This window comes from Sinohyriopsis cumingii, chromosome 3 (assembly GCF_028554795.1).
Source record: "Sinohyriopsis cumingii isolate HCF-2022 chromosome 3, ASM2855479v2, whole genome shotgun sequence".
NCBI lineage: Eukaryota > Metazoa > Mollusca > Bivalvia > Unionida > Unionidae > Sinohyriopsis > Sinohyriopsis cumingii.
In genome coordinates, this window is record NC_142963.1 from 148,571,988 (window position 1) to 148,716,166 (window position 144,179).

General features: G+C 35.8%; 3 protein-coding genes and 1 long non-coding RNA gene across 7 annotated transcripts; 1 reads left to right on the top strand and 3 right to left on the bottom strand.

Moving 5' to 3' along the window:
- Window positions 1–3,669: 3,669 nt before the first annotated feature.
- On the bottom strand, window positions 3,670–35,668 carry LOC149804116 (uncharacterized). Its single transcript, XM_089954082.1, has 7 exons — window positions 35,476–35,668; window positions 17,192–18,065; window positions 13,117–13,455; window positions 11,124–11,554; window positions 10,333–10,432; window positions 8,954–9,039; window positions 3,670–8,494 (listed from the first exon to the last, which is right to left on the bottom strand). Exons 2-7 carry the CDS (start codon window positions 18,063–18,065, stop codon window positions 8,441–8,443), a joined length of 1,884 nt encoding a protein of 627 aa, XP_089810208.1. The 5' UTR covers window positions 35,476–35,668; the 3' UTR covers window positions 3,670–8,440.
- A 9,893-nt stretch (window positions 35,669–45,561) lies between these two features.
- On the bottom strand, window positions 45,562–71,678 carry LOC149804117 (testis-expressed protein 264-like). 4 transcript variants are annotated; one of them, XR_016420306.1, is made up of 4 exons: window positions 71,413–71,678; window positions 58,591–58,812; window positions 49,696–52,231; window positions 45,562–49,533 (listed from the first exon to the last, which is right to left on the bottom strand). XR_016420306.1 is itself a non-coding variant. In XM_089954083.1 (3 exons), exons 1-3 carry the CDS (start codon window positions 71,668–71,670, stop codon window positions 51,692–51,694), a joined length of 1,020 nt encoding a protein of 339 aa, XP_089810209.1. In that variant the 5' UTR covers window positions 71,671–71,678; the 3' UTR covers window positions 45,562–51,691. The 4 variants fall into 4 exon arrangements, 1 of the variants encoding a protein (XP_089810209.1); XR_016420305.1 differs by having other exon boundaries at window positions 45,562–49,503; window positions 49,597–52,231; XR_016420304.1 differs by having other exon boundaries at window positions 45,562–49,566; window positions 49,597–52,231.
- Window positions 71,679–91,605: 19,927 nt separating this feature from the next.
- On the bottom strand, window positions 91,606–97,408 carry LOC149804118 (uncharacterized). Its single transcript, XR_016420006.1, has 2 exons — window positions 97,271–97,408; window positions 91,606–91,933 (listed from the first exon to the last, which is right to left on the bottom strand). It is a non-coding gene; the product is annotated as an uncharacterized LOC149804118 (long non-coding RNA).
- A 25,755-nt stretch (window positions 97,409–123,163) lies between these two features.
- Window positions 123,164–130,836, top strand: LOC149804119 (uncharacterized). Its single transcript, XM_089954084.1, has one exon. The coding sequence runs from the start codon at window positions 123,986–123,988 to the stop codon at window positions 125,528–125,530; it is 1,545 nt and encodes a 514-aa protein (XP_089810210.1). The 5' UTR covers window positions 123,164–123,985; the 3' UTR covers window positions 125,531–130,836.
- Window positions 130,837–144,179: the final 13,343 nt, after the last annotated feature.

Here is a 144,179-nt window from a genome sequence, read left to right on the forward strand (position 1 = left end):
AGATGATAAAACTTGTAAAATGTTAAAATGCATTAAAGATTGGCGGCTACGGTATCTTCCAGTTAACGAGTACCGTGTTTATGAAAATGGGATGCATTGTCTGATACAGTAACGATATACAGAAACCCAGTACCTCTTTTAAAACGGAGTTGAACCCCACAATTAGCACCAATGTAGAAAAGTCTGTTAAACAATCTGCGACAGTACGGCAAGACATTGTGCAGGACACAACAGAAGACAAAGTGATTGAAAATGACGTAGAGATGAAGAATGATGGTGATGGCAGTCCTACTGTGGTCATGGTGGGTGAGCCTGTACGGAGTACAGTTGTACATCCGGTATGTTATTCTACATATGTGTTTCCGCACACCTCTAGCACGATAATACATGCCGATTTAGATCCGTCAAGAAATACAAATGGTTATCGTTAAATAACAAGATAGTTTATACTAATGCCAATGGAACTTTTATAGTTTTCATTTTTAAATATTGTGTTAAAAAGTTTTATGGAACTGTGATTCTGTTAGAAGATTTGTGTACACCTCCAATAAAAATGAAAATAACAAACTCACTTTGTTTACATCTTCAATCAAAATGAAAATAACGAGCTCACTAATATCATGTTAAGTAAATTAACATCTTAAGTAAGAAAACAAAACAGCCTGAACAGCTGCTTTCTCCCCAACGAGCTACAAAAAAATGATGGATCCGTGTATCACGATATACATTATGTTTGGGTACACATGAAATGACATCTTTATGCATTAGAATAGGATTGTCTGTACTAGATTATTATTAAAACAGCCATATCCATACACGAATCTATCGCAATTTTCCACATGTATTTAAGCAGAGGTGTATGTATGCATATATATATATATATATATATATATATATATATATATATATATATATATATATATATATATATATATATGCGCTTTGGATTAGGCTTGCAAATAATCACATTCTTTGAAATATGCCGAACGAATTGTGCAATGTGCAGCACTCTTGGATGAGGTGATAGGTGAATCAGTGTGGCTGTATCCATGTAAAGTTTGATTTCACGAGGCATGGACGTCCTGGTGTGTTGTTACACTTATCCTGTTTTGGACTGCACCCAAATCAAATGAATGCACTCTGAATCGTGCGTGTATTGACTGAAATAGCATAGTATGGCAATTTCCTTCATAGATAGATAAGACTGTTGCACTTACACAACCATGGGATTTTTCAGCATCACAGTAACCGATTAACCGATGTGTATTTTCATTTGTTTATGAAATAAAGTACTGTTCCGAATTTGTGTGAATTCACATTATTAACTGTCAAACACATGACACTGGCTTTATTCCTCAAAATGACATTATACAAAGCGATTCGTTAAAGTGGTCATTTCTCAATAACGCGATGAAGTTAGCTCTCTTGCGAGACGCTCATCCGATCCTCTTAAGCTGATGAGGATGTCGTGCCGCCCAGGAAGTTCATAAGGTATCACGTTACCAATTGTTTATCCATATACCTCAATGCTAATGTTTTGTGAAATAAATATACTTTATATCCTCTCTCAGCATGCATGTCACACACTGTCATAGAAAACAATGCTAGATTGTCAATTTGACAAGGACAAAACCAGGTACTCCATTGCATTTAAGAGAGATAACTCTGCTGGAGCTAGACAGGGGTAAGAGTTATCTAGTCACAACTGAAAGTTTCTGCCATGTGTACCACATTTTTTTAAAAAAAATCATAAAAAATACAAAACGTGATCTAGACCAGAATTAACATAATCTCACATGTTGCACAGAGGCTTAACTTTTTTAAAGCCTAACAGAAAGTACAACTCTTAGGTAATGCACCAATCACAGCTAGTGTTGTTCTTTATTTCTGAATTCAATCTTCCTATCTGAATTCAATCTTCCTACACCTTAAGCCCCGTCCATCTGGACTTGCGCAATTGGTACCGTTATACCATAAAGTAAAGTCAACATACCGGATCTACTCCGTTACAAAGAAGACATTAAGTTGCTTGAAAACGTTCAACTGATTTTTAAAAATATTAGAATATATGTCAAACAAGTAGCATATTGGATTTCACTAATTGGAAGCCCTCGTGATTCGGCCAACGTTAATAACAAGGGGAAGAAACATGCATTATCCCTATATTATTATATTGAAGTTTTGCACAAATGGATTGAAAAACTTGACCATATTAACCAGGTGCGGTGCCTGCTGAGTATTTAACTTCCCCAGCAGATCAAAGTACACCTCCCCTCCCCTCATTGAGGAACTCGCATCCACGCATTAATGCCAACAGCCTAAGTTCCACCCCCTGCGATCACTGAAGCAACGAAGACAACAAATATCAGGCCATACGCTCTAACAGATTAGAGATTCTCACGAATCCGAATCCTGCAACCCGGCAGGTGACCAACCTACTCACTAGTTATACATCCGCGATTAATATATAAACCATTTTCAAGGTTGCAGATATTGTTGCTGGTGTAGGCATATTTGAATGTAATGTACTAATGTTATCACTATATGCAAATATTTTCGTTAAGATTTGTAGATACCAGCGCTGTAAAACTTGCTTGTATACTAATCGGCAAAGTTTGTCCCGAAGGAACAACATTTTAAAATATGACACTAGTATGGTTCCTGTGCATATTTGCTTATGTAAATCAGGTTTATTGATTTTCAAAACCACAACTTCAACATTCATTTTAGTAAGAGTTCAAATAAGTTCTCCCAAGGAACCATTTGCTACAAGAACGTTTACTTTTTCTTGACTGTGTGCCATATTTTCAAGTAGCAGAGTGAATGATTAACACTCATATTGAATCTTTGAACTGCCCTAAATAACAGCAAATGTTGACTATAGCAAATTATTAATCTGCAGTAAACGTAAGAAAGCTTGCCCACAAGTGGTATGATACGACATTATAGAGTATATGATACGACAGTATATGATACGACAGTATGGATTATATGGTACGACAGTATATGATACGATAGTATGGGGATATGATACGATAATATATGATAGTATGGAGAATATGATACGATAGTATATGATACGATAGCATGGAGAAACACTTAAATCTAAAAAGAATGTATAACAGATAATTACCTGGAAACATTTCGCTCATCACTGTGAATGACGTGTACTTCTGCCTGAGTGGCTTAGTAATTTTAAATGATTTTCAAAACATACCAAATTATTGCTAGTCAAGTAAATTTTTATACGGTTTGGGAGTTCCAGTATCGCTTTATATGAAATATAAAAGTACCTCTCCTATCCCAAAAGATACCTTTTTATAAAAACAGTATGGTCTAGCACTCTCAATTTCTATAATATGGTCGTGAAAATTTAAGTAGAAACAATTTATGTCAAAATAATGAATCAGATCTAATATATTTGAAAAGATGCGAGGCGAAAGGCAGATTTTGTGTCATATTTGTATTGACAAATGTATTCACAGCACATTTTTATGAAAATAAATTTAATATCTGCATCCATAGGTAATTTAATTAATAACTTCATTAAATTTTAAGTAATGTGTTCAGACAATTTTGTACACTGGAGGCTATCATTGACTGATTAATGTTAACGTACCTGTTGTTGATCTGTATACATGCCTTTCAAAAACGAAAGAACAATAAAACTATTTTTTATATTAATTTTATTGACATGGAACTCTTAAGATGAACAAATGTTTTAGAGTCAGAGGAAGGCATTAACTCAAATTATACACATTAGAAACGTGCATTTCTCACTATTTACTAATATCTTAGCTCTTGTAATGCTGCCCTTTTTCAAACGTAGAGAAATATATTGCTGACGTTTTCTATCGCGATTGCAATGTTTTGTAATATTCATGGAAAATATTGATTAATCACGTGGCTACTGTGTTATCTAAGAAACACTGCAAGGTGATGATAACCCTATGACAATTTTTGGACCGGTCAGTGACCTTCAAAAGGTTAACGCAAATGAAGCAGGACTCGCTTCGGTCAATATACCTTTCTATAGGGTGACTGAATGGTTCATAAATTGCTATATACAGAATACAGAGAGATAGACAGACAGACATATATAGACCGAGAGAGAGAAAATGTTGTCAGACAAGAAAGGATGGAGAGACAAACACACAAGAGGTTATTTTAAAGAACACTAAATAGAACGATTGATAATGAGAAGGTAAATATATAGATAAATATACAGGTAGATAGGTGCAGATGGATACCAAAACTGTTAATATATACACTTGAGAACCTAGGGAAAATTAAATATGAAAAGACAGACAAGCAGATGGACGCCACTATAGAGAAGAATATACATGTGTAGTACCTGTCTGATAATTTATGATATGTTTTTCAAAAAAAAATCTTCACACGGTGATAATATTTCCTTCCACCTAAATTCATCAAATATAACATACCAATAAATGAATAAAAACAAATCTAACTTGATAAACCCTTACAAATAAACAATCTTACTTGAAAGTGCCGAATAACACAGAATTTAGAAAACAATAAATAGGCAAAGTTTTGATTTCGGGAGAGTTGTCTTGCAGGATAACTTTTTAAATTATCCTCCACATGGTTATTGCCCTTAATTTTAATTTGTTACATCGTGCAGTAGGGTTTCAGTCTGTGATGCGGACAACGGTAAAATATCATCCATTCCGTTATTAATGGTCCACTCACCGACTCAATCTTCCTAATCCAGTGCGAAAAATCTTCCAGACGACATTTTATGATTTCTTTCAGACTTTCCCCGCATATTTTGAGATACAAATAAAAGGAAACTAAATCTACATGACACACAAACCTGTCCGTAAAGAGAAGTAATTTATTAATGAATAACTACCTAAAAAAAATTTATAGCGCGTGACTTAAATATAGAAACGGGTTGGTCCTTGTCGCAGTTTTTGGACCAATGCATGAACTATACTATTTATGTAATAGAACCATATAATCTTTATACGTGTAATACGTGTGACGTCCATCACGAGGTCATGCACGAAAAGAGCAAAATAACCGAGACATCCAAACCATTTCACAATAATTTCACTACAATATTGTGCGATATAAGTAAAAACAAAAAAAAATCTGTATATTTCTGTATTTGTTAAATACAAACGTACATTTGTGATTGTTTTAGAATGTTAAAATGAAATTTATGAAACTCTTCGAGCAGTATCAAACTTTTGCTAGTCAATACTTGAAAAAAGACATTCGACTCCATTCGTGAATTTCATTTCTGAAATCAGCAGTCATATACGGTTGTCTATTTATAGCAGACATGCAAGGTCATCTATTTATCAAATGAACAGCCATAAGTCCCTTTATTAATTAACTCACCAAACTGTGTGACAGGTTTGTAAGCAACTCTGTTTCAGAGAAATCGTGCGTAGTACGGTACTGTTACAAAACATATGTATAATACATGATCTTCAGAAGGTTAGTCACTTCTTCTACATAATTTATAGAGAACGATTACGAGTAAAACCTCTTAATGTGAAGACAATTTACTAACACACCTAGAAATCAAGGATTGATCTATAAATAAATGCATTGTACACCGTACTACTATGATACTTGTGCAGTTCCCGTCATAGTTGTTGTTGTTGTTCTAGGGTTTAACGCCATTTTTCAGCACAAGATAGGCTATACATGGCGTCCAGTATAACTGGTGGAGGAAGAACCCTGGAAAACCCAGGAAAGAACCACCGACCCACGAGAAGCTACTGGCAGGCTTTCCCACGTACCCAAGCGAGCCGAGCCTTGGACTCGAACCCACGCAGACAGAGGTGAGATGGCGGTGATCCGTAACAGTGAGCGCTTTAGACCACTCGGCCACTCGGGGCCCCTCCCGTCATAGAACAACGTACATTGTACAGTTATGATATGAGACCAATATACATCTTACTACTATGATATTAGTACAATGTAAATATTACCATGACACTAGTACAATGTGCATCGTACTACTGTCATACTAGTGCAATTCCCATCATAGAACAACGTACATTGTACAGTTATGATATTAGATCAATATATGATACTAGTACAATGTGCATCGTACTACTGTCATACTAGTGCAATTCCCATCATAGAACAACGTACATTGTACAGTTATGATATTAGATCAATATATGATACTAGTACAATGTGCATCGTACTACTGTCATACTAGTGCAATTCCCATCATAGAACAACGTACATTGTACAGTTATGATATTAGATCAATATATGATACTAGTACAATGTGCATCGTACTACTGTCATACTAGTGCAATTCCCATCATAGAACAACGTACATTGTACAGTTATGATATTAGATCAATATATGATACTAGTACAATGTGCATCGTACTACTGTCATACTAGTGCAATTCCAATCATAGAACAACGTACATTGTACAGTTATGATATGAGATCAATATACATCTTACTACTATGATATTAGTACAATGTAAATATTACCATGACACTAGTACAATGTGCATCGTACTACTGTCATACTAGTGCAATTCCAATCATAGAACAACGTACATTGTACAGTTATGATATTAGACCAATATATGATACTAGTACAATGTACATCATACTACTGTGATACTTGTACTGTGTACATCATGCTGTTTTGATACTAGTACAATGTCTACAATACTAATTGAACACTAGTACAGTACTAATTGAATACTAGTACAATACTAATTTAATTACTAATTTAATACTAGTACAATACTAATTTAATACTAGTACAATACTAATCAGATACTACTTTATTGGATATCTTAGTACTATGATATTATGAATTAAGTGGACACAAAAATTGAAACAGACTCGCAAAGTGATAAATAGGAGCAGTTGTCGCTTCGCTTATTTGAGGGAAGGGTTGATGGGGATGACCTTGTGACATTCATCAAGTAGCGGCAATTCATCTGCATACATTTAGATTAAACGTTCTTCATGATGTTCGGTAACTATCAAGATCATTTTTTACAAATACTTTTTAATTGTTCATGGTTATGATGTGGTACGATATACTACTAGATCAATCATCATACGCGAATAACATTTTGTTCCAAGATACATACAGCAGCGGTCAGCGTGTCAAGGAGTGACTCGCAACAAACGTTTATTAGGTAGATATAAAATTGTTAGCCAAGCCAGTGTAAATCAAGGACAAATAATGTTTAGCAAGCTTAGAGTTTAACTGTACATCATTTGCATTGCTGAGAAATACTGAATATCGTATATAGGGCAACAATTTATTCATTTTGTCAAATTGTTTATATTAATATTTCTTTAATAATAAGTTTTCAAGATGATTGGTATATCATACGCTTGTTTTCTAACATTTTCTCTAACCTTGTCCATTGAGACGTAAGTCGTCTTTTGATGTACGATAAAACGATCTAGTCATTAGAGCTTCGACAGATATCACCAACTGTTCAAAATGTTGCAGAGAATATTCGGAAACAGGTCACATTTCCTTTGCCATGATCTGGATCTTCTAGCTAATGAAAAAAACTATGGACATGGCTTCAAGTCAAAGGGACTGACCATTGATTTTCGGGAGGTGGGCGTATGAGGCATGCATACATATTTACTCAGATCGAATTGTGGGGCGGATATACTTTCCCACAAATCGCATCTACTTCTACTATCAGAAATTAAATGGTCAGTTCCTAACCATAAGATCTTGTATATGTATGTAAAGACTGATATAATAAAAGTAGTTCCAACAACTAATAGTATCAGACCAGACCAGAAAAGCGATTTACAATCAACTAGATCTTAAACCTACAAGTTCGCTTACTATGCCAGTTGTCTTTTCAACAAGGGAAACGATCATGGAAAGCGACCTACGAAGTCATGATTCACACGTTTTGTAAATTTTCATCCAAATGATACAAAGTCATTCAGTGCCATGTGAAAGACGATCAAAGTTAAACGTACGAATAAACAACGCTATAACACAAAGACTGGCTTGTGAAAGTAAGATTTTTCAGTTGAAATAGTTTTGTTACTATCGTCCAGTCCATAAGAAGTCGCACCTGAGAAAAACAAATCGCAACCAGAAGAAATTAAAGTTCTCATATTTGTGAATGATATACGAACTTTGTATATTATGGCACAAAAACTTAGTTTACAAAGCTAATTATCAAGGCAGGAATTTTTTAAACTATTTCTTTTTTGAAAGAGTGTATAAACTTAGATTTGCGAATTATCCATTGGTATAGATTCATTTACAGTTCGCCAGATGTGTGATATATGTCATGGCATTGCTGATATTGAAATGTATCTACACATAAACGTACACATACGCAGGTAGGTCGATTGGAAACATCTCAGAAAATGTATTCAGCCGTCTTTGAGACGAATTCCATTCTGCATTTAATGTGACTGTGAAAGCAGGTAGCTACAACAACTTGATATTAGCTTCGTGGAATTTGCAATCCTTGATAATGTTGACCTGAAAATTAAAGAAAATAATTCTATTTCAGTGTAACAAATATAACAATTTTCTTCATATCTTAAAAAATGGAACACACACACATACATTCTCTCTCTCTCTCTCTCTCTCTCTCTCTCTCTCTCTCTCTATATATATATATATATATATATATATATATATATATATATATATATATATATATATATATATATATATATATATATATATATATAATACATGGATTCAGAAAGGGTTTATTTTACAAATACGAATGGTGGCAATGTATTTTCTAGAAAGAAGGAAGTGTGTAACTGTATTACACTTTTGTTACGAATGACTCACTTACTTATACAGAGGAAGAAAGGGCGGTTGCACAAGATATGAAAGCGGTGCATGGAAAATATATACCAGACACTTTCATAAGGGAGATAAGTGAAACTGCGTAAAGGGAGATAAATTAGAAGATTCATATCTTACGTTATCCAGATATCCGTAGAAGTTTTGGTTTCTATCAATGTCTGATCCGCCGATAAGCAATGGGCAAAGGTTTTTTGGTATAGTGCCTGGAACAATATATATTTATTATAATCAATTGGAATAATAATACATAGTCACCACTGTTTCTATGAACCCGCGAGACTGTATATTTTCCTACCTACTTAGCTACGACACGACAACCCAACATACATACTTATTTACAACGATATATATGTTCAAGGCTGTTCTTATTTTCTTAGTGTGTATGAACCTCTGTGTGTGTGTGTGTGTGACAAACCTAATTCGGTACCATACCAAGTACTGAAAATAGACTTTTTATACTTATGTTATCTGCTTTTATGTATAGCTTGACCAATCTCCTTTTTCATGTATATATTGTACAAGCGAATCACTGGAGTTTTAAAAATCAGCCGTTTGTTGTTTTCACAGATGGGAGGGCCCGAAGAAGTTGGTTTCTCTAGCACAATATCTTGAAATTAACAGCAAGTTTTTGTTTTGTTGTCATCTTTACCAATGAGTTAACTGATCCATCTTAATGTTAAACATTACAACTAATAGTTGAAGTCTACACACTCGTACATGTTTTACAAATTAAAGAATGAAGTAATATCAAAATATGGTCTGTAAAAAATAGCAATCTTTTGAATGTAATTAGAGTTGACTATCTGCTTAACATTGCTTTTAAAATCGTGTCATTACCATAGGACTACTGTTGTATTCGCATTTTTTCTTTACGCTTAATTTTCTTTTTTGTTTTTGTTCCACGTGCAATTTTGCAAGTTTAACACCTTAGATTATTCGCTCTTTATTGTACCATGTACATAGCACATAGAGTAGGTTCCCCTTTATTTGGCGGCCATCTTGTTGGATGACGTACATCGAAACTTGACTTCTACTAATGTTTTATTAACACCAGCTAATTTTGTACAGTTTTAGAGCCACATATAAAATTGCATTAGAGAATTTTATCCGCTAGGTGATGGAAAATACACATTTCCACTATGCATGTATATACTAATCAATATGGAGGTACTGGGGGATGCGTTATATGATCATGTATTTTTGATTAATAATAAATAAGTTTGCAGAGGTGGTGGAAATGTCAACTTGTAATATTTTCTATGCTTCTAACTTTTTCCATTTTGTGCCTCAGTAAACGAGTTTAGTGTGTGTGTGTGTGTGTGTGGGTGTGTATGCGTGCATGTTGAGGAAAACATAAAGTACCTGTACTAAGTCTTATCGTAGCGTACATTTCAGTAACACGTGACACTACTTTTGCAAGTGAAACAATTGAAAGTGGCAAACACACGTGAATTTGATCAAAGGGAAGAAAGAGATATATGTAAATGCATACATACCCAGCATGCCGTTCGTAGATAATATCTTTTTGCCGTTTACTTCTAAAGTTATAGTTTGATCTTGGAAGTATAGTACTGTTTTAAACCAACCGTTCTGGTCCTGTAGGAAAAATCGACTTGATTATAGCACATGATATGAAAGTACACATAACTGCAAGCGTGCTTTATATAACATAAGAAAGCTTAAGTGCAAAATGTATACTCTGTAAAAATAATTTAGAATATATCCTTTCCAAGAGAATTTGCTTTCGTTATATTTTGTGATTTTCTTATCCCAGAATACTGTATTTCGTTGCTGCAATTTTCAAACCATTTTGGTTGCTAGTTCATTACAAAAAAGGTTAAAACACTAATTTAACTAAGTTGAACGAATCCCAATAGAAAAATATACGTCAATGTTACGTGAAAAGCTGGGTTTTTTCCTTCTCGATTTATATTAAGCACGTTGCACTCCATTCAAGGACTTTAAACTTGTACGTGATTACACATATTGTGTCCTTTTAAGGATGAGTGTCTTTTATCTACCGGAGAAATATGTAAGTAAACGTTTTAAAACAATTGCTATCTTTCATGGACATATGTCTTTATACAACTATATTCTTCAAGGTAGTTCCAACCCTACCTACAGTGGACCTATTATTGCATTTCAGTATTTATATAATTTTGTGTGTGTATCTATCTATCTATCTATCTATCTATCTATCTATCTATCTATCTGTCTGTCTGTCTGTCTGTCTGTCTGTCTGTCTGTCTGTCTGTATGTATGTATGTATGTATGTATGTATGTATACCGGCTCTGCCACAGCGGTTTCGTCTATGGCTGTTTCCGTGGTGTTGAATTGTACCCTAAATGTGTTTGTTCCGGGTGTGAAACTGAGATTTATAGATGGTGCTCGAATCAACGTCGTCTGGTCGGGTATGCATCCATTCGTAAGCAGCACCATAGGAGTGCGGCTCTGTGCCCGACTTCTCAGGATTTTAAAGTTCAGTGTGAAGGTTATAGCCTTCTGAAAATCATTTCCTTTGAAAGCATCTAACGTCAATGGCTGATTTTGGATTTCTGCTGCATTGTCAGTAGCGCCAATGGTATGTATAAATCGAATCTTTGATATTCCTCCGCGACCCGAGGCACTATTTGCTTTGACTTCATACCGTGCCGCGCTGTTTGTTAAATCATTGTCCATTTTTAACTCCAAGATCCTCTGGCAAACTACCTTTTGGTCTGAAATATAAAAGTGTAAAAAATATAGCAGACCTTCAATTATTGAACCGCCACGCATGCCAAATTGCAACATTGTTTCAGACTGGAATTGCATCACAGAAAAGGGAAACAAATTAGGAACTCCAAGATGTTTTTCAGATTGCAGGATTGTCTGTAACTAGAGGCAAGATGTAAACCTGGACAAAACAATGAATGTAGAATTTCAATAATGTTCATATTTTTCTTCCTGTTCAAAGGACCCAATTAGGTCACAACGTGTCGTGCCAGATGATGCTCCCATTTATTTTTGATGCGAAATTTGAAAGAAACGTTTTCGTTTGTTTAATTAAAAACATCTCTCTCACCTCCCCCATTTCCTCGAAAGCCGTATGTCTATCATTCCAAACCACGTCAAATATAATTGTTTACGCAATGTGATAACTTCAAAAGTTTTTCAACAATCAAAAGTATCAGAACTGGCTACATGGGTCACCATCGCTGCAATGCAGAAACTAACTTATTAATCAGTCTTACGTTATGACGAATAACGTTGAACACCAACTTCGATAGCAAGCAAGCCAAGATAAAAGAAAGAAAAGTAATAAAACTTAATAATATATTGTTTTTCCCATTAAAGAAAAGGGGAACAAATACAAGTCTGATAACAAAATAACTCCTGTAGATACAACATCCAAATATGTACTTCCTCAGGTGATTCCTTCCTCGTCGCACTTGTATATCCATGCCAGTAATCTCCAAAATCTTTAAGCACAAAATTAAAGTCAAGCTCAAAACTCCATTAGGAAGCTATGAATCTGTCTGAGCACGAAAATTCGTGTGATACTCAAAACTCGAAAAGTGAAACCTTAAAAGGCAAAAGTCATGGAACTGTCTAAGCTCAAACATCGGAAAGAGACTCAAAACTAGAAAATTAGAAAGCTCACTCAGAGCCTTCTGTTATTGACAAAACATATGATTACATAATAATAAGCTAATCCTGAAAGTTTGAGTACTTTCCCAGTATTCTTAGTAAAGTTGTTAAAACACAAATATTTTTGAAGTTTGCGCCCGAGTTCAAACTTTGCAATCAAGCAGTTTCGTGACGTCAAAGCCAGGTCCAAAGATTATATAAAACACTAATATGTTCAACCTAAGACTTAACTCATACTTTCTTTTGATCGTGTAAATTTAAAAACAAAATATATCTGCCAATAATAAGTGGGAATTGGAAGCCGAGTATGAGTTTGCGCACGACAAAGTTTAATAGCCTCAAAGTCAGACATACGGAGCATACGTATGTCAAAGAACATTAAGCAGTATATGAGACGGACTCGAGATGTTTTTCATGATAAAAGTGAAGAACTTATAATAAGATTTTACAATGATGATGTATAAAATAAAACACAAAAGTAAAAATGTTAAAACCCACAGTCAACTAATGAAATAAAAGACAAGTTTTTATTTCAATTGAGAGAGAGAGAGAGAGAGAGAGAGAGAGAGAGAGAGAGAGAGATAAGTGGGTATTTAACACTAGTTATTTCAATAGGTAATTAGTGTCATGGAAAATATGTTCCTTTACTTACTTGCCAAAGCTGACCTATCGCTTTTTGGACTCTCATCCCATGTACACATACAATCCTTTTGACTCCATACCAGTGACTCTATACAAGGCATGGGTACGAACACCCCGTGTACCTGCCACAGATATCCGTGCTTATTCTTGGGATCGGGCTTGTAGCTCGGACAGGCGTCTTCGTATATCATATTCTCAGCTGTTTTATCGAAGCCACATTCACATAATTCTTGAATCCAAACTAAATTCCCGTCTGGGGAACATTCTCGTCTTTGCCATATACCATCTGATTCTAATTGCATATATTTGGTTTTGTCTGTCTCGTGCGGCCTGTATGATTCATTACATACTGAAAAGATAGATAGATAGATAGATAGATAGATAGATAGATAGATAGATAGATAGATAGATAGATAGACCATCCATTCATTCGTGAATTAACGGAGACAGTATGAAATCATAGAAAAAGAAATTTTAATAAATCCTTGATAATGGCATGATTAATAGTTTGAGAAAATAAACACTTTTCTATAAAGGCAAAATAGTTTCTGGTAATTTTTCAGGCACAGTCTTTCATCATCGGAGTCACTGTTTCCAAGACTAACGTAGAAAACGATCGACATTGTCTAGCTAACAGAAAAACTAGCTTTCATTCAGAAAAAGACAAACGACAAAAACAATGGCATCACATTTTCCGCGTAAATTACGTGCAGTATAAATTTATGATGACTTTTAAATGTTTACAGACACGAAGCACATTAATCACAGTTGCGCTAAGATGTGTACATTCGTGTGTTCTCTGCCCAAGATAAAATTAGTGGAAAAACATGAAAACACTATTTTAAAATTGTGTATGTACGTTCCCCCACCCACCTCAGTTTAAAATAATTATTTCAGCTGTTTGAATCCTCTCTCTCTCTCTCTCTGAAAAAAAATCACGAATGAACATACTGCTGCGAATAATGAAGAATTTAAGATGAGATGCCAATAAGATATGAAACTTTTATCACTGTAAATTATTTGCCTTTTATCTAAGCCTATTGCGAACGTCATTAAACACAACAGACCAACATTTTACAGGATCACAATATGCTCTTCACAAACAGAAACGTGATAAGGTCAGGTCAGTAGACATTGATGACAAGTCGGAGAAACGTGATAAGGTCAGGTCAGTAGACATTGATGAAAAGTCGGAGAAACGTGATAAGGTCAGGTCAGTAGACATTGATGACAAGTCGGAGAAACGTGATAAGGTCAGGTCAGTAGACATTGATGAAAAGTCGGAAAAACGTGATAAGGTCAGGTCAGTAGACATTGATGAAAAGTCGGAGATAAAAGGTTACTTTATGTAGTGATTTGACGCTATACGTTTTGGTTATATTTAGTGGAATCAGCAAGACACCAGAAACCATTTTATTGCGATGCTTTTGGTTCTTTTAATTGAATCTACAAGACACCAGATATCAGTATATTTCTGTTTTTTTTTTTTTTTCGGTGATTGTTACTGAAATCTACAAGGCATCAAAAATCAATGTAGTGATGTTGTCTTGGTTCTTTTATTGGAATCCACAAGACACCAGAAATCATTACATTGCTGGAATATGTTTTACTGGAATCCACAAGACACCGGAAATCATTACATTGCTGGAATATATTTACTGGAATCCAAAAGACAGCATAAATCATTATATTGCTGTTCATTAATGTCATTTTACTGGAATCTACAGAACACTAAAGGTCAATATATTGATGTTGTTGTGATTCTTTTTTTTTTTTTAATCCAGAGACCACCATATCAGTATATTCTGATATAGAATATGAGGCGCAACATGACACTTACCATTTTACATTTTTTCAGGTACTAAATGAATGTCCGTATACAAATTGTGCAGAAAACCCCCAAACTTTAGTCCGTCATACATATGGAGATTCCTAGAACACCACATATCTTGAATATTAAGGGATACGGCATGCCTAATGCTGGTAGATATTGAATATTAAGGGATACGGCATGCCTAATGCTGGCAGATCTTGAATATTAAGGGATACGGCATGCCTAATGCTGGCAGATCTTGAATATTAAGGGATACGGCATGCCTAATGCTGGCAGATTTTGAATATTAAGGGATACGGCATGCCCAATGCTGGCAGATCTTGAATATTAAGGGATACGGCATGCCTAATGCTGGCAGATCTTGAATATTAAGGGATACGGCATGCCTAATGCTGGCAGATCTTGAATATTAAGGGATACGGCATGCCTAATGCTGGCAGATCTTGAATATTAAGGGATACGGCATGCCTAATGCTGGCAGATCTTGAATATTAAGGGATACGGTATGCCTAATGCTGGCAGATCTTGAATATTAAGGAATACGGTATGCCTAATGCTGGCAGATCTTGAATATTAAGGGATACGGTATGCCTAATGCTGGTTATTCTTGGCTTCCTGGCTGATTCTATGAAAATAAGTGAATTCTAGGCTTAAATAATGAATGCAGATGACAATTATACTATATTTATCTGATTTACACTTCTTGAAAATATTTCCTCACAAAATTATCACAAAATCGTCTTATTGTGTATCTGTTATTATAACAGATGGTACACAAACAAGTCCATGCTCATTAGAATTCATAAACAAGCCAAGATTGATTACTAGATGATCACAATCCGTCACTGTCTATCTCGTCGGGTTACATTTGGTGCATGAACATGACCAGGGTTACCAGACTGTAAATATCTTTCTCGCTTTCTCAAAATATCTACTTCATTACTGAATCGTTTTAAGCAACGATTAAACAGAGGACGAGAAATCAACAAATCAACAAATACATATTGATGTAAACTACTTTCTTTTGCGAAGGGATATATTGTTTAACCTATGTATGTTCTCACCTGTGTCCATTTGTGATGTATGTTCTTACGTAAAAAATGTACTTGTGTGTGTGTGAGTGTCTGTGTGTGTGTGTGTGTGTGTGTGTGTGTGTGTGTGATTCGGATTTTTAACGTAGCTTTAACAATTTTTCAGTCATATCGCTACGTCGTCTGCAATGTGGCAGTTTATAGTGATGTCTAGCACTGGGGCATCATGCCGCAGATGTCCCACCCAGTCACATTATCCTGACACCAGGCCGACCAGTCCTAGCACTAACCTGTTAATGTTGAGCGCCAAGTGAGGCAGCTGTTAGTACCAATTTTGTAAGTCTTGCTATGACTCGGCCACGACCTCCCTTATCCGAGGCGGACGCTCTAACCACTAGGCCACCGGAGCGGTTATTGTGTACTTTTGAAAGAGTGACGTATGTAAGGTGAAATAGTTTACATTTAAAACATGCACAGTGGAGAAAATGTTGGCATATCTATGTTACTTTAATGTAATGTGGCTGACATTTCTTTGGATATTGTACTTTTGGATATTGTACATGATCTAAGCACACTGCTAACTAAAATGTATTCTCCCTTGTGCTAAAAAAATCAGCCTGAATTAGACTAAAGTTCACTATCCTTAGCAGCTACTAAAACAGGGAAAATGAATTTTGCCAGACTAGTCAATACCAGCTTCTGAAAGTGCAATGAATGAATTAACAAATATATGAAATGTAAAAAAAGTTATCGGCTCTTTTTTGTACAATTTACCTTTGAAGTTCAGGAAGTGAAAATAACCAAGTTGAGTTAGCACTTTTTAGGAAGGTGCACATCTGAAATAAGGCCACCAAAAAAAGGGGAAATTAAAGGTTCTTTGAGCTATACCTAAGATATACAAGGTCGTTTATAAATAGCCAGTATAACCAGTGGGGAAAGCCGGGAAAATTCTTTTTCTTTAAAATTCTAACCCTAAAAATACGAAAGTGTAGAACGCCACCTAAATATCTTTCGAAGAACTTCATCTATTGAAACCAAATTCCGCGTGAGGCTTGATCTCCAAAGACCCGGATCAAGTACAATTTTCACATTTAAGCTATTAAATGTTTGTTTAAACAAGTAATACTAATTTAATATTTCTATATTGTAATATCTAGCACAAGATTTAATATGAGATAATTACAAGCTAAGAAAGATTAGAACAAAAATAATTTACTCACGTTTGCCATCTGGAGAGAGTGAAGGACCCATCGGCTGGGACGGTTTCTTTTCCTTTATTTTCTTGTTGGGGTCAGTTTCTTCAAGAGGTGGTGGGGCCGGGATTTCGGTCGTGATGGCCTCGGTTGATACATCAAAGGGCCATACAGTACTATCGTCAAAAGGTTTCTTTGCACTTCCTGAATTTGTCCCTGCGACCCCTCCAGGAACTTTTCCTGGTTTTTTACTTGAAGACTTTACGAGTGGCTTAGCGGTTGATGAATTGCCGACTGAGTCACCAACGGTGGATGTGGTTCTAGCAGAAGAACTTATTTTGTTTTTTGTGGAATCTCTAGAAGCATTACTGGATGACGTAGGTGTTGTATTAGCTCCTGCTGCCCCTGATGAATTCCGTCTTGTGCTCTTTGATGCGTCTATCGTTTTAGAAGTTGTTCCCCTGGATGTGCTGGAAGTGAAACCACCAGAACTGTTTGATACAGCAACATTCGATGAATTTGTGGCTACCCGGCTAAGAGCTCCACTCGCCCTTACGCTTGTTGCATTCACCGCAGACCCTACCAATGAATCTGCGGGCAGGGAGGTTCCATTAGGTTGATCTCCAGTGCCTGATTGGCCTGATACATTGCCTACTGCATTGCCAGATGTATTGGAAGCTGCTTGCCCCACTGTATCGTTGGCTGTTTCTTTTGCTGTGTTTGCTGTTCCAACCGACGTATTGCCAGCGATTCCACCTGATGTTACGTTTGCTGTTCCGCCCAATGTGCTGTCTGTAGTATTTGGTGGATTCATCAACTCAGCAATATTTCCATCAAGAAATAAACAAACCAGAAATGCTGAACCCAATAGGTAATTTGCAGATAAAATGGAATTCTTCATCTGCAAATAATAATAATAATAATAATAATAATAATAATAATAAAATTATGATGGTGATAATGATTATTATGATGACCATTATAATCATTATGATGATAGTAGTGACAGTGGAAATAATAACAATAAGACATACATGATTTACAAGAAGACAAAAAAATGCATAAATATAAAGAGAACCGTGAATAGTGCTCATTTCGAATGAAATTTACTAAATGTGTGTCAAACAATTTCTATCTTTTGCTTGACTCGGTGAGCAATATTTGACGATTTTCGTAAATTGCATTATAAATGTGCACAAATATAAGATCTTATTTATCACATGCTGACAACTAATAATATTATTTAGCATAGCAGCAGAATAATGTGTGAAATGACCTTGACATACATCTGGATGCCTTAGCTAGTATGCCTTTATCATGAATGACGTCTTTTTGGAACATAAGTGAGGACAACTGAGAGTTATTCAAGCTAAATCTTACATGCGCAGAAATGCGTGTATTCCATACCAATTAATTTTAGAACAAACGAATTCATCTAATTTGAAATCCTTTTTTATATAGAAGCTAAACAGTGAAAGAAATAACAGATGTCGGTGTCGATAAAAGCTTCGAGTTGACAAATCTCGTGGGAATCTAACAACATGTGACTAAATTATCAGATTCTATTAATTTTCGATACCAAAAACAAAACGATCAAGGAGCTTTAAATCTGCACTTAATCATACTGATCACCGCTGCAAACCTCAACTTAAAGGAACTCTAAGTTGAATTTTAATGAAATTTCCTGGTTTATTTTTTATGTATTTCCAATTCGAAATACAGTCTGGATTAGTTTTTGCATTCAGAAACGTGTCTGATTAAGTCGGTTAGCAATCTCCAACCAGGAAATTTGAGGTCGGTTGTTGGTTTTGGTGATTCTTGAGCATGGTTCTATGAGACAAAGATTCATTGTAAATGCATCCCACCTTGACATATTAAGATCGTGAGAAAAATATCTTAGGCAGACACTGTACATGTGCATGATCAGTGAAAGGGATCACCCCACCCCCACCGATTTACTTGAATACCTGGGTTAGTTCATCATTTAGGTACTCTAAATTCTTCTCGATGTATTGATAACTGGTCGGTAAAAGTAACTCAATTTCTTAAAGAGTCGGGGAAAGTAGTCAAAAGGTTTTAGTTCAAAACACTTAGATATAATTAATTCATAAAGAGCTAGCAATCTAGTGGTATTTTCAGAATAAAACTTTACAAAATACATTTTTTGTGTAAGGCAAAAAATCGAAAGAAAGGGGAATAACGTGAAAACAAAAAATACCTGCAAGATGTATTTCTTTGTATCCATTGTTTACCTTTCTACCCCTTAAAGATTGTTTTAAAAATGCTATGATGTTAATAGGAGAGACAATTAATACAGTGTTTCGTTTGACTAATTAAGCACATGTCCATTCCCATTAAAGATGAAATAAGGTTAAAGGACCCGGCTCGAGGTACACGAGAACATTGCGTTACCATCTTTGCCACATAGATTTCCCTATATATGCTTTCCAGCACAGTAATTATACTCGCACGAAGCAGGTAATTACAATTCAACAAGTGTCTGGATATGTATCTAAACAATTCCTAATTACGTTTTCGGAGACTACGTGTAAAAGTCGAAACAGGTGCATGTCAACAATATGATTGTTCTAAAAGTTAGGAGACAACTTTTGACGATTGTATCAGCGTTCATATTTTGTTTTTTTCTGTTTGGTTATGGCGATTCTTTCAAAATTTATTTGAGACAATTTATATAGCACGAAAAAGTCAGTTGCGCCAAAAGTATTTTGTAGTAAATTAACTTTTAATGTTTACCACATTTTTAACACGTCTTAATGGGTTTTGTCAGCTTTATGATTAATAATGTGACATGTTTATACAATTCTAGATTAGCAATTAAATGCATGAATGCAATGCTTGAATATATTTTATTGCCGCACAATGAAAACTGGCCACGAGCTCCAATAACTAAAATCGGCCCCTTTATTTGCACATCTTAAACACAAAACGCCAGATATAATGACAAACTTGTTGTCGGTGTGTGTGTGTGTGTGTGTGTGTGTGTGTGTGTGTGTGTGTGTGTGTGTGTACATGTGTGTGAGAGAGAGAGAGAGAGAGAGAAAGAGAATTATGTACGAATATACATTGCTCGCATTTGTTCCTATTTAATAATTTCTGTCATAGATGAGGTTCCGCATATTTCTTACTTGTTAATTTGTAAAATTCCTTTTCAACGCAGTGAACGCGCCTGTGGTTTGATTTCCGACTACATTTGTGGTCTCAACCCATACAACAGGTCATTATGGACAAGCTACAGTAAATATACATTTGACAAAATTTGAGTCATTTGCAATTTTCATCTATTCAGACATGCCTGGGCGTCATAATTTGCCCTCATAATTTAAACGGAAACACAAGTTCACTGTCTTGCGACATGTGTATTTAGATCATTTCGGAGGTTTCTGCATAAGCTTAGATCTAATACGATTGCATCAATTATTCGAAAGGTTCGAAATTATCAGAGTTGCTAATATTGCCTACCGTTACTTTAGTGTTCTTGGTGCAGAATGTGTAGAATGGTCAGTTTATGTATTATAAATATTTGGAGACGTTAAGAAAACATTAAAAATAAAAATTGAAAATCACAAGAGCAGCATTGTTTCGAGTATTTTATAGGCATCCGCAAGACTTTTTCCCAGAGGTGGGGATGGGCCAAGCCAAATTGGTTGGGGGGGGGGGGGGACAAAACCAAAATGAAAGGGATATTGATATATTTATATACTGCACATGGGTATTTTGAAAATCTTTTAAAACTACTAGACTACACGTATTATAAAGATAATTAGCAAACAGGGTAGCATACGCAAAGTACAATACTAATATGAAGCCTGTTTACATAAGATAAATAATGGCAAAAATCAATATTGTATAAAAATCAACAGTTTCCACAACATTGATAGCAAAAGGTTATAAATTTAGCATTAAATGGGGCAATATCGGTTTCAAACTAACATGTTACAGTGCTTTAGGAAATGCTGATTTACGGATTTATTTCAATAATGACAAAATCAAATTAAGCAGCATGAACTTGAGAGCGGGGAAGTTAACAGTGAGGTATATGCAATGAATACGTTATGCGTTTGATTTTGGTTACATTCACTGTACAACGTGAAGATCTCGTTAATTTTACAAGATTAATCTACTAGGATTCAACAGAATAGATGGAATTCGTGGAGAACAGAGTTGGTTTAAAGCAAGATAGGGTGACTCAGTACATTAAGTTCCTGTATTTGAATCAACCATGTGAATATTTGATAACATATAATGACGTTGTTAATTAATTACCGATATATAGTGACAATTAATGACACTTGACCAAACACAAAATATTCTCTGAATGATGGAGAAAGCTTTTCAGAGGTAACAAAAGCAGCACTTCATGCATCTGTGTCCTTCTTGAAAAATCGGTGGACTTACAAAAATATCAGTCAACTGTGGGAACAAATGGAAGGGGACAAAACACGAATTGGTAGAATGGTTAACTGAGCATATTACTTTACACAAGTAAATTTGTTGTTGTTTTGTTGTTGTAGGGTTTAACGCCATTTTTCAGCACAATATAGGCTATACATGGCGGCCAGTATAACTGGTGGAGGAAGAACCCTGGAAAACCCTGGGAAGAACCACCGACACACGAGAAGCTACTGGCAGGCTTTCCCACGTACCCATGCTAGCCGAGCCTTGGACTAGAATCCACGCAGACAGAGGTGAGATGGAGTGATCCGGAACGGTGAGTGCTTTAGACCACTCGGCCACTCGGGGCCCCCACAAGTAAATAAGAAAATGATTATAGATATGTGTGTGTGTGTGTATATATACAGAAAGACATGCAAAGTTGAAAAAGGTTATAAACAAAGCGGATACACATATTACCCCCAAACCGGAAAGAATGCAACGAATCTTTTAACAATTGTGAAAAAGCTAAAAATATTATGACAGATAGATACATAAAGCACAATGTATAACAAGCGGTCTCAAGAGATATTCAAAAAACGGTGTAAGAATGGTCCCAACAAATACGCTGCATTCGTGAACAAACTTTTGCTAGATACAATTTTCATAGGTCTACAAAACATACACTCACATTGAAAGACCTTAATATTAATTAAAATCAACTAATAAGTTAGGACGTTTTGTACCATATGGATGGAGTAAAATCCCGTTTACCTTGAACATTTTGTAGATATAAAGATGTTTGAAATCCAGTTTTCTCAGAAGCTTACTTTGACAGACATGATTAATTGAAATTAAAGTTCACAAATAAATAGTACAATACATATTTTGGAATGAGCATTCATCTGCAAAATTATAACAACGTTAGAGAGATAAACATGTGTAGAAGATGAAACACAAGCAGCAAAATAACACAGATGCAAAGTGCAACATCTCGTTATAGGACTTCCTACTGCCATTTTATAGTCAGATATATATCCAAAAATTATTCAAAATGATTGATAAATTTCATGATGGTTTGTCTTTCTAATGCGCAAAAACACTATTTGAATGTGAACAACCTTTAGCCGATGAAGATGCATTCAAGTAAATACCAACATCATATTTATGAAACCATTTCATTTAATCTGCATATAACTTTAAAACTCTATCACCGTATGTCTGTAGATACATCAACAGACAGATAGTTGGTTGATGACAGGCCACAGAATTGTACATAACGTTTGTTTACAGCCTACATCTACTGATGTTTTTAGCTGCTTACATTTGTAAATATTGATATGCATCAGGTTCTGTAGAATATTGGAAAACATTGTCAGTCCTTATAAAACTAACTTTATTGAAAAGATGATCCTACCGACTGGACCTATTTTTTCTATGAGGTAGCAACGGACTAACAGATGATCAAATAGCTAGGTATTATTTAATCTGCATATTAGGTGCATAGGTACGAAAATGTACATCCTTAAAATAATCCCTGTCGACAATATGCATTGTTGAACGTCAAGTTATTAATTTTAGGAGAGGAAATTTACAATGCAGATTAAAATATTATCGTAAATGTTGAACAACACATACCAGATTCAACAGCGAACATGAACAAATCATCTTCTGGAGATATTATCTTTATTTCTACCTATTTAAATCGTTTTGAAGTCGGCAGTATCCTTGGATATAATAAAACTTCACAACAAAAGCCACTTTTTTAAATTAGGTTCAAAAATTGTCATTAGTACTCACATATAACACACCGCTATTCTAATGTATAATCTACAGTCTGTGACAGTAACATAAGACATTTTAGAGGACAAAGAGAAAGACAAAGTTAGAACAGTAAAAGTATGTACAGGAGAAGAAATATGATTGCCATGTTCCCACTGTATCAACTTCCAGCGTGAGTGTGCCTCGCGTATAAGTTAATAGCACGATTGTTTCTGTTGTTGTTGTTGTTGTTGTAGGATTTAACGCCATTTTTCACATTGGCTATACATGGCGGACAGTATAACTGGTGGAGGAAGAACCCGGGAAAACCCCTGGAAAGAACCACCGACCCACGAGAAGCTACTGGCAAGCTTTCTCAAATACCCACATTGAATGAATCTGAGACTCGAACCCACGCAGACAGAGGTGAGATGGCAGTGATCCGTAACGGAGAGCGCTTTGCACCACTCGGCCACTCGGGGCCCCAATAGCACGGTTGTACCTCCGATGCATGTTGTCTCCGACACTATCAGGAAATTTAGAAATTACAAGAAACAATACTGACTATGAAATAAACACTCATTTTTATTAATAGTAATGTTTGCAGGGGTTCCTGTAGAATATCATATGAAATTGTTTACGAACTTGTAATTCACCTATGCCGACGAATGTATCTAATTATGTTATATGCTTTCTTTACACCTATGATAAAAAGAACACAAAATGACAATATTTCAAAATAAGGAAAATAATATGTTACGCAATAAACGAATCAATCCGACCAGCGCTCATAAACAAAGAACTTATAAAACTCCCAACATCGCAGCAATGCAGCTTTTGGCATTTTGGTTAACTCAAACAAATAATTTCATTATTTATAAAATCGGTAAAAATTGTATTCGTAAATAATTAATCATTGTCTGCTGTTGGGACTCTACTGACACTTGTTCCTTTATCACCTTCTAGACCGTTTTCTAAATTTTCTATAGGCAGTGTAACAATTTATATCAGCATATCTTTCAACAAAATGACTAAATTTTCTACAGACAGAGCAACAATTTATGTAGACACATCTTTTGCAATGGATAAAGTAGCTATAGTCAAAACAACCGTTAACGCATTTCACCTGATGATGATATTTCCCGGTTTTATTTGAAATATTTCTCCAGCTTTTTCTAAAACAACTCTCTGCAACTGAGTTATGTGCCCTATTAGTTATGGTCATGTTCTCTCAATACACGTCCTAATACATAATTTGTTTTGAAAATGATTCTTCGCTGATGCCTTTTGTTCAGTTCTAGAATCTATTTTACATACTTTTCATTACCACCTTTCGTATGTTGTAATTCAAAGAACTTCTGCAGCATTCACACAATTCCTTAATTCTCATTTCTCTTGTGATGTAAGTAGACCTTTCGCGGCATGTGAAACCCCTAAACGTTCCTTCATAGCATTTATTGATTACGGTGTCAGTTTTTCTTGTTCTTATTTGTGTTTATAGCTTGCATTTTTTTTTCTTCTCGAGTACTTTTATTGCTGTATTCGCAGCTTTCTGTTGATATTAAGGTCGAATCTGTACCATTACTGTGTTAATAACTCCATTTTCGTCTGCTACTGTGACAAGACGAACAGTGCTGTATTCTCAATATTGAAATCTTTCAAAGTACTAAATACTCCTGGTTGTTTAGACCAGATAACGAAAGTTCTAAACTATAAGTTATCTTTTGGCAATCTTTTTCAAAAATAGCTTGAACTCATGGACCTTTATTTATAGTACGCATCTAGAATCTACATATTTTTTGCACACTTGCTTACAATGTACAGTCCTACTTTCAAACAATCTTTGTTAACAGCCTCGGCATATTAATTTTGTTTTGAATTAAAGATTAATGATTGGTGCCTACACATATTGGCCTTTTGTACGCGAAATTTTTAATATTTACAGTACATTCAGTTTTTCGTTCAAATTGAACACTACAGCATCATCTTCATAGATAATATTTGCACTGTTAAATTCATTATTTCATCACCTGTTTCAGTTTTTTAAATAACAACGAATGGAGTTTAGCTGGTATATCAATCACGAAATATTGAAGACAGGCTAGGGTATAAACACATTTATAACCAGGAAATATAAATTGATATTGCATCACACATGCAACAAAAAGTTAACAGGTAATAAATTCACTGAAATAAATTAGAAAGAAAAGATGAACGGTACTAAAATCAGGATATATATTAACTCATTGTCAATGTGAGTCTGTAATCCGCGTGCAGAACTCGTGACCAAATGTTTGCCGGTTCGAATCTTACAATCGAAGCAGCTCCGATCGGCTACTATGGTAAGCCCGTGATCGAAGTACTTTACTCCAAATTTTCCCTCAGGACTAAATAACCTACTTGCCTTGCTGTGCTATCGAACGCCAGACCAAATTAACAAATCTTTGTGATAGAGATGCTAACCTTCCATGTCATTGACAGATACTGTAACATCTATTGTATCGTTACTGATTGAAAAGTTGATTCTAATATATAACTTACTTTACAGAATGAACTGCAAGTAGGTTACATGGCATCAAGCGGAAATAGATACTTCACATGATTTTTAAATTTAAATTGGAGTTAACTCTATCTGATTCCGTGCAGTTTTGATAATATTCAAAGTTCAAACTCAAAATAGGCTGAATTAGAAAAATAACTGAAAATTGCTTATTAACTATATGTACACCGGCTGCTTTGTTGTTGACATTATTGTGCCTTGAACCATATGTTACAATAGTAGTCATTACAGAAGTAGTTGGTGTACGATGCAATCGATTCTTACTAGGCAACCATTTAATAGTAAAAATTTCCTTAATGGTGAACACACACACACACACACACACACATATATGAACAATACAAATTCACATACCACACAGTGGATGAGCTATAGTTGTAGAATGGTTGTGTAGCTGTTTTTTTAATCTTATTCAAACAAATGTGCTCCTGATTTAGAAACAAATAAAACGACAAAAACAGTACAAAACATAATTTTAAAGCTGTATGAAATCAACACTATTAAATACCAACCCTAAAACCTATACAAAGGTGGACATTGTCATGTCAACATGACAAGGCTTTGTCTACAAGCAGAAATGCTTTTACTTTCGGGTGACAAAACGCGTTGCTTTTACTTATAGTAGAGTGAAAAGCAATATGGTATTATCAACTTTGTTTAGAAAGAACATTATTTAAATCTTCTCTCCCAGTTAAATTTGAGAACATGTAAAAGTAATTCTTACATTTCTGTTTACAATTGACTAGCCACTTGATTTTCCTAAATTCGTACCACACACAATTAGTTGATCGGAATGGACTTAACTCTGCTTCGTCCGTCTTTGCTGAATGCAAGTTACACGCAATAAATACGTTACATCAATATGTGATACAAAATAAAATTCAGGCTTGTACACACTTTTGTACTGACTTCGATATTGTTGAAGACAACGTGTATTAAAGACAGAATTTGTTGCTCTTTCTGAATACATCGCTGAAGGAAACGTGGATAAAGTGGGCAAACCTAACAACTTGCTTACCTCCTACAGCAGAACAACTCGATAACTGCCTGCGTTCATTGCTCGACAAATATGCCCCAGCTACCAAGTGCAGAGTATCAATTCAAAAGTGTTCTCCATGGTATAGCAGTGTTAGGGACCAGCTTCGCACTGCTAAAAGAGACCGCCGTAAAGCTGAGAGGCTTTGGCTTTCCACCAGACTCACTATTCATAAGCAAATCTATGAAGCCACTATGAAGAATGTCACAGCGAAATCAGCCCACTACATTACTAAGATCATGGAAAGTTCAAGCTGCAAAGAGCTCTTCGAGATTACTAACAGGCTAATGTCAAGGAACAAATCTACACTACTTCCAACTACCTTCTCACCAGTCGACCTACCGGACACGTTTGCAAATTTCTTCCGTGACAAAGTACAAATCATTAGAGATAAACTTGACACCACAATTTCAATTGACTCGTTGTCACCATACAGTTGGGATACAGAATTTGAGCGGCAACCATTAGCAGCATTTGAACCTGTCTCTATGGATTTAGTACGTACAATCCTGATGAAGAGTGTACCAAAGTCATGTGAACTTGACCCAATTCCAACATCACTGCTGCTTGAGTGTTTAGATCCAGTATTGCCTTCACTAACTGATGTTATTAATACCTCTCTCTTTTCTGGGGAATTCCCATCATTTTTTCAAAACTACCATTGTAAAGCCTCTGCTGAAAAAACCAACACTAGACCATAACGATTTAATGCACTACCGCCCAGTTTTTAATCTCCCATTCATATAAAAAATCTTAGAAAAGGTTGTTCTATCCCAGCTTGTATCTCATCTGAATTCAAACGTTCTTTTTAGCAATGTACAATCTGCATATCGCCCTTGCCACAGTACTGAAACTACTCTTCTAAAAGTACTTAATGACATTCTCTCTGCGTTGGATAGCGGAAAGATTACAGTCCTCACCCTCCTTGATTTGTCTGCAGCATTTGACACAATAGATCATGATATATTACTTCACCGTCTCCAGCATGTATTTTGCATTCATGATACAGCCTTACTGTGGTTCAAGTCCTACTTGGTCAACAGGACACACATTGTATCTGCAAATGGAATACACTCCAGCCCAATTGATATATGTTGTGGTGTTCCACAGGGGTCTGTTCTTGGACCTGTTCTCTTCCTTCTATACACCCAGTCGCATTCACGTGTCATAGATCATCATCCAGTGTCTCACCAATTGTACGCTGATAACACCCAAATATACAAATCTAGCCACCCAACTGAAGTTGATGCTACCATCCAAGGTGTAGAGAGGTGCATCACTGATGTGAAATCATGGATGACATGTAACAAGCTGCAGATGAATGATGATAAAACTGAGGCCATTCTGATCACAACACAGACTTTCTCATTCGCATCCTTTACCTCAAACAATAAATATCAGCAACACCAACATTAAATTCACACAGTCAGGACGAAACCTAGGTGTTACTCTGGACAGTACTCTCAATTTGCACCAACATGTCATGAACATATGGAAGGCTGCAAATCTTGTGCTGAGACGCATCAGTTCCATTCGCAAATATCTTTCAGTTGATGCCACTAAAACACTTGTGTGTTCATTAGTACTTTCAAGACTGGACTATTGTAACTCAATTCTGTCCGGTTCATCTCAATAACTACTCCAGAAACTTCAAAAGGTTCAAAACACAGCTGCTCGGATCGTACTTAGAATACCACGATCAGAGCACACCTCCCCGCTGCTCTGTACCCTACACTGGCTATCCATTCCATCCAGAATCAAACACAAAATTTGTTCTCTGTGCTACGTTTCAATGTCGGAATCTAGTCCAACATACCTATCCAACTTCACCCATGTGTACACACCAGCAAGATACTTACGCTCCTCTTCTGACAATCGTATACTCATTAATCCCACTATGAAAACAAAGTCATATGGACAACCTTCTTTTGCATACCAGGGCCCAGCAATGTGGAATGAATTGCCCACTGAACTTAGACACAAAGACACAGTAATCCCATTCAAGAGTGCTCTCAAAACTCACTTATTTCAACTGCGAGAACAAACTTTAAGACCTAATAATGTTTCCTACCTTAAATATTCTCAGCATGTTTTTTTATGTTTTCTAATTCATGGTGTTTGTTTTTGTAATCATATCATTATATGTCTTTTTATCTTATAGGTGTTAATGTTGTAAAGCGCTTAGAGCTTCTAAAGATTAGGCGCTATACAAAGTCCTCATTATTATTATTATTATTATTATTATTATAGCACAAGAAATAGCAAGAAAGTCAGCCTACGATAAATGAATAACTCATCACCAACTGGAAAAGATACGGCAAGGGGTAAAAAAAAAATTCAACAAGATAATGTATTACATACACGCCGTGCAGCATTTAAACCTGAACAGACTTTACAGATATTAATTACAAAGCTACGCCCGAAGAAAATGATTGTGCTGAATGTAGGTTTCGTCTTGATTGCAGTAAACATAATAAGATCTGCTAACGACGGTAGTATGCACGAGAAAGAGCGAGAGATGGCACGATATCTCGTGGAAAGGATGACAGTTTTACAAGTTGAGTGACTACAACATCTTCATGGCATACACAAGGTTACTTGCCTCGGTTAAGTCAAATATAAGTCATTGCGTTATTATGAATGGTAAGGTCAGTGTTAATTAATGAGGGAACTATTGGCACTGAAGATGTACGGTTTATGTGGATAGTGGAAAGACGTTAAGAATACCAGTTGACTTTCAGATAATTGACACTTGCATAACCACTGATATAATAGAAAATTGATAATCAAGGCCACAAACTGGAAAACATTTGTTTAAAGAAGGATATGAATACATCTTGTTCTCAGTTGGCAAATGATCATATAGAAAACTTGAAAAGGAATTGTTTTCTGTAAAGACGAGAGAGAGAGAGAGAGAGAGAGAGGGCGACGAACCTTTCGGCAATACAATAATCTTAGCTGCTATGGTGGGTCTGTCAGATATAATTTACTCTCAGGTCTTCAATTGAGGGAATAGTTTAAATAACCAATAAAGTATTTATTTGATAAACAACAAAAAGCACACAACAATTACTAACGTAAGTGATAACAATTTTAACACTGAAAATCATTGTATCAGGTTTGATTTAAAAGTTACACAGGATAGCAGGTTTCATGGCATGATTCTTACCTTAGCAAACGTGTCACGTTGTGTTCACATTAATTAAAACAGATGTTCCCAAACTCCATGTAAAATATTTTATATGATCTGGTAAACAAGAAAAACCATCAAATCAATTATATTTGAGACACATGTACAGGCTATAAAATGACCTCACAGCATGATATCTATCTATCTATCTATCTATCTATCTATCTATCTATCTATATATATATATATATATATATATATATATATATATATATATATATATATATATATATATATATATATATATATATATATATATATATATATTCTGACTTATTGTGGAAAGACCATGTTTGCACCAAATCGTTAAGAAGCTGAATATATTTTGTTTTTAAAATATCACTTTATTCTCTGTTCAACTTTACTATACAAAAAGAGTTAAACAGAAAGATGGTTATTCAGTAATAGACAGTGATGATAAATTAGATAAGTGATTCAAGTTAACTAATTGGTGTTTATCAAGACATCAATACTTTTATATTTGATGGCCGTAGCAATCTTGGCTATGTAAAGAAGAAAGCAGCGATGGATAACAAACTAGGTTGTGGTGGTAGACATCCTGAATTATCACCACCTGTAATTGTAATTTGGTTCAACTTTATGATCAAAGATTTTAGAGAAAATATGCGTTCAATATTTGCATATTTTCAGCAAGGATCATACAGCAATGGAACCTGTGACCGACTCTTGTTTAGACATACGTACACAGTATGGGTTCTTCTTCAAACATAAGCAAAACAAGGTGTATGAGTGACCGAAAGGTAATGTGGTTACATTTTCCACCAATAAAAGCCTGTCAGTTTTATAAAATGATACGATTTCATTTTGATGTTATGCGTCTCAATCTTCTGGTGACTGCATTATCTGAGTAAACGCATTTCATGGTAATGTCCCTTATGACTACATTAACCTCGCAAATTTTAAATTATTTTTAATCACACTTTTAAATTCCTGTACAGACATTGTTTTTCTTGAACTCGAAAAAGATGGATAAATTTTTTGCCTTAACCCACAAAACTCTTCCAAATGGAATATGTTCTGACTAAAATATGAAATGTCCAGAAACTATTGTATTCCTTTGTGGGACAAAAGATATGTTGTCCATGGGATAATCGTTGGTGTCATAGAACTTGATGTTATCTTTCACGTCATTGTAAAAGTTGTTTGTGTTGACATCAATGCATACAAATCATTATCAGTCAAGAAAAGCTTAATTATGTTACTATATTTATTTCTCAGCTTGTACTCAAATTTGTGTATCAATCATTTGGATAAATTTCACTGTAAATCCACCCCAACTGGTTTTGTTAATTTCATTTATTGTTTTACAAGTGGGCTACCATCAAGTCATCAATAATTGTTCTTCGTGCAAATAATAAATAGTTCTGCCTTTGAGCGTGAATGTTCTTGTGTAAATATTGCACTCTTTATTTTTCTTCCTGAAACTCTACACTTATTTACCAAATACACTGTTATTCGTTGTATTAAGTCTTTCCTGAAATCACGTGTTGCCTTTTGTCTCATGCTTGCAGTCAGTTCAGTGCAGGATAGGCCATAATTGATGTTCCAACAAGACAATTATGTATATCGTCTTCAGTTTCAACTGTAACTTATATACAGTTTTAGACTAATAATGACATTTGATTTTATTAATTAATGTACATGACAATTATAACACTCTTGGTATTGTATTCTTGCACTCATCAATCAACTCCTTCAGCAGTTCTAATAAATCTATTGTATCTGGATTAAGTTTATTTATAACCAACTTGTATTTTTTTAAATAGTCAAGCAAATATTTAGAATTTTCAAATTCACTTCTAAATTGAAATGGTGTTATAGTCATCTGGTATTTCTAACATACTTTCTTATAACCATTAAATTTATTCCTATTCAAAAGCTCGTTCTACCGATATGTATTGGTTCATAGCCCATGCAGATAGTTTATTAATATTCATGATCATAATTAATGGACATGGCCTTGAACTTTCATACTCACAATCGTTTATTGTCTGACTAATTTCCCAGGTAGTATCCGCTATTTGCTTCAGCGTGTCTATTTGTTATCTTTGTGTGCTAAGTCCATATCATATTCCATTCTTAAACACGAAATACACGTGGAAGTATGTTGAGTTGTTGTTGTTGTAGGATTTAATGTCATTTTTGTAACACAAGATCGGCTATACATGACGAAGAGTATACATGATGGGGGAAGAACCCTGGAAAACCCCAGAAAGAATCACGGACCCACGAGAAGAAGTCTGTTTAGACTTCAGGTTCTGTACCTGATAGATTTACACTGACATGATGTACTAATCCGGAGAACTTTACTGCAAAGCATGGTCTAATTTGTACTTTAAACATAAACATTTTTGGATTTCAAACATTCAAATAGCATTCGTTTTGTGATTGAACTCTATAAACGCCTTCTATGTGATTGTGGTCAAGTACATTATCTTCTTTCAAAGACCTTGCATGTATATTTTGAACTAAAATGTTCTCATTTTCCTCCCAAAACATCACATGTGGTGCATTTCTTGTCTTAATTCTCCATAAACTATTTTTGCAATCTTTTGTAACTACTTTAATCCTAATGGGATGTTGTTTTGACTGTTTTAATGGTCAAGGAATGTGCTGGACACTATATTCATTTCCGGTTCTAAATGATGTTAAAATAGCTTTAAAGAAGATATGGGACTTATAATTAGTGTTGATAGCTTTATACTTTACATTGGCATTGATCATCAAGTATGGACGACATCATTTAGATTTTTAAGTAGAAGTATTGCAATGCCTAATATTTTGACTGATGAATGAGAGTTTTAATTTGACTATAAGTTCATTATAGTGCTTGAAAAGGTCCCAGTTATTCTTAAATATGTAAAACAAAAGACATAATGAAATAAATTTAGCTTGCATTTTGACACGTCCAAGCTTAATCTCCGATAGCTTGGCCCTGATGGTTGGTTTACACCCACCCCCTTCTCACCCCAAGGAAAGTACTCGCACTCGATCAATAGCGTCGACAATTGGATCCCCGGTAACTATGTATGATCACGACGGAGGTTCGGACTTACCCTATATATCCTTACAAAATTCTCGCGTACATTAGCCTTGATATCCGACAGGTGGCCAACCAACCAAATAACTGGCCATTCCAAAATGTATTTCTACAATCCTAGGCTCGTACAAAACGTAACAAACAAAGTGAAGACAACAAGCTTTGTAAAACTTAGCAATTAATTTATTTCCCTAGAAAAGCAAGGTAAAATTGAGAATAAGAACTTACGGCTTTACGAATAAAATCCAAACTTAATCCAAGAATTAAAAAATAGAAGTCATATTATTAAAAAATCCTAAATGAAACTGAGTTAGAATCCGGATGAAATCCAAAATGGAAGATGATGACGTATGTTGCAACCTGTAAAGTGCTGTAGTGTCAACAGTCTCTTGTTGAATCACATAAAATATTATTCCAGTTTTTGAATTTTGTATAAATTTCGATAAATGTCCTTGTCCAAGAATTAATTTAGAGCACTAGTATTTCCCTGGAAAACATTTACTTGAAATCCAAATAATTTGAAGATAATAAAATAATTAGCCCAAAACTGGTCACAACATAAAACAACTTGACTTCTTAATGTTAAAGCATGAATGACAATTACTTCTCAAAACATTAATAATAAGTCTAACCAAGACTCAAACAGATGCCTGGATGGAAGTCTAGAGTTCATCATTCTGGGAAAACTAAACATTTGTAACAATAAGCACATGCTATTTGTCACGTATGGCCTTGATGCTGTTTAATGAATCTTGCTCTGAGAAAGATTTTTAAAAAATAAAAGTTGTTTACCCAAAACCATCACTGGTTCTGAATCAAGGTCAGAAACTAGGTCAGCATTATACACAATGTTTCTATAAAGTTGTTTACGTTAACAACAGCAAAAATATCAGTCCGAACTGAACTCTATTCTCAAAATATTAAATCCAGTAAATAAAGTTACATTATAATAGCATGTAATGGAATCAAACCAATTTGAAACTAACAAACAATTAAATTATATATATATATATATATATATATATATATATATATATATATATATATATATATATATATATATATATACCATTACATGTCATGCAGGTAACGTTCATGGTTCAGGCAGATTTGCATATTACCTACTGATGCTACAAATAGATGCAGTCATATTCGTTACACTTCGAAGTTGATTCAAAGATAACTCCATTTAAATACCACAAACGTAAACAATAACAAACGTATTCGATACGCATTATTTGTAGTCAAAAGCCCAAAGATAGCATTTAGTTAAATAAAATGTAAACTGTTGACTCTGTGCAACAAATTTTTAAATCGTAAAGAGTGACATTAACACGTAAATCAAACGTGTAACGTTTGTAACTACATTACAACCTAAGGTAAAGTTACGGTCATCGCAATGGTTTAGACCATATAATATAGTCTAATGTGTATTTCAGAAGAAAAAAATTAATATTTTGTTTTTGGAGCTACATTGCAATCTAAACAAATTTACAGTTTTAGTTACGGTTCAGAACATAATCTGCATTTAAATAGTGTTTTACTACAAGAATTCCTTGCTTTAGTCGGAAGTAAATAATTTGTCATTCATTTCTGGCTAGTATGGTGTGGAACCAATATCAATTCCTCGCAGACGAAAATGTATTTATTTGTACTTCAATTTGATTTATATATTCATTTTAATAATTTTAAACCTTTCCAAAATCTGACTGGGCTTGTGATTGTTTAAAAACATTTATAAGACTGGGACGTAGGACTGTGACATTTAAAACGATTCTTTGAAAGAAGCACTCTCTTTTCGTGAAACTAAATCGGCCATTAACCAAACTTCCTTTCTGCCTTGGAAAGCTTAACAAGAAAAAAATACAATCGTAATTCGTGATTTATTTTTTAACATTAATATGTAATCAGATAGGTTTTGTAGCAAGCATTTAAATTGCACAGCAACTGATGCTTACTGATGTCAAAGCCTTTACCAGCGGTAAGCATGAATTTGTCCTGAAATACAAAGAGGTTGCGCCAGTGATCTAACGATCCAAACTGTCATCGGCACGAAACGATTACATGAAAATTTACCATCACAGTCTGTGCTTCTTGTGACTATTATTATTACTGTTATTATTTTTAGTATTGCTACTGCAGTTGCACCCGAAGACTTATAGTTGTTAATTTGTTTCTTGCACCTGCAAGTCATACGAATTAATAAACAATGATAAGTCCGTTACGACATGGATTATCGTCGTCGTTGTTGTTGTCATTTCATCGTTTCCGATACATGTAAGGGTGATTAATTTGAACATAGCGCACTTACCTTTCCAACGGATTTCTGTAACCACCAAGAAATATAAATCTCAGTTATGAAAACGTCCCAAGCACTTTCAGAAGAACGAAATAACGTACGCACTAAAGTTAGTTTCTAAATATATGAAGATTTTGCGGTTGATCCCTATTGTCACGACTACATACGTAAGATGTCATTTACGCCTGTCTCCGTGAATGGCCAACCCTTGTTGGCTTCACTGTATATATCCAAGTGCAAGCGCCGTTTTATGATGGATAACTTCCTTTTCACTGACATGCGTAATGATCCGTAGGGAATACATTCTCGTTTAGGAGAAACGTAATGCATTTGCCCAAATAATTAGTGCACATATTTAGCATTCCAAAGTGTTATTATTCCCTGGTGAGTTACCTACAACTACTTCAAAAATTAATTTTTGTTTAAGAATTACTTGCATTACTTGAACCATTCTTATTATTTTGCACACATAAATAACAATGAGATATGCTTACCTTTAATGATTTGGAAATAAAAATCTCATTGCAAACAAAGCACTACGATCACTGGATCTGAAATGTATCATCAGATATGACAACATTTTTTAACTGAATGGGTTCGGGTTTCCCAAGTATAAAACATCTCTTTTCGTGGAACGATGGGGATATGGTAAATTTGAAAAAGATGCTGATTAAAATTTCTTTTGAAGTAGACACAGCACAGAACGCAACACTACTGTGAAATAAAATCATATTGCTGAAATATATATTGCATATCTAATTTTAAAACTTGCACTGAATGTACATTGGTGCAGACATACTCTGTTGTACATGTTTGTATTCCTCGGCACAAGCAAGAAGTAAAATACAGACAGGAATAAGCGGAAACAACATTTACTTAAGTAGTAAACAGTTGCAGAATGATTTACTACAGGGTTAGTTACTACATGTATACATTTACTAACCCAAACCCTAACCCTCATACATTTACTCTCTCTCTCTCTCTCTCTCTCTCTCTCTCTCTCTCTCTCTCGATCAAGAGAGATGGATCTGATTAATAAAATATTATCATGATTTTCATCTTCTTTTATTGTTTATTTGGCTTTTTAACTGCGCTTTAAAGGCTTCCCGCATATAGGTATTGAAATTACTTGCAAATTTACTAAAAAGAAATTGTATTCTAAATATGAATGACTTGCTAGCTTTTTAGCAAATATTCGAATAGTTCTTGATAATCTAATATCTCAGTCAGTTTGATATCCAGTCAAATATCTCACTCAGTTTGATACCCAGTTAAACATCTCACTCAGTTTGATATCCTGTCTAATATCTCACTCAGTTTGATATCCAGTCTAATATCTCACTCACTTTGATATCCAGGCTAATATCTCGCTCAGTTTGATATCCAGGGGTTGCATATGCATAACAATGCAGTCTCATTTTTATTCTGTCAAATGTGTGATGACAAACTCAAATTGTGTACGATATAGAGAAGGTCACGTGTGTGTCTATAATTCTAAAAATATATTTGGGACACTATTTTCAGCATGATCCGACGATTGGAACATTGTACTCAGACGTCTTTGAGAATGTTAATTTTATTGAAAATGTGACTTTTATTTGATATCCTATAAGCACTTGCAAAGAAAACGGAAATAAGGGCATTTTGGATATGTTGTCGATTTTTCTCCGAGGGCGGTACGGTAAAAGATAAGGTTTGTCAGCCACAGCATATAAAGTGCCTACAAATAGCCTTTGGGCAAGCGAGTCAAGTCTAATACCTTAGTACGTCATAATCAAACGCGTTAGAAAATTACCTGTAGACGCCTAGTCAGAGAATTGGCTCATTAATTCAGGCAAAGTCCGCATGCATTAACATGCAATTAGTTTAAGTATGCTATTGTTTATGACTTTGCCTATTGAAAAGTTGTAAAGAAATTACATTTACAATTCAAATATGATAGTGCCTTGATGTTTTCGGGCAAATGTCACAAGAGCGTCAAACAAGACCTTATTGACGTGATGTGATTAAATGTATCGCAGACTTGTATTATTGGCTTAGGCTTGAGCGAATGACACACTGGAGGAAACATAGAAACAAAAACAAACTTATTTCAGAATATCTGACAATTTACATAATTGCAATTAAACTGACAATAAAAGTGTTTTTATTTTCATTATTTTTATTAAATTACAGTTACTTACTAAACCAAAACGCGGACTTCTTGAAATGGAAAATAACATAATACTGTTACAAGCCAGGGTTCTTTGCTTGGCGCGATTCCCATGAAAGTCATATGTTTACCCGAAATTTCCAAAGACTTCCATACAACTTCAGTTGTAAATTAGAAAGCCTGACGTGTCCGTTATATACATAAATTTTACTCTAATCAGTGCAAGACCAGATCTCACAACCTGCCAAATATATATCAACCGCACATCTGCATGGTTTCTCTTAGTTAGGTTTCCGTACCGACAGCAGTTCACGCCGTAGAAACTATACGAATGTCGCCTTAACACGGAACTATTTTAGCTACGCCACCTAGGCCAGTCAATCCTAGGTTTCCAGGCACATTTCGCCAGTACAACTGCATCACATTTGCCACCATGGCGACATAAACTGTGTCTGCCAAGTCCCTTCTTGTTGATTCCATTGTGTAATTTACAGGTTTCCTACCGTAAATACTGCCACTGCAGATACACCATCAATGTACAACACACCAACAGTTGTCTGATAAAAAATGACAGCATTGCCAAGAAGACATTAATAAAGTCCTTCAAACTGTCCGACTCATTTTGAAACCATGTACATGGATTGGTAGCTGTTCATTAAAGACTGAGTAACAGTGCTACCAAACGATATGAGGACGTAATACAAGCAAGACCAATAAAAATAATCCATTGACATTTTCTGTTTCAAGCCATTAAATGCTTATTTGTTTTATTGTTTTCACACATGCCAGTGATTTTCCCACCTCCTCTTGCTCCGTGCATACGCTCGAACGTCTGTGTCATCTGGAGCTGGGCATTTCTTTGTATTATTCGTTCTATCCAAGGGCCCCTTCCAGAGATATGAGTGGATGAGTCCTACAGTAACTAATACCAATGACGAAATCAGAAAATGACATAGTAAATTTACAAGGTTAATTAACGCTTACTAAGCTGGTCCTAAAGTAAGAGACATGAAAATTGTATTTTTCTCAGAGCAACATTGGAACATTCCAGTCAGAGCTGATTATTACACTAAAACAAATACTCTTCTAGTGTGTGTGTGTGCGATTTGGATTTTTAACGTAGCTTTAACAATTTTGCAATCAGATCGCTACGAATTCTGCAGTGTGACAGTTTATAGTGATCTCTAGCACTGGGGCATCATGCCGCAGACATGTAGCATGATGTCCCACCCAGTCACATTATCCTGACACCAGGCCAACCAGTCCTAACACTAACCTCTTAATGCTGAGCGCCAAGCGAGGTAGCTGTTAGTACCATTTTTGTAAGTCTTTAGTATGACTCGGCCGGGGATCGAACCCACGACCTTCCGCATCCAAGGCGGACGCTCTAACCATTAGGCCACCGGAGCGGTCACTCTTCTAGTAGTATAATAGGAAAAGCTTAAAAGAAGAAGAAAACTAGATTATCTATACATGGTGGCTATACAAATTTTACAAATTATCAAATAATTTTCACTCAAAATTAACCAACATCTTCTACCAAACAATTTTACCTTACATGGAACATTGTCATATACAAAGTTTATATTAGCATTATGATCTAAATGTAATTTTAATCAAAACAACAAGATGAGAAATTTCGAAGCTATTAACCCCTTTGAATATGACCTCTGTTCGGGAGAAAAACTAGAAAGATGATTTTCAAGATAGTCGGCCATGGTGGACGTCAGATCGGGACCGTAATTAAAACTTAATAGATTTCATTGTCAGTCTTCAAATGAAAACCATATATCGGAAAGAGAAGTAAAATACTAATTTTCGTCTGGGGTCGTATACATAAGAATTATGTATGGCGTAAAAGGTCATGTTAATATTATTATTCATTCAGTAATAACAAAAACACGATGTTATGATAGGACGAGCATGTAAGAGGTCATATGATCGGACGACCATGTTGGAGGTCAGATCAGCGCCATTTTTATTGGGACCAACTAGATAACGGATGATGCCTTTTAATTATTTAAAGGTCCATGTTGGTGTATAAATATTTTTGAGATCTAGGAGGATAACACGATTTTTAAGATAGCTGCTATGGTGATTTAGTTGATTTGTGAACAAAGTGTTTCTTTAATCATTAAACCCCTCCACAACAGTACAAACCTTGCTGATTCCGAATGTATATAATCATGAGAAATTACCAGAAACTGCTACATGCTGAATATCGCTAATAATGGTAAGTGATAGCAAACATAACCACATAATTATTTGTATTTTCTCTCACAGTAAGTATCTGCAGTGTACTTGAAACAATCAATGGGGCTAGGAAAGGCACTTTTAATACAGGAAGTCCTGAACTGAAGGAGGGCTAGTGTCCTGGGGATAAAATCATAATAATAAATATAAATACCATTATTGAAATATTTTAATTGTGGTAGAAGAGTAATCCATTTTTATTTTTTTCCCCTCTAATTATTCACATTGAAATCATCTGCATATTGATTTATTAGTTACATTCAATCCCCCAAAATGGGGGTGGGGCATCAAATTAATTTGTCATAATCACGATCACTTTCGTGAGGTCCTAACTTGTCAAAATCAAGATCCTAATTTGTAACAATCAATACCATTGCCTTGAGATCCTAATTTGTCGAAATCAAGATCAATATCGTGAGATCCTAATTTGTAACAACCTTGATCACTGTAGTGAGATCCCAATTTGTCGCAATCAATCACTGTTGTGTGATCCTAATTTGTCACAATCAATATTACTGTAGAAAGATCGTAAGTTGTCACAATCAAGATCACTGTAGTGAGATCCTAATTTGTCACAATCGTGACCACTGTAGTGAGATCCTAATTTGTGACAACCATGATCACTGTAGTGAGATCTTTATTTGTTACAATCAAGATCATTGTAGTGAGATCCTTATTTGTCACAATCAGTCGTAAACACCAAACATTGTATCTAAAAGCTGACCTCGTTCCTGACCTTGACTGAGAATCAAGTAAACAACTTCTTTTTTTATTTATTTTTATTGTGGGATACACAGGGTGAGATCGAGGCTGTACTGGAATACGTGACCTTAGACATGTAAATAGCTTCTATCCTGTTCTGAAATGTGATCACGTGACCCTCATACGGATATCTATTTTGCGTCATTTTTGACTGTATAACTTTTGTCTATAGAGAAATTAGGCAGTTGGGCCTTTACACCGGAAAGTGTTTGTTTGTGACCAGTTTGGAGTTGCATTTTAATTTTTATTCAAACTATTTGGATTCTAAAAGATTAATTCTTTTTCCTGGAAATATTTGAGTGCCCATACAAAATTCTTGGACAAAGATATTTCTTGAAATTGTATTCGGAAATTCAAACACCGGAATATTGTTTGTGAATCAACAAAGAACTGTAGACACAACAGCACAATACTATCTACAGTATACGTCATCGCCTTCCATTTTGGAATTTTCGTCGGGACTCGAATTTGAATTCATTACAACATTGCATTAATAGGACTTCTAAAATTTAATTCGTGGATTATTCTTGGATCGTTTCTGGATTTGATTTCTTAAGACCGTAAGTTCCTAATTTTTTCATTTTTACATTGTTTTTCCAAGGAAATAAATTATTTGTTAAATTTGTCAAAGCTGGTTGTTTTCACTCTTTCTTTGTTCCTCTTTATTAGAGCCTAATCACGTAACATAAGACAATCATTATCACTGTAGTGAGATCCTTACTTGTCACATTCAAGATCACTGTAGTGAGATCCTTACTTGTCACAATCAAGAACACTAGTGAGATCCTTATTTGTCACAATCAAGATCAGTGTAGTGAGATCCTTATTTGTCACAATCAGAGGTTTTATTGAATTTTGTCCGAAAGAGATGTATGCAAAATATTTTGTTTCTTATCTCCAGATATTTATAATAGAAGGTCATAGGTCAACATGCTTGAAATAATCGTGCACAACCTCATATGCAACAAATAACAAAATTATATGAATATAACAGATGCATAAGCGCCCACAAAGAGGGGTTTGCCCCCCACCCCACCCCCAACTCATCCCGAGATAATAATTCTGCCGGCACCAGTGAACTGATGTACTGTGATTGAGTTTGATAGTTGTAAATTTTTCCATCTAAAAATAGATGTCCCAACTTGTCATTTTATTTTGAAAATGAATCAGGTAAATAAAATTTACAAGAAAAGCACTGGTATATAAGAAAAATACAAAAGAGGATGCAAGCCAATATAGCATGAAATATACAATCAAGCCAAATAAAGATTTGTTTTCTTCTTATGAGCTCATATATGGATGCACATTTGAAATTCTGTGCCAAGAAGGAACCAACAGTGACAACAATAACATGTCTTCGATCATGACTGAAAATATTAACATTGTAGCATCTTGAGCTCTACCAGCTATTCGTTTCTCATGTTACATGCTGAGGCATCATATGACCCTATTACTTATAGTCGTGCTCCATTTTTTGATGGGAAAACCCCTACATACGTCAAAACGTGACCTTCATTCAACGTGATTTTCAGCCTTTTTAAACGAACATAATCTTAATTTCAGGAGTTTTGGACATTTTGAATTAGAGAAAAAAAAATTCAAAGCAAAATTTATTGTCTAGTGCTCTTTGAAGTGTTGGATATAATTTTGGTTGCTAATTTACTAATGAAAATTTCCACAAATCTATTTTGAGCTGACCCAATAACGTATTCTATGTATTTGTACAGACACTGTAAAATATACATCTGACTGAAGGATGTCAGCTTTAGACCATTATACAGTAAGTAGTCAAATACACGCTGGACTGGGGGCCCCGAGTGGCCGAGTGGTCTAAAGCGCTTTCCGTTACGGATCACTGCCATCTCACCTCTGTCTGCGTAGGTTCGAGTCTCGGATTCAGCCAATGTGGGTATGTGAGAAAGCTTGCCAGTAGCTTCTCGAGGTCGGTGGTTCCTTCAGGGGATTTCCCGGGTTCTTCCTCCACCATTAATACTGGCCGCCATGTATAGCCTATCGTGTGCTGAAAAATTGCGTTAAAGCCTACAACAACTACAACAACAACACGCTGGACTGATAGCCACATCAGCTTTAGACCATTATACAGTAAGTAGTCAAATACACGCTGGACTGATAGCCACATCAGCGTTTAGACCATTATACAGTAAGTAGTCAAATACACGCTGGACTGATAGCCACATCGGCGTTTAGATCACTTTACAGTAAGTAGTCAAATACACGCTGGACTGATAGCCACATCGGCGTTTAGACCACTTTAGAGCAAGTAGTTATAAGATAGGCAAATCGGACAGCCACATCAACTTTAGGCTATTTTACAGTAAGCAGTCAAATGACGTCCTACTCTGGCTGCTACACCTGCCTATGACCATTTTAATGTATGTAGTAGAACGACATGCAAGCCTTAGTTACACTTGCCTATGAACATTTTACTGTATGTAGTAACATGGCATGCAGTCTGACAGCCTCACCTGCCTTAAAACATTTTACTGTATGTAGTAAAAAATGGCATGCAAGTCTGACAGCTACACGTCCATTAGACCATTTTACAAAACATAGTAATACAACACATCTTATAAGTGTTTCTAATGGATACCAATTATTCAATTTATGAACTTCATATATTATAATTATTATACTTATTATCTGCAATCATTTTCAAGGTAGCAAAGAATTTTGCTCCCCTTTTCTACTTATAATGCCTGCCTAAACTGGTTCTATTATTCTTCTACCTTAATCACACTAAAAGGTAACCGAGATATTTCATTACATCTTTACATACCAGTGACACGTCTGCATCTAAATTTTGACAAAAGTTTGACTTGTAGTATCAAAGATAAAGGCTGCCCTTGATTTGAAGAATATGGACCAGTGTGTGTGATTCGGATTTTTAACGTAGCTTACACAATTTTTCAGTCACACTGCTACAATGTCTGCAGTGTGACAGTTTATAGTGATGTCTAGCACTGGGGCATCATGCTGCAGACATGTAGCACGATGTCCCACCCAGTCACATTATCCTGACACCAGGCCGACCAGTCCTAACACTAACCTCTTAATGCCGAGCACCAAGCGAGGCAGCTGTTTGTACCATTTTTATAAGTCTTTGGTATGACTCAGCCGGGGATTGAAACCACGACCTCCTGCATTCGAGGCAGACGCTCTAACCACTAGGCTACCGGAGCAGTGAATATGGACCAATGTAGATCACTAAAATGTGAAAAGTAGATCACATTGACCCAATCTTGCATAAAGGAATAGGACGGAGAGACAAATGCATGTAGAGTGTGATGGCTGCAGAATCAAAAGAATGATATGTATGGACTGAGGTATGCTAGCAGGTACAAATGAACTTCAAAGAACCAAAACTTGTTTCCTTGTACATATAGGTCACAGTAACCAAGTTTTGATATTATATATTGAGATCATCATAATGGATTCACATTGAAATTTTGAGAGAACATTAAAATAATGTCATTCGTATAGGCTGATGTCTGATAAGTAAATGAACCAATCCACATGTTTTTATGTACAAAGTCAGACAAATGAAAATTAGATGTATGAATCCCTGCTGAACATATTCTATTTGAATAAAGTGGAATACATCTGTGAAAATTCACCCCAGTAACTTAATAATCGATTTTATTTATTTACACTGGAATCCAATCATAACATGCTTTGCTATAACACAAATTTTGATATAACATGCTTTGCTATAACACAAATTTTGATATAACATGCTTTGTCATAACACAAATTTGATATAACATGACCACAACATATCTCCAAAATCTTACACATCCCTTACTCACCAACACTACTCAAAACAGCAGCCTGGGTGATGTTGTTGTTGTTGTGGGGTTTAACGCCATTTTGCAGCACATGATAGGCTATACATGGCGGCCAGTATTAATGGTGGAGGAAGAACCCGAGAAAACACCGGAAAGAACCACCGACCCACGAGAAGCTACTGGCAAGCTTTCTCACATACCCACATTGGCTGAATCTTAGACTCGAACTGCCGCAGACAGAGGTGAGATGGCAGTGATCCGTAACGAAGAGCGCTTTAGACCACTCGGCCACTCGGGGCCCCACAGCCTAGGTGATAGACAAAAATAATTGTTTCAGAAACCTACATTTTAAGATGATAATTTATGTTCTTACAAAGCAACGATTAATTTTCATCGATAGTAAAACTACCTTAATCCATAGTAATATAAACTGGATGGTTGTTGTTGTTGCTGTTTTGGTGTTATTCACCATTTCTCAGTGCAATTTAGGCTATATATGGTGACCAGCATAACTTGTGTTTGAAGAAGCTGGGAATGCCCATGGGAAGAAACTGGCAAGCTTTCTCACAAACGAACATTGGCCAAAACCCAAGACTTGAACCCATACTGACTGAGGTAAGATGGATGTTAACAGAAATTGGCAGGTAGTAAAATTATTACAATATATCCTACAAGTATTACGTTTATTCTATGCACAAACTCCCTCAAACATTCAGTCATCAAATGTTCAATCATTCTTGCTATAATGTTGTTCAGTACATGTGCCACAGCTACTGTTTTACAGAAGAGTTTAACCCCACCAACCCCTGACAACCATATATGCATTCATCAATTTTTGTAAATACATTTTTCACTATAACACAGCCAGGTACATAACGAAGCTTTAAATTATGGACTCCCACTAACATGTAAAATAATTATTAATTAACATGTTATTTATTTCAAGATTTATTTATCCAGTCATTTCTGCATAATCTGCCAAAGTTAATTTCGAGATAGATGTTATAAAACTTGGACAATGGATGGACAAACGGAAAAAGTTTCATGCACGATGCTCCTATCCACTCAACAGTTGATGTACCAGTTACAAGCATCTTGGCATCTCGTCAATACAAAAAAAGAGAATATTGATTATAACTTTATTAGTTCAATCATTTCACAATCATGAAAGCATTAACGGCATTAAACACATGCAACGTGGATAGATTGAGAAAAAGTTCAGTGTGACTACTCTTTGACTCAACACAAATTTATATACCTATATTTTTTTCGTTAATTAGGAAATTTGATGTGTTACCCTTTAAGTAATACATCTTGCTTGCTCAGCTGAGGTGTACTTCAACCAGCCCAAACATGAAAATAAATCATCAGCACCCACCTATCCCCTCAATGACCTTGATCTTTGAATCCCTAAATCAATAGACTTCTTCTTTACCTGAAGTGCAAACCATCCACAAAAATATGGTCCCCATCTGTGATGTAGAAAATAATGTTAATGTTTGTTCTTTCAACCACCCTGACCTTGCCTTTTGATTCTGTGGCACAAAACTGAAAGGTTTCTTCAATGCAAAAACAATTTTTATCCTTTCAGTGACAGAGACATCGCTCTTCAACTTTTTGACCCCAAGACTGGTTGGTTCCTTCCTTACCCCAAACGCACATCATCCACAAATTTTTTTAACTGTATATGATGGAAAGTTCGAATTTGTGCAGGAACCAGGTTTCTTCTTTCAGTGACTTTGACCTTTGGCCTTTTGGCTCCAAAATCTATAGGGGTCGTCCTAATTCCAAGTGCAAGCCCTCCACAAAGTTTGGTAGACAAACTACATCATAGCTTAATATGCCCCACAGTAAGTTGGATGTATAAAATTTAACAACAATGGTAGTGCATCAACAAAGTCACACCTATGTCCTGCCTATACTACACACGCAAGACACAAATTTAAAACACTCATTTTATGAAATAAATTGTGTCTTTTAAGATGTTTATAAGCCTGATTACAAGACGAGAAGAAATTCTGCATATACAGCATTAATGTAAGCATATTAGCTGATTTACTAGCTTACTTATCAATCATGTCCAACGGCAAATGTACAGAACCTGGCTTGGTGTGGCGTAGTGTGCGTGAGCCAAGGCTATGCAATCTGTTTGGATTAATTGGCTGATAAAACAACACAGACCCTGATCTGCCAGCACATGATGTGACGGCAGATCAGAGCCTTTACTGTCTATAACTGGACTCAACATATAAGGTACATATAAATTCTTTTTACACAACAGATATTTTGTGAACTTTTGGAAATAAAAAAGAGTGATCTTTCAATGACATTTATACATGCAATTACAAACAGAATTCTGAATCTGGAAAATATACATCATGATACAATTTATGTTGCATGACCTCATTTACTGTTTATCACATAATTATACAACAAAGTTTAAGAAAACACAAAAAATATGGAAAAATTTAAATTATTTACAAAGATACTTTTAAATGCATTTGAATCTGGTAAATACATTTATTCATTAAAGGCAAACAGTCTATGAACAAACACATCATGTTTAGGGACTAACTTATTAATTACTCCTTGTCTAACACTTCAAGGTGCATCTAATCAACTTATTAATTACTCCTTGTCTAACACTTCAAGGTGCATCTAATCAACTTATTAATTACTCCTTGTCTAACACTTCAAGGTGCATCTAATCAATTTATTAATTACTCCTTGTCTAACAATTCAAGGTGCATCTAATCAACTCATTAATTAATACTTGTCTAACACTTCAAGGTGCATCTAATCAACTTATTAATTACTCCTTGTCTAACACTTCAAGGTGCATCTAATCAATTTATTAATTACTCCTTGTCTAACACTTCAAGGTGCATCTAATCAACTTATTAATTACTCCTTGTCTAACACTTCAAGGTGCATCTAATCAACTCATTAATTAATACTTGTCTAACACTTCAAGGTGCATCTAATCAATTTATTAATTACTCCTTGTCTAACAATTCAAGGTGCATCTACTCAACTTATTAATTACTCCTTGTCTAACACTTCAAGGTGCATCTAATCAACTTATTAATTACTCCTTGTCTAACAATTCAAGGTGCATCTAATCAACTCATTAATTAATACTTGTCTAACACTTCAAGGTGCATCTAATCAACTTATTAATTACTCCTTGTCTAACACTTCAAGGTGCATCTAATCAACTTATTAATTACTCCTTGTCTAACAATTCAAGGTGCATCTAATCAACTCATTAATTAATACTTGTCTAACACTTCAAGGTGCATCTAATCAACTCATTAATTAATACTTGTCTAACACTTCAAGGTGCATCTAATCAACTTATTAATTACTCCTTGTCTAACACTTCAAGGTGCATCTAATCAACTTATTAATTACTCCTTGTCTAACAATTCAAGGTGCATCTAATCAACTCATTAATTAATACTTGTCTAACACTTCAAGGTGCATCTAATCAACTTATTAATTACTCCTTGTCTAACACTTCAAGGTGCATCTAATCAAGCTCATAAGTTATTCTACAACGAAACCTTGAGGCATCTCCAAGTTGGACCATTTGAAGCTTTTTACACTCAACACAAATTTAATTTTACAATCTTCAAATAATTAAAAACAGACAGACAAAATACATGCAAAGTCAACTTTATGACAAATTCATAAGCAGTGTTCCCTTAAGACTTCTGGAGTTCTGGTAGAAAACAAAGCAAGAAATGGTTCATAAAGATAAATTTGATTCCATATTGAGAATTTTTAAGTTCAGGGAAACCAAGTCCTTTTGCTTTGATCATTGATACAATAATTATATACTCTTCTTCAGATTGATACACTTTATTTTAATAAAGTAGTTTTCATCTCTTCTGACACACAAAGGGCAGGCATGGACTGGCTTTTAAATTCTGGTAGCTGAAGGGCAGACATAGGCCCATTTTTAAATTATGACACCGTAAAGGCAGGCATAGACTCGTTTTTAAATTCTGACATCTAAAAGGCAGACATAGGCCCCTTTTTAAAACAGGATCTCTCACTTCTTTACCATGCACAGACATCTCAATAATAAAACTGCATCCTACCATGCAAGGGAGGCAACTTTTCATAACTAATTGCAGATCCTATAAGGTACATATATTCACAAATGCAGAGAAGTCATATTAATGTCAAAATCTGCAAATGCCCAATAATAAACAATTTAGATAGTGAAAATATTATAAAAGTCTTATGTTTAGTGCTTTCTCCATGACTAAATTGTCAGAAAGCATTTTTTGCACCCCATTCTGAATTAGAAAAGGGTTGAAATGAACACATTTTCAAAAGCTTGCAACAATACAACTATCCACTGTGTAAGTTTGTTCGGTGTTATACTCAGAATCATTAGAAACCAAGAGGTTCTGGGATTACTATGTACAAGACATTAGACACTTTGGGAATATATAAAAATGAATATTCAATGATACAAATTTTCTTTCAAGTATAATTGTTGTTCTCTTCTTTTTTTATAAAGTACGGGTAAGTAAACATTCTACACAGTTTACATATGCATAAGATATGGAATTTTGCTGGATTAAAAAAAAATCAGATTTACAGACTCTAATTAGATCATTTTCTCACATCTCACAGCCTTTGTGTCCTCATTCTTAACATAGTACATGTATAACAACTTATCTTGTGTATATTATATTTACTCTGTGTATTACACACATCCAGCTGTGAAGGAAATAGATACAGACCTGCTGTCACCCAATACAATGACAGATCAGGCCCTTTCCAATCCCAGTATAATGACAGATCAAGTCCTTTCTACACCTAATACAATGACAGATCAGGCCCTTTCTACACCTAATACAATGACAGATCAGGCCCTTTCTACACCTAATACAATGACAGAGCAGGCCCTTTCTACACCTAGTACAAAGACAGATCAGGCCCTTTCTACACCTAGTACAACAACAGATCAGGCCCTTTCTACACCTAATATAATGACAGATCAGGCTCTTTCTACACCTAATACAATGACTGATCAGGCCCTTTCTACACCTAGTACGACAGATCAGGCCCTTTCTACACCTAGTACAACAACAGATCAGGCCCTTTCTACACCTAATACGACAGATCAGGCCCTTTCTACACCTAATACAATGACAGATCAGGCCCTTTCTACACCTAATACAATGACAGATCAGGCCCTTTCTACACCAAGTACAACGACATATCAGGCCCTTTCTACACCTAGTACCACGACAGATCAGGCCCTTTCTACACCTAGTACAACGACAGATCAGGCCCTTTCTACACCTAATATAATGACAGATCAGGCCCTTTCTACACCTAATACAATGACTGATCAGGCTTTTTCTACACCTAGTACAACAGATCAGGCCCTTTCTACACCTAGTACAACAACAGATCAGGCCCTTTCTACACCTAATACAATGACAGATCAGGCCCTTTCTACACCTAATACAATGACAGATCAGGTCGTTTCCATCATAAAACTTTACTGAACCAGACTTTGGTAATATTCCTCAAAATTAATAAACACAGCCTTCTGAATGGTCAGAATACTCAAAAGTAAATTTTGAGTAAAAAAAAAACTTTATAACTGAGGGTCCAGGTTCAATGCTATTCCCAAAATATATTTAGGAAAAGTACTGTAGACCCTGATACGCAACCATCATTATGGAATGGCAGATACTGATCAATGTTGTGCACAGCTGGGTTCCATACTATATTTTGATCATAATATATTGTACTCCCTTCCATACTATATTTTTATCATAATATATTGTACTCCCTTCCATACTATATTTTGATCATAAGATATTGTACTCTCTTCCATACTATATTTTGATCCATACTATATTGTACTGGGTTCCATACTATATTTTGATCCATACTATACTGTACTGGGTTCCATACTATATTTTGATCCATACTATACTGTATTGGGTTTCATACTATATTTTGATCCATACTATACTGTACTGGGTTCCATACTATAGTTTAATCCATACTATACTGTACTGTTTGCTCAATATGATAACAATGACCTCAACATACTATGCTATTCACAAAAAGCAATGAAAATATTTCAGCATTTGTTATTTTAAAAACTGAGTCACCAATATAAATTCTACTAAATGCATTTCAACTGTACATGTATCAATTAATGTACTGTGGAGAACACTTCAAAAAGCTAAATGCAAATTTTATTTGAAAAGAAAATTAAATATATAATTACAATTCATAATTACAAAAATAAGCACCTATTCATCTGTTTCTTCAATTAGAAAAGCATGAAAACTGAAAAACCATTAGATCTTTTTCTACGAAATAAAAATGTGCAAGAAGTATCCCAATGTAAATATATATGTATCATCATTTTGAAGCTGGTTCATTAGTTAATATGACAACAAGGGTGGCAATAGTGATCTTCATTGAAATCCTGCTCTGTAACCTACTGCTGACTTTAAACAACTATTCAACATAAAATCATCCTTAACAAATTGGAGAATCAAGTATGCAAGTCACTACACCTGAATTAAAATTTTAAATGCACAATATGAATACGTCCACTACGTACAGGGGGAGACAATTCCAACACCTACTTACTAGCACCAGCATGGAAATAGCATTGGAAAACATCTCAGAATTGTTGCTGTTTTCTCCAATACCAAAATATGACTGCTTGCATTCAAGTCTACTAACCCCTAATTGATTTTTGAATGGACTAATTGGATACCAAAATTGTTATCCTGGTCATACAAGTAGTGGCCATAATATTCAAATTGTACATTCTTAATTCTGGAATGCATCATGACCGACTTGTATTGTTTCTAATTCAGAAAAGTATATGCCACCTTATGGCAGTCATTTAATTTGGAATATCAATATCTGCTTCCATCTCAGGTCCAAGCAATAGTTACACTTGCTTCAGACCAGCTTTTGCTGTGTTTTTGTCCATATATACATCACAGCAATTAAAAGTAAAAACTGAATGCATTCCACTTCTATTTTAAGTAATTTATTTTGTGTTACAAAAATTAGGCAAATGGATAATTTCTTTCCCAAACTCACTGTTCAAAGTTATGACAACTGTTCGTTGACACATTGTGTACTTTATGATATTTATAGAATTAATTCCAGTTTCAGCATGGTGTCAAATATTACCATTATTTTGACAATACTTTTGCTTTATATATACTGTTCACAGAAATGTTGTCGATTATGATTTCCTTTGTGCAGTATGTCCTTCTTCCAGGTGAATCTCCTCAAATGAGGAAGTGGATGCATTCCCCTCGGACTCGGACTCATTCTGATTGTCAACTACCAAACCTTGATCAGCTACAGCTGATGTCCTTTCCAAACTGATTCCAGAATTAATAAGACTTCCGTCACCTGCTGGGCTGTCCACCATATTCCTGGAGGTGCCTTCTTCAGTCTCGCCATCTAACGTTGGTAATTTCATACTAGAAGTGACCTCCTGATCCTGTATCACATCATCGTCTTGCTCCTCCTCACCACAAGAGTCGTCATCAAGTGTTTCTGTAAAATCGTGCTTGTTGGTGGACGCATCAGCCTCTGAGAAACCCGGAGTGAATGACTGGCAGCTGACGGATTGGTCATCTTCTTCTTGAAACTCATCTGGTGTATCACGCTTGCTCTCGTCAACAAAAAATTCATACTGATGAGCCAGAGGAGCCATGAAATGAATTGTTTCTTTATCATACACCTCCAGCATGGGGAAGGCACTTAGTCGATGCTCCTTCAGAAAAGAAAGTATTGATTATATTTAACCAAACCAATATATCACACTTATTTGTCCATACTTCCTACACAGCCAAATTAAAACATTAATACTTTTCAACTGAATTCTGCATTTAAAGAATCCAGTACCTAATCCTATATATTCTTTTTGTGGAATTGTTCTCTTTTTTTTGAAGTAAACTTTCAATGAAGTTATTTTGGGTTCTGTATATATTTTCAGGGATGTGGATGTTAATTTATTAGGTAGTACTCTGTTTCAGTTTTTGTTCTACATTTGGTGAATCATCAGGTAGATGGAGACAAGCTTGAAGATTTCACTTGCTTTGCAAATGGGTACAGAAGCCTTCTTAATTGCATCAGAGTACCGTTGGGTCAATAAAAACAAACTTAACATTTTACTATAATCGTAACAAGATTTGATCATTTCCTAATAATAAACTCCTGGAATGTTCCAAACATGAATCATATTGCCAAGAGTAATATCTACCTTGCTACTGAATATCAAACTCTGAAAGTCAAAGGAAAAGATCATATTTCTGAAAATTAATTTAGAACGATGCAAAACATAACTTCATTTTTGTTTATTTCAATATAGTCATGACTGATGCAAATCAAGCTCAATATGAATTTTGTAGAAAGAAATTTTCGCTCTTGCAAATAATTTTCAAATGGAATAATGAAAATCCAAATTACTACTGTCATCATGGTATAATGCCGAATTTAGGATCGTAGAAAGCAACAATTACAATTTGGTCAACAATTTTGAAGGCTAGTTAAAGGAAAAATTTATCAAAACTTCTGGAATGAAGGAATATATATATATATATATATATATATATATATATATATATATATAGCTAGATAGATAGATAGATAGATACACACACAATTACAATTAAAATTTAATGCTCCTGAACTGTTCTACAAAAAACGGGGATCTTGTGCTTAACGTGAATAAGAATAATATAATCTTTTTAGGAAGAGTGTGCATTTAAGAAATAATAAAAGTTCACTTGCTTTGATACAGGGAATTAAAAAATCACAACTCGGTCCAACTACCTAGGAGTTATATTTTCTTGAAATTTGTGTTTTGGGATTTTTAATGTAGCTTTAACAATCTGAGTCACATCGCTATGATGTCTGCAGTGTGGCAGTTTATAGTGATGTCTAGCACTGGGGCATCATGCTGCAGATAAGTGGCATCATGTCCCACCCAGTCACATTATCCTGACACCAGGCCAACCAGTCCTAACACTAAGCAGCTGTTAGTACCATTTTTATACGTCTTTGGTATGGCTCGGCTGGGTTTCGAACCAGCAACCTCCTGCATCCGAGGCAGATGCTCCAACAACTTAAGCTATCACTGTGGTTTATTTTCTTGAAACTGATCTAAAGCAGCTGGAATACTTATTACCAAAATCAATGGTTGGATTCCGGTGAAGAAATTGACAATAAAACTCAGCTGTTCATCATCAGATGTGGCATTTAATCTGTTTGATGCCAATATCAATCCCATTCTTAGACATGCTTATGACCACTGAGATAAGGGGTTGTATATTTAGTATATATGAAAGAAACCCAGCCATTTTAGATCCCCCTTGTCGCACAGTGTATTTTGTTCTACCCCCCTCCCTTGCATATGTATGCTTTTGCTTAGCACCCCTCACTTCAAACAATATCAACCTGTTGGTGTTTTGAATCAAATGGGAGTCTGTTTAGTAACAGTCACCATATCTGCATGAGTAAGTTTATGTTTTCAAGAAACAGATGTGAAGTAATTCACTGTCTTCAATCATTTCAGTAATAATGTCAAATGAATTCTGGGGGATACATCTCTTTGAAAAAATGTGTAAAAGTGTTCCTCCTTTTTCTTTTGTTCAACATTTTGAAAAATTTAACAACTAGTCATAGCAAATCACTTATAGTAACATTATTTAGAAAATATTTTTATACTGATTTCCTTATAAACATTTTTACTATTATTTCAAGTATGACCTTCAGTGGATAAAAATATCAAAAGCATATGACTATCAGGTCTAATCATTTACTTAAATATGAGTTGCTTCCCCTGATGTATAAAAGTGACCTTATGGAAAGTGCATATATACTTTGTTACTAATTTTATTTAGCCTAAAACGTCTGCTACTATTATTAGTAATACAAAGTATATTTAATAAACTACAAATGAAACCATGCCATAAACATAAAAGGAAGCAATCCCTCACTTAGCGGAACAATGTGGAGATAACTATTTTGCAGTAAGACCATACTGAAGATAAACAAAGATGGCTGTCCAACCTTGTCTATATGATATAATTAACACCTTTTATGAAGGAGAAAAATAAGTAGGTCAAAATATAAAGTTTTTGTATCAGAGATTCCGTTACACCAGCGTATGCCATCTTTTACTGGTAAAATGTGAGAATGTCGGTATTTGTTTACCAACATGCGTTTTATGTCTTGCAAGTTAAATGTCTCAACAACATGGACTGTCAAAAGCTGATCCATTCTTTTCATGCAAATGCATCCCCCTTTCCCCGCCAACTTGATTAGCGATTGACAATATCAGCATTGGAAAAGAGTCTGCTTATCTCTTGGATGGACTGAAGCGGTGTAATGGTATAGACATGCAGAAAAATTTTACTTCACTATTTAGGGTTGAAGTTTCAATGGGTACTGAATTACTGAAACACAGTATTGAATTGCTGCATAACAAGTGAATGCTCCTGGAAGACATTCTCATCATGTGTAGTTGCTGTCACAAAAATACCTGAAGCCATCAAAGAGATAAGCTGACTCTCCTTCTGGTGCTCTTGTGTGTGACTAATTGCTGGTGTGCATGACTAAAAGCTGGTGTGCACGACTAATTGCTGGTGTGCATGACTAACTGCTGGTGTGCGTGACTAACTGCTGGTGTGCGTGACTAATTGCTTGTGTGCATGACTAATTGCTGGTGTGTGTGACTAATTGCTGGTGTGCATGACTAATTGCTGGTGTGTGTGACTAATTGCTGGTGTGCGTGACTAATTGCTGCTGCGCAAATCAATATAAATGAAAGCACCCTTATTTCTGCTTCATAGATGTTAATCCAGGCTTTATTTCTTTGTGTTCAAAATAAATAACTGCACATTTGTCTGCCGAGGGACCGAGCTGGTCTGGATTTTGTCTAGTTCTATTTATGGATGACTGTAAGTCGTGTGATCTTAAAAGCCATGGTTTCACTAGAATTAATTCCCTAAAATTAAACATTTTATGTGCTGCATGTAAACAAATTAACTATTTACTTTATAACTGAACTCTGAACCAAAGTTGGTAATTGTTTGTGGATTATGGTCCAGACTGACAATAATGACAGTGGGATAGAATTATGAGGTCTGAGTTTCCTCTGACCTTTCTTCCCATTTAAAATATTTTGGCATTTATATTGGTGTGTAGGGTCAGAGCCAACTGGCTATCAGAAAGTTAAAATTCACTGCACCTGTAGAAAACCAGATTCACAAAGCATCGAGCATGTGTTAGCAATGTTTTGTTTGTATTACATTGACTACTGCTATGACATGAACTCTCTTCTTGATGAATCTCCTTTTCTTTATGTTGTTGCAAAAGCAACAGGTTTCTGGTCATTATTATAGTAATAGATAAGTTGAGAATTAAGTATGCTTTAGTTCTTTTTACAAACATTATGTGACTTTCAGTTAATATTTTCAATTTTTTGTACAACAGGGAAATGGATTTATTGTTGATATGAACTGTTGGACCTGTGATGTCATGGACATGCAGGTTGCAAGATTTGTAAAGTCATGTACCTAGCCATGCATAGCGAGTTCCAGGTAAATTTCATCAATGATGTACTTTCATTGCGTCTGTCAGCGGATTAAAGACAACGAATATTATAATAATAATGTCTGAGAAAACAGATTTCCTACCGATTTCATCCAGGTAGGGCTCAACCTAAGGTTGCTTATGCATGCTTAGGCCAGCTAGGAAACATGTGGCTACCCAATACCTCAACCATGCAACAGTAACGAATTCCATCTTTTTCAAAAGGCAATTGACCCTAACCCCACACCCATAAATTATTTAAAATGGTTTGGGAATGGTCAGAGAAAACTCAAACTAGAGATTACACTAATGTCATGTTGTTGATTTGTGACACTGTCTATTATCAATATGCCCCTGAAAAGGTCAGAAATGGATTCCTTTCATTTTCTTTCTTTAAAGTGTTGTTTACAACATAATTTTCCCTAATTTATGTAAAGGATAAGCAATGCATTGATGATACTGGATGACTAGCATTTGTACTGGTAAAATCTGGGCTTGTAATGACTTTTTCTGTCCTCACAGGCAACGTTCCCTCTAAGCCATGCGCGCATGCGGCTGCACAGCTGCTCAGACATCCTCGTGCAGCTGAATTGTTCTCCGTGCAGCAGATCAAAATTACCAAATATTCCATTCAACATTAATGCTAAAATCACTGTAATGCTTGCACAATGCAGTGCGCAAAGCGTGCACATATACCATTCGCTTAGAGGGAACGTTGCTCACAGGTATGAAGTACCAGTACAGTAGTCCCCCTCTTGAATGCCCCCCTTGACAAGCAGCCACCCGCTTCTTACGGCCAGAATCCGTTGGCACTGATGAGTTTGTGTTCAAAAGTACCCCTCACGAATGGGCCAACAGGCTAACGTGACCAGAGGCCAGCATATTAGTGCAATAATATAAAATTTACCCCTCACAAGCGGCCACATTTTATTTTAATATGTATCCAGAACCAGTATTTTATTCATAACATGTGTTAAGTAATCCGATTTCTGTTTCCCGATGTCAGGTTTTCGTTACTGAAAGAAGTGTTGACTAAAGTACATGTACCTCTAAGGTTAATATCATTTACGCCTCATGAAAAGCCACATTTATTCCATTAAGCCGAGAAAGACTCAAATTTTAATCCATACAAAAGGATAAGTATATGTAATCCAATTAGCCTTACTGCTGTGTTATCATGTGATGTCCAGTTTAGTCACTCTGATAATTGTTAAGATTACAATTATTTAACAGTGGTAACAGCTGAGAAGTGGCAGCATCAATGTACAATACATAAGTCAGCAGGAAAATGGTTGATAGCCTTTATGGATTCCCTAAGTAAGAAGTTGAGCTTGTTCACTTCGATAATTAGTGGCTATTACTAATGACAATAATTGTCAAATTACAAATCCTAATGGTCGCGAGGTCAAATCTGCGTGATTTTAATGGTACATATTGAAGCCGTTTTAGCTTCTCTCATTTAGTGTAAAGAAATGTATAAAAACAATAGGGTATCAGACTGCGATTAACGAATCACGTGACAAGATCACTTACTTTAAAAACACACAGCAATTTGTTTAAATGCATAAAAAATTGTTTTATCAGTATTGTAGTTGGCAACATGAATAACTTACTGCAAAAAGATCAACATGTCATCGAGGAAAAGAAAAATTCTCAGTTTCGAAGAGAAAGTGAAAGTAATTCAACTGACTGAGAGGTGGGGGGGGGGATCATGGATCCTTGCAGAAAACTAATGTCGGAAAGACTCAGATAAACAATATCGTGAAAGATAAGGAAACAATTCTGCAGAAGTGGGAAGGTGAAATGGAAAGAGAAAGGAAGATTGTTTGAGCCAGGAGATGTTTGTATCCTGATTTGAATGACAAGAAAAAGCAACAATTTTGTCAGTTGAATTGGGATATGACGACTTTACTGCAAGTAACGGATGGTTGCACAGATTCCAAGTGCGACACAATATTAAGTGTTCTGTCCTCAGTGGAGAATCAGCTGATGTTAATAATGAAATTGTCAAAAATTGGAACAAAAGACTAAACGATATATGCAAGGGATATGACAGCAAGGATATTTTTAATTGTGACGAGACTGGTTTGTTTTTTAGACTGTTACCAACAAAGTGACAGATGATGTGATCTGTAATATAATTATAAAGACAGTTTTAAAACTATATCAATGGTTATTCATAACATTCTTTTGAAAATAGGAAACAGTTTGTTTCACAACATGTGACTTTTTAATGAAAATATTAAATATTTTAGAATTAAATGTACTTGTGACTTTCTTCATATGTATTTACTATTCCCATTGTCATCCCCCTCTAGAAAGGCCACCCTTATTATAAGGCCACTTCCCTGCTGCAATAAACTGGGACTTTAGAAAAGATATATTATATTGGAAAATTCACAAAAATACATGTTTAAAAATGGTAAAATGGTAACCATTTAAAAACTGCAAATAAAAAGACAGCATTTTTCTAAGTAACTATTACAGATAATCATTCAAAAGCTGAGATATCAATCAACAAAACAATAAAACTACCTGAATATACTTGCATAACTTTGGGTAAACCTTGTAGATGGCAATGTAAATGGAAATAGAGCTCTTGAAGGGGAAGGTGGTCTTTACAACATTGCTGACTGCTGGTAGATGAATCACTTTGTACCCTTCATCTATCATTTTCTTCTGAACATCTTCATCGACTGGGGAACCATCTTCAGACAATATGGTGCCAATGGCATATCTCAGCTTCTGTTCTGGAACCTGCAGAAGAATAAAAAGAATGTCATTAATTCTGAAGCAGTATGTAAACAGTAATTAAGAGTTTTTTTTAAGGATTTTGGGCAGCATGTCAACAATAATTCAGAGTTATCTGAAGGATTTTGGGCAGTATGTCAACAGTAATTCAGAGTTATCTGAAGGATTTTGGGCAGTATGTCAATAATTCAGAGTTATCTGAAGGACTGTGGGCAGTATGTCAACAATAATTTAGAGTTATCTGAAGGATTTTGGGCAGTATGTCAACAATAATTCAAAGTTATCTGAAGGATTTTGGGCAGTATGTCAATAACAATTCTGAGTTCTCTGAAGGATTTTAGGCAGTATGTCAATAATTCAGAGTTATCTGAAGGATTTTGGGCAGTATGTGAACAATAATTCAGAGTTATCTGAAGGATTTTGGGCAGTATGTCAATAATTCAAAGTTATCTGAAGGATTTGGGGCAGTATGTCAATAACAATTCTGAGTTCTCTGAAGGATTTTAGGCAGTATGTCAATAATTCAGAGTTATCTGAAGGATTTTGGGCAGTATGTCAACAATAATTCAGAGTTATCTGAAGGATTTTGGGCAGTATGTCAACAATAATTCAGAGTTATCTGAAGGATTTTGGGCAGTATGTCAATAATTCAAAGTTATCTTAAGGATTTGGGGCAGTATGTCAATAATTCAAAGTTATCTGAAGGATTTGGGGCAGTATGTCAACAATAATTCAAAGTTATCTGAAGGATTTGGAGCAATATGTCAATAACAATTCTGAGTTCTCTGAAGGATTTTAGGCAGTATGTCAATAATTCAGAGTTATCTGAAGGATTTTGGGCAGTATGTCAACAATAATTCAGAGTTATCTGAAGGATTTTGGGCAGTATGTCAACAATAATTCAGAGTTATCTGAAGGATTTTGGGCAGTATGTCAATAATTCAAAGTTATCTTAAGGATTTGGGGCAGTATGTCAATAATTCAAAGTTATCTGAAGGATTTGGGGCAGTATGTCAACAATAATTCAAAGTTATCTGAAGGATTTGGAGCAATATGTCAATAACAATTCAGAGTTATCTGAAGGATTTGGGGCAGTATGTCAACAATAATTCTGAGTTATCTGAAGGATTTTAGGCTATATGTCAACTATAATTCCGAGTTATCTGAAGGATTTGGGGCAGTATGTCAATAACAATTCTGAGTTCTCTGAAAGAATTTTGGAAATATATGTCAACACTAATTCAGAGTTCTCTGAATGCTTTTTGGCAAAATGTCAACAATAATTATGAGTTCTCTGAAAAAGTTTGGAAGTCTGAAGCCATATTAGTTCAAAAAGTTCTAAGGCATATAGAACTGGAGACATTATTTTGAAAACTGAAATGAGGCCAGGAAAATGAAAGTCCTATAAAACACGACTCTACTAAGAGCTCAGAATGACTGCCACTGTAGTTTACAAGTTTTTGATCATCCATTAGATGCAGTGGACATCTGACACCTAAATAAAAAAGCCCTTCAAATTCTTTTTATTTATTGTACAAGATTATAAAACATAACAAGGCATAAGAGGGCATATGATCACACACCTGGCTGGCATCTGCCTTAAACCTGTATGCATTCATGTTCATGAATGACTGGCTTCATTTCCTTTTCAAAAGAGATTACATTATTGTAATTATTACATAATAATAATACCAATATTAAAGTAACATTACTGAATACACAACATACTAAACATATAATTATATTTAACACAGCACCATGTCAAGTCATCAATGAATACCAATGTACTCAGGTGCCCTGCATTCATAAATACCTGGCTAATAAGCCTTAGGGTACCCATTTACTGTATACATGTTTCCTGCCAGTGCTTGTTAGAGTAGCACTTATTTTGTTTTCAAGTTGACAATCCTTTTGACTGATCCTCTAATATGTGTACTTTTTCAGTGCCACACAGAGGTGCGACTCTTCCAGTAAATAAGTGACCTTAGTCCCATAGCTAGTTTTCCCACATGACAACCTTTTGATCGTACTGCAAGTGTGGTGCAGTGGCAAGTATCAGAGGGTGGTTATTTGATCTTTCCACACAAATGGCATATTCAGAATGGAAAGCACAGGAAATACTAAAATATAGTCTTATCTTCAAAACATGGCCTTTTTTGTAAAACATTTAACAATTTAGAGACCAGTATGCAGAACATCATATAATTATTATATTTGATCTGAAATATAGTTAGTAATTAATAATTAAATACGAAGCTTTGTATTATATACAGGTATCCATTTACTTGCATGAATTTCGTATTAACTAATTAACATCATTTCAAATACATTTTTGAACCTAACTTTAGTGAAGACTACAAAATAATCAAATTATTTGAATAAAATAAACAAAATAGGATTCATAAACAGCTAAAATGAATGATATCAAAGTTAATTCAGTTACATATTTTTCAAAGAAAATTAAAGGCTGTGAAGCTAATAATTTCTAGCTGTACGATTTTGAGTTAAAGGACCACTTTCAAGAAATGCAACTATTGTGCATATGAAATGGATGTAAAGCATGCAATGACAAGTACATGTGTTGCCATTCATGTGTATGTGTTGTGTGCATGCATGTGTGTCAATGCATCCATCCACATGTCTATGTCCATACATCCATACATGCATGCATGCATGCATGCATGTATGTATGTATGTATGTATGTATGTATGTATCTATGTATGCATGTTTGTATGCATGCATGCATGTGTCTGTGTGTGTGTGTGTGTGTGATTTGGATTTTTAACATAGCTTTAACAATTTTTCAGTCATATTGCTATGACGTCTGAAGTGTGGCAGTTTATAGTGAAGTCTAGCAATGGAGCATCATGCTTTAGACATGTAGCATGTCCCACCCAGTCACATTATCCTGACACCAGGCCGACCAATCCAAACACTAACCTCTTAATGCTGAGCGCCAAGCGAGGCAGCTGTTAGTGCCATTTTTATAAGTCTTTGGTATGACTCAGCCAGGGATCAAACCCACAACCTGCCGCTTCCAAGGCAGATGCTATACCACTAGGCCACCGGAGCGGGTATGTTGTTGTTGTTGTGGGGTTTAACGCCATTTTTCAGCACACGATAAGCTATGCATGGCGGCCAGTATTAATGGCAGAGGAAGAATCCGGGAAGAACCACTGACCCACGAGAAGCTACTGGCAAGCTTTCTCACATACCCACATTGGCCAAATCCTAGACACGAACCCACACAGACAGAGGTGAGATGGCAGTGATCTGTAACGGAGAGCGCTTTAGACCACTCCAGGCTCCAAGTGGGTATGTATGTATGTATGTATTTATGTGTGCAAGCATGCATGCATGTATGTTTTAGGGAGGTTTAACACCCTTTCTCAGTGCAAGATAGGCTATATAAGGCATAGGTGGAATGGACACCAGTAAGAACTACTGATACAATGGAAGCTATTGACAGCTTTCTTGCATACCCACATTGGCAAGAGTCTGAAACTCAAACCTGTGCAGAGGTGATATGGCAGTGATCAGTAAAAGTAATCACTTTGTACCATTTGGCCATCTAGGGACCCAATGTATGCAGGTAGGTAGGAAGGTAGGTAGGTATGCATGTATGTTGTTTGGGGGTTTAACACCGTTTCTCAGTGCAAGATAGGCTATATGGCAGCCAGTATAATTGATGGAGAAAGAGACCAGGAAATCTTGGTAAGAACCACCTACCCATGGGAAGCCAATGGTAGTTTTCTCACATACCCATAATGGCTGAGCCCAAGATGTGAACCCAATTGGAATGAGGTGGGATGGCAGTGATCTGTAAAAGCAAGTGCTCTAGTCCTCCTGGAGGCACCGTATGTGTGTTGTGCCAACATGCTATGTACCTTATTATGCAATATCCAAGCAAAACAGTCCCTTGAAAATATATGTGTATCCTCTTATGTTTATAAGACAGGAGGCTGTGGGTGGGGGTAGCACAAACTACCCACACTAGTGCAACGTATTACCAAATTCATGTATATTAATCTAGAAATAGTTTAAACAGTTATTAAATATGTAATACTTTTGTCTTGGCAAAGAACCTTTCATTGATACATTCATATACATGTATAAAAATTGGCATGGCAAGTGCATGTACTCACCAGCTAATCTCATTGTAAATGTTGAAGTACAAGTACTCACCAACTAATAACTTTGTAAATCTTCCCAAACAATATTATTTACTGGCTGGGTATGAGTTCTGATGGACAACAAAATGAATAAATCAGATATTGGAAGTTTCCAACAATAAACCTGTAACTAGGCTTGCAAAATACCTTAACTGAAAACCGTAAAGGAAGTTGAAGGTATTAAATTTGTGTCTGATATGAACAATTGAAAAGATGTGGATAACTTCCTGGACAAATTCAGGAAGTAAACAATTCAATTTCATTGGCAAAGAGTGATGTCATTCTCCACACCTATAACTTAAAGACCTATATTCACTTAAATACGATGGTTCCCCAACCCATTGGTCAACCTATTACGGGGTTAATAAAAAAAAAAAAAAAAAAAAAAAAAAAGAATCTTGTGCGATGTCCATGGTTTACCATTTATGTACTGCTGTGTTTTGTGATTATTCACACAGAAAATATAATGAGTTACATAATTTACCTTCCCAATTCAAAGCAAAAGAGCATATTAGGAAGAAAAAAAATCATCTGCACCTTGTTGGATTTGAAATGGAATCAGTCTTAATGCAAGACAGCCATTTTACCACACTGCCATGTAAGCATCTAAGAATAAAATGGAGGTTTACAGTCATCTTGTCATTGAAACTGCATGGAAACTTTCAGAATTCACTCCAGTTAATTATCACTTTTATTTTACTTGAAAAACACACACAGAGTTTGATCAAAACTGCCACAATCCTTACTGCACTTGGTAACATTAATACCTTGATAACCAAGGCAAAACCACCAACGAAAAAGAGAAAATTCTGAGAGTGACAGAAATAGTGTGACTGAAAAAAGTAAAGTTAACTTTATACGGACAGGATAAGTAAATATTACCTTAGATAATTCTGCACTTCAAATGTGAATGTGTGTTTGTTATACGTGTATCTATACTGCTATATCAAATTATTTTCAGTTGAATGCATGCAATATTTTAATAAGAACTATGAATGAAGAATATAATACAAAAAAAAAAAAAAAATATTCACTGAAATACTCATCCACCCTGACAACTTAAAGACATATATTCACTGAAATATTGGTCCACCTCGATAACTTAGACATATATTCACTGAAATATTGGTTGACATCGACAACTTAAAGACCTATATTCACTGAAATATTGGTCCACCCCGACAACTTGAAGACCTACATTCACTGAAATATTCATCCACCCCATACAACTTTAAAGACCTATATTCACTGAAATACTCATCCACCTGACAAATTAAAGACATATATTCACTGAAATATGTCCACCCCGACAACTTAAAGACCTATATTCAATGAAATACTTATCCACCCCGACATATATATGGTGCTGATATAATGTCAAATTCTACTAAGGCCTTGCTATATGGTGCTGATATGTTAATTTCTAACAAGGCCTGGCTAGATGGTGCAGATTAAATGTTAAATTCTAACAAGGCCTGGCTATGTTGGTGCAGATTAAATATCAAGTTCTAACAAGGCCTGGCTATATGGTGCTGATTAAATGCCAAGTTCTAACAAGGCCTGGCTATATGGTGCAGATTAAATATCAAGTTCTAACAAGGTCTGGTGATATGGTGCTGATTAGGTGTCAAATTCAAACTAGGCCTGGACCTTATTTTGAACCCTTGATCAGAGCACTGTCGTAAAATGTGCAACCTTGAGCACCACATTATGGGAGAGCTAGAATCTCACTGAATGAATTGTCTTAATTGGATACTGATTCTTGGATGAACAAAATAAATGCTAAAAGTCTAACTAGATGATCCATCATGCTTCTCTGGCATCTGAATCTATCACAGGGATGGTCCTGGCTTTTAAAAAGCTGTCGCCAAAAAATCGCCAACCTCAATATTTTGTTGCCAATTTTCAAAAAAAGTGTCGCCAAAACAAGTAGTGTACATTCTTCCAAGTGTTAATTTAGTCTATTAATGTAACAGGCAATGAAAATTACAAAAAATGGGTTAGTTAATACTTTAATTACAAGAAGCATTAACAAAATGTTACAAAGTGTTACATGAAGATCCGTCGCGATTTTAGGGCTGCCCACTTGTTGAATGCAGTTTCAAAGTCTAATTTTTCACATCTGTACATGCTGATTCTCATTAAATTCTCAAGAGATGAGAGGCAGAGCTTATTTCTGATGTCAGTTTTTATAGGTTCGTCTTACTGAATCCACATTCACAGTCCACAGTGCTGACAGGTGACACCAGTAGTCTCTCAGCAGCCCAGCCCCCTTGATGGCTAGCTTCACAAAGCTTGTAGTGAATTGTTCCTAATTCCCAAGAACGATCACTGAATGCTGTATACATTTTCTCGACAAGCAAAATAGGATCTCCATTCCCACGAATGAAACTTACACGAGTCAACACCTGGCAATATTGGACCATATATATAAGCATAAATTCACACCCAATTTAGGGATTCTTTCACTCCTGTATTTTGAGAAATAAATAATTATTATTAATTATGCAAACCTGGTTTTTTTTTTTGTTGCTATTTTTTGTTGCGGAGTTTAAGTCTCTGCAGCCGTAACACGGGATTGATGGCAAAAGGAAAAGATCAATGAGTAAAATGCTGCACTGGCGACAGATATAATTGTGATTGAGATTTTTTCCATTTGCTTTGTATTTATACACAGTAGTCGGTATTTCAAAGGTTATCAGTTTTCTATGAAGGTTCAGCAAAACTATTGTATTGGTATATGTAAAAAAAAAAAAAAAAAAAACCACAGAAAGATTAACCATACAATTAATTGTATCTGTTCTATTCGCGTCTTCAGAAGTCGGTCAGTTGTAGGTATAGTGCGGTAGCATGATTGACTGTATCACAGCATACAGTACTCAGCCCAGATGTCAGCATAAGCAGATTATGATGTAACAATGCACTGTAAAGATGGGGTTGTCAATAAGAACAAATGATCGTTTGTGTAACAGATTGATTCCAATGCATTGCTTAGTCAAGTTTGTGGCTTCCTTTCGTTCTCCTTTTTAATTTATCCAGTCCAAATCCATGATTGTATGTACAAATTAAAGAACCAAAAAGTATGTCGCCAAAAAAATCGCCAGATGGGATATTTTTGTCGCCAATAAGGAAAAAAAATCGCAATTTGCGACATTGGCGAAGCCCAGGACGATCCCTGTATCAGAAGCCACTGGCATTTGCTATTCACTGCACAGTTCCACAACCTAAGGTTTCTAGTGCCATGGGATGATATAGGTGCAAAAGTTGGTATGGTCCTTTGCCAAGTTTAGGTACTGGTATCCCCACTGCTTCTTGCCATGATGGTAAAAAGTTACCCATTTCCCAAAGTTTTAGTTTTCTGACTATTTCTCTTGTGAGGAGTTTCTCAAGAATTTTTCAGCTGATGTATTTTGAAATTTCTGGTAGGAATGTAACCAATTTATGAAGATCTTATTTTAACAGTAGTTGTAGTTGTGATTGTTGTCATTTTTAATTTCTAGGAAATGTGACGAGGAATGAGAGTTACATTTTATCCATAAGTTGCTCTGGTATTTAAATAGTCCACTCACAACAAGAGACAAACAGTTTGATCAACAGACCACCCCTATTTCATTTCTTTTTCTGTCTATTCAAGAAAAGAAGCAATTTGTATACATGTATTCCCATGAACTATTTTGAAAACAATTATACCTTAATTTATATTTGAAATTATCACTTACACAAAAACAACAACAAAAAAGACAACTATGCCCAAGCAACACAAATGCTGTGTCTATAGCAGGTAAAAAAAAACACTTTAAACTTCTTAAAAATATTTTAGATCTCAGAACTTGCTTTAATAAAGAGTGTGTGTGTGATTTGATTTTTAACATAACTTTAACAATTTTTCAGTCATATCACTATGATGTCTGCAGTGTGGCAGTTCATAGTGATGTCTAGAACTGGGGTATCATGCCGCAGTCATGTAGCATCATGTTCCACCCAGTCACATTATCCTGATACCAGGCTGACCAGCCCCAACACAAACCTCTTAAGGCTGAGTGCCTAGCAATTCAGCTGTTAGTACCATTTTTATAAGTCTTTGGTATGACTCGACCAGGGTTCTAACCAGTGACCTCCCACATCCGATGCAGATGCCCAATCCACTAGATCAGTGGTTCCCAAACCACGGCCCACAGGCAACTTGTGGCCTATCAGCTCTCATAAAGTGGCCCGCAAGGCCTCTATATTTACTATAATGTATTTTAATAATTTCAACAATTTATTGACCTTCAAATAAATAAATAATAACTAGACGAAAGTTGCAATAATGCGCTATCTACAGTATTCTAGAGTCTAGAATTATATTTCTAAGAAGTCTGTCATTTTGGTCGAGCACTTGGAGCTCCGTCGGTGTTCGATAATTCACTCTGCACGTGGTTGTTGTGCTTGGATATAATTATCGAATGCCCCTGTTGAGTTAATGAACGAAACATTTGGAAATACCGTTTTCCCAGCCTTGTCGACCAATCCGAGTGTGCAAGATGCCATCTGTTACAACTGTTTAGTAGTCTGCAGTTTTGTGTTGAAATTAGATTTTTCAAATATAAAATTTACCGTTAAAGCTGATAAGCATGAGCGGGGATAACGTTGCTTGTCGTGAATTCAACGCAGATTGGATGGAGAAATTTATGTTTGTGCCTAGTTGTAGTGGTAAACCGGTTTGCTTAATCTGTGGATTTGATTTAAAACCAAAAATGACTGTAGTGCAGGACTGACACTGACTGCTTTTAAAGTTTTAGAATTTGGTTGCTGAAAGTTAATATATTTAAGAATGATATTACACGACTTTTATAATTTTATAAACACTGATAAACATTTATAATTTTATAACGTTGTGGCCCGCTTAGTTACCGAAAATAGTGGATATGGCCCTCTACTTGAAAAGCTTGGGAACCACTGCACTAGACCACTCTGTTTTAATAAAGAAATTAAGCAACGACCAACACATTCGTACACATCAGAGGTCTCTGAAACGCTTAATCACGCATATTTTGGACGCAATTTTTTATCTGGGACACAAAATCTCTGTAGAGACCTCTGCACACATATTGCTCTTCATGGAAACTAATTTATTAGTTACTTTGGGATGGTTATCTGAAACCGTATCACTGTCTTGACTATATAGTCTAGCATTATTTTATATTATGTATTAGTCTTTTCTGCCCACCATGAAAAATGACAATCTTTATTGAGATTTTAAGTCAATAAATATACATTTATGCATAAAGATATATTGGTATTTTACTTTTTGTTGATTCCACCTCCACTCTAACTCCTTTTTATCATGTGCAAGAATTCACTTCTCCAATTTTTCTGAACCTAGCCTGAGCCCAGCATGTATTCTTCACACTTCTGGTATTTTGCACATGTGCCATTATGAAAAATACTGCAGACGTTGAAGTGTTCATAACGTTATCAGTTCATGGACTTATTCACCTTAAAAATAATCAAAGATTTGTCATTTGTAATCATTTCATTTCAACAAAATAACTGTGTTACAAAAATATTTATTAAATCTCCAAAATATTATTTTACCAGACAAAAGTCTCAATACACACACTCCAAGACATCACACAATGTCAGACCACTTGATATATTGCAAGCTTCCCTTGCATTCAGGTTTTTACCCCATTTCATGCTTTACCAACATTAAATTAACCTGAAATTTGTTGCTGTTGTTGTTGTTGTTGTTGTTGTTCTAGGGTTTAACGCCATTTTTCAGCAAAAGATAGGCTATACATGGCGGCCAGTATAACTGGTGGAGGAAGAACCCTGGAAAACCCAGGAAAGAACCACCGACCCATGAAAAGCTACTGGCAGGCTTTCCCACGTACCCACGCTAGCCGAGCCTTGGACTCGAACCCACACAGACAGAGGTGAGACGGCAGTGATCCGTAACGGTGAGCGCTTTAGACTACTCGGGGCCCAGTTGTTGTTCTTGCTGTAGAGTTTAATGCCATTTCTTAGCACAAGATAGGCTATACATGGCAGCCAGGATCAATGGTGCACGAAGAACCCGGGAAAACCCCAGAAAGAACCAATGACCCACGATAAGCTAATTGCAAATTAACCTGAATAGCTGGACCCTCCAAATTTCTGGAAACCACATTCTAAAAAGCTCTTGAGAAAGAAAAAAATCTGTTAAATCAAGCAATATATCATCACTTTCATCGTATTGTGAAAGTTTCTAATTCTCATACACGTGATTCTACTGACAGGTGGACAAAAATACAATTTTAAAGGCCATCTATTGTACATACCATTTTATAACTTAAATCTACTACTTTTGAAAAATATGTTTCTTACAAAAATTTGTTTAAAAAAAAACCTTTTAAGCTATCCCCACACTACAAAAACCAGCCTACTGGGGACTGGAAATTTATACTGTTACGATAATAATCTGTGAGTAATAGGCTTTAAGAAGCCAAATATGTGTATACAACAATCTGAGAATGGATTACCTTATTGCTGTACCAAATATATAACATTTTATGAGATTTTATTAGGTGTTATATGCAATAAAAGGATCCGATCTGTTCCATGACTGCTTTCAAGACCTACCAAAACACTAGAGTAAGCATTTTTAATTTTAGCATTAGTTTTATTGTTAATGCCTTCTTTAAGGATGGTTTCAGTGGAATATTTAAGGGCAGGTCATATATCTTTTATTCATGCTAAAATGCTAAAACATGCACTTTCTTCCAATGTTAAAAATATCACCAGCTAAGAAATATTAGGCTCAGTCCAGTCTGGAATTTCCTTCTCTATGTAAGCTTGGAGGAGCACTGGAAAGCAGTCGGCAGCCTTAAAAACTCAGCTGGATGAAAACTTGAGTTTGAACTTTTCTGCAAGCTGAGTGTAGTTGTTCTGTCACTGCCACTTCTAATGCTGATAGTATGAGTAAATGCTCTATCCTTTGCAAAACAGAAAGTGATTCATGGGAAATCTGGGTCAGAAAACTACTAAAAGCCTGTTAAGTGTGAAGTTTAATCTCAATGATGGTAATCTGTGGTCAGCAACCTAAGATATTGTAAAGGGAACTACAAATGCTTGTTGATTTTATACAAAATCTTGGCAGTGGTCTGTGAGATATGCAACTCTTACATAACAATATAATTATTTTCATTATCATCTGATTCATGTTCAAAAGTTGCTCTTTTATTACAGAATGATGAACAAATTTATTATGTATATAAAAATAATCCACTTGTTTTCTATTCCTTTCTCTTAAAACTTGTACTGATAAATATAAAAAAAAATCTCGTTTAATTCAGTTGGCTGGAATGCGATGGAAGCTGGGAATACCGCAATCAGTTAAAATGATAAGAATCTTGAATGAAACAAAGCTATCTAAACATTTTCTCGATATTAATATATTTTTATTCTTTTCATTAAAGGAAAATATCTCAACTTATCCGGATTTTGGCATTCCCCGCTTCCACTGCATTCCAGCCAAATGAAATACAGGCCAACAAAACTTGAAAACATGTCCATTTACTTGTGTGAAAATTTAACTTTAATTAGAGAAAAAGAGACCAGAGTATTTATGAACTGAAGTTACAGGTTCCGAAACGTGCGATTTTTGCAAATTTTTACTGTTGAGACAAGTCTGAGCTCATGTGACAATAATTATAACCGTTTGAGCCAACCATATTTTGGCACTGACATGTGCCACATAGTTTACCTATTTTGAAAACAGAGTCGCTTGTATCTGATGTATGTGCAGTGAACAAAGACAATGTTTATTTCTTCCATCAAACAGGATTCCTATAGTTGAATTGAGTTAATGGTAAGTAAAAACTTACTTTTGCATCTACTACTGTTCTGTAATTAAAGAAGGGATGTATCACAGACTCGCAAACATGGTACATGCAGCTCTTTTCACGGGTTGTCACACGAGCTCGAACTTGTCTCAGCAGTAAACATTTGTGAAAATCGCTCATTTCGGAGCCTGTAACTTCAGTTTGGTACAATGCAGAAAAGTCAATGATGGCTTGATGAATAGAAAATTATTTCACGAGTAAAACAAACCATACAGTATGGTCATGTGCATTTCAAGACTAAAATAGCAGAAGGAAATAGAGGGTCATGGGTGGAACGAAGTATTTGGAAGTTAATCACCTTCTCTCTTATATAGTATGATAGAGAGGGTCCTATGTCAGAATGGGTCATGGGGGTAATCTAAGGTATTTTTGTCACTCTATGATTTTTTCTCCTTTAGATTATGGTGGGGTTTTTTTCTTCAACATCACGCTCGCGTCGAGCACCTGTGGTTTAGCTGACAGTCTGCTATCGAACTTTCTAAATCTACGGGTTCGCTGTTCTGGTTCTGTTAAATGTATGAACTCTTAATCAGCTGTAACATTACTTCACTAAACAAATATATCGTACCACTTTGGGATCATCGTAGTAAATGCCAACAGGTCTACAATTAGGAGCCAGTCGACAAACATCAGTGAACATGTGCCCGCATTCTTTATAGGGACCTCGACCATATTTATATAAAACAACAGCTTTGCCGATCGGAGGTTTACCAGCCCCAACTTCGACTGTTTCAAACAGTCCTAAATATGCAATAAGATATGAGATTGTAAAGATAAGAAGAAGGAATACGGCTCCAAGGCCAGCAAGGATGAGAACTAGCGCCATCTTTCAGATTGCTTAGACGGGAATACGTTCAACTTCTATGAGGGTGCAAACTACGTACGACACACGAAGGCATGACACGGAAGTTCATTTTCAACAATGTGCACAATGAACCTTTAATTTGTCTTTGTTTTTGTTTATTCTCGTCATACATTGTATATTCATACATGAGCGTCCACTTTGGGATGGAAGTTGTCCCTTCCCCCACTTTTGGCAAATAAAACCTAATATGCAATATTAACCTGATCCATTTTATTTTTATTTTGTACCCACCCACCCCGGAAAAATGTCTGCGGATTCAATAACTATTTATACCACTATTACATTAAATTATGCAAAATTTTCTTCTTGGATTCTTTGCAATTCTCAATTATTCTTATACTTCTTCTTTTTTCCTGTTGCGGGCCCCACTTCATAAATAAAGTCTTAATCATAAAACTCGTATCTTGAGACAAGGTGAGAGCCTGTCATTTTCTTTTCCGTTCGTATTTGAAAAAACAAGAAGATATACAGCAATACCATCACCAATCACCAATCATCATCACCAATCATCATCATCATCATTATAATCATCATCATCATCATCATCATCATTAATCGTCATCATCATCATCATCATCATCATGCATATTTTAAAAGGTAAAACGATTATTTAGCTCGTGGGAGGGTGAATCACTTACTATATAAGTGATAGGGACTCCCCGATAATCAGGACAATGGTTAATATGGTATCTGAAATGGGGTTGCATTTCTGTAACCCAGATTATGGACAGATTCCTAGTGTGCATCTTTTCAAGACCTAGTCAGGGCTAACACGAGTGGAGGGGGCAACCGGTGATATATCCGAACAACACTTTTTAATTTTATAAAAGAAAAATTTTGTTTGAACAAGAACTAGAAGAGGCCCGGGTGTTTCTTACCCCAGGGCCCGTGATCACTCGCCCTGGGCGCAGTCAACATATGGATTTATTGGGCAAAGTCTAGTTTGAGTTTTAAAGTTTTCAAAATCCTCAACTGTAACGTCTTTTTTGCCAGGTAAACTTATAGATTACAATAATATGAGATAAAAGACCATACGTTTTTAACTTGTTACATTCCTAGGTATTATGGTCAGTCACGTTCACACCTTACTGACAAAATATAAAAGGGTTTGTCTAAAATTGCGTGTGAAAAACAGTCTTATACGAATAAGGGTCAAAAACGTATAGAATGCGGTTAATAGAATCGTCCCATATTGTGAACAGTTTGTATCCTCAAGTCACCTTAAAAACAAAAATACTCTTTGAGGAGATCAATAATTCTTCAAAAACGTTACTTATTTATTACCGGATTTTATTTTGTGTCAGGTTAGAACTGTCTCCCGCTTTAAAAGTAATTATTAACAGATGCAACCAGTCTATTTTCTTTCTTAGTTATTTTATTTTCTCACGGAAGAGTTTAAAGGGAGAGCACTCTTTCCAAGTTGGTGAAAACGACGCTGAAAGTTTCTCCAAATATTGCTGCTTTCAATTTGTTTTTCTTCCAACCAAAATGTTAAAATAAGGTAATGGAATCGATAAAGCATCAGAAAACTGTTAAAATTAAACATTTCATTGATGCGGTCGATAATGACGACTTGGAGACGATAAAATTTTCAATCGCTTCTGTGAGGAACAAATGTCAAATCAACCGAGCTTGTATAGTGGCAGGAGAGAAAATTCGCGGAAAATTTACACCTCTTAGCTATGCCGTAAATACGAAGAAACTGAACATTGTATCACTCTTACTGGAAACTGGCGCAGATGTAAATTGTAAAGGCTGGTTTATTCACAAAGACGACCCCTCCCGTTGTTTGTCTCACAACCCACTTTTTTTAGCCTGCATCAATAATGATCCTGGAATGATCAAGATGTTAGCCGAGAATGGAGCGCATATTAATACTCCTATTCCAGATATACGTGTTGAAGAGGAGGAAGGGGGATCAATTGAATATAGCACGAAAGACACGTGCTTGCACTGGGCTGTGCGGAATGGGAAAGAGGCAGTTGTAACGGCACTTTTAGAAAGTGGTGCAAACCCAAACAACAGGAATCATTTTGATACAAGTCCTCTACACATTGCGTGTGAAAAATGCAATTTTAGCATCGTAAAAGAATTGGTTAGATTTGGCGGCCATTTTGAGCCTGATGTAATTAGCTGGGTGCATTTAATTGAATGTCTGTTGGACTATGGTGTATCCAGAGAACGGGGAGTTTCAGAAGAAAAGAAGGAACTGGTTCTGTTTCTTTTGAGCACAAGCTATAGTCATAGAAATTCAGTTGGTCTAGAGTTGTTGGGACAAATGGAGAAAAGCATTGAACATTCAGAAGTTGACCATTCTTGTGTTAACTTGATAAAACAGCTTATAAGTAATCCATCTCCGTTAATACAGATTTGCAGGGCAACAATTAGAAAATGTATTGGAGAAAGGTGTAAGCCAGGAGTACTGTCATGTCTGCCACTACCAACCAATCTTAGGAAATATTTAAGTCTGGATTCTTGATTTTACAAGTAATATAATGTACCATCATGTATCTTTGGATATAGATTTGTTCACCTAATAAAGGAACATTTCTTATGCAGTTTTACAGTTTTATCCCCATACGACTAACACAGCAATATATAAGATACTAATAGTAAAAAATAATGTTGCCATTAAAAGTTCAAGAACAAAATTAGATTTAAAATAACTAAATAATTGTGCTTGAAGTTCTCAGCAGTTGCAGAAATGTTTATGCGGAATAAAAGAAATACAAGCATGTTTGCAATAGGTATACTGTTCTGATTCTAATATATTTAGGACATAGTTTATATTTGTTAAACATTTTAAACCATTTTGTTAAGAATAATTATAAGGCAATATCAAGTAACTTTCAACACCTCAGTTGAACATTATCAGTAATTATGGAAGATCATCATCTGTTCTACTTTGGAAGAGACATTATTTACCAGTGTAAATGAAATAGGCAAAACATATGCAACAAGTGCAGCTGACCGATTTATCATGATGTCATAATGTAAGCCAGTCTTATCCAAATTGAAATTAAAGATGTCATAAAATATTCTAGTAACATTTGTAATTCCCAGACCATACATTTTCAGTAACAAATTAGCTGAAACATTGCATTTTGTTTAAAGGTGAGTTGTCACTTGTCATTAGTAATGAGATGTTTTGAATGATCTTTCAATTTTGAGAATGATAAATTTTGTGATAGAATTGGTGAATCAGGAAGTTAGAAAAACATGATTTTCTGTGTGTCCAACAGATCTTGTTCTTACAGATACAAATCTAAATTTTAATCAGAATATGTATACTGGCTAAAATCCTGTTACGCTGGAGAGCTGTCCCCAAGTGACATGTGCACCTTTACTTGTATAAAGATACATAACTAGAAATATGTTCACAGAACATGAATGCCCATCATGTAGGCCATCATGTAGTCAGGTGAACGAGAAACTGATGCTAAACACAAAACTAAGTCACTGAAGCATTAAATGTAGATCACACAATGGGGGTGTATCTAAATACAACATTTCTTGCTTCAGTTTAAAACTAATATCAACACAAGACACTTAAAGTGTGAAATTTTGATCCCATTGATGACCTACATTTGTAAAGATGGTGTTGAACTCATCAACAGCAATCTGCCTACTAAATTATATAGGCTAACAATACCTGACTAACCTAACTGATGTCATTGAAACATAAAATTTTGATGGCACCAGTACACGTACATTCCAAGTTGCAGGAATCGGGGAGTGACTATATGACTGAGAAACTGACCTAATCACAAATGCTAACTAATGTCACTAATTGGTGAAATTTACTTCATACCAACTTAAGATGGTGATGTACCCACCAAGATGCATTCACATTCTAAGCTGTTGGGTTTGATATGTGTGAAACTCACTAAAACACATTTACATATGAAGTTACATTGCTCCAAGGGGTCCCCGAGTGGTCTAAAGCACTCTCCGTTACAGATCACTGCCATCTCACCTCTGTCTGCGTCAGTTCGAGTCTCTAATTCAGCCAATGTGGGTATGTGAGAAAGCTTGCCAGTAGCTTCTTGTGGGTCGGTGGTTCTTTCCAGGGTTTTCCCTGGTTCTTCCTCCACCATTAATACTGGACGCCATGTATGGCCTATTGTGTGCTGAAAAATGGCATTAAACCCCACAACAACAGCAACAACAACATTGCTCCAAAACTTGTAGTGTCAGATAGGTTAACCTAAATTCAGACTTAACCAAGTTGTGATGGATAAATGGACAAAGATTGCACTAAATGACCATTCCGCAATCATGGTGGGGTATAATAAAATTATGTACAGAGTTTTTGGTCAACATTATTGTTGTTGGTTTTTTTCAGTCATAAATACTAATTATTCATGTATTTCAAGCTATTAGGTCTACATTGGGAGCATGTTTTCCATGGGCACAGAATGAAGTATTGTAATTTTTCTTCTGTCTCACCTGTCTGTAGCTTAGCTTAAGGGGATAATAGATTAAATGTTTAACATTTAAAACATTTCACATCTACAGTCTTCTTGAATCATTTTCCAGGGTTTTACCGCTGATAGGGATGCATGCTGAATAAACAGGTGGTAGACGCAAAGTTGCATGTTCACCACTATTATCTATCTTATTAAAAAGTGTGATGGCAAAACCATGCTTTGGGATAGGTAGGATTACATATTCCAACACCCACCCACCAATTCCAATTTTTTATTCTCAAACATTTTGAAAGAGGTTAGTAATGCAATCCTACATGACATCGACTTTAGCACAATATGATTAACAGTATTTTGTGCAGGAAATTTGGCTTTAAATATGATACAGGGACCATTTTACAGTATATGACATCTGTTAAACAAAACTCTGTCTTGAGCCCCTGTTAGTGGCAAGCAAGACATAGCAGTGACTATTCTAGTGAAGGTTTTTAAATGTACTTAAACTTCTTGAAAGATTCACATCACACATGGGATGAGTTATTATGAAGCTACAACAACATTCTATGACATGCTAACTCACGCCACCCACCCAGTGAAACCAAAGACTTACAAAAATGGTACTAACAGCTGCCTTGCTTTGCGCTCGGCATTAAGAGTTTAGTGTTAGGACTAGTCAGCCTGGTGTCAGGATAATGTGACTGGGTGGGACATCATGCTACATGTCTGCAGCATGATGCCCCAGTGCTAGACATCACTATAAACTGTCACACTGCAGACATCGTAGCGATATGACTGAAAAATTGTTAAAGCTACATTAAAAATCTAAATCACACACACACCACACACACTAACTCACGCCTATGAGATTGGAGACAAGGTCACAGAGAAAGTTTGTGTTAAGGATTCTGTTACGTTTTTCAAGTTGCATATACTTTCCAAACTTTTAATGGATTTTCTTTATGCTTGGGATTAATCATTGTGAACCTAATACAGTTCATTATGTGACAGGCTCATATACCTTGTGAAGCTTTGGGTCAAAGTCACAGCGATAAAAAAATTGTTTTAAGGTTGAGGAAAGTGTTTTCATTAGCTTATATTGCCTGCATACCATTGACAGATTTACTTAAAACCTTAGATGTATCATTGTGACAATAAATACAGTTCATTCTGTGACATGCTTGGGGTCAAGGTCACACATTTTGGAGCAGTGCTTTGATCAAGGGCTCAATATGCAGCCCCTAACATTATTATTGTTATTATTATTATTACTGGTATTATTATTAGTATTATTATTACCATTATTATTATTATCAGCATTATTATTATTATTAGTATTATTATTTCCAGTATTTTTATTATTATTATTACCAGTATTATTATTATTTTTATTACCGATATTATTATTATTGATAATAATTATTATTATTACCGGTATTGTTACTGTTAATATTATTATTACCTGTATTGTTGTTGTTATTATTATTATTATTATTAGCTCATTATATATCAGAAGAGCTTATGGGAAGGCCTGTGTATCATCCATCTTTCTATTAGCACAATGTTGTTATTGCTACCCCTCCTAAACTACTGTACCTGGATGATTGCCTTGAAACTTAACACACACTCAGTCATCCCAAGGTCTAGTTGATCTTAAATGAAATGATGCTACTCAGATATCCAGTGGTATCATGGTACCAATTATTTTTCCATAGACCTTCATGCTGATGTTTGGGGAAATAAATATATTTTCTATCCTAATTTAGCGTGCATGTCACACACTTTTCTAGAGAGCAGTGCTAGATTGTCAATTTGACAAGGACAAAACCAGGGACTCCATTGCATTTAAGAGAGATAACTCTGCTGGAACTAGACAGGGATAAGAGTTGTCTAGCCACAACAGACAGTTTCAGACATGTGTACCACATTTTAAAAAAATCATAAAAAATACAAAATATGATCCAGATAGGAATTAACATAATCTCACATGTTGCCAAGAGGCACAACTTTTTTTAAGCCTAACAGAAAGTACAATTCTCACATAATGCACCAATCACAGCTGGTGTTGTTCTTTATTTCTGAATGCAAACTTCCCTACACCTTAAGCAACGCCCACCTGGACTTGCGCAATTGGTACCGTTATACCTATAGCAAACCTTAATTTTTCCAATAATCTGTGAAATAGTTCAGGACTGTATAAGTAACAAATGTACTTAGTCTCACTTGTGAAAAACAATTTTATGAGGTACTAAGCTATGGCTTATATGAATGTGTATAGAAATGTTATTGAGCTGTTTGAACTCTTGTTTTCATACTTTTGCTTCACTAGCAAAATCGTCTTTTGAAATAAAATGAACTCTTTTAACTATGAGTTGTATCTTATTCATATCAGCACTTATTGAACTTCACATGGGTGGTATGGGATAGTTCGCATTATGTCATATTATGTAATAACTAGGTCAAAGGTAAATGTACCAAAAAGTATGTACCTGTCCTACTTTAGAATGTACAATTCAGCTAAAAGAAAGGAATTTATATTTGTTTGGTAGATGCAGAACTTAACACCAGAGACAGGTGGACACGACCCAATCTTATTATAAAGTATAAGCTTTGAACACTTTACACTGTCTGCAGATACATGAGGTCACTAACCACCAGTCCTCACACAAAGGTCTACCTACCCATCCTCTTTGTAACACAAATAGTAAGCTTCCCTCCTTTGTGTTGTGAATAAAATTGATTCAGTAAACCAATCAGTCACCAAATATATTAAATCACAGCTTTTAAGTGGTTATGTTGGATTGGGGGTGAAATTAGGGGAATAAAATACAGAAAAATGCCAAATATAAACACTAAGTATAGCTCATCAAATGGAGTTAAAAACAATAGGAAAGTGTGTATCTAAAAGGGAGAGGTAGCTTATGATAAAGGAATTAAAGGAGGCAAAATCAGCAATGCGAAAAATGAGAAGTGAACGTTTGATGACCTTACTTTGGACAAATATATGGGGCAGGGACCCATAGGTCCAAGAACAGCCCAAAGGCAACTGTGATATAACATCCCTTACAGGTACCCAAATTTCAGGTGAAGTGGTATTTTCATTTCCATCTAATATAAAAGGGTGAATAATTTAGATAATATAGGTACATATAATGTGTATTTCTTCTGCATAAGAAATTAACAATAATGGGCTTAAGTTAGGCAGTAACTTACCTGAACCAAACAAAACATACTTTATCAGTTTTTAAACTTGTAAACTCTACTGTGAGAAATTATTAAATTACTTTTACTTACATTTGCATCAAGATTGAGGGCTAATATAATACTTCACAAATCTTCTCTTTATTTTCATAACCAGTCACTGAAAATATGAGTTTTTATTTTCTTTAAATGTTATGACTGGTGTAAGGGAGATAACTGAATGATATGCATAAGGTGTGGTAACCTCTAATATATTGTCCATGTAATATAGATGAGTTCATGAACCACCTGTATTAACTTCATTGCAATTAAATTATCCAAAAATACATTATTGATAAAGTGAGAACCTAACATTTACACTTCTGTATTTAGTGGAGACCTCAAGAGTCATGTAATTTTAATTTCTAAGATGACGTGGCTCTTTCATATCACATAGTTCATATTTTCTACAATGCTGGCATGTAGAGTGCAGCCTTCCATAACCATGCAGATATAATCTCATGCCAATTTGGATTCTTGCGATGGGATGCAAAGTTTCAAGAACAATGTGAATTTGAATAGAATGAATGCGCACTGTGTGACTAAAATGGTTATCCTTCAGTAATGTTGGACATAATATGGAAATTCCACAAGAACAGCTGGACAGAAATAAATAGAATTAATTGAAAGTCAACAGTAGATTATAACTGGGCTTATACAAGTGTCAATGGGAAGTTCTGACTTAAAGAAACTGCTCTTGATTGTTGGTATTCCCCACTACAATCAACAAAAGGGAATGCAAGAGAACTTAACTAACTGCATGAACAATTTCAAGGCAGGAAAGTGTACAAAAATGGACAATTAGAGCAGGACAATTAAAATCAAAGTGGGAAGGAATACAATATATTTAATAAATTACCTAAAATTACTCATACCAGAACATCCTACATGGAACAAGTGATATATCTACAAGAGTGTTCTCTATCCTGGTTTATGGCATGCCTTGCAAGAACAAGATAGCTGTTTTTGTACACATGATTTTTCATTTTTTACAGTTAAAATAGTCAATATTTCACCAAGATCAACTATATTATGTTTACATAACTTATTTTGTTGCATGTTTTCCAATCTAGGAGCTAACAGCACAGACATAAAGGCATCAGGCAACACAAGTCTATATCTGTCATAGCTATAGTTACCAAAAGTCCCCATCCAAAGCAAACTTGTGCTATTTTCTGAAGATTTCATACATTTTATTCTTAAAGGACTTTAAAAATTTGACCAAAACTGTTCAGCACCCATTTGTTTTCATACATCAAACTAGTAAAGTTCATAAATGCCGCCCACATGTTATGTGTTTCTATGGATACACTGTGAGGCTATTCTTCCCTTTAGGTATCACAGTACCTATTGTTTTCCCATAGACCTTAATGCTAATGTATGGGGAAATAAATATATTTTCTATCCTACTTTGGCGTGCATGTCACACACTTTTCTAGAGAGCAGTGTTAGATTGTCAATTTGACAAGGACAAAACCAGGTACTCCATTGCATTTAAGAAAGATAACTCTGCTGGAACTAGACAGGGTAAGAGTTATCTAGTCACAACAGACACAGTTTCAGACATGTGTACCACATTTTTTAAAATAAAAAAAAATACAAAATATGATCTAGATAGGAATTAACATAATCTCACATGTTGCCAAGAGGTCAACTTTTTTTAAGCCTAACAGAAAGTACAACTCTTAAATAATGCACCAATCACAGTTAGTGTTGTTCTTTATTTCTGAATGCAGTCTTCCTACACCTTAAGCTCCGCCCACCTGGACTTGCGCAGTTGGTACCGTTATACCAGTATGGCCACTAAGTCGCCATCTTGAAAATCTTGTCATCACTTATCCTTATGAATGGATGGTCATATCAACATTAGGTTAGATGTTTCATGATGTACTTGGTCCTCAATGGAAAATGTGCCAATCTGTGGAAATGATGCCAATCTGTTGTCCAACACGATCAACATGGCAGCTGCAGCTCATTGATAGCATACAGTTTATAAGCAACTCTGCAAAAACTGGCCAAAGTCTTGGTAAGTCTGGTTAAGAGGCGTTTCACATCACAATGCAGCGTACATACTTGCAACAGGTTGTAGCTGTACAGCTATATGGATGGCTGTGTGCACTTTGAAAAGATGCAACTGGCAACTGTTATCTCATCATATAGGGCTGCCACAGTGTAAGGCAGCCATCGAACCCAGTAAATGCTACACTCTGCAGTCTTGCTATCAGAATGCAACATCCGAGTGTACTGGTGCCCAAACAGCTGCTTGGCTAGAATACAGTTCAACCTCCCCAAAATATCCTGTGCTCAGTGGATGTCGGCCTTTGTGGGTGCATGCTGTGGTTAAGCCAATAGCTGCAGTATAGCAGCTGATGTTAAGCTTCAGCATATTCGGCCAATTATAGATGCAAGCCATACCTAGGAAAGTTTGCAAGCCTCTTTTGTGGTCAAGGGCCCGCCCCTCTAATAATGACAGGATTCGTATGGTCTTTGAAGGGCTTTTAGAGTTTGGGAAAAATGATGTAGCATTTTCAAGATCTTGAAAGTTTGGGGAAATCAAGCAGATTACCATGAGGTCTTTAAAAGTCTTTGAAAATTGAAATAAACCCAAAACTTTTAATTTCTTTCCATAATCACAAATAAAAGTGTCCAAGGTTGTTAGATTTGGATGTATAGTCTGACTATACCAACCCGTTTGTTTGTAAAAAACAAAACAAACAACAACACCGATTTCAATAATGGAAATCTTTAATGTGATAAAAAGTGCAAGGAACTTAGTCAATTCATTCATTGATTTATTATTTATAACCTGACTGAGTAGAGTGGCCCTAACACCGTCATCATCTGTGTGTTTCATACTTAACGGAAGTTTTTGAGATCCATTTCCAGTTCCTGGACAAGTCCGTTTTCAGCAAAGCGGTATGTGCATGACTACAGATGTACATACATATGTTGTCTGATTCTGATATTTACAATGTCGAATCAAGCAAAGGAAAAGATGACAACAACAAATTTGCCTTTCACATGGATTTAACAAGCGGTTTAATTTCTATGTTCATGTGTACAAACAGATATAATTCCAAACTCTCAACGTTATGGTAGTTTACAGAATTATCCGGCAGTTACCAAATAGGATGAATTACATCATTATGTTGTCTGATGGAAATAAAGTAGCCCATAGTGTACGCAGTATGGCGCCATGTTAGTATGGAAAGTCTGTTAAGCATGAAAGGTGCAGGGTATGCCAGTATTAGTGCCATTATGGTCACTGTCAGGATATAAATGATAAATCAATGATTCAATTGACTTAGTTCTGTGCACCTTTTATCACATTAAACTGGGATGTATAGTTGAGTTTTCCTTGTTTCTTTCTTTTGATGACCCATTCAGTTTCATTACTGCCACAATAACAAACAAGAATTTGTTTGGCCATCCAATGTTGACCTTGGTTGCGACTTCAATAACACTCTTCATCAAAGCAAGCTGGCTACACCCTTCATCAAAGGAAGTCAGCACCATAACTATTTTCATCACATTTTTTGTTTTCTAATTTCATGCTGTTTGTTTATCATTATATATGTTTTAGTTGTTACCTAACGTTGTAAAGCGCTTAGAGCTTCTAAAGATTAGGCACTAAACAAAGTCATTATTATTATTATTATTATCACAAATAAAATTGCCTAAGGTTGTTAGATTCGGATGTAGTCCATTTTCCTGGCTTCTTTCTTTTGATGAATCATTCAATTTGATTTGACAAGTCAATCAGCTTTGGCCAATCGAAATGCTCATTACACTAATTCACGATTTTTTTTAAACAAGACTGTCCAGCCAATTGAATTTTGGTTTCATTGAACAAGCACTCACTCTGTGTAGAAAGTATGTGAAAGTAACACATGCTCGAGGATTCAATATTTGTTCAGTCAATTTACGTCTTCAGTTTTGTTTCATCTTGTGTTTAAAAATGCCAGGTCTTTGCTCTAACTTTCAAAGATATCTGGCTTGAACAAGAGAAATACAAGGAATGGCTGGAAAAGAATAAAACATAAACAAAAGGCATTTTGTACATTGTCAGATAAGGAAAAGGGAGAAGCAAAACTCTGTATGGTCCTTAGAATTATGTGCAAGGCAGGAAGAAAGGTAGAGTCCCAACATGATTTAATATTGACTCAGCATGGAAAATTAGTGGATGAAGTTATCCAATCGAACAATCATCCCTTGAAATCCTTCAATAGAACAGATTACAGCCTTAATGAAGTTTTATTCTGCCCTTTCCAAAAGAAAGGGATATGTTGAACTTTGGAATGTTCTCCAGAAAATGTTGTTGTTGTCACATGGGCAGGAAACAGTGGAGAGAGGATTTTCTGTCATCAAACAGGTATCTGTTGATAACCTCAGCAGAGAAAGCCTCAGAGCTCAAAGGCTAATCATTGACACAATAAGAAAAGCTGGTGGACCTTTGGAAATCGTCATTAGCAATGAAATGATGACATATGCCTCCTCTGCAAGACATAAGTACCATGCCTATCTGGATAAGAAGAAAGCAGAGGAGGAGCATAAGGAGAAAATCAGAAAAGGAAAGAAACGGGAGTTAGCCATGGATGAAGCAGAAGAACTTAATGCCAAAAGGCTGGGTCTTGAAGCTGACATTACCAGCCTACATGCTTCCTCTGTTCAGATGGAAGAGGAAGCAGAGTTAAAAGAGCTCATTGTGCTTGTTACAGAGTCAAACGCCCTTAGGAGAAGAGCAGAGAACAAGATTACAGCAGTGTCTTCTCTTTCCAAAATGACTGAAGAAACAACAACAACTATAATAATGCATTTAAAGCAGTGCTGATATCTGTTTAGAGAAGAATTCATTTTGTATTAGATCTGATGCATATCATTATAAAGCAATTTTTGGAAATTATTGTTTGAATTTCATCATTAAACAATAATGTGTTTTTTGCATTTGTTCTTTTCTCATATAACCTGTATACAAAATGTTAGCGAAAATAGGTCTTGTAAATCTATGTTTGTGGTCTTAGAAAGTTTGGGAAAAGTCTTTGAATTTATCATTCAGAGTTCAGTATGAACCCTGAATGACTGGTGGATAAAACTGCCACGTGACCTGTTTCTTGAGACTTTCCCTGGCAACATCTTGTGAGACTTTGGTTATTTCTGCCAGCTTTTTGATAACTGCCACACCTTTCCAGTAACCTCAATGACTTCAGTATACCGGTAATGCTGTGGCCTTTGTATCCATCATGTTTGCACATCCATTCCATCAGCTACTGGCATGCAAATGAACAGATAACTCCTCAGTTTTTCAGTGCACAAAAATGCATGTACTCACCAGGTTAGAAATATTTATAGATGATATTGAAACCGCCCCCTCCACTGGTGGCAAAACCCCAGACAAAAATGTAAAGTCATTTTGTTGCTGTGAGTTGGAATAAAAGGTAAACTGCTTGGGCGCATCGCCAGTGTAGGTTATTGCAGTTTTTCTCCAGATGGGTGCTAAAATGTCTTTGGCATTTGTTTCAGATTAGATTCATCATTGCATATATAAAATGGATTCTGACCATGATGATGAGGTTGCAGAATTTGCATATGAAATGTTAGATAGACTGACCACTGGTGCCATCACAGCAATGGTGATTTTGTTCCACTTGTTAATATAACTTGCATCAAAATGGTGTTAACAAACCCACATATACATGTACATTGAAATATAATTTTTTAAACTGCCAAATAGAAATCAGCATTTGGAACCACTTAAATTTACATGTAAGAACATGAAGCTAGCTTGGAATCATTTCATTCCCAAGTGAAAACACCCAGTCGTTGACTCTACCACCAGGTGTAAAATAGCTCTGCGGTTGTTTCTATGAACAGTGAGGTGGGGTTCACCAACAAATCCACCCCAGCTGCATTTCCAGTTATTTATGTTGCACCAACAATGACAACAAAGAAGAGAAAAATCGTGTCTGTTACTCGACAAGGACGTAGCTGTCCATGTAACAATTCTTAGGCGATAATGAGCACAATCATTTCAGAAATAAACCAAGAGCATAGTCAGTATGCTTCTAAATAAATGTGGTGTCATGCCATAGAATGTAAAATTGTTGCAGATGTATACATTCCAAAAGAAGATATTTACTATGATTGTATGACATTTTTCTATCATTGTATGGCATCTGTACCAGTCAAAAAGGGTAATAGTTTGGAACTGCTTGTTGCACCTGAAGGCAAGCTTGTCAAGCCATTATATCTGTGATCACTTTATTAACAGAAGAATGATGATAGAACCTCAATGTTATCTAGCTGAAAAACTAACAAAGCAAATTAATTGTGAAATGAAATCACCAATGTAAACTGAGCTACTTGTGAAATACAAACATGTGTGTGATTGTAGATGATATTTGTGGAATCACCACTGTGACCACTGTTGGCTTTGGTGTTGCCAAATATGGTACAAGTACTGTAGGTGCAAAACTTGTTCAAATATAATACAGGTAAAAGCCCATTATAATGCGATGCTCGGGGTCCAAAGAATTCCATCGTTATGTAAGTGGGATCGCATTAACTAATTTTTAGAAAAACTTCCCCATTGAAAATGTGCATTCAAATTTCATTGTCATGACTAACCTCTTGATCATATATTATTTGTTTTGTTTGTTGGGTTTCATCAGACATGAAATATACTTTAGCTTTGATTTGTATACATGACAATCATTGGTATCAATGACATTCATTTGACGCAGGTGGCACATCAACCAAAATTCTGCTCATTGTTGGATATGTAGAATTTGTCAGTCAGCCGACAAAGAGATCAAAGTCACACGTTTGAACAGTTTGATACTTCTCGGAAAATGTCAAACTAGCTACATGTTACTTCCTCCAAACTTTAAACAATGCGGACTGTATTCAAAATTCTTTTAACTTGTCTGAACTTGATAGCTGTTCTTTATTTCCATTAACAAATATAACACTGCAATATGTTCTAGAAAATTTTGGAAGTTAAGGTAACTTTAAACACAGTGCTGGGATTGATAATCTGCTACGGATACAAATAATCAGCTTTTCCAAGAGCATGTATTTAGGATGTTAAAAAGAGAGGCCACCTTAAATTAAAATATGGGAGACATGCTACCATCGTGTTATAAGTGGAATCACATTATAATGAATTGCGTTATAATGAGCTTTACCTGTAGAAGGAAACTCGATACAGTTTTAAAATTTAAGCTATTTAATGTTAAACAGGACCTGAATTGCAATTCAAGAAATGCATTGATATGTGTTAGGTGTGAAGCTTTCTACATAGATCAGACAAAAATTGAACTTAGAGAATGACAGTACATAGCAAACAAAAACAGATGAGCTCAGGTTATTAAAAGTCAATAAACATACACATAACTGTTCAGGAGGAAACTTCAAAGTTTTACCCTTATATAAATTATTAACTAATAATGAATCTTTAATTGAATAAAAGTAACTGTACCTCATATATACACTAAATTCATACCTTAATAGCTCAAGCTAATTATTTATAAAAATTAACACGTGATTTTTGGTACATTTTATCAGCACACTGATCCATTTTCATATCATGATGACAGAATAACATTTTAATTGTTTTATTTTGTATGAATCAGGTTTTACACTATCAATGCATTAATGAACATAATAACAATTCAACATTACAAATTTAATTTTATATACATGTGTGATTTAGAAATATAGGGAAGTTTATGCCATATAAACTATGACGTAACTAATATTTTAATTATGTTAAATTGTTAATTACAAAAATATGATAAAGGAAGGATGTATTCACCTGAAGAGCGTCTATAAAGATGATGTAAAAGGGCTAGAAGAAATAAAGCATGGATATTTTATCTGATCTCCTGTTACATTAACTACCCAGTAATATATATATATATATATATATATATATATAAAATTTATCATATATCAGTTTCAAAGTTCCCTCTGTCATTAGTTAAAATTTAGATGCCTGACATTAAACAGAGATTGTATTTCCCAGTCAAATCTCTTCTCATGTCCTTGTATGACCTTCAATATCACTCCACGTTATTCTCACTTGTAACATTACTCTTTATTTCCGCGATTGTTCAGACTATCTAGTTTGGTTTTCCCTTAACATGAGACAAAATATGTTTGTATTTTCCTCTTTTGTGTCTTTGATATTTAATGTATTTTTTATGTCAAACCTGATGTCACTACTTTGTTTTAGCACCAGCCCAACTGACATGGACTATGACAGCAGAACTAGAGAGAAGAATTCATGCCTTTGAGATGAGATGTTATCGAGGGATCCTTCAGTGAAAATCCATACTTAGACCACATCTTTAATGAGGAGTTGTACTTTAGAATCGAATGTGCAACTGGATCAGATGTGCAGATCTGCACACTACCATTAAGAAACACAGACTAAGATGGTATAGTCATGACTCATGCTTATCTTGCCTGTCAAAGTCAATCCTTAATGGCACAGTGAGAGGAAAGAGAAAACAAGGCAACCAGAAGAGGAGGATAACACCAAAGAGTGGACACAGGCATGAACTTTGCACAGTCCCAAAGAGAAGTGGAGAACATGGCAAAATGAAGGAGATTGTCACAAAGTCTTCAGTGGGACCCCTACGACCAGCCAGGTTACTGGAGAAATGAATGGAGAAAAAAAAGTATGAACAAAATGATTTCAAACATTCCTATTTTAGAATGTTTGCTGTAAATGATCCATTTCTATCAAACAGTAAATGCATTTCTATTTCTATGTATCATTACATCTATAAACACCTTAAATATTCTATTCATACTCATATATATATATATATATATATATATATATATATATATAAACACTCAAACAGATTTACATACATATGTTTATACATCCCAGTACTCTCCTCCACAGTCACGGAAGAGAAATCTTTTCTGATCATTTGGTTTATGACAAATTGTATCAAAAAAAGTGGCTGAGTAAAACAGGTTGTTTCTTAACAAATGTGAGCTTTGAAGGCAGGTTTAACAGTGCATGCATGTTGTTTGTTCTTGGAGTTCGAAGATGTCTATGACATCACTAACTGGTTTGGTTTCTGTAAGTACATGACTGATCTGATTAATTTGTGCACTGAACTGTCTATTGCACACCTGACAGAGGACGCTGTTTGAATTTGCTTTATCTAGTGAGGGCATGCTGCAGTTCTAGGTTTACACTGCTTGACACAAGTTCAAATTCTGTAGATCCAGTATAGACAAAACTGTCAGATGGAGTGATCCTGTGTGAGATATCCCTAAGACTTGGGGGTCAATATTGAAGCGTTTCAAGAATTACTTGAGGGAATCTTTAAAGCATTTGTTTCTGACCACCCTTCAATTGATTTTCCACCTTCAGCTCACTGTAGATCTTCTTGGGTGATTGTTTTTCAAACTAAATGGTAAAATGGCCTGCATATCTCAACTGTGATTTCATCAGCAGAGTGTGGATGCTTGGAATGCCTGCCCGTGTGAAAAGCTCAGTGCTTGGAACCCTATCCTGCCTTTTGATCCGCATCAGTTTCCTCAGGCAGTCCATGTGGAAATAGTTCAGCTTCTTGGCATGGTGTCTACATACTGTCCAGATTTTGGATGCAATACGGCAGGTTGGAGACTCATCAGCTTTGTAGATCTTCAGTTTTGTTGGAAGATTGATACCTATGCACTCCCACTCATGTGTACATTGTCTGCCAGTGGCCACACTTGTTTTATCAGTTATGTCATATGTTTCATCATCAATGTGGGCTGCACATGACAGGCTTCCCTTGTTGCAAGTTGGTACACTACCTCTGTCTTTTTGATACTTACTGTGAGACAAAAATTGTCACAAGCTAGAAGAGAAATGATCAATATCCTGTTGCATGTTTGGCTTAGATTTATCATTCAGAGAACAGTTGTCAGGAAATAGGAGATCACAATCAGTCACATCCTGTAACTTAGTCTTTGTCGTTGTCTCCTCAGATTCAAGAACTTGCCTTCATTCCCAAATATGATGTCAATCTCAGTGTCATAGTCATGGAAGGCGTAGTAAGCATGGCAACTAACGTCATACTGAAGAGGGTTGGAGCCAACACACAGCCTTGCTTGAGTCCTCTGTTATCTGTGGATGATTAGGATTACTTGCCATCGCTCATGACAGAAATGAGCATGCTATCATGGAACTGCCAGACCATCATGAATTTCTCATGGCAACCAAATTTTGCCATAATCTTCCAAAGGTTACTATGGCTGACTGTATCAGAGGCTTTTGTCATGTCTGAGAATATCATGTACATATTGGAAGTCTGTCCCTTCTTTTTCACTGGAGTTAATGAGCTAAACATACCCTGTCTGTTGTCTGTTGTCCTTTCCTTAAACGACACCGACGCTCTGGCAGGAACTTTTGATCGATATGAGGCATAATGCAATTGATCAGACTTCTGGAGAGGATGTTTTGTTTCCTATTTACAGCAATTAGTTATCCTGGTTGATGCAGCATGATTATCTGTTGCATTTTTTTGCTTGTACAAGTGGATGATGTGTGCATTCTTGTACTCCTGGCATATTGTTCCTTTAGTCCAAATTGATTGAATGAGTTCAGTCGATTTATGTCCCATATGCAAGCCTAAAGGTTTATTAAAATCTGATATAACATCTGCCCCAGGTGTTTTGTCATTTCACATCAGGTCAGTTTCTTTCTCATTTTCAGTCAGCCTTACTGATAGATGAATGTAGATAGTGGATGTTATTTAAGCATTCTGCCAATCTTTGAAGTATCTTTTTGTCAATGAGCGGCATGGCAGGATTGGAAATGTTCCTGATCACTGACCTCTAAATTGTCTTCAATGCATCATTCTTCACGTTATTCCTGCCTACACAGGAGCAAATCTCATCTGATTTATTTCACAGCCATGAGTCTTGCAAATCTCTCAGTTTGAATTTACAACCCTCTTGATGCTGTTGAAAGCTGCCTTCTGGTATGATGAAATACTGTCAACTTGACAACCTTTGGCTTTTTTGGGCTCTTGCCTACCTTGTGTTAGTTAAGCTGATTCTGGGTATTGAGCTTACAGATCATGAGTCTGTGATCAGACCAGCATTTTGCGCTTCGTATGGCCTTCGTTACTCGCACATCCAGCTTGTCTCTTCTCCTGATGACGAAATAGTGAGATGACAGTGTCGGAAACGTGGGTGCATCCAAGACGTCTTGAATCAGATTGACAGGCGGAAGACTGTTGGAGGTCGTGTTCAGCGCATTTCCTTGGTAGGAGGAGTCCATTGTTGATACATTTGCCGAAACCATAGTTTAATTTATATAATGAGCATGGTTGCATTTAACATGGAAAACTTATTGTTTTTTGTGGGTTGTTTTTTTTTTTTTTGTTGCTACAGCAGTAAGTCTCAAAGTCATGTGTGCATGGAATATTTCAAGCTCATGTGTTAACATATGCAATGAGCGTTTTATGTGTATTTATTGTTGAACATGTATTAAACAGTTACCAGTACGAATCTCCAGATAAATATGGAAGAGTAACAAAAAAGGAGCCCGGTTATGTAGTACGAGCTAAAGAATTTTGAGTTAAATATTAGGCTAAGTTTTTGCTTAAAGTATCTATTCAACTCAACGAACGCTCAAAAGATATACATATTTATTGATTTTAGACATTGTTACTTTCGTAGCAGAAGCGCTGAAAAAAAGGATGGCATAAGGAAGGAAGAGTTGTTTCCCTTCCATGATACGGATGAACTGAAATTTTTAAAACGTCGCAACAGAAAAACCAGAAGCGAAGAACAGGTCTTCCACAAGTGATGATCTTATCTATGATGGAGATAGAAACTAAATAACGTTAGAAGACATTCTTAAACCTTTTAGCACATTTTAAGGTACCCTTCATTAACGAAGGTAACAATTTGCTTGAATCAGGTAATGAGCAAATTATGAGGACCAAACCCTGGTCCAGCTTGCATCTCATATGATGACCGAAACCTGACCCAGCATGCATCAGGCATTGAGCATGTGATGATATTGAAAACCTGGCCCAGTTTGTATCCTATGGTCACGTGCCCCCTACGAATTGTTACTAACCCTGGAGGAGGACGGATACTTTAAAGGTTAAATAGCTCCGAGCCCCCAGTCAGCAAAGTCGACGGTCTAGGTGTTAAAATATAAAATTAATAAGGCGAAAGGTATATCAATTTAATAAACAATATAACAGTATTTCACAGTTACAGGATAATTTTTTAATGCAATTGCTTCCATTCAATAGATAACCTATCAAACTGCCAATTATTTCTTCCCGCGAAATTAAAGGTGAGAGTGTCTCCTTCCCATGTCCCTTCTATGTTACTCATCTGTAACTTCCGCCTTGTATTTCTTTCGGTACTTCTGGTACCCTTGTTCTGTTTCCCTGCTTTCTTTATCGGTACGTCCGGTACTCTCGTTTTCGTCTCCGGCCCTCCTTTCTCGCACAACGGCCTGTCTTTACGTGCTCTCCACGTCTTCTCTATTATCTTCGGGTGGCGTCCGATCCCACCCGGAAAGCTTCCTGTGGATTAGAAGGGACGTACAATGGTGCATCGTTGTTCGAACACAGGAGAATTAACACACTCTCACAGGCCTTTCATCAGCATAATGACAATTAAATCATTTGGTCAACTCATACACTCACATCTAAATATTCCATACATGCTTGTTCTATAATAAAGGCTACAAAAACAACAATAATATCACGACTTCAGATAATACATATCCCTAATTCTCTATATAGCAAACAATCAGCATCAGCAATATTCCTATGCATTTCCTACCTTACAAATCATAAAAGACATTCAAATATAAATGCCTAATTATACGTATACGAGGCGAACAACGCCTAATTCTGCGCAATCCACAACTATATATTCAAATACAAACAAGTATGAGGTCTAACACTAATCCCTATTAAATTCAGTTCTGCACCACGATGCAACGTCATAGCAGATTAGACAATCCACTTCGGTTTTATCCCAACAACGACACACATTAATCTTGAATATTACTAATTCGCTTTACACTACATTACGACGTGTTGATAATTCAGCTATACATGGAAGATTACATTTCTACTAAATTAAATGCACATAATAATGTATAAATCTTACGACACCTAGTTTGGAAGTGAGACAGATTCGGTCGAAGATATTTTACCTCAGAAGTCTGTGTTCCAATCTCGTCAGAAGTACCTAAACTCCCTTTCCCGCCCTTTTAACGAGCGCGCAACTTCGGCTCTAGGAGCGCAGTCTAGTGTCTCCAACTCCGTACGATCTGCTCTTGCCAATGTCCAGACGTGCACTGACTCTTTCACATTGACAGTAACATAATAATCTCTGGGGTAGTATCACCGAGGTGTTACAATGTCGGGTCTCCGGCCTCTAAGCCTAAGCCGACATCTGACATCATTGCTAATTGCAAATAAACAGAGTTTCTTGCCCCGCAGTAAGGTTCTTCAAAAGAAGTAACAGTGAATTTGACCGTAACGCAATGGCTAATTCACGGACAGGTAGTTTCTTTGTTTCAGAATCGGTCTAAAGTCGTAATATTATATAACACGTATTGACATTACCCAAAGTACTTTGAATTACGATGAATTCTATCAGAAGACATTTATAAACATGAGGCAGGAATTGTAAACAGATTTTCTCCTACATTGATCAAATTATGATGATAAAAACCTGGCCCATCATTCATCCCGTATTGACCACATTATAAGGACCAAAACCTGATCCCTCTTACATCAAGTTTTGAGCACATTATGAGAATAAAAACGTGGCCCAATTCTGCATGTGAGTATATTCCAAGGGTGACAATCATGACCCCCTCTTGCATTAGGTATTGAGTCCATTTTAAGCACACAACCATTGTCATGCGTGCAACAGATGTTGAGTGGATAATGAGTAGAAAAAGTTGAACGAGATTGAATTTGATGTTGAACACATTATCAGCCCCAAAACACGACCCAGGCTGCATTTAGCTTCTCTTCTCGATTATGTATTAAACTTAAACCGTCGTATCTGATTACATTTTTCATTAAATCCAATATACCTCGAGATTATCAGTTTACGGTTTGATAAGAGAAGCTGATGGCTGAGCTAAAGCCATGGACTTCACACTGCTGGTCGAGGAATTAATTTGTTCCTCTAAGTCTTAGCTTTACATCCAAACATAGCTTTAGCAAATCTTCCTTTGCGCTTGACACAATTTGAGCTGAGAATACATCGCCAAAATCTGAAATGTTTCGTGAAGACATTTGTATAATAAATAGGGTATCTACTGAGGAAGATCAAATAACATCTACCAGCCAGTTAAATGCTCATCAAGTTTTATTTTAAAAAATTGTTTTTTTTTTAATTCAAGAGCCTTTGGATGAACTTATTCCTTATATCGTATGGGTCCTTTGGGTGACCCTGTTCCTTATACGGCATTGTTCGTTTGGATGACCCTGTTCCTTATATGGTATGGTTCGTTTGGATGATTCTGTTCCTTATATGGCATGGTTCATTTGGATGACCCTGTTCCTTATATGGCATGGTTCATTAGGATGACCCTGTTACTTATATGGCATAGTTCCTTTGGATGACCATGTTCCTTGTATGGTAGAGTTCATTTGGATGACCCTGTATCTTTTTTGGAAGGGTTCGTTTGGATGGACATGCTCCTTATATAACATGGTTCCCTTGGAAGACCCTGTACCTTATATGGAATGGTTCCTTTGAATGACTGTTCCTTATATGGTTTGGGTCTTTTGTAGAAACATATTCCTTATAAGGAAACGTTCCGGTGGATGGCCCATTTCCTTATATGGCAGGGTTCCTGTGGATGGCTGAATTCCTGATATGGCTGGGTTCTTTTGGAAGACCATGTACCTTATATGACAGGGTTCATTTGGATGACCCTGTACCTAATATGGCAGGGTTCATTTGGATGGACATGTTCCTTATATTGCAAGGTTCCTGCTGAAGACCCAATTTCTAATGTGGCAGAGTTCTTTTGGAAGACCATGTTCCTTTCATGGCAGGGTTATTTTTGGATTGACCTGTTCCTTATTTAGTATGGTTGCTTTGGATTACCCTGTTCCTTATAAGGCACGGCTCCTTTTGGTGGATATGATCCCTACAAGGCAAGGTTCATTTGAATGAATCTGTTTCGTATACATCAGTGTTCTTTTGGATGGCCGTATTTCTTCGAATAACCCTATTCCATTGGATGGCATAAACGGAAATTAAATGATATTCCCATGCTATGAGGTTACATAGAAATATTATTGGTGAATCATTGAGAACTGATAGATAGTAGATCACATACGGGTCATTGTAATTTACATTTTATACGAATATACGAGATACTACTAGCTACGATGTCGTAGCCTCAACTTGATTTGTTGTGGTTGAGGCTACGAACTGATCCCATATCATGTAATGGAGCAAAACAAATTATCACTAAAGTCAGAAAAACAAACAGTGTAGAAATCAACTACATAAGTATAATCATGTTGTGAAAGAAGTTTGGCTTATTTTGAATTTATTAAGCCCTTACACGATAAAATAAATTGTCATGGTTACACTAACCTCATTCTGTCCGCCATGACAGATAACGCGAGACTCTCACCGTTACCTCTTTTCTACGTAAAGCTTGCCAAATCATATTTGGATATTCTACGCTATATTATTATCAATCAAGTGCGAATAATCGCTTCTTGGTGAAATTTCAAAGTTGCCGATAAACCGTATTTACTTTTAATGGGAAGAATTTCTGACCCAAACGGCGCCAAATTTTTACTAGGATTTGTTTACATTTCCAAATAAGGCGTCAATGTCCTTATATGGCACACAAACAAACGAGGCTGAGAACGGAAGTAATCCTTATTTGAAATAATATGGCGGACGATCTAAACGAAAATATGGGCTAAAAAAGGTAAACGAGATTTTACAACTATTTCTACAATGATTTGCGATACTTCCTGTATTAAATAAGAGGACTACTCATTTTATTGGATTATATGCAAGGAATATGTTGAAAGTGTTACTATTAGGCTAAAAGAGTGCCGGGTGTGAATCACACCCGGTTTGTTCCATTAACACGTATATGCTCATATTAGTACCCTGTCCACGAGGAACGAGTAAGGGTACTAATATTAGTACTAAGATACTACCAGCTATTATGAGAGATAACTAAAGTTCAAGTAACGGAATATTTCAATTTTCATATCGTTTTTGGGACCAATATGTTATAAGAAAAGAGGTTTCTTTTATTTGAGGGTAGCACCGGTATAAATTATACGATGGGTTATTTAACATGATTGATCAGTTAGATATCAGAAGCAGGGGTACATTTTCTATGACCCCCTTCTTCAAGTTACTAAGTTTGTTATATGTTATAATGAATAAGCAATCTGATACCTATGAATATCTTTGGTGTATTAACACAATTTTTTAAACTATAGCGAGCGTTTTTATCGTGGTATAAGGGAAATGCGTAAATGTTCAATGAATCAAAATTGTTCGACCTTTGTTTAAAATGCTTTTGCATTTTACAATTTCCATAATTTCAAACGTACGTTGGAAAAAAAAGAGCAAAATGTTAATTATTTTATCCAATACAAAATATACGATAATATGACACTTCAAAGAATAACAGAAATAAACGTAATTGCATGTAAAGTATGAATTAAAATAGCTTGGAAGGATAGACTACATTTAGGTAGAGCTTTCTTTGCCCTTTACCATGGGCTGCGTTATGTATGTATGTATGTATGTATGTATGTATGGGAAAAGTATCTATTTGCAAGTTCGAAACACCAATCGCTTTATAACTGAGTAGAAAAATTGAATTGTCACCTCGTGCGGCATGTAAGAGAAGATAATATTGTTATATATTTGACACTCTTAAGAGCGGTTGTTTGCTCCGCCTCCAGCTGTGCCTGTTCCACCCGAATCCCAGTCTAAGGGTTGCCCAGAATATTGACAAGTTAAAGATTATCGTCTGTTTTCTCGCCTCGTGGTGTAGAATACAGTTAAAAGACATCCACCGTAATACTTTGAAACCAAAGAAATAAATTGTGTCAGGTCTTTGTGTCTGTAAATCTTAAATATAGCTTTTAGTGCTGTGCAACAACTTCGACTATGTTATATACTGTAATTCTCTACCTGCGACGGTGTCAATACAAATGAAATAGTGTACCGGGCGGACTGGTTTCTCAATTAGCTCGTGTTCCAATGTCTGTCAAGAATGCGTACCACATACCACCTTTAATTCCGATAATTAATTTTGAGTGTACGTAACATGCCCACTCTACCAAATTTTGATGAGTCATGATAATTATTGAGAATAGAATTTAATTCAATCGGAGATACCGATAAAATGCGCCTCTTGTATAAAACGATATGTAAAAGGTAAAATGGTTCTGTTCTCAGCAGCTACTATGTGATGTCATAAAATAAGCATAATGATATCACAGCCAATGGCCGCGCATTTTTAGCAGCAGGAGTACTCATTATTTTATTCCTTATTTAGTCTAAACTCTAATTTGACAAGGGTGTCTGCAATTTTAACCTAATTCTTATTAGGAAATAATTGCAGAGAGAGAGAGAGAGAGAGGTGAACATAGATACACAGAAAAGTCGGTAGGTAGACTTAAATATGTTTAGTCAGATTTTGCTTAATTTTTATTGGAAGGTGAAAAGGAAACTTAAACAAAATAGCTGAAATCCATGAATAACATTGTTCTTATTTTCTGACAGGCACACATTTTGTAAACCAGACAAGTTCAAAATGGTGGTGTAATGAGTCTACTCATACTATCCAAATGTTAGGTTTAAAGTCCGATGAGAGTCGTTTGTAATATTACCTGTCATATAAAATATCCATGGAATCAGACAACAAAAGGAGTGCAAGTAGAATTCCTCCACACCCACACGAACATTCATACCAATAATGCAAAACTTGGGTACGATTCGACAATGGAGATACACTTTAAAGTGCAACGTTAGCCCGACCTTCTGACACAATGCACGTATTTCGCTTAGCCAGAACTTGTTGTGGCTGCTTTCGATCTTTTAGATTTATATCAGACGTACATTACTCACGAGATATGCAAATACTATGTTCTCACAGAATGAAAAACATCTGTCTCTCTCTCTCTCTCTCTCTCTCTCTCACACACACACACACACACACACACCAAAAGAAAGACTGAATCAGGTGCAAAGCTATAGTGGATGGCGAAACCTGTATTTGAGATGAAATAGGAGCCCGAACTTCATTCATCTTTCCATATCAGTCTGGCAGCCAGTCACTTAATTATATTATTGAATTTATCTGCAGACTATAATTTCACCCACCCACCTAGCCCTATGTATCCATTTGATACGGTTAGACGGTTCAGACAAAAAAAATTGGACATTGATAACAACTTATTTTGGGTATATAACGTGACTTAATGTCACGTAAACAGTCATATGACGCTCATTGCTTTCAATGATTTATTTTACCTACATGTCATGTCATGATCGTGTCAGTTTTACCCGGTCGTGGATGGCACAAGCTGATATTTTTTTCTCTCGGTACAGCTGACTAATTGACGAAACACATGTCAGATAAACTAGTTGATTCTTTAAAATAATCTACTCCAGCATTCGAGCATGATCAATTAACAACCCGTTCCGAAACGTTCTGATTGATGTTTGAATCGTTTGTGACGTGCATTATGTATTCAAAAAATCGTTGCATCCAGCTACGTTTTTCTTCTTCTTCGCTATCCATTCCTTTTGTTTATTTATTTACGAAATATAAGATTGCCAAAGAGATGTAGCAATCTTGATATAATGTAATCCAATTAAAGTAAACTCTTAAATTGGGATACACTCAAAGGTTTTTCTCTTTTCTTTTATTATTATTATTTTAAACGTAAATAAACACAGTTTCATCTTCTTCTTTACGTAGTTGATACACTTATTATATAGGTATTAACGTAAAATGGTGCAGCATAAAAGTGATGAAAGTTCAAACAAATTGAAGTATACCTTATCAAAATCGTATCTGAATTTAAATGGGAAATAATCTGTGTCCAGACAGCTTTGATCTTATCAGATTACTTTCCCCAATTCCTGGTGCCATTCGGCTGACACCGACCACCATGTCAGTCATATCACTTCCAACACTGACCACCATGTCAACCCTATAACTCAGTTCCAACACTGACATCATGTCAGCTTTTCATCACTTAATTTCAACAATGACCTCGTGTCAGCTTTATAATTTAATTACGGGCTAATTGTATAAACATTTTGCAATATAAACAAAGATAAACCACTAGTCTTCGTCAGGTGTCAACTCTTCATAACGGATGTTTGAAGAATAGTGATATATATTCCTAGAGCGCTGCGGCATTGACCAACAACACTCTCCAGGACTGGGCTGACTGAGTTGATCAGACTCGACGAAATCGATTAGACAGTGCCTACTATTGACTGTTCTGCAGAAAATATGTTGATAAATCGTGAATTGGAGACAAATGTTTTATGTTGTCTGTGACACAGATTTGTAACAATAGAAAAGGATATGTTGTAACCCTTCATAAAAAATGACAAGAAAAACAGGTATGACCCATAGCTGTCAGCTTCATTGCAATGAAACCATTCTCTGCCTGTTTGATCTAATTGCCACAGGCAAATCGTGGCAGGTGGGCTTTTATAATGTCTTGTCGCCATCATATTGTGTTAGAAGATACATATGTAATAGTCATGCGAACGGGGTAATCTGACTGCGGACCATACATTCCTGTTTCGTCTTTTGTCCTATTTATTTAGGGTTCGTGTTGTACACAGACTGTATGATGGGTCACAGGTTACATTATTTGCTGAAGTACACAAAAAGGTTGGAACTATTTCAAATTTTGATTTTAACGAGCAGTCTTTATTTGTTATTTTTACTTTTGGTGGAATTTATAAATTACACCCTAGCAAATCGTGTACACATACATGCACGCGCGCACACACACATAACCACATAATGTACGCACATAATTAGACTTTATTTCTGTTCGTTCGAGGTTATTTGAACAATTCTATTTCGCATGATCGGTACAGATATTCTAACTTGGATTTTGCCTGACCGGCTACAGAATTTCTTATTTTCGATCTTGCATGATCAGCATAGAATTTCTAATTTTCGATCTCGCATAATCACCACAGAATTTCTAACTTCTGGGTTTGCATCATCGATAGATAATTTCCAACTTTGATCTAGCATCATTGGTACAGAATTTCCAACTTTCGATCTCGCATAATAGGTACAGAATTTTCTTGCGGGCAAGCTATAGATCACAAAGCTGAACAACACATTTTCATTACTTTATTCTCGTACTGACTGCTCATTGCACAGGTCACAAAGGTCATTACTGATATGTCTGAAGCCCATAATATGTCCTTCCCCAAGTAATGTGTTCGGACAGCTTTTGATCTTATCAGATTATTTTCCCCAGTTCATGGTGCCATTAGGCTAACACTAACATTATTATGTTAGCCCTATCACTTAATTCCAGGCAAATTGTAAAAACTCTCTGCAATATAAACAAAGATACATCACTACAGTTTCAACCTACATACTGGTGTTGATTATATTAGGTTTTAAAATAAACAACTTCTGATTTTTCTGTGTTCACACCCACTTAAATTAAATGCAATTTGTACATTAACAAAAGCCTGTTTCAAAAAGTTGTCTTTTACATTAATTCTCTGTATGTGCAGTTTCACATCAAACCAGTGAAAAGCAAGGCGGAAATATGTATATTGCATAACATAATTACAAGAGGGTTGACCCCACCCCACTCCTGAAAACGAGCTCAAAACAATCGAAACTTTTTTTGTAGAATTTTATTTTCAGTTGGCTAAAATTATGAACAAACACTTAAAATGCAAGAGTTTCCGGGAATATCGCTTCCAGGACATCTTTAAGTGGTAATATTCACACACCTGTCGGCTATTTTGTTTAGGTTACCTTATCCCAGGCCCCGATAAACGATATCTCTGGACCAGGATAAAAATGCAACCATGTTATAGAGAGAGAGAGAGAGAGAGAGAGAGAGAGAGAGATTAACCGAATTTTATCAATACGAATATACGAATAAATAACATTATCATCCTGGTGAGAGAATGTTTCATTTGTAATCTACGGACCAGGCCATAGGAGAGGTATTATTTACCCACGGAGCCAGGTTCAAATCTCCGAAGAATACAAAATAAAATTTGTATGATAATGTCTTGTGTCTCAGGGATTGATTAACATAAATGCAATAAACTGACCACGAACAGTTCAATACCAGAATCTAACTAGCATGAGCGATTTTGACTCTTAATGAGTCTTTTTCAAAGGCAAAATCAAAACACAGACAATACCAACAAATAAAACAGAGCAGAAATAAAACAGTCATGTAAAGGTTTGCAAATATTACGGTTTTTCTGTTTTACCTGTTTGTCTTCTCTATGTTTTGTATTCTAAATCATGTTCATATAAACGCTTATCTTAAAAAAAGAAAACAGCAACAGTAAAACAATCTTCAAGGACCTATTTCACTGCATGCAGATTGCAGAGTTTGTCAACAGAGCAACTTTCTGTTCTTGCTTTCCATCTTAAAGGATAAATTGTGAAAAGAAAAAAGCATGGCCTTTAACATCTTGAAAATACTAGTTTTCATTAGAAAATAAAAGTAAATATATTTTGTACATCCACTCGTTGATAAATACCTGGCAAACTCGTTTGTGCGGCTGCATCTCTCATTTCATTGGCTTCGACACTGTTTTATACATCAAAAGTTTGAATGTCTTCAATTCAGCGATTGCGCAGAAAACTTATCTTAAAATCCAGATGCATTTGTGTACCCATTTTTTCTATACAATGTTTAGAGCTATTGTAAAAGTCTATAGTCAAATTAATGGATAACGACGGGGCTAGAGAATACAGTGTTGGTTCTTATTTATTTGTCAGAATTTTAAGAACTTTTATGGTTATTCAAAAATATGATACTACGTTTCTGCCCATCATGACATTTAACTTTTCTTCCTCCCAGTTACTGGATATCCAAAAGCATTTGTGACCAATTACCTTTCCCTTTTCACATCGTTTTCCATATGAGCAGTCTGTGTTTCGATTGGTTGATTTGAGGAAGAGCTATATACAATAGACTTGCTCCCTGATAAACAATAATTACTAATCTAATCAATAACAGAAATGGTAAGCAATAAACACGGGCGTACCTAAAATATCTGGCACAAGGGGCGGTTCCTTCATTTGGCACCCGCACAAATAAATTTAAAATGTAAACACACAGAAAAAATATACTATGTTTACAAGTAGATTTTTAACCAGTACAGTGCTGAAATAAGCAAATTGGACATAACTTTTACTTTGGCGAATTTTTAATTTAGTTTGAAAACTTGTACTGGTATTTCAACTCTCTCGATGACACCCACCTACCCTCCTTTCTGGCTGTCGCCCGGAGCGATAGTTTTAGAAGGTCCAAATATGTAAAGTTTTGCAAAGGCTTCACAATTCGTTTGCCTTTATATATTGAGAAACAAATATAGAGAAGAGAAGCAGAACATGGTCAGCTAATTTACACTGATTCAAACTATTTTTATTATGAGGATCCCATAATTACGTTTTGTGAGATGGGTGAATTTCTCGCTCAGTTATTGATGCAGTCCGTTAAAAAAACTGGATTTGCAAAACAAGAGGAAACATGATTCCTTAGTCTTGCGACTACATTTTAAAAGAAACAGTTATCGAAACAGCCGAACTATGCAACTTTAACTAATCTTCAATTGACTCAGAATGATCTTGAAGAGTGTTTGATGTTATGCAAAAAGAGTGGAAGAAGATTGAAAATTCAACAATTGAAAAACAATCGCATTTATTTTAAGAGACCTGCCAAGTTTGCTTTCTTCCCAGGATTTCCAATTGATACTACTGTTTGCGGAAGTAAGAAAGTATTTTGCATGAACAACAAACGCATGCACGAATTAGTAACATACCTGTTAACATTTTTAAACTGCTCACCATTCTTGGCTTGATTTGAGAAATACACATGACCACATTTTGACCAAGCTGTAGCAAATTAGCTAAAGGCCAACGAGGTATTCCCTTAAGAAATAAAATTACAGGAATTGTGAGAACGCAACAAATACATATTTATTTTCATTTATTTAATTCAGATGCTCAACAAATCATTCAAAACAAACGACAAAAATTAATTACGATCCCCGCACGTATAAATGTATTTTGGAAAGGGCCTGGCAAAATGGTAATATGTGACTAATTGTGGAAGAGCGATGCTTGCACCGACTTTTATAGAAACGGCATATAAAAACCTTTTTGATTGTCACTCTTTGTCCACATTTTATGTTCAACAAGACATACAGCAGACAATGGTGATTCATTGTGTGACATATTCGTTTTCAAAAATGTTTATGCTAACTATTTCTATTTACCTTTGATGACCCCAAGTTTTAAAGTTATTGACGCCATCCATCTCATTAAGTCAACCATATTTCAATATTGTGAACATGCAATTTTGCCTTTGTCTCCCGGATTTAGCTACTTTGACAGGATTGGTGTGGTTTCTCTCATTACTGTTGTCTCGACTTCCTACATTTCTCAGGCATTTAAGGAGATTTGAAGTTTATTGTCATAATCTTGTATGCATCGTGATATTTTTGTATCGGACATCATTTCAACCAATGACTAGATATGCCTAAATTGTATTATGTTGGTTGACTGAACAGTTTGCACAACATACAAGAAACAACTACCGTCTTTATATGCTATATTTATACGAGTCATTTTATTTTTTATTGTACTCGACAAATGTTTCGTTTCCACGAACCTTCACTCAGCAGTTGATATTTCTCTTTGCGCCATGGTAAATATTCAATCTTGTCAAACATTCATATTGTATTTTCTCGTATTTACTGTCAAAATTAAGTATGCAAAATACAAAATGGACGTTCTGTTGTATTTCCCCTCAGTTGAATGTATTAAGAAAAATAGTCATCTGGTAAAAGCATATATATTCAACTAGACTCGTCACTTGGGTGGGTTATTTTCTAAGACGAATCGTAAAGTCTAGATTTACATATACAGAGTCTAAGTACCGAATTGCTTCTACTAATACACTTCCTCGTATATGGCACAGGTTCATTTAAAATTTAATTAAAATCATGATTGTTACTGCCGTAAAATCTATGCTAATGTACATTACTGTTTGAATAATCTCTGCGTTTTTATTGATATTACGTCTAACGTTTGCTCATTACAGATTTCAATTCTTTTCTACGCCAAAAGCTATTAAAGAGTGGGTTGTGATATTTTCTAACTTGCTATGATACTGATTCATCAATTCGAAAAGTCTTGAATTTCTTGAATTTCTTTTCTTTAGTTACGAAACACACACACACACACACACACACACACACACACGATGATTATCTTAATATGTATTTCATTATTTTGCATGTGTCGTAAAATATTTAACCATTTGACCACTAACTTTAACGTCAGCAAATGCACGTCCGCATTTATGCATTCCCAGGCAAGCGTCCCTGAGGTTTTGGTGCACCTAACAGCCCACGGAGAGATGATTCATCGTTCTCTCGTACGGTCAATTGGGCGGGCTGTCACTATGCTTTCTTACATTACATCAGCAGAGATGTCCTTCAGTCAATTCAAATGTACGCTTGTAGCCTCTAGAGCGAGAGGAAAGACTAAGAGCTCTGTACGTAATTCATCCTCTAGGCATTAAACAAACATGTTCTCCAAAGGTTAAGGTGAAACATCTGCAATTGCCATGTTGCAGCTCGAAGCAATTAATATGGCATTCGTGTCACTTATGAATGAAATCCCTTCTGGCTCGCATGCCGATAAGTCAAAAATAAATCCATAGAGATGAAACTGTCTAGAGGTTGTCTGAGTGGTGTATTAATTTGTAATGATTTTTAATGAAATGAGTAGACCAGAATTATTGTTATATCTATACAAGAAATGGTAACGCACAAACGTATCCATGGTTTAGTGATCTTTAATTTTAATTTTTAATGTTTCCGTATTAGAGGCGGTTATGCACGAATATCTGAGTCGTCTAGGTCTAGTTATTTTCAATTTTTATGTTCAATGTTCTCACATCAATACACGAGAACCCTAATGAAAATGATTGGTCTTGGTCTGTTAGTAAACATCCTATTAATTGACTGATTTAAACTTGTAACCTTTTCATTCCAGCCATCCCAGCAGTTCATCTCATTACAGTCAGTGCAACCTTTGTTGTTACTGAAACACATCGGATTATTCAACTTGCTATGGATAACAATCATTTCGATTTGTTAACTTTTATAAATAGAGTGTCTCAGGGTTGGACTCAGATAGGGTTAAATTGGCGTGCATACCAAAATCACATGCTGTCTGAAACAGTATATATTTATACAAAAAAGGTTCATAATGCCAATGGACACCACACCCCATCCCATTCCATCCCATCCCAACCAAACGAATACTAAGTAACAAGGACGGAAAGTGGTTTTTTTTTCGGTAAGGTAAATGATTACAGGAATATGTCCCTAAATGTTGTACGAAAACAGCTTGGTGAAAAATTGCCTGAGAAATTAAAAAAATTATTATATACACTGTAAAGAAAAATATTCTAGGTTGGGTTTTTGAAGCAAAACATATTTCGGTGTTGTTACTGTAAATTATGATAACAGTGAAAGAACACTAAACATTTATGTGTGACGAGTACAGATATTTATTTATAAGTGATTTTCACAAACAGCGTTATTAACAAAATTTCAACATGCATTGAAAACTAAGAAACTCTTAAATCGTAATCTAAGACAAACAAAAAGAAGCATCCATGCAGTGACTTAGCTTCAGATTTTTACCTCCCCCTTGTTCCCATCCGCCGCGTTGAAGTGGCTGCTGGGACTGTAGTTACGCTGCTGCGTGCACGTAATTATTTGAATGTTTACGTTGATGTTCACTACTGCTGCTAGAAGGTTTGACGAAGTAAACTATCTGAAATTAACAACCTGTCTCACTTTGTAAAATAAATATTGAATTATGGCTGGACATTTTGGATATTCAACCAATATAGACTATGATCGTCTTTTGCGACTGTGAAAGCAGTATACGACTTTCTGTATATTTATCCGATAGTGGAATAAACACCTAAATTCGTTATCACTTGCGTGTCTTAAGAAGCAGACCGATGGCAATACAGTTGTTCTTATTTTCAACAGATTAAACTTGTTAACAAGTAGAGGCAGTTTGTTATCAGTAGTTTATTGAAATATCACAGTGTAATATACCACGTAAAACGTATCTATATTAGCATTCAGTCGTTAAATATGCAACCAAATCACAGATTATATGGCGCAGTTGCCATCGGCATCAATGATGAACACATCAAAGCATTTAATTAAGTAGTTAACTTTTATCAGCACAGCTTGCACAATTTTCAGTGTTCAGTAACATTGCCGTATTGTCGTTTCAAATAAAATTCAACATATTTCTTCATACATCTAGAGATGAAATTAGATAGTAAACTTTAACGAAAGGAAGCGTGTAAATGTTAAATTTGTTTATACTCGGAAATGGCATACCGTTTTATTTTTAAATTGCTTCAGACCTAAATTATTTACCTATTAACCTAAAAATAATTCCGAGTTTCTACATCAAATGGACAAAATTTGGATACTAATATCGAAGTGCAACTGATCTAGCTGTCTGGAATTGCATTCCTTTTCAGTTATCCAAAGAACGACTTTATTATATCAACAGGTAGGTTTCCGTTAAAATAGAGCTTCGTAAGTGTTCCGCACGGTAGTAGTTGTATTAAGCTCTCTGGGGCAATATCGGAATTAACACAACCAAATCTGTAGGCAAGCCTATATTGTTGATAGTGGCTATACTACGCGACTGCATCAACAGAATTACTGATCACCACTACAATGTATATATTTTTGTGACAGAAATAGTTTGGAAATATTTTATGCTGACAGAGCAAATGTATGAATATTTATTTCAACTGTGGCAGGGCAAGTTCGAAAAATATTTTATATTTAACAATTACTGCGGTGTGTGTCTGTGTGTCTCTGTATGTGTATGGACTCTCGATGGCTATTAAGGATAAAATAAATGGCTTGTCCGAGTTCAAAATGACGCTGATGAAAAATGAAAAACCACCGACGACTCCAAGAACGGATACGGAACCGGGGTGTATTGAATCTGCAGAGAGTGAAGGTCGAGCAACCAAAAAGCAAGTAACCACCAAAACAAGAACTGCATGCATGTAGCGCTTTTATTCTTACTGAAATAAGTCGATCGTTTTTTACTCAAAATGGACGCATATTGGTATATTTCACAGTCGATGAGCTCGCATGCATACACGTTTGATAGAGGACAAAATCATGGTGTATAGAATGAGATGGCCTGAATTAATAACAAAAGTATAAGAACCTTGTTATGACTATACTAAAAATGTAATTTTCCGATGTCTGTCCTCTGTCCAAACACACCACATATACATCCAAACACCCGCATGTTTTGCTATCCAAACACACGCCCTACAATCCTCCATTTTATTTATTGCTATCCGACACATCAAATATAAAATCCGGCACTCGCGTTTTGATTATTAGCTAGATACAATACTACTGTTTAACGAATAGTTTATACACACCATCTATGCTTATATAAACAAACATCTTATCACAGCAGCGAAGGATATATATATATATATATATATATATATATATATATATATATATATATATATATATATATATATATATATATATATATATATATACACATCAGTATACCCTTGCACACAAACATGCTATCACACATTAGAGATACGGTTTAGTTTTAAAGAACATAGCCATACAAACATGCATATAGAAACACAGAATATTTCCATAGATCGTGTGCACACTGCTGTAAATGAGTTTGAATTTAAGGCGTATATCGGCCGTTCGGCCATGGACGTCTGTGTCACTCAGGAATTAGATTAATTGTGCACGCATCAAGTATCCATTCAACGCATTAATGTATGCCAGGCATACTACTTAACTGAAATATATAAACGAGGCAATGGATGAGAGTTCTAGCTGGAGTTCCCAAGCTGTCGCGGAATCCTTCTAAAACGACACGACCGTACTGTCGATCAAATTTTGCCCAGTTTTATTTTAACCGGGCTGGCCTAACAACCAATTATCATTAAACAGCACGTTATAATTGAGATCAAGCTCGCTTTAAAATGCATCTAACGCATACCTTTCTGAGTTTAGTGTACGTTTTATTCTTTAACAAATTCTGAAAATTAGATCAAAATCGGGTAAATGCAACCCAGTAATGTTTTAATCATCCTAATCGAATGTAATGTGTGTTAGAGTGAGATTTTAGGCCAGTGGTCAAATGGATCAAATTTCTTTATTAAGAGAGTTGTTGGCAAAGTGAACTTTACAAGCTGAAGGGAAAATCATAAGACAAATATGTACTTCGTTGATCCCTTATAAGGGCTGAGATGAAACATATCTTGGTGGGCATTGGAACGATCTCGAATGATATATTTATAAATCGTGTGCAGTACATGCCCGGTCATTTCACAGTGTCATCCTCAGCAAGGAGCAGAGCCTGCAGTTCACCGGGGAACTTTGTCAGTGGGCAGTTGTTCACAGTGTGTGACATGGTCTGTAGAGCTCCATAGCTACAGAAAGAGACGGGGCCCCGAGTGGCCGAGTGGTCTAAAGCGCTCTCCGTTACGGATCACTGCCATCTCACCTCTGTCTGCGTGGGTTCGAGTCTAGGATTCGGCTAATGTGGATATGTGAGAAAGCTTGTCAGTAGCTTCTCGTGGGTCGGTGGTTCTTCCTGGGGTTTTCCCGGGTTCTTCCTCCACCATTAATACTGGCCGCCATGCATAGCCTATCGTGTGCTGAAAAATGGCGTTAAACCTCACAACAACAACAACAACAACAGAAAGAGACATTGGCCTGGTTCCATCGGGCAATGTGACTGCACAAAGACTCTCTCCTGTCCGAAAACGGTTGAACGTGGTCCACAGATGTCTTGCAAGGTTGAAGCCAGGTTTGCAGACAGTTGATCATTCCGAATGAATGTTCTAATGTGCTTATATGCTAACGTGCTAGACCCACTGAATAATTACAGTTCTAAATCCAAAAGGTTTAACTTCAAGGTAATCTCCTGAAGGTAGAATATCACTAAAGTCCGTGAAAATTTCACACAATCAAACAGAATTATTTAAATGTTCAAGTCCTTTAATAATTTCTCATAATCCTCAAGGTACTTATTTATTGACCGTGTGCAGTGCATGCTCAGCCATTTGACAGCATCAGAAATGTGCACAGCCTGCAGTCCACCGGGGAACTTTGTCAGTGGACAGTTGTTTTCAATGTGTGCTATGGTCTCTAGAGCTCCGCAGCTGGAGGAAGAGTCAGTGGCCTGGCCCCGTCGAAAAAGGTTGACTGCACAACGACCCTTTCCTATCCGGAAACGGATTAACGATCATTTCTTGGGTACACATCCGATGCTTCTATGGAGCGATTGATTTTAAACTTTGACTTAACAAGGTAATACGTCTATGTACGAGAGAATGTGTTGATATTTCCACTTGCGTTCTTGCAACATTCTTTACAAACGTTTCGCGACACTCGGTTTTGTTTCAGAATTTTCCATCGTGAAAAAATTAATGTGCCATTTGATTTATTCTTTTTTAAAAGCTTGATATCCTTCTCTGTTTGCAATTGGAGAAGATGACAACCACTTTATTTTAAAAACAAGTATTAAAGCTCGCGCTATCTCGGAACTTGTTTTAGAAGTCAAAGAGCCAACCCATGCTAATTTTGACAACACGTCAATGACACAAAACAAATATTTGTAACGACAATTTTATGTTTCCTAAGAAGATATATCATTAAAATCTTGTCTTTGATAATCGATGAAAGCCACGTTGGTCTGACGTTAGGAACCTTTTCGTGCAATGTCTATGCGTAACTTTTACATCCATTGTTTTATACCCGTTCTCGCACATCTTGTAAATGTACACTTTTAAATTTGGTTTTGGCAACACGATATAATTTTGTTGAACTCCATAGTAACCAGCAGCAAGAACAGTATTGTAATAAATGATGGCCCAAAGTGTCTCAGTGATCGGGTTAACTGTCGTTGTTACTGTTGTTCCCCAGTACGTTACTTACCTTTCAATACTGCTCTTATGTTGATGTTCGTGTGGTATTGATTTGGATGAGGCTTAACCACTACGATCGACAGGACTTGAAACCGGTTTTGGAGTGGTAACGTTTTTATTTCTTTTCTACTTTTATATTCCCTTCTTTCTTTTCTTGGCTGCTGAAGTATGTTAAGACAACGTCTTTTTGACCCATGCTATCATTTCTACTCTTCTGCGAGTATTGAACGATGTCAAAGATGCTAATTTCAATCCAAGTCTGGGGAAAATGTCCGAGATAAGAGAATATTTTCACTGGCAGGAAACAGTACTTGGCCCTTGTTATAAAATTATCGGTATTCAATTCCCGTTCAGATGCAACTCTTAAACATTTTAGTTTTTAGTTAATAGCAAATCGAAAGAAAATAAAATTTCACTTTATCGTGTGTTGTTAACGTAAGAGCTATGCGGTGTCGTATAGCATTGATACACTGAGAGCATTTCTTTCTTGTGTGTTCCAAGGCACTTCTGAAATAATATTGGCAATACTATTGGCTATGTCATGTCGAGATGAAAGCTAAATTCCTTTCCGAAAGACATACCCAGGCAGCCGTCCAGGGCTTATATCAAACCCGCGACTACTGGATTCCGAGTCCTACACTCTATAAACAGAGATATCCACGGAACCTGCGAATCAAAAAGAAATAAAGCACCAGGTTGTGTCGGGGCCGAATTAAGGCCTTCAACATGGCCAAATTAAGGCCTTCAACAGGGCCAAATCAAGGCCATCAACAGGGTCAAATTAAGGCCATCAACAGGGCCAAATTAAGGCCTTCAACAGGGCCAAATCAAGGCCATCAACAGGGCCAAACTAAGGCCTTCAACATGGCCAAATTAAGGCCTTCAACAGGGCCAAATTAAGACCTTCAACAGGGCCAAATTAAGACCTTCAACATGGCCGATTTAAGGTCTTCAAGGACCATGAGCACTGAAAATATTATGGTGTCCCTACCCACCATTGTGAAACTCAAAATAACAATATTAAAAGCAAAAAAGGTTGGAAAATATCAGTGTTGCCATCATTCCAAATAAAAATACTCGTACATGCAGATCGAAATGGTAATATATAATTCATTAAATTTTATCATCAACAATTAATTTGAATTTTTCTGGCACCCCTGTTGGGCTGGTGCCATAAGCACTTGCTTGCTTTGCTTAATGGGTTTTCGTATGTTATAGATTTAATTGCTCCTCGTTGTTAAATATGTATCAGTTCTCGTGTAGAAGTCCCATGACATTTCCCAGCAACATAAACAATGAGACCTTCATTTGTCCCTAACAGTTAATTGTTTTCCTTGTTCCAGTACACAACATAATGATGTAGACTGACAGTAAAAACGTGCCACATAAAATATAAACGTATTACAAGTGATATAAATTACGCCCTCTGACATAGTAAATCATTTTAATAATAATAAAAGCAAAAGTTTTCGATTTATTAAAATAATAATAATAATAATAATAATAATAATAATAAGTTTTCGATTGACGTTTCGGTCTTTTCATTAGATAGTATTTCCTATATAACGCGTGTGCTCTTAAACTCATTGCAGTGACGCGCATAATAAAGGAAATCGCCATCTTTGGCGTGAACTCACTATCTTGGAACATATTCATTCTGATTGCATGATGTAAGTTTTGATTCACTCAAATAGCCAATAACGTGACATGGAATGGTGAACAAACTTAAAGTGTGTTCAAACATTCTTTTCTTCAGAAATATCGTTAAATTGAGGACGTTAACAAGTATTCTAGGGGTCTGGGACGGACCACCCCAGCAGGGACTTTGTTTGCAAAGCCACCAGAAGCTCCTGCAATTTAAGCGTTTCCAGAGCAAATGTTTATCCATCTAACCGTAAAAGAAGACTTACTTTGTGAAACGTTCCAATTGTTTTGATATTATTTTTTGAAAGGTGGGGAGGGTGATGGCGCCGGCCCCGCCCACCCCCTGTATAAACTATGTATACAGTAAAGAAGAAATTCTGTGTACGTAATATATTGAAAACTCTTATATGAATCTATTATAATTATGTTGTTGTACGTACAAGAATAGCAATTATAAAATTTTACAATGCTCCGTACCATATTGCATCCCCAGAGCCATAGACTCCATGGCACTCAGGTGGTGACTAATATGATGATAACAGTAGCAACAATAGAGAACAGAGAAAGAGACAATTGTTAATTCTGCCATGTGTAATTAATCACATTCTCTTCTCACCAAGTCATTTACCAGATAGCCAGACTCATTAAATATTCTCTGTTGCATGTGCCCCATGCTGTCTTTCTCCGGACTCTTTCGTAGAGAGCTTACATCGTGGATCAGACAAAGGTCACTGAAGGTCAACGTCAAACGCAAGTCAAATCTAAAAGTAGCGGAACACTAAGTGGGGACAAATGCAGGACAACTAGTAGGGCGATGTCCGCCTCAGGTGTGTTGGTTTTCGGTTTGTTTTGAGTAAGATAGAGAATACGAACGCTTACACGGAGATATATCAAAGGTGATGTCATCTATAACAAGCCGATGTACAGGAGACACCTGAGATTGTAGGAAAACATTCCTTTCTTCTGAGAAATATGCAACAGGATTCATCGACACAAAAACTTATATAAGAGTGATAATATAAATATCAGGTTAAATAATTTTAACGTTTTTTCTAGGAATTTCAAATATAATGGGTAAAAAAAAAACTTATGTTCATTATGTTCCACAAGCAGCGTATTTTAAAACACCTTCATCATTTTAACACTGGAATATGATCAGATACAAAAGACACTGCCCTCCTTGCTTAAGTGACTTTTGGTCGCAGTTGTACACAGGTGCAACCTAAAAAGATAACATGGCTGCATAAAAATTACATTAATGACTTCATGTATCAATGCGTATTTAAAAGTGTACAAAATATAATCAAAAATTTCAAATTTAATTCGGTCTCTTTTCTAAAATGGCCTAACATCAGTCATGTTGCGTGCTTGTGCCAAAAAAACTCCAACCTGAAATTCATCAGGCGGCAGGTTAGTTAACTCCAACCTGAAATTCATCAGGCGACAGGTTAGTTAACTCCAACCCGAAATTCATCAGGCGACAGGTTAGTTGAGCATTTTGTAGTTAAAATATGGATGCCAATGAGAAGTTGGAAATTTAATCCTTTCTAAACCTAAAAGTTTTCAACTCGATAAACATTTGGTAATAACCAAGATACATTGATGCTTCTCAGTACTGAAACCTTACAAAATCAAAATCGTTCTGAAGACGAGTTTTTCAGATCCCGATATTTTCCTTCTTTTTCTTTTTCTGGTTGGTAAAAAATGGCAGATGAACGCTTAGTGAAAAAATGTCTGCAGGTAATAATAAAATAAATATACATATTTAAATACATGTTCAACAATACCGTTACTAGCACTCCACGTGACCATTTACACCAATAAATAGAATGGCAAAGAAAGTTAATATGATCCGAAAATATAAAAAAACAACCTCAAATGTATGTATCCGACATACAAATGGCTACCTACAAGCCGCTAGCGACCTTGAAAAAGTGGAGTGGAAAGCTGATTTAAAGGCCGACCCGAAGTTGGAGTATTCGATAAGAATGATTTTAAATGGTCACATGACCTTCAGTGATGGAAACCAAATCAAAGACGGTGATCTCAAAACCTTAATCATTACTGTGGCTGTCAAAATATTTCCTTAGAGCTGAAAAACAACACTTACAAGATTACAGTCTTTCTTTATAAAAAAAAAAAAGACATGGAGTGTAACAACTATAGGAATGTTTATCTACAAATTGCAACAGCGGATCATGACAGACTGCTTCTGTATGTGAAAAATATCAACTCTCAACAGAGTCCTGGTGATACAACCCCTCCCACGCAGGTCAGTGGAAACTTAAAAACTTTTCATCTTCTATCACAACTGATCAAAATAGGTTATAAACAATCTTGGGGAAGCTATATCTTTTATCAAGGACAAACAATAGTACACTGAAGATGATGAGACACCTCAAAAACAGAATTGGCAAAATCATGATAAACTGTCAACTCTTTCACCAAGAACGCTAAAAATAAATATATTAAAATGATATAAGTGTGACTAACTCCAACGTGAGCATTGCGTGTGAAGGGAGACTAGAGACAATAGAAATATAGTTATGCTCTTGTATTGTACAAATGAAAGAGCTGGTTTGTTCAAAAGGACAGTAAGACGAATTCTGGCAGTGTGATTCAAGACAGAAAGTCCACCAGTAATACATCTTGCTTTGATTGACTCCGTCTGTGGATTTGAAAACGCGATGAGTACAGAAAATGCCTAATACGCTGACGTCATACGCCTACGTTGTTAAGCTGTCTATATCGGGACAAAAACGGAAGATATAGAGAAATCTGTGTAATGTGGACAGTTATCAACTTAAGGCTTAACATGTACTCGGCAGTAAACGTAGAGAAAAGTAACTAAAGCAGAAAATTAGTTTTGTCTTTCATCACTAACCAACAACAAAAAAACGTCCATACTCCCGAGTCTGCCTCTAACTGGGACCAAGCATTTATCGTCGCCCCATAAACTTCCTCTGCCAGGGAAAGGACCATGATATCTATTACACAAAACAGCCTAATTCATGGAAAATACATACGCCCCACAAAATTACTCAGCTACAAAAGAAAGGATAAGCAGACACTGACAACTAAACTGACACCAAACAACATCAGGATAAAAAATATGAGGCAATTACTTTCGCATCTGATTGAACGCGTGTTCCTAAAGAACAAATCTGTTCCCTTACTTGAAGACTCTAATATGAGAAACATGTGGCCCAAAGACCAGTTGAGAAAACAGCTAGTCCGAAAGGTCAAAACGAAGGACAAAACCTTAAAAGGTACTTGATAGGCTTTATTACAAACACGAAAAAGTCGTGACTTCTTGATTCTACATGTTGGTGGAACGATGTAGAACAGAACAATTCATCATATGGCAGAAACAACAGTGCAAGTATGCTGAATACAAACACTCCATATACCTAATGCCTTTTACTTTTCAGCACTAGTCATCATCAGAATGAATCACTATTTAAGAGTAGAAATATTTCAACTAAGGCAGAATTATTTTAAAGGGAAATAAACCACTCAAGTTTATTGGGGCTTTGTTCTGATTCAGTACTAATACTACATTTCTTCGTTTTTGGAAAACTAATTTCAGCCATATATATCAATGGAACAGCAGAGTGTGATTCACATCAGGGCTTTTTCCCCCAACATTTTCGCACATGTTCATAGCAATTTATAGATAATATTAAAGAATGACGCTTTCTGAGTTATTTTCCAGCTAAAATAAATGTAAGATCTTACCAAAAACGATTCTAAGTGTCCCCTAAACTATTGAAGCATAATATCCTAAGGAATAGGCCTCCATTTTGAATACAGCATCTGATTGGATTAGCTCGGCACACAAGGGGGGGGGGGGATAATGTTCCATGTCATTTAGAAGCTCGTGTTTTATAAGCAGAGACACGTACTTCTTGTTAACTTGGACTGTCAATATGTTGCTCCATTAACAAACAAAGGATCAGTTCTACCTATTCTAATGTCAATCGAAGCTAAGATATTTTAGCTATGTCCCGATTCACTAAACAATTAAACAATTTTGGATACTAAACACTCGATTACGAGAGCATTGACACTTGCGGTCAGAAAGTGCGAATTAGTTCTCTAGCTATTAACTGGACATGACTATAAAGAAAGACGCCAAAGAAAGCCATCCATTCACATAAATCACGGACCTGTAATGACCCAACAAAGAAATATCAACAATTCGAACCTTTGGAATGGCTAAGAAAGACACTTACCCAAATAAGACAAATTATTAGGTGACAATCGCTAATTACCTTTGACTTAATAATTTGAGACTCTAGCATGAAATTCTAAACCACTCCTCCCTTTTTGTTCCAGAGGATGATTCTTAAATTGTTTTAGCTTACATGCATATGTGTATTTTTACCTCTATAGGTGTAGATCAGACAGATAGACAAACAAAGATTAAGAGCTATAGAATACAATATTGCAGTGTTTTCTCATTGTCATATAGTAATTGTTTTATTGGCAAATGTTACTAATATTGCAATAATAAACACCAGTTCAATCTTATAAATGTTATATTTTTCTACAGTAGTGCCCGAATACACATTCTCATATCATGATAGCAGTTAAAATTATATTGCACGCATATTGGTCAATACTTAACTAGTAAGTGCAATAACGGAATACACATTCTTATTACAGCAATAGCTGACGTGATTTTAAATGCAAATTGGTCAATTTTTGTTTGGTCATTTTAATACCAAAAACTGGAGGGGGGGGGGCAATCATAGTTAACAATTATATAACATTTATGTTGGTCATCACATTTTTACGTGATTATAGGTCTCTCAGAGGTACTATAGAACTGGAATGCATTATTGTATGGGTGCTTTTTAGGTACATTCTAGAGTCCTGTTCAGGGACAATGTTCATATTAGTAAGGACTATTGAATCAGATGCATTAACATAATCTTGTCTCTTGTTTTGTTTGTATATAGTGCCAGATAAGTTTTGTGAATGTGACATACATATATTTGACTATCTACAGAATAATGCATAAAGGAATGGAAATGGTGAAATACCATATTGCTGTCAATGATGTCGTTAATATCACTTTTGGGAGAAAGATGTCATTACCTTCTTTCATGGCCGTTTAAGGAAATACACACACACACACACACACACACAGAGACATATATATATATATATATATATATATATATATATATATATATATATATATATATATATATATATATATATATATATATATATATATATATATATATATATATATATATATGTGTGTGTGTGTGTGTGTGTGTGTGTTGTAGTAGTAGTAGTGTGTGTGTGTGTGTGTGTGTGTGTGTGTACGAGAATCGAGAAGTTAAAAACGTATTGAATATGATTTAATTTCTTTGCAGGTCAATATCGCAACGGTTATACAATTCTTGTACTGAACATATTGCACATGGTTAAATTGGTATTGTACTGAGGATATCGCGCATAGCTAAAGAAATAGTGTGCTGACAATATCGCACATGGCTATAAATATAGTGTAGTGACGATATCCCACATGGTTATAAAAAATAGTGTACTGACGATAGCGCACATAGTTATAAAAAATAGTGTACTGACGATAGCGCACATAGTTACACAGATATTGTATTCAAAGGCTACGGTCCATTTATTACGTATAATGTTAAATATAGAATCAATCCTTGAATAAAAGGTTGTCTTGAGGACTGTTGTTGCTGTATAGAAAGAAAAAAAATCGGTTTCAAAGTAGATATAAAAAGGAACAGTTAATGGATTTATGCAGGGGTTCACCTGCCTAGCATTGTATTTTGGTGGGATTTGGACTTTTACATTTACAGTACATATATTCCTCGTGCAGAATCACCATATTTTCCAAACTAATTTGATATACTAGAACATACAATATCCTAACTTGGTTCACATGGCTAAATAATTATCACGGATGCCTTAAATACCAGGGCGGTCATTCAAGGTGAACCTACAAATACAAACTTCATACCTACACACAAACCGTAGATATAAGACATAACAGCAAACACTACATTCAGAAAAGTGTTTGTCGGGCTATAAGATCCTGCGATAGTCGAAAAATAAGCAGATCTGAAATGTGTTTATCTAAGCTGACTACTATAGAAATGTCACATGCAATCATTATAATGATTCCAGTATGGTTTACTATGAAGTCACCAGTAAACACAAACGTTTATCTTAATGTTCAAAAAGACTAAAGTTGTTCCCTATTCATTGCTATTTTACATGTCTTCTAATATTTAGAAAGTTAAAGCGAATAAAACGATATTTATCCCGCACATGTTTCTCCAAACTTAAAGCTAAACAGCAAAAACAAAGATACCAAATTAAGAGAAATATGCTAATGGTTAATTTAAAACTTCCAATAAACTAAGAATTTATGAACAATAATACGAATTCATCACTGTTTGATACTGATTTACATCTTGAACATCTTGATACCGTTAAGACATGGGCATTCAGGTGGACTTCCAGACCGTCACTACCAGAGCGGCAGCCATGTGGGCTTCCCCATCGTCATCATCACAGAGACAGCCAGGAAGACATCAACACCGTCACCACCAGACGAGCATGCATACGAAAATTCCTAAGACGAGTCCATAAAAGCTAATGCAAACACTGAGATCTTTAATGCGAAAATAACATACTTCAAAAACATAGCTTTGCGTGTAGAAACAAATACTTCCATTAATTCTATTTGACAAGTAAATATTGTACAATGCGTAAACAAGCTGTAACAATTAAGTACGAACAGAGCAGAAACATTCAACGAGGAGAGATACCTGACAAATAGGAACAAAAATTGAAGACGTAAACCCCAAAAAACTTTAGAAACCAATTTAAAAAAAACAAACAACTGGCAACAACAGAAACGATAACAGCATTACAAATCAAATAATTGCTGGCATGAAAGAAAAAATTCATGACTTTTGAGGTCAACAAAGGAAGTAAAATATAAGAACTGATAAATGGACTCCGCAGCAAGGAAAATAATCCGGAAAAAGAAATCTATAACAATCAATTAAAAAATACCTAAGTAGTAAAAGCCATTAACGAGTAAAATATATACACCAAAAATTAAATGTACGACTGGAAAGATACACGTGACTGGAAAATTCTCAACTTCTATACTTGGAAAAAAATGTGGCTAACTATGCCAAAGACACCGTCAAAAATAGAAAAATCGCAATGGTGCCAACATGTATTGCAAAATCTTCAGCTCTGTAACCAGGAAGCTTAAGTCAAAACAGCTAAAGCTGACCTAGGACATTTCAAGACGATGATGAAAAGTGAACCCCAAAAATGCCAAGAGAGACATAGCCACAAAGATGGAGGAAGAACGAAACACACCAGAAATGTTTCTAACCCCACCTGCTACAGTACCTAGTCAGATCACAGCTTTCTTCTTTACACCCTCCCCTGCTTGCAGACGAGACAAAATAATAGATTGTGTCAAAACTATAATGTCGACACATTATTCAGAAACAGACCAAAGTGAACACAGAAGAAAACAAAACAAAATCAAGAAGAAATACGACATCAAAACAGGTTCATACCCCTGTTACTCGTCGGACAAGTCAAGCAGCATCCAAACCTATACCACACGAATTTTAAGATTAGTATCTTCAAGCCGGCAGTTTTGGCGGGTTCCTTCTCGGCATCAACACAGCCGACATTGACCAATAACAGCGACTCTCCGCATCATCATCAACGAATGCCCCAAACATAACTAAGAGAGGAAAACATTTCAGAACAAGCAGACAAATCTAAAACCCCATTACGTTATCCAGAAATCCAGGAGCTGAAAATCCCCACAAAATAAATAACAATATCCTTAATTACTTTGCTGCGATAGGAAAATGAGAAATATAATCCATCCGTAATACATACAAATTGATACAAATACTTTAACTCAAGACCAGCACCTAGGACATTTCTCAAGTCTAGACTGGGAGAGTGGGAACACCGCATCGGGGGCGAAAATTAGTATATCATTCCCATTAAGGGAACTGTTGGGCCAGGTACAGATAATCCAGACCCCTTGTGCGAAAGAGCCAAGTAACCCACTCACTGACTACTAGACCGTTCCAGTGGCCTAGTGGTTAGAGCGTCCGCCTCGGAAGCGGGAGGTCGTGAGTTCGCACCCCGGCCGAGTCATACCAAAGACCTACAAAAATGGTACTAACAGCTGCCTCGCTCGGCCCTCATCATCAAGAGGTTAGTGTTATGACTCAAGGCCTGCGAAACACGATGGAAATATTAGAATTACTAAATTTGATACAAATTAAAAGGAGTATAAAGTGGTCAGATCACAGACCATCAGGTCTGACAGTATCCGATTGTACAATAACTCCGGAAAGACACAAGGTAAGCAATTGCACCAACAATTATACAGAACTAAAACTAACCCGGTGGTCAAAAGCACAAACGACTAGGCCCATCCAAACATTGTAGCAATGATTGAACTAAATCTGCACTGCAATAAAATATAAAATTATAATTATTTATTAAAACTAAACGACATACTTTAATACTGGACAGGAACTGATGCTTAGTGTCACACTCTTCTCTCCAGTAAACTGTGCTAATCCTTTAGGGTATAGTAATACTTCCAATCCGTGTGTGTGTGTGTGTGTGTGTGTGTGTGTGTAAGATTATAGTAATGTGTCTGTAAACAGTGATTTGTCCTTGTGTGTGCTAGTATGTGTTTGTAAATAAGGGTATAGTGTTACGTCTGTAAATACTTGCTTCCCCTTATTTGTGATAATATGTGGTGTGTTATTTTCTGACCATATAAGTACTTTGGACCCTGTAAACAATTTTGCCCCCAGGTAGTATCCCCAAGTTAAACCTATGGTGCCTATATAATTATAATATGACCCATAATCCCCACACTGAACTACTCACATGCCTGACTGAAGCTTTCAGAGTTACTTGTAAATATTGCCAGTTGTTAAGCAAACCAAAGAAGGCTATGTTTATTTGCCCTTCATCTGACTCCAGCTGGATCTCTAAACTTGTAAAAGGTTCGCTCCCTGACTTTACAATTTTAGACAACAGAAAAACAAACGCTGTTAAGAACGCAACTTGTCTCTTTAGTCTATTGAAAGAATGATATTAATAATACATTAAATTTCGGGTCCTGCTCCAATGAGAATTGTTTCATTTTTTTATGGTTTCACGGAGCATAAATGTAGATGAAGACAATGGCTGGCTTTGAGAGATTTTATTGCAAGTGATGCTGGAGGACAAATGATAATTTATAACTCTATGCTTACGAACACTTTGTGATATCGGAATGTCATACTTTGTACGAACAGAATCTACTGTGATCCTGTATTCTTTTCATTCCCATACATGTCTGCTTGTATCGGGTTTCAAACAATCTTCCCAACTCGTTCCACGTCTGCATCCCATTAGGCTGTTTGGAACTTCAACAAATTGCCGCTGCAGTGTCCAAAGGCGCTAAATTTTTCATTGTAGTAGGACAATGCGCACACAGCCACAAACACATGTACGCATGCGCAAGATCATGATCCACACGCTTAGTATTGATGGAAATAAGTGCGAAAGACAAGATTCGTTGATTTCTAAAACAGGTGCCAAAAGAGTAACACTATGTTTGCAATATCCTCAGTTCATAATCCGCCTAATGAAACCTTTCACGGTATTATCCATAATTCCGTGGCGTAGTCTCTTATAATAAACAACATTAGTCATCCTGAGGTATTTCAGATATTTTACATTTCATGTTTTATCATGACATTTGGATGATACTTTGTGTCCTATTAGGATATGGTTTATATTGTGAAAAATCCAATCTTTAGAACGTAATCTCAATCTATTTTGAGCTGATTGTATATAAATCTATTACAAATTATTTCGTGAATGTTTAAATGTTCATGTGCTATCTTAAATGGGAGATGGGTAGGGGTGCGATGACTACAAAAAAAAAAAAAAAAAACAAAAGAAAAAAACAAAGTAACTGAAGAAAATCATTGATCGTAGCTGAGTAGCTACCTGTTTCCACAGAGTAGGAAATCGAAATTGAAACGGCGGATGTAGAAAAGCTAGGGCAATAGATTTAGTCACAGCTTTTTGGTCTGGTATTCGATTCGAGGTTGGTAGCTTGTAAGAGTAAGTAGACGTATATCTACTTGTCACTGATTTGTTTCCTTCTTATTTCTTCTCCTTATAGGACAAACGGTACTAATGGTACGGAGAAATGGGAACCAGCCTGGAAATGGGTGAATTTAAAATAGAGTATATATGGGTTTGGCTGACCAGAATTGGTTAATAATGTAAGTTATGTTGTAGGAAAAAGAATCTCTTGAGAACTTATCCTAGTTGTAAGTGAAAAAAAAATAAAATAGAGACATTGTTTTATTGATGGAATTTCAGTCCTTTAACAGTCTTGAGTTTGAAACACTCATTACTAAAATTAGCACCTGACTCTTTGGTGCGGAATTGAAAGCACATGTTTCTAACACGTGCAGGTCCAGAAAATGACGCGGCTCATATCCTTTCCTCTGCACAGAAGCTGACATCCAGGTTTCATCTATACTGATAAATATAGGTTTGATCATGAGCACTCCAAACTTTTACGTCATTGAATTTTTAATATCATGGGGTTTGCATAGGTTTGCTATGGGCACTGAGTTAGTACCGTGAGTCCTTCAAATCAGTTGTCGGACATTCTGAGTCTGGACCCATAACAACACGAATGCCAGAGTTGTTAAATCACAGCTGATTGATTCACTGTTCAGTAGCATGCCATGCTTACGAACATAGACGAGTTCGTTTCAAACATTAAAGAAAACAAACGTTTATGTAATGAAGAGATATACAAGATATTCCTTAATTTATTATTTATATATGCGAGGAGTGTACGATTGGTTTCTTAGGTCATGCGTCTTTCTTTTAAACGAAATGTAAAATGCAAAACTATCGAAACTTTCTTCAAAACGCGTATTCCACTTAAATATATAGAGTGTCGGATTTAAAAGGGGTTCGAGGGATTCAGTCGAACCAAACTTTCGCCGTTTCAACGAAATACTTAAAAATAGAGGAGAAACAACGGGGAAATTTAGAGGTATAAAGCTAAAATTAACCATTCTCTTCTTGAAAAAGAGAACCTTCCATAAATAGATTTTAGATGCGCCGCAAAAACATGTAATGGTCTTTCTCGAGTAGTCCTAACTATGAATTATCGTTAACTTAACAAGTCTGCACATATACACGAACTCGCTGGAACGATTTCTGAATAACCGAAATTTGTATTATTAATACGCTTGATAAATTATCTGAAACCATGCACGATAGTCCGTACACTATAGTAGTCCATACAAAATAGTAGTCCGTACACCATAGTAGTCCATAACTGACTTTAATCTAAATCCTGCATATAGCCATGGTGATTAGTATTAAGATTAATTAGGCTGAACGTGGAGGCATTAATTAGTTTGTGTGCATGTACCCTTTTTAAGTGTTCCCACGTGCGGTTAGTTGAACATTCTCCTCGAGACGAGAAGCATAATTACAATTAAATGCCACTTTCATGGATTTACGTGCATTCTAAGTCGAGATATTGTCGCCTCGATATACCTTGGTCACAGCGATTTCTTTTTATGCAAGTTCCAAAATAAAGAAACACAAAACATAACTGCACGGATCGGTAGGCTCGCTACCAATCTATACATCAATGAAACTTACCTATGCAACATACTACGTGTATAATATACACACCCTATATAATATACCTTTAATGAATAGCTAGCTCATTTAGTTTCTGCTTAAGCACGTTAAAGGAGTCCTAGCGCGAGATTATATGTGTGCAGTGGAGCGTGTGGCGGAAAAATCGCTGGCCTTGTTATTCTATAGGTATTCAGTTTTATATCTGTTGTCAGCTCAAGAAGCCCGGACTTCTCGTAAATCTGAATCCGGACGGACATCTGGTGCGTTTTATCTAGCGTACATCTAAGAATTACCGTGAACACTGTGTAAAATGGACAATTCGTGAAGTATTTTTAAGTTTTAAAGTCAATGAGACTTAAAGATTGTTCGACGTTTCATTCGGTTTGATCAAATTTGGATATTACGTTTCACATGTCATCAGAACTAACCTTGACAGACCAGTGACTGGTAATATAACAGACCAGCAGAGAAAAGATACACGGCCAAAACGGCCGATCAACATTCGATTTAAATGAGTCCACCTGAGCTATCGTCTGCAGAATATGATCTTCTATATCGATTCACCATTGATTGCCACTGTGGATAATTATACCAAGGAAGATTCGTTCAATCATTCAAAAGAAATTTGTTCTCGAATACTCGGATTCGGTTGTTTGATTCTGTGCCGAAAGAACGAGATATAACACGATCATATGAAATTATTTTGCTAACTACATAAATACCCTTGTGTTTGAAGGGATACACTGCACTGGAATTGCACCCTATACAGTATATAGTTTTGGTTGCTGGCAATGACAGGATTCCACGGATTAAAGACGTATACCAAGATACCCTCTTTGAATAAGAGAATGATTGTAGACTTAAATCAAGCTAGGTTTCGATAAACTTCAAATTTCGCATACCATACATTTGGTTTTTCACACAGAAAGAACAATGAATCATAACTATAACATGTACGGGTCAGGGAGCATTCAGTCTCCAATGATAGATTCATCCATGTGGCCACCTAGCTTGCCGGTCATATCACAGATTCAGCAGCAGCATCACATTCAGCAGCAGATACACCATCATCAACAAGAAATTCACAAGCTGGCCTCTCAACTGAATACGATAGGTATTAATCCAGGGTCATCCTACATGGCAGTGCCTCAGAGTCCGACAGGAACTGTTTCGCAAAATGATCCCTACTATGTTGCGTCGGTACAACCCACCTTTCCATCGTCATTTGCTCATGCACCCATAACGGATCTTGGGGGAAGTATATCAATTCCAGTTAATCATCCCATGGCTACGTCACCCCTTAATGTCACTTTTCCGGGAGCTATACCCAACCAATATCCGGTTTCCAGCCCCTCATTTTCTCCAGTTCAGAGTCAGGGTATACATGCGAACGCAACCGTTGTTATGAACAGTTCTCCACTGGTAGGTAGAGAACCCATGATGACAGACCCAAATTGGGGTCGGCAAATGAACAATATAAGCATCCCTAATTCTCTTCCACTATCGACAAAAAAGGTCGTCACAGTTTCCAGTTCCCTGCCACTTTCGACACAAAATAACGACACTGCACCGAAAGCGCACGTTCCAAAAAGAAGTCCATCGATGCGTCAGCGGGCACCAGTGGAGGAAATAACGATCGTCGAGGAAGACCTTACTGATGGGCGAAAGAATTTTAATACTAGAATTCGCCAGCAGAAGACTTCCCCGCCAAATTCTCCGCCACCGTCTGATACAAGCAGCATGGCATCATCGACGTCAACACCAAATTCTCCTGGCAGTAGCAGAATCCCGACGTATTCACCACCGTCCGACGGAAGTTGGTCGGACGCATCTGGTCCCCGTTCCCCTGATTATCAAATGTACGTGAATGGGGAACATCCGAAGTCGCCATTAACATCACCAATCACAAACAAACCTCTGCAAATTGATGTCAAATACCCACAGCATAAATGTTACAACTGCATGAAGAAAGTGTACCAGATGGATAAGTTGGGGCCTGTCAGAGATGTTGTATTTCACAAAGGATGTTTTAAGTGTCATGTTTGTGCGACGATATTAACTTTGAGAAATTTTACCCATAGTCAAACTGACCCTTACGATCTGAATGTGTATTGCAAATCACACCAGCCCCTAGCTACTGAAAAAAGCGCCAAAATTGGACCAGATAGTGTTCAGATCCAATCGGCTCTTAAAGCCCCAAAGCAAGGAAAGATAATCACAGAATCAGAGCGAGTTCCAGAACACAAATATCATTTAGATAATCAATCAGTTCAAATCGCCCATGCTCGAAAGGCACCGCAAACTGACCTTCAGTCCGGTGCCAAATTGATGAAGTCCACTTGGTCCAAGGCAAGGAGGGAAACATACCACATCCCACGAGGGGACGTTGTACGTCACGACCAACCCCTGCAGGAATACGATTTAGAAAGTTTGAAAAAACACGAAGTGGAGAACTACCCTGACTATGATGGAAGCTGAAAACGCTTTGGTTATAGAAATTTCGCTGGATATTCTATTTTTATCTGTGTAGCATATATATATATATATATATGATGCTTTGGAATGAAGTTTACAAATTGGAACACAGATTAGATTTTGATTGTTCCGTTTACAAAAGTGTATGTCTTCTATCCATATTCTGTCAGGTATATCTAAATTTAAGTATACATCTATATCAGTTACGTTATTTATTTTGATCTGAAATTTATTCAGTGTATTGGATTGTACAAAGGAATAATAGCCGTTACCTATGCAAGAATAACGTCCATATTGGAGTATACAAATCAAAAGCCTTTGGGCGTTGTATAATAGGTACATGTTTTGAACATGGTACATATATTCTCTGGGAATGTATATTCTCTATAATGGAAAATACCTGGCATTCGACAAATTGTCCCAGGCTGGATCAAACCGTTTTTACAGATTATTGAAAATAGTTTGAGCACAATAAGTACCGCGATATGTTCATTTTCAAGGATGTGTGCATTTCTTTCAAAATATATTTTAGTCTCCTACAGTTAATTCACGTTTTATAAGTTCTATATACTATACCGTATGCATCATAGAGATAGTATCACCTCGTATATTAATAGTTTGATTTAAGGTTCAGGACTTTTTCAGAAAGTGTTTTCTAATCTTGGGAATGTTTAAACCATTTGTATCTTAGAAAGAAAAGCTCTGAGGCAAACTACGTTCTGTTATATTCTTATCCTGATTAAACTAAAACCGATATAAATAAATACCATTCTTTAAATTTATATTTACTCGCTTAGGATACGCATGCCTAGATGCAGATCTTTAGTGGAATAAACCGCATATTCGGTTACTGCGTCAGGTTTCTAGTGCTCCAAATACGGTAGATAACTCAGTCGTAACATCCCAATCTCTTTCCAAAGCCAGTAGAATAATTTCGACTCTCTGAATGGGACTCCAATGTAATCGTAGTAATATTTTGCAAATTAGTAAATTGTGGTGTTTCTTTTTCTTTCTCAGACTAACATCAATCCAAATGTGTGAAGTCTATATCTTTATAAAAGAATATGTCGAAAATAGGTCAACGTTCTCCCTCAAACATCAGTAAAATACCGAGAGAAATCATTGTTTAGTTACTTCAAACTATTGCTGACGTGGATATGAATAATGATACGTCATGAATTCGTTGTGACATCAATTTTTTGTGACATAATCACGGGCTTGATTGCAGTTAAAAATGGCCACAATTTTCATCCATCTTTCTTTCGAGCATTCGATGAAAAAGGCCGGGATGTCCTGATTATATATAAGTATCAATCATCATCTTTAAACACAGTACATTAATGAAATATTTTGTACCCATAATGCAAAGGGTCGATGTGAAACTATTGTGCTAATCGCGTCACTGACTAACCAGTCGGAAGACAGACATTTTATTAGTTAATGCGTACGATACTGGCTTGACAATTTAGACCGGGTAGCAGCGAACAACTCCGTTGGCATATGACTGTCGACACCCTTGGTTCAGTTTTTGCGCCATCTCACCTCTGCGTTTGTTCGAGTCTCGGGTTCGGCAGATGTGGGTATGTGAGAAAGCTTGCTGGTAGCTTCTCGTGGGTCGGTGGTTCTTTCCGGGCTTTTCCCGGGTTCTTCCTCCACCATTAATACTGGCCGCCATGTATAGCCTATATTGTGCTGAATTTGGCGTTAAACCCTATAATAACAACAAAAGGGCAGTCCCGGTATTGCTGTAATAGCTATTTTGTGTAATACGTAACAAGATAACCACGGGACTCTTCTTACAATATCCAGGATAGTAGAATAATAATGGATACTCAGTTTGGATAAGAGGGATATTTGACTCGATTTATTAGAAATAATCAGAGGGGCTCGTATCCTTGTTTACAATTTACCATAAATTGCATTTGCAATATATATATATATATATATATATATATATATATATATATATATATAGAGAGAGAGAGAGAGAGAGAGAGAGAGAGAGAGAGAGAGAGAGAGATAATAAGGGAGGACACTTCTGTAATTTCTTGTGTGATTTATTTGAGAAACGACACTGATATCTCCTGTTATACCAAGTGTAATAACATTAGCGCAGATGTTTATCTCAGAGATTTATTTTTTAAGACCTACATCAAACTTTACTCACTATCCCACAAACCTTTGAGGAACGCCAGCTAGTTTTCCAACGTTACCGATCGGCATAGACATTGATAGTGCCCATGTAATATTCAAGTGCAACGCACTGAATGAAATATTACCCTCTCACTGGGCGACTGTGAATGGATTATTTAGTAGGTGCGGTACATTTTTTTCAGTCGCCCATTCAGAGGGCAATATTTAATACGGTACGTTACACTTGCTTATTAATCGGTCGCGAGTATGGCCATGTCCAGCTGTAATATCATATTGGTATTTTTTTATAGACTTCACATCTTTAACCAACATATTTTAATTATTGTGAGTTTACTTGTAAAAGTTGTTTATTTCCACATTAACACGTGATTTTTTTTTATATATGGCCTGGCAAGCTTGCATTCCAGTTCGGTATCACCCAGTTTGCGATTGTAACGTAATTTCAGTGTACAATCAACAGTAATCAACAGCCGATTTACCCATCGTTTTGCAACACGATTATGTTGCGAGTTAAAACTGCTACTTCAAAGTATACTACTTTATTTAATCACGAGTTTTTTTTAGTTTTTTTTTTTTTTAAATCTTACTTCAATATCATTTATCTTAGAGTAGTACAGGTATACCATGCTGTATGGGTGACACATAGCAACAGGCCATGTTAGTTCAGTCACCGATAGTTCCCATGATTCATTTAGATAGCTAATTATTAAAAAGCTAATTCTTGAAGTCTACTTTTGGCTGTTTCGAGTTCGTTTTAGGCATTTCTTGATGGCACATTATTGAATACGTCAGTACACTAGACGCATCACAGTGGCGCGTTTTAAGATCTGAACATCATAATGTAGAGGGAGATAGGAAGGCAGGGAAAGAGAGAAGGAAGAGAAGTTGAAAAACGATATATTCTTATATAAGGAAATACGGGTTTGAATAACACACATGCGCTTGACAAAATTCACCCCATCGCAATAAATATATTTTCAACGTGTTAAAATCCAAGCCTCCGACAGTTTCCTCTCTCTTGGAAACTATATTTGCATTATTAGGCTACTAGTGTTCATTTCCTTGAGAGAGAGTAGTACATCATTGGTGGAGTATGGCATTTTTTATAATGGTAAGAGCATTCTACGGTTTTCCTTTTATCTAAGAAGCTGCCTTCTGAGTTTCTAAAGCCATGATGCATCTGGCACAATACACTAATGGTTGTTTGCTTCCGATTACTCGCGATACAAATGAGAACAATCTCAACTATTTCTGCGAGACAAAACTATGCTTCGGATGTATCTCGGCGCAGTAATTTACAGAAAAATCACCCATCTTGTTCGCCCGAAATATCTTCGCAAGAAAGAAAACACAATCTATTCGGATTATCTCTGCTCTTTCTTCTATTGGATATGCCGCAGGATTAGCCGAGCAGATGAGAATGAAAAGAAGAAAAAAAAAGTGTTCATTTGCAAATTCTCGGTCAATCCTCGTTTTGAAAATACTGTTTGATGTGGTCAGAATCACACCGATCGACATGCATTCGAGGTATGATCGGAAGGACTGACCTTGAAGTTGCGAATGTACTGATGCATTATTTATGATGAACTAATAGTAAATAAAACCATTAGACTTAGAAAAACAGACGACATTATGAATATGTGATTTAAATAGGATGTCTGGAGAAATATTCACTCAAGGTTAGTACAAATACCTTTCATAACTGATATCTAATCTCCTGGAAAGAATATAAAGTCGTAGTGTCTGAAATGAAAGTGTTGTAGTTGGCACTAATTCAGTATCCTGGAAAACTCATGTTTGCCACTCAGTTTCAAACTTAGAAAACCAAAACTCATTTCTCAACAATTTCTTCACACCTTGTAATAGGGAAGATTTTGTTTCAATTATATAGACTTTTTTCTCTTCAACGTAAGTGTGAAAATTAACAACAGAAAGTCTGATTATCTCAACCTGCTTGCTAAATTCTTTTCTTTTTATCCAACACGTGTTTTGGAAAATGTAAAATTTCTGTTTTAAGTTGTTCGTGAATGTAACAACATTCAATTTTAATTCTGAATTCTGTGAAACACTATGGTAAAGATTGATATTTTCTATTTTTCGTACTTATTTATGTACAATATATACTACGATATGTGAAGAATATGAACCTTAAGACAGGGCAATATGGACCTCATGACACGAATATGGATGTCATGACAGTAGAATATGGAGCTCATGACAATAGAATATGAACCTCATGACAGTAGAACATGGACCTCGTGAAAATAGAATGTGGACCTCAAGACACGAATATGGATGTCGTGGCAGTAGAATATATATCTCATGACAGTAGAACATAAACCTCATGAAAGTAGAATATGGACCTCATGACAAGAATATGGACCTCATGACAGTAGATTATGGACCTCATGAAAGTAGAATATGGACCTTGTGACAAAAGATTATGAACCTCGATGACATAAATGTAAAAAGTACTTAAGTTGTTAATGCTTTTGAAGGTGGTGGAAGGTTAAAATGTATTGTTTGTCCACTTTACATACTGTCAATATCATTCCGTTTTTCTAAGTTTTTTGCTGTGAATCATTGGTTGGACTACTGCACAGAAAAGTACGGGTTTGAATTCCACCCTAGTCGGATCAACCCAAACTGGCTACTGTTGTATGTCCTTCTGCATGTTTAAGATATATATGGTTCATAAGTTTTTCACTTCTTGTCACCACCCAGCATAAACTATTTACTCGTTGAGCCGTACAAGACGAGTGGCGTGTGTGAACTTTAGGTCTTTTGCCTCCCTGCTCCAGCAACGAACCTGTCTAGAAATAACATAGTTCATTCGTCTTATTAGCAGTCAGACGAAATAAATAGGTGACTTCCGTTTAATATGGCATTACAGGCAAGCTATATTTATTTTTATCGATAATTATGTACAGCCTGCATTTATTAATGGAGGTCTTGATTCAATTTCGGAAGCTTATAAAGACCCCCCGTAGCTGATTGTTTTAAAGTGATTTATATATACTATCAAAATATATTACACAAACAGTTTAAATGTCAACATGTATGAATGTAATGTATGTTTAAGGAATTATCATATTTTATTATATTGTATGCATGTCTGATAATTATTTACGTAAATAAAATCTGAATAATTGTGACTCGGATAGGTATCTTATTCTGACAACATTGTTCTTCTAGCCCCATTCATCTGCGGAAATAATTTTAAAATTAACAGTTGTGCTATAGTGATTATCATTTTGTTACTAAGTCTCTCTCTCTCTCTCTCTCTCTCTCTCTCTCTCTCTCTCTCTGTATTTCTGTCTGTCCGTCCAACCACCCACTCACCCATCCATCCATCCATCTATTGATCAATCAATCAATCAACCAATCAATCAATCAGTCAGTTAGTCAGTCAGTCAGTCTGCCTGCCTGCCTGTTCTAATTAATTATATTCTATTCTTTTCAATTATATTATATTATATTATATTATATTATATTATATTATATTATATTATATCTCGCAGTGAATCTGTCAAGCAGTCTGTGTTAGCATGTGAATACGTACGTATATAAGTATGTCAGTAGATACATAAGTAGCCCTGGGATAGCTTCCCGCCATTTTAGAGTCAGTGACATGTTCAGTGATCCCATTAATTATAATATATGTTCCGTGTGTCACAATAATTTGCTAAACTCAAGCATGTTTGCAAGAAACTCTGCCGCCACACTCACCCACCCTTACCTGTGGGGAACCCTACCAATAAAAAGGTTGTTTGGTGGTAATTCCCCCACCCAACACCAACAGTTTCGAGGTAACCTGGGCTGTTATTACGCCATTGCTAAACTTTGCGTCTTACTTCAACATATTAGGACCCAGCACTTGTACATTTCGAGTAAGATTTCCAAATTAATAGAATAACATCTAATAATTCTGATGCTACGTGTTGTGACTGAGATGTCAATGATGGTGGGTTTAATTATTACTTAAAACAGACCATAAACTTATCAGTGACAATCATAGCTTTTTGATCTGACCACTTAATGGTGTTTGACCTTGTTTATGTAATCAGTTGACATCTATATTAATTTCAAAGTGCATTCTTGACCATCAGATGTCATACGTATTCCAACAGGTCAGGTCACATTTAAACTAACCTATGTCCGCATACTCTGTCCTCCTAATGTGAAACATACGAGATGGGCTTGCACATCTCTCTCTCTCTCTCTCTCTCTCTCTCTCTCTCTCTCATACGCACAGAATAATACCCTTTAGGAAATAAAGTTGGCGTCTACATGACTTAGATTCTTCGTATCAAGATTTTGACGTGCATTTTTGCGTCTGCATGACTTAGATCCTTGGTATCAAGATTTGATGTTCATGTTTTTTCCTACCTCACTTCAGCCTTGTTTATTAACATGTTAGTCCAAAACAAAAATGACATCAAACACGAAAGTTTTGATTCCAAATACAAACTTGTACCATCCCCATGGAGTTAAAAAAAAAAAAATTATTACAGTATCGACTCATAGTTCGTGCATTATATTTAGTGTTTTCTTTCAAAAGTTAGTCAAAGAAAACAGAAGCAAACATAATGAAATACAAGTTCATACAATTATAATTGCAGGGTAGCATGAATAAGTAAAATATCCTTTTAAAGTAAAAACTACATGTTGTTAAGAAAGAGTGAAGAAGAGAGTGAGGTACAGAGAACGTTTATCCTGGCACACCATTATCATTAAATGTGTAATTCCAGTTTGTAACTCTTCATACAGAAATCCCATGCTAAGCAAACATGATTAAAGACTCAACGGTACAGTAAAAGTCATTACGAAGTTAGAGCCTATGTAATTATTTGTCGATCAACGATTAGTGGTGTCTACACTGGTAATAAAAGTTAATCAGCTACCGGCATTCGTATAAATCAAAGCCATGTCAGCCGAGATCGCCAGGATCAAAGCCCTTTGGCACTTGTGGTCAGGAGACCACATAAAATGACCATATAGCCTATGTTATCATTCCATCATGAATAGTCCGAACAGATCTTTGTTGGAGCTTGAGAACTAGTTTGAGATTAACATCTGTAAAGTTTATATATCATTTGGGCTTGACTATATTGTGAACATGGTAGCAAGGATGTGTTCGTAGAATTTCACTTATTTGTTCATTCTATTTTTTAAATTTGATTTGAATATGTATGTGTGTGTGTATATATATATATATATATATATATATATATATATTCAAACGAAATTTTAAAAACAGAATGAACAAATTATATATATATATATATATATATATATATATATATATATATATATATATATATATATATATATATATATATGTGTGTGTGTGTGTGTGTGTGTGTGTGTGTGTGTGTGCTACTTTTGAAGTTTTAATATTCTGATTAAAAGTAAAACTGGTTCATTTTCCATGTGTATTTATTCTCAGAATTTATTATTATTATTATTATCATTATTATTATGTAACATCAATTTCTTATGAATAAGAAAAAAATAATCTGGAGTAGATAAGAAAAAAAGAAAGAGAGACAGAGCACGTTGAAGGAGGGTGTGTGGGGTATTTCGATATATAAAATGAATAAATACGTTTTGTAAACATCAAAATAATAACATTAAAAGTTGATAGAACTCTCTGCAGTTTCTTTTACGCATGTAAATAACTGAAAACTAAAATCGTCACGTGTGAGTACTGGAATGCTGATCAACAATTGTGTCCACTTCAGCTGTTTTTATTTTACCTTAATGCGCGGGCCAGAAAAGAGTCAAGCGGTCAGGCCATGTAATGTGATACAGTCAAACTAATTTCACAAGGTAAATAGATAACTGGTGTGGGACAACACAACAACGGCTTTGCTGACATTCTTAATGATGGTAAATTTACCGTGCGTCTTTACTTGTAAATCATATGGATATGAACTGTCTTTTGTGATAAGATAAATTATGCCAAATAACTCACAGAAGAAAAATATGCATGTATGCAATACATATGTTGGGATCTTATGCGCAATTCGTTTGATCAGAGGGAATATTTAACATTAAGGAGTTTGCCATCGAGTGAAGTTTGAGTCATTATTTTCTATGCAATTGTTGGCGCACAGCTATAATGGAATACACTATAAAACCCTACATGTATGACTACATGTATATCCAGTAGTATTTGCAATAGTTTATTTATATAGGGATCAGACCAGTAATTTATTTTCTTTATTCCTGTGCACGCACGTACGCACGCAAATACATGCCATAAAGGAAATATCAGTGGAAATCTGTGGAATAGGATAGCATAAAGATTTTAATATGGATGAAAACCTTGAACTTGAACTTACATCAAGTAACGTTAGGAACCCGAACTGTGATAATGGAATGCGTAAACGTTTTATTGGATTTTTCTACAGAGTTACACGATACCAATCATATAACCAATAACCTGTAGAAACAAAGAAGGCAGAACTGTAATTTCGTTCATGAGGCGGCATAGATCTAACTCTAATCTTTTGTTTCAGGTGTGTTTGGGGTTTGAGAGGTGGAGGTGGGGTGGGGTGTTATTTTTTGTTATAAACTAACAATTTTGTTCCAAAAACAGATCATTTTTAAATATCAAAATGTTTGTACATCCCCCTCTTTCTCTCTTTCTCTCTTATCGTTTTGGCTGGTTAGTATATCAGTTTTACCCCCCTCCATCTCTCTCTCTCTCTCTCTCTCTCTCTGAGAGGCAACCATGATACCAGTGTCCAAACCTGGAAAGGACCCAACCTATCGTTCCAACAATTGTACATAGCATTAGCAAGCTGTATTTGCAAAACCGTGAAGCAGATCATAAATAATGGACACTGGTATCTCTAATCCAACAATCTACTATCTGACATTCAGTGCGGATTCAGATGCCAGAGGAGATTAATAGACCATCTTGTCAGACATAAATCATTTAGTAGAGATGATTTCATGCAGAAAGACCATGTTGCCATCTTTTTTCGACTCTGAGCAAGCTTTTGACAACATATGGAAGTACAGCATACCGAATGACTTATTGATCCTAGGTCTATGGGCCCGCCTACCTAACTTTATATCCGATTTATTGAAAAGATAGAAATAGAATTAAGGTGGGCCGCTAAGGTGAATTCAGGTTAAAGCTAGAAATGGGTGTACCTCGGAGCAGTATTTTGTCGGTCACCCTATTAAACATCAAAATGTACAGCATAGCGAAATGTCTTAATCGAGGAACTGACCACTTATTCTATGTTGACGACTTTTTGGTCTGTTAGCGATCATAAAGTATGCATACCATTGAACGTCAACTACATACGAGAAGAAACGGGCAGAAAAAGAAAACAGGTTCCAAGTTTCTACTTCGGAAGCTAGTTGTATGCATTTTTGCTGATTTACATCGTATTCCTTGTGACCTAAAGCTCTATCTTGACGGTTCTTTTATTCCTGTTGTGGAGGAGAGAAAGCGTTTAAGCCTTATTTTCAACCATGAAATAACTTTTCTTCCACATCTTAATACCTCATGAGCAAAGGTCATAAAGCACCGGATATAAAATGTGTCGATGCAAAACTGTTGGGTAAGAGATAGGAAGGTCTTGCTGCAGCTATTCATGAAAACTATAGCGCGATTGGTACGGATTAGCGTTTAGAACTTCCCCTTCAGCAAGTTTCTTTGTCCGGAAAACTGAAGTGTCCCTTATTCTCAGTTGACTCTTCAGTAAGCTACCTTGTAATTCATCCAACCCTTCGCATGATGTAGTGTTTATGCCCAAATATCAAACCTTATAAGGTTCAGAAACCAAACTTTATTCTACCTTTTGGTATAGGAAGTCGTACGCATTTAGAAACAGCAAAAGCGAATGTTTAAAATATTCTTAAATCGCTACCGTGGCTATTAAAACCTCTAAAATAATGCTTGATCATTTCGTATTCAATTTTTAAATAAACAAATTCAATAAAATCAGAGCCTTCTATCGTAAACATACATCCCTGTATACAAATAGTTAGAAAGATGTACACAAAGTTGAAGTTGCCATTTCAATGTCCCATAGTACCATCTAGTTGCGGTATAAAAACATAAAAACCTAGTTGTTACTGTATAAATTACAGACATACTGAGAACTGTGAAAAACATTGAAACCTCTATAAACAAAAGTGATGTGTTCGGACACCATTTCCACACTGATGGCATTGCAGAAGCTTAAATCTGACATAAAAGGGTAATGAAAATGCGATGAAGAAGCCAAATCTGCTTTCCATATACTGATTTCAAAGGTCTTGTATATTGGCATGGTCATCTTACTCGACAAACTACGAAACACACACACACACACACACACACACACACACACACACCCTGCACTTGATGTATATGTCTTCATAAAGTGCTGTGAAAGCACATTCACTTCACACCAGTGGAAGGGTTCGAACCTTGAGTAGAAAATGCATTGATCAGTTGCTGACCAGTCGGCAAAGAGGGCGATACTTTGTGATCTCCATTTTTACTGTTAAAACATTTACAATAGATCAATAAAATAATCATGTTCCTAAAATGTTTTTGCTTATCTAATAAATAATTTTTTTGCTTCCCTTAGCAGGCCATAACATTCAGTTTTCTACGTATTTTAAATGGCCCGATATTTATGAGCCAAATCCATTTTTATTTTTTTATTACTACAGTTGCATAATTTTTCCATATTTATTTAATATGTTGTTAAAATGTTTGCCTTATACTTAAATATTCTACGATAAGCATTCTGGAGGTATTGCCACATTCACTGTGTTTAAAGCCCTAATGTCGCCCTTTATCATAAATCTCACCACTCTTTCAGTCTAACTAACGTTTCAAAGGAAAGAAATGAAATGTGATAAAAGCTGTCTGACATAAACCGTTCTTTGAAATAATCAAGACGTTAGGTATAAATATGCAGTTTAAAATTAAATGGTATCACCCCTTAATTTAGTCAACGAAGTCGCTCGTAATTCAATCTTTCTCCGGATTGGTCCAAAGGTAGTGGTGTGATACATTCAACAAATTCCTTGGGTGAATAATCTAATAACTACAACATTCGCACGTGACGCACAAACTGATTCGAGAGAGAACGAAAAGAGGCTGACCCGCATTTCTTTTAAAGCGGACCTAAGATAAAAAAAGCGGACATTAGATAAAAATAAAACGGGGTGGGGGTAGGGGGTGGGGGTGAATTCGTGATCAGCTGGGACGCTGGATTATACACTGAAGGCGAACTTGGGCTGAAGACAATTCGACATAGTGTATTGTTAGCTTCTTATGTTTACAACGGTGACGTCATCAAATCCTGTGTTGAAATCGACACCCGCGTATGTCGCCGATCAACATCAAATTAATTTGTACAAATGTAAAAAATAAGTGTCAGGGTTTCTCAATTCGAGGGAGAAATTACATGGCTCATAATGTGATGAAACGTCGATATTTGCCTGGCTTTAATAGAACCCAACGATGTTTAGGACCAAGATCTTTCTAGATACAGTACTATTCAGATGATTTAACATGTACGACCTTTGCACGTAATGGCGGCATTGGGGCTTAAACAGCACTTGGACAAGATGTGATTGGCTGCTACCTGGGGTCAACTTATCATAATATGCATGGGATTGTAATACTGGTCCTATTGCACCAGTCCACCTACAGAAATCACGTGCTTTCTATTACTGGATTTGGAAAACCCACTTATTGGCTGTTCTTTCCTTGTGGACAACCAGTCATATTAGATGGACAAAAAAAATTACTATAACAAAACTTTCTTTGAAACGTTAAGTTTAAAAATTTGAAAATGAATTTATAACTAAAATAAGCGATAAATGTTCTAGATTTGTCCCGTCGTTTCCAAACGATTTCAACTGTATCGGCAATCAAGATGCTTCAAACAGATTACAGAATCAGTTCGATTCAAACAAAAACATGTTACAATTTCTAATTCAGAAACGGAATCCAATCGTAATAAACGAGTTACAATGGAGTAATTTTTCCGTTGACAGTAAACGTAAACTCAGTTCTGACAAAAGAACCGTATCACTTATCTCTGTACGTTGGTCTGAAATCATATCCCATCTCAGAATGTCTTCTCTTTATGTTATACTGGTAACAATATATGCCAATAGTCTCCGTCAATCAAATGGTTACACAGGCTTTACACTAATGGAAAACTGTTTGGGATTTCTATTGTATTTGTTCACAGGCTTCGTCGTCTATGTAGAATGAACAACTTTATTGTCTTTTTTACAATTATAACATTTGTAAACATGGCGGTGAACAATTGTCGTGCAAGTTGAAAATTCCTTTAAAAATGTATTGATATTAAAGAGCTTTTATGAAGTTTTTCTAGTGGGTAGATAAGTGTGGAATACCCTTTTTTCCCAACCATCACACTTTTATGTTGTGCAGTGCTAACTTATCTACAATTGTGTACCCTGTCTGAGGCATGATTTATTTCTCTTTAAGTTAGCCTTATTCAACGATTGGAACGACACATGCTCCTTGGGTACAGATTTCTCGTGTTTTACGTTTAAAACTTATTTTTTGTAAATTTTTGTATGTAGGTTATTATATCGTCACCTGCAGGAGCAGATATATGAAGTGATCCGGCACAAACTATTGTGAACGAATCTAATCCTGCAGATTTTGGTGGATTGCCAAGAAACATGGCCAATATTATGACAATCACCTGTAGATTTGCATTGTGACAAATCACTTTGCTCCGGCAATTTCTGTTATGGAGTTAATACAAGTTTACACTTTCAACGTCAGACAGTGAATAGAAAAATTGTATGAGCGCAAGTAACCTCAATAGTTAACGGGAATTAAAAGTTCTTTTAACAATATCTAAGATGTCCTAGGTCTTTTTTTTATTAAAACAATAGCACAGATAATTAGTAAGAAGAACCTGGGAAATTATATTTCCTTTGAAAATGAAACCTATACAAAGTTAGAAACGACAGAGTTCTACCTCAGTGCTAGGATCTTCATCAGATGATGCGAATATAGACAAATCACTTTGCTTCCAGTTTTAATCATATTGTGGGGAGGGAATCCACGCATAATGCAATTAAAAAGAAGTAAACCCTCATAGGCTCGTGCGTATTGAAGTGACGTCAAAACATGACGTATGTTTATAGTATTCATGACATTTAATGAAATATGAATTTGTTCAATTAGTATGCAACACTATCAGTCACGATAATCTTGTTCGATGGTGCTTTTAGTGAGCATTCTTTAAAATATGATACAGATGCCATGTGATATTTATGATACGAAACACTGTCACATGATCGGTATGTTATGAAATTTAAATATACCACTTTGAAACTCAGAGGGTAGTAATCTAATTAATCACTTTTTCGAATTCACACTACCGAGAAGTATTACACAGCAAATTGTTCTATATATTTTTAGTGATAAAAATGGGTCAGATAATAAGAAATCGGAACCAGTAGATTCCATTTTATTTAATTAATAACGATAATTAAAATCCTGACTGCTATATCACGTTCATTTTTATCCTGATGGATAAAATTATTTTTAAATTTTTAGCATTCGACAATAGGTACTTGATATACAAAAGGAGCACACTTCTCCATTTATAATTTCGACCACTTCCAATAAATATAATACTACTTCTACTCTTATTTATTACATTGGTGGTGAGGTGGTCATTTTCCGCATCAAAACTAGACACAAAAAAAGAAGAAATAGAAATGGCCAGATTTAAAAATAAAAGGTAACATTGCAGCGCGTGTTGATATTTATGTTTTACTTCATATTTTAAAAGTCGACCAATGGTGAGCAATTTGCGAACACGCCCATCCCACATCTACGCCTTAAATAAAGATGAAGATGAACCTAGGGTAAGAACAAAGCTGCTTAACTCTTCAGAAAAGAGTTTTCCTATATTAATTTATCAACATGCATATCTTTATATTCTGACCATAATATATATTCCGTTTGTGTAATCTGCAATTCAAAACCTTGTCATACGTTCCACCCAGCTATAAGTAAAAAAGGGCGATAACTCCCACAAAAATCGTGTGCTCACAAAGACATGTCAATATGTGCATCCTCTGTTGACGAGCATATAACGAATGTACCGAATTCCACGGCAATACGGTAAAAAGTTCATGACATAGTGCGAGACTAGATGCGTTAACGATGAATTGTGTTATTCACAGCCTTACGCTACAAAACAGAAAGTGCAATACTTCTTATTGTCATCGCAAGCTACGGTTGAGTATCCTCTACGGATAATTCTCGCAGCGTAGCGGATTTTTGCCAATATATTGCGACGATAGTGATGTCCATTTTGTTATGTATATCTATTGTATGTGTAATATTTTTATAAGAATAAGTTTTGTAAGGGTTATTTCGTTAATGACAATTGTAATACTAAAATTCCTTTGATCATAGTTTGCATAGTGAGTCACGTATAATGCGTACGATTTTGCATTCATAAATTTGAAGGTCATGTCCTGATAAGTACAAGTAAACACCACGTGCTCCAATATGAACACATAATAATAATAATAATAATAATAATAATAATAATAATAATGAGGACTTTGTATAGCGCCTAATCTTTAGAAGCTCTAAGCGCTTTACAACATTAGACAACACCTATAAGATAAAAAACATATAATGATATGATTACAAAAACAAACGCCATGAAATTAGAAAACATAAAAAAACCATGCTGAGAATATTTAACGTAGGAAACATTATTCTGAAAAAGAGTCAGAGTGACCTATTTCCCGATTGACTCAAACGGGAACAATTGATTTGTTTACTGCCAAGTGATTTCGAAATACCTGTATGTATATTTCCTGGAGGACACGGAGGTCGTAAAATGTTGTGGGATAACTAGTGATAACGTTGATTATAGAGGGATGATAACGAGGAACATATTTTAGTTATTTTACATGGTATTAAAGCATATGAAAAACAAGGGTTTTTAAAGGACAGAGTGAAAAGCATAGAATTGAACACATGGAGGGGAGACGCTAAGTGCAGAGGACATTAGAGTCAGAAGGAGGCGTCTATTTTTCTAGCTGGAGCACAAAGACAGGAAATCCACGGTAGATAAATGGAGCTTATCGTGTATAGAATCTCTTAAAATTCAAAACTGCACAGAACCAGATCTTTCATTGCACAATGCGCCATCAGATCTGGGTCTATGCAGTTTGTTAGGAGTAATCAGTAGAGCAAGCAACATAGACCCTGATCTGCCTGCACATTATGCACTGTTGTCGTTAGCAGTTGAACACAACTTATTGGTAAGTATGGACGGTAATTCAGATTGTAAAGTTCACAAATACAAGGCTTCCTGGTTTAATTGTAACAGGCAAATATTACGACGAAACTTTTAGGGTTCTATTCTTAAATATTTGACCTCGTTACGGCACAAATGTGCTGTGGAGTTATGTATCCTTTTCTTTGTCACGTTACTACTTTGTTCTAGTGCCTGAAATCTATATACACTATCGTATTTGATGAAGATAAATGACAAGTGTAATTAATTTTGGACAGATATTAATACATGAAATACGTGATTCGAGTCTTTAAAGAGGTCGCTGTATTAAAATGCTCTGTAACTGCATTGTAAAATTCAAGGAATGACTGTAAACAATTCACCTTCTTAACTTTCAAATTTGACACCATGTTTTGGAATCGTGTAGAAATTTTCAGACCCTAAAATATACAGAATGGATAATTTACTTCGAAAAACTTAGCATGTATTCATTAAAATCGCATTCTAGTCCATAAATAAATAAATAAATAATATTTTAAATAACCTTGACCAGAAAAGTAGTGCATGTGTGTGTCTGTGTGTTTCTGTTTGTCTATATAAAGATTTGAGTTCACTACTGAATGTAAAATTACACTTAACGTCAGTTATTCTTAATCTGAGAATAATGTATGCTATATGGGACTAATGGCGGTGTTGTTTTTTTATTATATTATCAATCTATAGTTTGTGCTTTAATCTTGTTAACAAAGGCTGCGTCATATTTATTATTTCCGCGAAAGACACCCTATTATGGAAAGCCGCTGGTACCCATACCCCATATATAGGCGTAGGAGGAAAGAAAGCAAGCAAGTAACACGGCACCTTCAAATGCTCATTCCATTGTATTGTAAAATAATGTAGCGTCGTTCAATGGATTCGGGGAGAAATTGAAGTCGGAGTTCCTAAACGAGCTGTTTGCCTTGACAAAGGTATATTTATAGAAAAATAATGCATAGAAGCGTAGGTGTCAATTATAATTCGAATTTATATTAATACAAAACGAGAATAAGTTAGATTGTTACATTGCTCCACGATATTACGAAGAAAAGAAAAAGCATCCGTAGAAAGAAAAATCAGATGAACCGGGGAAATTACCCCTTTATGAAAATAATATACAGAATAATACACAAAGCAAAGCCTCGCCCAGAAGATGGTGGACAACGTGTTTGATTGGTCTAAGACCTATGTTTATCAAGCAGATTTAACGTCAAAACATTGTTACGACTCTTTGAGCTTTACTTCTCTAAGTTGCAACGCGAAAATTTCAGAGGAACTTACAGTATTGTAAATTAAATTCCAAATAATCCTAAACGTTCTATTACAAGTCCAACAATATAGAGTGTTCCCGAATGAATTCCAGTATTGATAACCTGATGTACCAATAACCTGGAATGAGCTGAATTGTCAACAGTCTTGAAGGATCACAATAATTTAATCCAGAATGTCCATTGTAATTTAGTCCAAAATGTCATCGAGCACTTTGTAATTCCAATGAATGAATTTTAAATAAATGATTCCTCTTAAATTATAGCCAAACACAACAGTAAATAGTTTATTGACTGAACATAAAGGAGGATTGAAATAATGTTTATCAGAACCTTATATAAAAATGAAAGACATAATCCAATGAGTATAACGTGGTTCAAATGTTCACTTCAGAACCATCTAAATTTTAAATAAAACTTGACATTGGACTCAAACATTAGTAAACAACCTATTTATAACTTATAAACAAGACAAAAGCAGGTACGCACCAAAAATCTACCTTCAATCATGGACATAGGTCACGTACACAAAAATTAAATATTCGTAACAACAGGATCCTTGTTCCCTGTTAAACCAGGCAATGGTAGTTTTTTTTTTTTACTTAAGTTAATGCGATAGTATTTACAATTCCATAAGCATTATGAGATCCCTGGAAGAAGCATGGACTTAATAAAAGAAAAACAAAATGTAGATTTAGCAGTTGTATAAACGTTTTTTGTTTTGTTTTTAAAAAAAAGATTTATAAATGAGAAACAAACATACGTCCTACGCGTACCAGTGACACACCACATTTTTTCAGTTGTATCTTATCTTGAACGAGTAAACGACTATAAAAGGTAAAACATTGTACCATTCAATATTACAATGCATTTGGACACAACATATATACGTACAGGCAACTCGTCAACAATATAAAGATACTTCACACGCTCTAAAACCAGCCTATTTGAACAAAGCCATGTACAAGGATCACATTATTATAATAAATGAGATTGCTTACAAACCGATCAAACAACTGATTACCGGTCAGATTGTGGTTCATCACGAGTAAGATACAAACGGTGATGATGATTGATTTCTGAATAACGCTGTAACTTTGATGGACAGATAATTCGACTCTGTGTATTTATCAACAATGATGCATTGTTATTGATAGGATAATTATCAATCAGTGGTAAAATCTACAAGAAAAAGGCAGGTGGTAATACTCAGGTATTAGTCGCAAGAATAAAGGAAACACACAACGTGTAAACTTCTGACATTAACTGTCTTTCGGGCATACAATTCAGCTAGCATGCCTAGAACAGAGATCCTGGTAGAATGACACTTTTAAAAGGAGTTCTGCCAGAATGTTTTAAATCAAACATATAATGCCGGTAGTGAAATGAAAACATGTTTTATCAAAACTCTTACAAAGTGTATCATCCAAACTCTCTCTCTCTCTCTCTCTCTCTCTCTCTCTCTCTCTCTCTCACACACACACACACACACACACACACACGAAGAGGGATGATCATCTATACTGATATCTGGAGATGTATATAGCTCGTTTGGGGACATTTGTAAACCTGGAGGGCATGCGCGCGCGTCGGGGTGGATTGTGGTGTGTGTGTGTGTGTGTGTGTGTGTACGCACATAATAATATAAAAAGGTCAAGTTTGTCAAGGAAATAGGAACAGGAGGTAGCGGGTTGGACTCGCAATAAAAGGATCAAAGCTAGTCCGGCTTGACTGCCTCGCAACAGAAAAACACGTCGTTCCGATTTACTCTGTTAAAGAGATCAACAACAAAAATAACAACCAAAGACGACCTCACTAAGAAAATAATGATGTATAGCATCGAGATTGGGGACTTTCTTCTGTCAGAATGAATTATTCTCATTTATAAAATTTACCTTGGCATGGATCGTT

Coding starts and splice junctions, on each gene's coding strand:
- LOC149804119 (XM_089954084.1), top strand. CDS start 123,986: ATGAATCATAACTATAACATGTACGGGTCAGGGAGCATTCAGTCTCCA.
- LOC149804116 (XM_089954082.1), bottom strand. CDS start 18,065: ATGAAGAATTCCATTTTATCTGCAAATTACCTATTGGGTTCAGCATTT. Junction 11,555..13,116: donor CGATAGGTCAGCTTTGGCAA/GTAAGTAAAGGA, acceptor TTTATATTTCAG/ACCAAAAGGTAGTTTGCCAG. Junction 9,040..10,332: donor ATCTACGAACGGCATGCTGG/GTATGTATGCAT, acceptor ATATTGTTCCAG/GCACTATACCAAAAAACCTT.
- LOC149804117 (XM_089954083.1), bottom strand. CDS start 71,670: ATGGCGCTAGTTCTCATCCTTGCTGGCCTTGGAGCCGTATTCCTTCTT. Junction 58,813..71,412: donor ACTACGATGATCCCAAAGTG/GTACGATATATT, acceptor ATTCTTCTGCAG/GTTCCAGAACAGAAGCTGAG. Junction 52,232..58,590: donor AGTTATGCAAGTATATTCAG/GTAGTTTTATTG, acceptor TCTTTTCTGAAG/GAGCATCGACTAAGTGCCTT.